Genomic DNA, 144,179 nt, shown 5'->3' on the forward strand with positions numbered 1-144,179 from the left:
CAGGTGCTAAGCTTAGCTGTTTTAAAGAAAAAGTCAATTGGGGATGGATCCAAAGTCTTGCTGTCCCCAAGGGGCACCAAATGCGATATGCATGTGCCCAAGTATGCTGAGAAACTGTGCAGAGAGGACACAGACTTTTCAGGCTCTGTTGAATACAAGAGGACAAGTCACCACTCTACTCCATCCCAAGAGGGAGGTAATGCCTGGATTCAGTTCATGGGGCTTGGGCAAGATCCACAGGGAGGAAGGGAAACTGACCTGACCTTGTAGGTGGGGCTCTTTGGGACAATTGGTGTACTGTCACTGTGGTTTACACTGATGAATGTATAATTGGTATTGATATTGGACATGCCTGTATCGTGAACGCGTTTAAGTGCTGGAAGGGGTTCTCCCATTCAGGAACTACTGCTTGTAGAGAAATGCTAGAGGGACATGTAAGTCACTCTCTAATCCACATTCCCTCCCAGGTGGTCCAACAGAAACAGAATACATTCCCAGGAGAAAGAAATTACAGTCCTGTAAGGACTTAAAGACAGCAGGGGTAGTAAAAAATGCTATAGCCCTGGGTGCCTACTGGAAAGAGACAAGAGGGGTTTGGAGGTTTAGAGTGGCTTCACCATCAGTGAATTCAGTAGTTGCTCCCATAGCCCTGGCTATTGCAGATTGTGACTGGACCAGAATCCGTTGCATACACTGATGGTACCTGGTATGCTGCCTTGGATGTTGCCAGTGCCTTATTTCCTAGCCGCTGGTGCCTGATTACCAATTCTCATTCATGTGGCAAGGTTTCCAATATAAATTTGCCAGAGCTACCTAAACTCCACTGTTATTTGCCACCAGGGAGTAGGTCAGGATTTAGTCCAAGTACCTCTATCCCATGGTGGCCAAAGCTTTCTGTCTATAGTTGATGTCCTGTGGGTTAGCAAAACAAAAGCCTATCTGAATGTCCCTGACTGCCCTGTTATCTTACCTCCACCAGTAAGAGTAGCTGATAAACCACAATGAAATTCAAGGGCTTAGTCACTGAGTAAACTTTCTTAGGACTGTGTGGATAGATTCTCAACATTCAATCTCTCTGGTAGTCAAGGAAAACTGCTGTCTCTTTGCCTCTCCTCTCCCCACACCAAAAAAAGCTCTACACTTTATTACACTCTGAACACTGGAGACAGTATATACCTCACTCACTCTGTTTTATCTGCCCGTCTGCAAGCAAGTATCCTTTGAATGCGGAGCAACCGATATGCCGAATTGGAAGTGCACATCAAACTGGAGCCCATTTTCTGTTTTGGGGGCCCCCAAATCATCATGACCTCTTTGAGCTACAATTCTCTGTGACTGATGCTTTTGCTGAGCTTCTGGCAAAGGGTATCTATGAAATCGTGGCAGGCTATCTTGTTAGCTTGCAAGGGGAGTAAAATTTTAGGCCCTTCACAGACTATGACCTCTGATTGATCTTGAATCCTCTTATTAGAAGTTTGTAAAAAAAGAAAAAAAAAAACCACCGTACTGATTTCTAGTTTTTCAAAAGCATTACATTTTTGGGCAGAACGTCTAGTACTCTTTCTTTTCAAGGCAAAATTAATATAGTCACTCAATTTAAATAAAGCTCCCAATTCAAGCCTCCTCTAGTCGAAATAAAAGTTTATGTGTCAAAATACATTGAGAAAGATGCAGAAATGGGCATTGAGCATAGACCAGCATTTCGTCTTACTCTATTTTTAAAAAAGCATTACTGAAGATAAATGATTAAATATTTTATAGAAATTACCATTAATTTAAATGCAGACAAGACAACTTTGTATATGAAGAGGGAACTCTGGGGGTTTTAAATCCTTGAAAACATCAAAATTTAAAGCTATTGGTTTTCATATTGTTGTGTGAGCCATCTATTAAGTTCCTAGCTGAATATTAAAATATATTACTTAAAAACAAAACTATTGAATCCCTTCATTTAGTGAATAACTACAGATTGTAGAGCTGAGAATACACTGTGCTGTTTCTCCAATCTACATGAAACAGTGATAATGACCCAGATGAATTTTTATTTTGTCTTATTTTGTTTTACTTTGTTTTGTTTTATTTTATTTTCAAACAGTAATACTTTGATGTGCAGTTCTGTGATATTTTAACATGCATAAATTCTTTAACTATGACTACAGAGATGACGCAAAGCAATGCCAGCAACCCCAAAAAAGTTCCCTCGGACTGTCTCTTGTGTTCTGATCCTCCTTACTCCAGAGCCCCAGCAAACATTGATCTGTTCTCTAGTTCTTTTTTTTTTAGTGCACATCAGCTCATTCCATTTTTTTTATTATTGGTAAACCTATTTATAAACCTATCTAAGTATTGCATACTTAGATTACCATAGTTTGCTTATGCATTCAACCACTGAAGAATGTTTGTAATGCTTCTGGTTCTAGGTGATCAGTAATAATGCTGCTATAAGCATTTATGCACAGGTTTTCATGTGAACATAAACTTTTCTTTTTTGAATAAATATACCTAAAGGTGGGATTGCTGGGTCAGATAGTAAGTGTATGCATAATTCTGAAAAACTGCCCAACTGTTTCCCAGTGTGGGACCATTTTTGCATTCCTATCAGCAATGTATGAGAGTTCCTTTTGCTCCAGCATCCTCATCAGTATGAGGTTTCATCAGTATTTTTTTATTTTCACCAAGCTAATAGGTGTAAATGTTATCTCATGGTTTTAATTTTCATTTCCCTAATGACTAATGATGCAAAATATATCTTCATGTGTTTGTTTTCCATCTGTTTATCTTTCTGGGTAAAGTGCCTGTTTAAATCTTTTGCCCATTTTCAAAACTGGGTTGTATATTTTTTAGTGTTTTAACTTGGAGAGTTCTTGTATATGCTAATATAATCCTTTGTCCGATATGTAATTTGCAAATATTTTTTCCCAGTCTGCGGATTGTCTTTCTATTTTCTCTCTCTCTCTCTACCTGTACTATTTTTTTGATAATGTCCTATATAGAACAAAAATTTTTACTATTGGTAAAGTCCAATTTATCAGTTAGTCCTTATAGGTTGCACATTTGGTATTGTATTTAAGAACTCCTTTGTAACCGAAGGTCAAGAAGATTGTCCCTATAACATATGGAAGTGTTGAATCACTGTATTGTACACCTGAAACTAATATAACACTGTATGTTAATGACACTGGAATTCAAATTTTTTAAAAAATTTAAAAAAATATATATTTTCCCCTATGGTTTCTTCTAAGTGTTTTATATTTTCACATTTTCATTTACATCTCTGATGCATTTGAGTTCTGTTTATGGAGTAATGTGTTGAAGAAGGTTCATTGTTCCACGTGTGAATTTCCTGGTGTTCTAGACTACTGAAAAGACTGTCTTTTATCCATTGCACCTTTGTCAAAACTCAACCCCTTATGTATGGGTCTATTTCTAGGTTTCCCCTTCTGTTCCAATGTTCTATGTATCTATATTTCTACCACACTACTCTGACTACTATGGTTTTATAACATGGCTTAAAATTCAATAGTGTGTTTCTTCAACTCTGTTCTTTTAAAAAATAGTTTGGCTCTTCTAGTTCTCATGAGTTCCTGTATTCACTTTTATGATCATCTTGTTGATATCTACAAAAGAAATCCTGTTAAGATATTGACTTGGATTACATTAAATTTATAAATAATAATGGAGACAAACTGATATTTTAACTATGAGTCTTCCAATCCATGAACATTTCTCCATTTAATATCCAGTATTTATCTTTATTACAAAGTATTTCATTTTGGAACAACCACAAATGCTGATATTTTTTTTTTATTTACATCCAAATTGTTAGCATATAGCGCAACAATGATTTCAGGAGTAGATTCCTTAACGCCCATTATCCATTTTAGCCCATCCCCCTCCCACAACCCCTCCAGTAACCCTCTGTTTGTTCTCCATATTTAAGAGTCTCATGTTTTGTCCCCCTCCTTGTTTTTATATTATTTTTGCTTCCCTTCCCTTGTGTTCATCTGTTCTGTGTCTTAAAGTCCTCATATGAGTGAAGTCATATGATATTTGTCTTTCTCTGACTGACTACTTTCTCTTAGCATAATACCCTCTAGCTCCATCCATGTAGTTACAAATGGCAAGATTTCATTCTTTTTGATTTCTGAGTAATATTCCATTGTATATATATTACATCTTTTTTTTTTCAGAATATAAATTATTTTTAATTCAAAAGTATTATCTGGGTATGGCCTTAACATAGGAGGGTTTTTTTTTTTAATTTTTTTTAATGTTTATTTATTTTTTTTCCAATATATGAAATTTATTGTCAAATTGGTTTCCATACAACACCCAGTGCTCATCCCAAAAGGTGCCCTCCTCAATACCCATCAGCCACCTCTCCTCCCTCCCACCCCCCATCAACCCTCAGTTTGTTCTCAGTTTTTAACAGTCTCTTATGCTTTGGCTCTCTCCCACTCTAACCTCTTTTTTTTTTTTTTTCCTTCCCCTCCCCCATGGGTTTCTGCTAAGTTTCTCAGGATCCACATAAGAGTGAAACCATATGGTATCTGTCTTTCTGTGTATGGCTTATTTCACTTAGCATCACACTCTCCAGTTCCATCCACGTTGCTACAAAAGGCCATATTTCATTCTTTCTCATTGCCACGTAGTATTCCACTGTGTATATAAACCACAATTTCTTTATCCATTCATCAGTTTATATTACATCTTATTTATCCATTCAACCATCAATGAACATTTGGGCTCTTTCCATACTTTGGCTATTGTTGATAGTGTTGCTATAAACATGGGGGTGAATGTGCCGCTTTGAAACAGCATACCTGTATCCCTTAAACAAAAATAGTGCAATTGCTGGGTAGTAGGGTAGTTCTATTTTTAATCATTTGAGGAACCTCCATACTGTTTTCCAGAGTGGCTGCACCAGTTTGCATTCCTACCAGCATTGCAAAAGAGATCCTCTTTCTCCGCATCCCGGCCAACATCTGTTGTTGCCTGGGTTGTTAATGTTAGCCATTCTGACAGGCGTGAGGTAGTATCTCATTGTGGTTTTGATTTGTATTTCCCTGCTGATGACTGATGTTGAGCATTTTTTCACGTGTCTTTTAGCCATCTGGATGTCTTCTTTGGAGAAGTGTCTATTCATGTCTTTTGCCCATTTCTTCAGTGGATCATTTGTTTTTTGGGTGTTGAGTTTGATAAGTTCTTCATAGATTTTGGATACTAACCCTTTATCTGATATGTCATTTGCAAATATCTTCTCCCATTCCACTGATTTGCTGATTGTTTCCTTTGGTGTGCAGAAGTTTTTATTTTGATGAGGTCCCAATAGTTCATTTTTGCTTTTGTTTCCCTTGCCTCTGGAGACATATTTAGTAAGAAGTTGCTGCAGCCAGTATCAAAGAGGTTTTTGCCTGCTTTCTGCTCAAGGATTTTGATGGCTTCCTGTCTTACATTGAGGTCTTTCATCCATTTGAGTTTATTTTTGTGTATGGTGTAAGAAAGTGGTCCAGGTCCATTTTTCTGCATGTTGCTGTCCAGTTTTCCCAGCACCACTTGCTGAAGGGAGTGTCTTTATTCCATTGGATATTCTTTCCTGCTTTGTCAAAGATTAGTTGGCCATACGTTTGTGGGTCCATTTCTGGGTTCTCTATTCTGTTCCATTGATCTGAGTGTCTGTTTTTGTGCCAGTTGCTGATTTTTTTTAATCTCAATTTCCAACTGTTCATTATTAGTACATAAAAACATAATTGAATTTTGTTTATTGCTTTTTTACCCTATAAACTGGCCAAACTCAATTATTAGTTCTAGAAAAATTTTTTAATAGATTCCTTGAGATCATCTACATAGACAAAAACTGTTTTATTTTTTCCTGTCCAATAATTTGGGATAAAAAAAAGAAAATGCTTTTTGTTTCATTTTTTATACATATTGAATTTGCTAGAATTCTAGTGAGACTAAACGTCTTTGTCTAGTTTTTGATGTGAGGGAGAAAACAATTAGCATTCTACGATTAAGTACAATGTTAACTGTAGGTTTCTCATAAATGCCCTTTATCAGATTGCTAATGTTCTCTTTCATTCCAAGTGTGCTGAGAGCTTTTATCAAAAATTAGGTGTAGAATTTTGTCAAATGTTTTTTCTGAGTCTACTGATATAATCATTTGTTCTCTTTTGTCGTTAAGTCTGTTAATGTGGTTATATATAACAACTGATTTTAGTTGTTACATATAGTCCTGTGAAGCCAGAACTGGTGGAATGATCTGTCATTTCTAATTATTTGAGAGTTTTCCCAAGATAAACCTCACATGGCTGTGATCTATTATTCTTTTTATACATTGCTGGATTTGACTTGCTAATATTTTTTTAAGGATTTTTCTATGTTCAAGAGAGATATTGGTCTGTAGTTTTCATTTCTCATGTTGTCTTTGTCTGGATTTGGGGTTACAGTAATGCTAACCCTATAAACCTAACCATATATATATATATATATATGGTTATATATAGGTTATACATAAGTTATATAGGTTATATAGGTTAGGGTTATAGAGTTAGCATTACTATAACCCCAATACATATATATATATATATATATATATATATATATATATATATATATATATAAACTATGACCCCAACTCAATGAGAAATTTGAAGAGTTGATTTTTTTCCTCCTTAGATATTTAGGAAAGTTCACCAGTGAAACCATCTGGGCTTGAAAATATTTTTTGAAAGTGTTTAACTATGAATTAGATTTTTTTCAATAGGCAAAGGAAGGCTCATGTTATCTCTGTTTTTCACTTAGTTTTCATATTCGTGTCTTAAAAAGAATTTATTTCATCTAAGTTGTAAATTATGTGAATAAAGTTGTTCATAATATTTCCTTTTTTATAAGTTTTAGTTACTTATTTATTTATTTATTTAGAGGGGGGAGGGGCAGAGAGAGAGAGAGAGAGAGAGAGAGAGAGAGAGAGAGAATCCCAAGCAGGCCCCTCACTGTCAGTGAAGAGACTGATGTGGGGCTCGAACTCACAAACTGTGACATCATAACCTGAACTGAAACCAAGAGTTGGATGCTCAACAGACTGAGCCACCCGGGTGCCCCATAATGTCTCCTTATTATCCTTTGAATGTCTGTTGGTTTGTTAGTGATATTTCTTCTTGATCCCACAATTGTGATTCCACAAATTATTCCTGATCATTTGTGATCATTACTTTGACCATTGTGCCCTATTTTCTTGCTCAATTGCACTAGAGGTTTATCAATTTTATTGTTTGTTTTTCTTTTTTTTTTAATATAAAATTTATTGTCAAATTGGTTTCCATACAACACCCAGTGCTCATCCCAACAGGTGCCCTCCTCAATGCCCATCACCCACTTTCCCCTCCCTCCCATCCCCCCCCATCAACCTTCAGTTATTCTCATTTTGTAAAAATTTTTTTTTAATGTGTATTTATTTTTGACAGAGAGAGAGACAGAGCATGAGCAGGGGAGGGGCAGAGAGAGAGGGAGACACAGAATCTAAAGCAGGCTCCAGGCTCTGAGCTGCCAGCACAGAGCACAATGCGGGGCTTGAACTCACAGACCGCGAGATCATGACCTGAGCCAAAGTCGGACGCTCAACCGACTCAGCCACCCACGTGCCCCTATTCTCAGTTTTTAAGTGTCTCTTATGGTTTGGCTCCCTCCCTCTCTAACTTTTATTTTTTTTCTTCCCCTGCCCCATGGTCTTTTGTTAAGTTTCTCAGGATATTGTTTGTTTTTCTAAAGAACCAGATTTTAGTTACACTAATTTTTATGTTTTCAGTTTCATCGACCTCTGCTTTTCTGTTTATATTGAATATATTTTGCTCTTTTTTAATTAGTCAACTTCATACAAATGAGTATTGACCATAGGTATTCCTAAATATTAAATTATTGATTTGAGAACTTTCTTTTCTCATATAAATTTTTAATGCTATCACTTTTCTCTACAGCACTGCTTTAGCTGTATCATGTAAATTTGGGGTGGTTATATTTCCATTTTTATCCAGTTCAAAATCATTTCTATTTGTCTTGAGATTTCCTCTTTAATCTATTGTTTAGTAATGTTTTGTTTAATTTTCTAATATCTAAGAGTTTTACAGATTTGATTGTTATTGCTTTCTAGTTTAATTTTGTTATGGTCAGAGAACATACTTTCAATAATTCCAGCTCCTTGAAATGTAATGAGGTTTGCTTTATGACTCACAATATGGACTTGGTGAATGTTCCATCCGTGCTTGAAAAGAATGTGTAGTCAACAATAAATTTCATATAATAAAAAAAAAGAAAAAAGAAAAGAAAAGAATGTGTATTATACTGTTGTAACCTGGAGTGTTATGTAAATGTCAATTAAATAAAGTTGGCTAATGGTGTTGTTCAAGTCTATGCTTTTAGGTTTTGTATGCTTGTTTTTTTCACACACTTTCTTTTCTCCTCCCATAACATGAATATTCTCCCAAAGCTCCTCTGTGTGTGTCTCTCTGTCTCTATCTCTCTTTCTCTCTCTCATTGTTTAGAATGGATAATTTTTATTCCTCTAATTTCATGTTCACTAACTACTGACTTCTTCCTTTCTCATCTGCATTCTGCTATTAAGCCCCTTTGGTGATTTTTTTTAATTTCCATTATTGTATATTTCTGCTTTAAAATTTTTCTCTGATTTTTTTATTAGTTTCTATGTCTTTGCTTCTATATATCTATTCCTTTCAAGAGTGTTTTGCCTTACTTCGTGGAGCATGATTATAATGGCTGCTTCAGAGATTATTCTGATAATTTCAACACTTTGGTCATCTTGTGGTTGGTGTCTGTTGTTTTCCTTTACCCTTAATAGTTGTTCAGATTTTCCTACTTCTTTGTATGCTGAGTAGTTTGGGGTTGTATCCTGGACATTTTGCATACTATATTATGAAACTCTGGATTCTATTTAAATCTTCTGCACACCATGCCAATTCACTTAATCCACATGAAACTCCTTTGAGGTATTATTATCCACATTTTACAAATAAGAAAAAAGCTATGAGCAAAGAGAATAAATGACTTCTCAGTGGTCATAAAGCCCATAAGTGACAGATCAGTGATTCAAACTATGAGAGCTTGACTCTAAAGTCAGTAACTATTTTGAACACAACAGACCATATCTCAAGGCAGACCTTATGTAGCCCTCACCAACACTTTATTCATGTGTGGCTTAGTCCTAGGCTTACCGTCAACCTCTCTTTCCCTTGTTTCCTCCAGCATATGCATACCTCGAAACCTGGCCTGTCCACATCAGTTGAGGTGGACATCCTTCGCCATACTTCCACCACTCAGGGCTTCACAACCGTACCCAGCACTTTCTTCCACATACCATTAGCCTTCACCTCTAAGGATTAGCCTACCCCCCTCCCACCATTACCAGCCCTGCTATTAAAGATCCTTTGTATCTTTAGGTCTTACCAATTAAGAATAGGATATAGTGAACTGGGAGCAAATAGCCAGTTGGAAGGGAATAATAACATGTAGCAATAAAGAAGTTACAGCACCTTAAATATAATGCCTTTCATTCTTCAATACTATTTCTCTTGACTTAAATATCTGTATATGTATAAACTTTTTATGTCTAACAAAAAGCTATGATTCTTTTCCCCTACCCCCAAAGTCCAAAAAAGATGTAACAGCTTAAAATGAAACGATTAATAGAATTCCCAATCCTAATAATTTGGTTGTTTCAAAAACTAATACCTGTATAATATAAGTCAGTTTGGAATATTTCTTAGAATAATTATGAAAAAAATAAAATGTGAAACAAATAATCCAGAAGCAAAATCGTTTTTAAACTGTTTCATATGGATCATAGACTCTAGATGAACTCTGACATTTTTAAAGGTATAAATGCTCTACTATTCAAGTGCCATGGTCTCCTATCTTATTGTATGTATGTTATATGCTACAATAGTTCTCAGATTTTTGTGTACATAAGAATCACATCTGGGGAGTGGGGCAGAGAATGATGTTAAAAATACTGGTTCCTGAGGCCTAGCCTCAAGAATTTTTGAGGATGGATCCCAGGCAAAAATATTTTGAAGGGGCTTCTCCAATGATTCTGATGGCCACAAAGTTTAAGAAACACTGATATATATTTGGCTTTCAGGACTGAAAGATACAGGAATAGGTAGACACTAAAAATTTTTCAGGTAACTAGTCTTGATAACATCTCTACTCCAAAATTAGCTCATATTGACCTTCGTACTGATGTTCTTTCTTAATATTATACTACTTAAATATATCTTTGGAGAAAAGTCTAATATTGGCTCCCCAATATAAAAATGTGCTTTGGGGGTTTTTTGTGGTTTTTTTGCACATAGCAAATAAAGGTGTAATTATGACTTAAAGAGTCTGGCCCTCTCTGATATAGATAAATGTACTACTCCATTCTATTTATTCATTTATTTATTTGCTGTGTAATTTACAACTTTTCTTGTCAATTTATTTTCTGATGTGTGGGTGTTTTTATATATATATATATATATATATATATATATATATATTTGAATATATATATATATATATTTGAATATATATATATTTGAATTCATATATATATATATATATTTGAATATACAAGGCATTTTAAAAGCTTGGCAGCTAGACAATTAAAAAGTTTTTCTTTACATGTAGCCTTTTGGCGTTTTTACATATCATCTGCTAAACCTCAACAAGCAAGTAACAACAAATAAAATGATGTTGAAATCACTGGAAAAATGTTAAAATATGTCATGAGCATTTGCTTCAAAAACATCTTTAATAGCTCTGTTAATACTTGTCAATCACCATGTGTTCTTGATCTTGCTTATTTAAATATAATTTCTAGTTCCTTGTTGAAGTCTTTTTCTAGTACCATTAGTATCTTCTACATAACTGCACATTTTCCATATTAAAATCAAAATTGCTTTCCATTTGATTTGTCTTCATATCCCTTCAGTTGCTAAAGTTACTACTACAATTCACAAAATATTCAAATTCCAAACTTTCCTGTCATTTGTTGAATCAAAACACTCACCTGAATGCTTTCTGGGTAATTTTATTGTATGTTTATTTCTGCAAGACAAACCATTTCAGAATGCCTAACAATAAATTACCACCTGTCTAAAGAAGTCGTGCTGTTTGAAGGGTTCTTCTAAGCTTAACTCCTTAAAGTAAAATGTAACAGGTTCATTTAACATTTCTTCAGAAAGAAGGGCTTATACAATGCAAAAGTAAGCTGTTTTTATGGTGCATGTCATATTAGGATCTCAAGACATGTTACAATGAATTTTCTGAAAGCAATGGTAGTCATCCAAAACCAGAAATGAAACCTAGCATATAAAGAGAATTAAACTGGAAGAAGGAAGACAGAGTATCAAGCTTCAGAATAATGCCTTTCAGAACAATGCTTCCTAACACAGTATTAGGTGCCTTCAGTCAGTTCCGGGTCATAGGTTAAAGAACTTGTGGAGCCCATAGAAAATGTACAATTCTCAACCCCATGGATTGTCCTCACTCGAAGGAGATGAAATAAAAGCTCCAAGTTTGTTTTCAAATTCTGCCTAGTGTCAAGGAAAGTAACCCCAGCTGTAGAAATGGTCACATGATTTCTATGCCCTGGCAGCATTAGAAGGTATTGAAACTGAGGTGCTGTGATCAAGGCAATGCTTTTAATCGTGCACGTGAAGTTGTTTAATCTCAATAAGTTATCAGATACTAACCAGTGAATGGCAAGAAGTCTTAAATGACATTGACATTCATATGATCGTACTCCTAGGGCTCTGCCTCAATTCTCCTAGGTAAAGGAACCCACGGCCCCATTCATGGAAGGGCCCAGGTAAGGAGATAAAAATATTGCTTTCATTCTGTGTTCTCAGTTCTTTAGGTCTAGTATTTTCCATTCTAATCGAACTACCAAAGATTCCCTATCCTGACAATCAGGCATAAGGTACACATAGTTGAAATAAATGCATCATCATTTAGCTACTCCTGATTCTTTAACAGAAGGCTAAATTATTAAACAAAAGAAAATTACTGAAGCATAGGGGATCAGTTAAAATAATAAATTTTGGAAAATGAATGATGGAGTACCACCGTTATCCTCTCCTTTGCCAGTGCAGATTCAGTTGGCCCGATTAACATTCCATAAGGAAAAAAACTGCCATGTTCAATCCTAACTGGGCTTTTACAGTCTCCTTTGGATGGACGGAAGCAAGCTGATAGTAACAAATATATTTTGAAGAAGAAAATTTATTGTTTATGATCTCTCTTTCCCACTCCAAATCCTAAACAGACAAAGGCCATGGCTTTGGGGGAAGTGATCACTGGTGTGATATTGCTTCCTCATACAAATCAGTTGCAGTTCATTTGTGAATAAAACAGATGCGGGCAGAGACTATGAAGTTACCTGGGCCAGCTGGTATATATTTTAGCAAAATGATTTTCCTGGGTTTTCATGCAAAGTCCTAAAATAGATAATTTTTAAAACCATTTAAATGTGTCTCTTCTGGCAGACAGGTCAAAGCTGCTGACATTTGATTTGCTGAATACTGTTCTCAGCTGAACCTGAGTCTGCCTTGAAGGAAACTGCAGTCATTATTTATATTTCACCTGTGAGAGCTAAATAAATATTTACTAACAAAGAATGTTGATACATACTTCAGATATAGATTTCCCTACGATTTTCCTGTCTACTTTAAATTTTGTGGGTAAGATGTTTCTGAGCCTCTAGTCATAATGGAAAATTTTACTCAGGCAGAGAAAAACTAGATTTAGCTGTGCACATTCTATACTATATCAAAGGAGCCATTGCCGAAGGTCCATGATTATTCAGAATATCCCCTTCTACTGGCATCGACAGGACAAAATGAAGATTCCTTTTATTTTTTTTTTAATTGTTGACAGTCAGCTCTTCATGTTACATTACTTCAATCAACTAATGCCCCCATTCACCCCTTTGTTCTATTTATATTGTTTGTAACTTTCTTCAAAGACAAGTATCGTGACACCTCTTACATGCAATTAGAACCATCTTTTCCAAATTTCCACAAAAATATCTCCTCCCTTTGAATATGCTTCTTCCAGAAAATATTTCCTGCATACCAGAATAGGCTTGTCACTTTGGGGAACTTCAGAGGTACTTGAATTAGCATTGCTCTAAATACAGATTGGATTTTCCAAGACGGTCACAAGCTCTCCCACTGCACACACTACACTGTGATATTGACACTCCCTGCCCTGGGGCAGGAAAGGGTCCACATTTCTTCCCCTTGGGTTTGGGTGACCTGTGACTACAGAATTGACACTATGTGCTTTCTGAGACAAGATCATAAAACCTAGCTTCTACCAGGTTTTCTAGGAAGCTCACTCTTGGAACACAGCCATCATGCTGTGAATGGTTTATAGTCGATGAAAAGGCCCCATGTGGAAAGGACCTGCATCCCCTTGCACACAGCATGACTGAACAACCAGATGACAGTCAGTACTAACTTGTCAATTATGTGAATGTGCCATCTTGAATGAAACCTTCAGTCAAAAATAGAGCTGTCCCAGCTATGCTGCATGGAATACAGATGAGCCTTCCCTGCCAAACCCCAACCAAACCACAGATCCATGAGCTAAATGAATGGTTGTATTGTTCTAGGCTACTAAGTTTTCAGGGAGACTGTTAGGCAGCACTTACCCAAAATAAATAAAGCACTATAGTAACTGCGATATATTTGTGTATTTGTGCCTGTATGTGTGTGCACACATGCACGTTTCAAAGCAGAGTACTGAGGCTGCTCAACGAGGGAATATATTGCTTCTTAATCACTGAATATAGCAGTTCTGAATCTACCTTTTTAAAATCAGCCTAATGCTGATCCCATGCCTCATCCTACTTAACTGATGAAAACTTCGTATTCAGTCCTCTTCCTATGTGCCATGATCTGAAAGATGTCTTCAGTGTCAAAGCACTGCCAAAGCCAGAAGAGAATGAAACAAAATGTTTCTGTGAATGGTACATTTCACTTTACTTGTACAGAAATTCTGTTCTTCACTGAATTGTTGACTCATTTACTTGACATTTACTGAGAAGTTATTATGTGCTTATTGTACTTGGCCCTGTGCTAGCACTGGACATAAAAGATGAATTGGACTCCTTCACAATCAGCTGCTAAGAAACTCGCCCTGTAGTCACGTAATAAGTTGGTTCTGCCAATGGATATAATCGCTGTCCTACCACAAAGAATCTCATTGGGTATGGTAATCCCACTATCTCTCAGCCTTGCTCAAGATATTTAGAGAGGCTGGAAGCCCCTACACGTAGGGTCAGACTCCTCAGGTGCCTCATACAGTCTTCCCGTTTGAGACCTTACGACCTCTTCCCACACAAATCAGTATTTCAGAAAAGTGTCCAGCCTACCTGATGATGACAGATGCACATCTGTTGTACTTGCACTCCGTGTGTCAAGTTCTAGCCTAGGTTCCCTAAATGTGTCATTACCTTCCTTGATTCTCACCGAAGCCCTATGTGGTAGCTGTAACTCCTCCTACTTCTCAGATGAGCAAACCGGGACACAAAGAAAGTAATTTGTTTGAGGCACGAAGTTATGAAGGAGTAAAGCCAAGAATTGAACCCAGACACTGTCTGCAGGAATATTCTTAAATGCTAGGGTGTACGTCTCTGTTGCCCTAAGAACAGATAAGCATTTAGAAGTTCCTAGCAAATTTATTACGTTCAACTTTTGTGTTTAATTTTTGACTAAGGTAGAATGTGAGACCATAAGTCAGATCAGGACTTTCTACATTCTTTATGGTACAAAATAGTGTGTGTTTTCGCATAAGGTTTCTGTGCAGTTGTTCCTTTAATTCTATCCACAATTCTTACAAAAATATATTATTTGTAAGCAAGTGGTAAAAAAAAAAAAAAAAAAAGGCAATCATCTACCCCAGATACATAGTGGAAGGCAGTGAATCAAACAGCATATTCTTTTTTTTTCAATATATGAAATTTATTGTCAAATTGGTTTCCATACAACACCCAGTGCTCATCCCAAATGTGCCCTCCTCAATACCCATCCCCCACCCTCTCCTCCCTCCCACCCCCCATCAACCCTCAGTTTGTTCTCAGTTTTTAACAGTCTCTTATGCTTTGGCTCTCTCCCACTCTAACCTCTTTTTTTTTTTTTTCCTTCCCCTCCTCCCTGGGTTTCTGTTAAGTTTCTCAGGATCCACATAAGAGTGAAAACATATGGTATCTGTCTTTCTCTGTATGGCTTATTTCACTTAGCATCACACTCTCCAGTTCCATCCACGTTGCTACAAAGGGCCATATTTCGTTCTTTCTCATTGCCATGTAGTACTCCATTGTGTATATAAACCACAATTTCTTTATCCATTCATCAGTTGATGGACATTTAGGCTCTTTCCATAATTTGGCTATTGTTGATAGTGCTGCTATAAACATTGGGGTACAAGTGCCCCTATGCATCAGTACTCCTGTATCCCTTGGGTAAATTCCTAGCAGTGCTATTGCTGGGTCATAGGGTAGGTCTATTTTTAATTTTCTGAGGAACCTCCACACTGCTTTCCAGAGTGGATGCACCAATTTGCATTCCCACCAACAGTGCAAGAGGGTTCCCATTTCTCCATATCCTCTCCAGCATCTATAGTCTCCTGATTTGTTCATTTTGGCCACTCTGACTGGCGTGAGGTGATATCTGAGTGTGGTTTTGATTTGTATTTCCCTGATGAGGAGCGATGTTGAGCATCTTTTCATGTGCCTATTGGCCATCCGGATGTCTTCTTTAGAGAAGTGTCTATTCACAAACAGCATATTCTTAAAGATCATTACTGAATCTGAGCCTATGCCCATGCGCATCTCTGTTCCTATACTTTTTCCTTTTGGAGTTCACTAACTTGGGCAATGTTATCTGCTTAGAGAAGATCAAGAATTTGCAATGGCTCCCTTTCAACTATGAATCAAAGCCAAGTACAAAATACAAACATTGAGTTCAACTGACCCCAGCCTATTTCTCACTACTCCCCACATCATATAACCTAATATTGTCACATCTGTACCTTTCTTCATGATATTCTTCATCAGAATCATCTGATTTCAGTCCTTCAATGTTGTCCACCATTTGCCCTTGGAGGGGATCTCCCCCCAGAACACTAGATGGCCAACACCCCACAGGCCTTTCTGCTGTTCAGATAAAGTCCTACCCCCACTCTTTATTCTTTCCCTTATGATTGTCTCTGCACCATCTCTGCCTGTATTCGGCACCTAACTTTCTATCTCTGTCTTCTGTTCCTGACTCTTCTCTTGAACTGGTACCCTTGGGCACAAGGACTCATCCATAAGGGCTGCAGCATTTCTGCCAACTTTCTATTGTATCTGGTTACTCTTGTGCTCTGGCTCTGTCCAGTCTCCAGGACTCCATCCAGTAAAACAACTTTAACCTGTTTGACCATGGGATTGGACAAACCTAGACCATATTTTTCCTTCAAGTTTCAGCTCAAAATTTACCTATTCAGGGAAGGCATCTCCTACATTCCATTTTGCAAAAATCTTTTCTTTACAAGACATTCTATTTGTGCCCACTTACACTGTTACTCTTTGGAGCTCCTTCGAATACTTTTGATATTGTCCAGTAGTCACTATGTGAGTGCCATATTTTCTCGGAACAGTCTGTAAATTATTTGATAGCACAGAGAGGTTCTTCTACGTTTTATGTGTGCTTTCTTTGTTTCACTTTCTTTTAGGCACAGATATTCCACACATGCTTAGTGAATACAACAAAATAAAATTCCAGATCACAGAAAACTAGAATTCTTTGACCCTTTACATAGTAAATCTTGGTGTAATATTTACATGTAGGTAGGGCAAATGGAAAGGGGAGGACATTAAGATGCAGGGAGGGAGGGTTACCCAATGACAATTTCTCCAAAATTCTTTTTTGTTTGTTTATTTTTGAGAGAGAGAGAGTGTAAGCAAGGGAGGGGCAGAGAGAGAGGAGGACAGAGAATCCAAAGCAGACTCTGCACGACAGCAGTGAGCCCAATGCCAGGTTTGACCTCATGAACCATGAGATCATGACCTGATGTGAAGTCAGACACTTAACTAACTGAACCACCCATAGTGACGCATTAGGATATCTCCTATCATTCAGAAGGATTTAAGCAGAAAAAGTTAAAAGCCACTACTACTCTATTACAGTCATTGAATAAAACGCCTTTATAATGAAGTTTTCTTAGAAAATTCTAATAACTTAAAAAAAGATGTTGCATTAAACCATGACAGTTTAGGACCAAATGAGTGTCTGTTCAGCCTTACAAATCAAGAATAAATGGCCAACTAGTATTGATTTCACAGGTTGTAACAATACAGGGGCTTTGGCTTGTCAAGTTCCAGGGTAAACATTTTCTCTAGAGGCACTCAAATTGGGAACCAACAAATATTAAATCTTTTTGCCCCAACATTATGCTCCCAGAAATAAATTCAATTCTCTTCAAAATAAAAATTTACATGAGTGCTTACCCTGGCATAGCACTTAGTCAAGTTAATGTTTTCTTTTGTTTTCTAAGAATTCAATAGGCATTACAATGTCAAAAGCTTTCTACTACAAAATAGCCACTAAGTTTTTTCAGAGGCATAACCTCATGAAATTCTCAAAACCACCTTAGCATCCTCTTTTTTTAGATGAGGAGATCAAAGATTAACCAATAAAATAGTCAAAGTTGCACAACAGCACATGACAAAACTTGGATTCAGTATTTAAGTGTTTTAACTTTTAAGTCCAAGCCCAGACAGATACTTCCCAAGTACTATAATAAGTAATTGTGTAATTACAATGTGTAATTACATAACACATTGAATTAGACACAGAACTTTGCTTCATAATTTTAACCTTAAAATAAAACCAAATTTTAAATTAGGATGAATGGTAGCTCTTGAAAAGGGATCATGGGATGATTAGTTTCTATTTCATCTATTATCTTCAATATACATAAATTTTAGTCAGAGATTTTTATTGAGCATCACAGACCAAGTAGGAGTCTGGGTACTACATGCTGATTGAAATGTATTCTTTTGTTTTAGTTTTACACTCTTTGTAATTCCGCTTTTTTCCATGTAAAGAGACAGATATTTAGGGGATATTTCTCATGGTAGTTATAAAAAATCCCAGTTACCGCTTCATCCCTGTGAATGGATCTACTATCCTGCTCACCAGAAGGCTACCATTGTAATGATCCAGCACTGTGTACTTTCACAGGCATCCTGGAATCAAATGGTAATTATAACTGGGAAAGAAGTCAAGTTCACATTAGAAATCAATTGTAATAAAATTTCAGAATTTTGAATTCATCTAAAATTATGGAACTTGTGTAAAAGTTATTTTAATCTGTTTTGAGGTTTCCCGTTCCTGTAGCCTGTTTAAACTTCTTATTAAAATCGCCTTTCTGGCCTTTCACCAATTTTGCAGGACTGACTCAAATCCCCAAGGTGGGGAAGAAGGGAGGGAAACAAGGATGATACTCAAAGACTTCCTCTGGCATTAGGAATCAGGGTCATAACCATGTGTCTGAGATAGTTCCTCACGAAGGTTCCATGATGGGAGCAGTGCTGCAATTCTTTCCAGCCCAGGAAATCCGCACCCCTCCAGTTTCCCACATACAACGGCTGTCCTCGCATCTTGAGTTTGAAAAAAAATGAAGAACATTCCTTGACCACGCAGTCCAGTGGCTCAAATCTACTAGTTTTGCTGTTCTTTTATTTTGTCTTGAAGAGGCCTTGTCAAATAAGAATGAAAAGAATGTTCTGAAACGTGAGAAAATTCAAATTTCTTATTTAAAGCCTGGAGTTCATTAGCAGAAATAAAGTCACTTATTTCAAGGGTCACTGGGTTACACAGAAGAGATTCTCTGCTACCCGAGTCCCAAACCATTCACCTGAAAACAGTTTAGAAGCACTCATGTCCATTAGCTTTCTATGGGGCCTAATTCATCTTTGCTGTACTTTGTCTTGTGACCCTGTCAAGTCGAGGGCCCTGCTTTATGTGCTATTCCTTTTTCTCTTAATCACTATTCAGTTAAGTAATTGTCTTGGTTTAATTGGTTGTAATGATTAAAACTGTGTTTATATTACACTGCAATTTTATTTATCAATGACACGTAGGCTATTTTATTATTTACTGTCCAGTACAAAAATTTTACCTGGAAGAAACAATCTTTTTAACTAGACTTTTTTTTTAATTGAACTATATTTATTGTAAACGCATTAAAGCTGAAATATAAATTTTGGCAAATATGAGAAATTGCATGTTTTTGACATTACAGAGTTAGACTGGAAACAAAGAGATTTTATAAGATTGTAATTAATACTGACAGGTAGAATGTAATGACTGTGGGTTTCAGAGACTAACAATTCTGGGTTTGAATTCTGCATCTGGACTTACCAGGACATTTCTGAACTTAAATGGTTTCATTTGGGTTTTTTGGTTTGGGGGATTTTTTGTTTTGGGGGGGTTTTTTGTTTGTTTTGTTGTTGTTGTTTTGTTTTTTTTTGTTTTTGTTTTTTTGAGAGAGAGAGAGAGCATATAAGGGAAAGGGGCAGGGGGAGAGAGACAGAGAGAGAGAGAGAGAGAGAGAGAGAGAGAGAGAATCCCAAGAAGGTTCCATGCTTTGTGCAGAGCTCAATAAGGGGCTTGATCTCACAACACTAGGATCATGATCTGAGCTGAAATCAAGAGTTGGACGCTCAACAGAGCCACCATTTTACAAATGGTGTAATTTGTAAAATTAAAATATTAATATCAACCCCATGCAGACTGCTTGAAGATCACAGAAGATAGATACAATGTACAATATTGAATCTAATGTTAGCTATTGTTTTAGCTTTGCCACTAACCAGCTATGCTACCTTGAGAGAACGACTTAATTTCTTTGTTTCAGGTTCCTCTGATAATAAGGACTAGATAATTTCAATGTTTTCCGTTAAAGCTCAGTTAATAAGTAAACCCTCTCTAAGGGTTCTCTGTAATTTTACATTAACCAGATTTTTTTTTCATGTTAACATTTTCCAGGTGAGTAAAGATGACATTAGCTGGAATTTGGACAGTAGTGTGAGGACAAGGTGACAAAAACAAAATGGTCAGCAAGAAGTGTTTCAGGATGGAACGTTGGGATAAGAACCAGAGCAAAAACAATCACATTTAGAAGATAAAACCACAGGTGAGTGATTAAATAATCTGTTTAAAGAATTTGTATTATGATTCCCTATCAGCTTTAGTGAGTGTTCTTAGAAAAATCACTGGAAAAGTTTAATCAGCTTGCCTAATCTCAGCTTACTCAACTTGCAGCACTGAGGGTACCTGCCACCTACCTAGTTCTGGGAGTTCCCATGAGAAAGACAGGGAGCTAAATACATTAAATGTGGTCATCGTTATACTTGTCAAGTACTGCCGTTTACAACACATTTACAGTATCTGTTTATCTGCTGGGGCGGGGGGGCGGGGGACAACTTTTTTTAAATGAGACCCATGCTTTATCTCTCATCAATAGTAGCAGGTTTTATTTTTAATTTGTTTTTACTTTGACACAGCCGTACTACTTTTCTAAATATATTTTGAAAAAACAACTTTATTAAGACAGAAACCATGTTTAATAATTCAGACTCTGAAGATAACAACACAAAGTCTGAAACCTGAGAACATATCCTTTTTTCTTTACAAATGCAGCTGAGGAGTATTGGACACCCTTTCCCCTGTTTGTGAGCGGGCAGTCAAGACACATGCGCAAAAGAGTTTCAAAACTAAGTGCTTATACAGATCTTCCCTTATCTGTAATATGTATCTTAAATTTGGAATAAGTAAACTTTGTGTGAAAATCACCATTGTAAATGGGAGTGGGCATATGGCTAACCAGGTTGAAACTAATAGTTTTTCTATGATAGAACAGCTCATCCTAAAATATCTTATAATAAGAAACAATAACAATAACAAAGCCTTAATGACAACACTAATATCTACCTTCTTTTGAGCTTTTAATAATAGGCTCCATGACTCAGGACTTTACGTACACTATGCCTTGCCTGGGAACACATTTCTTATATAACACTGAGAAAATATGTGCATAAATACAGTTGGATAATTTGAAATTTCATGTAATAGCTTGAGCCCATTTATAATGCTCAACTAGCTCTATTAAAATGCCATACTCTCTAAACAATCAACCACTCTTTAGACAACTAAAGGTATCAAAGCATGACTGAATTTAGAAAGCTGTCCCATTTTACTCCAAACATGGAGTATGACATTTCATAAAATTTCTCATTCTAACTTGAGATCCTCATCACATCACAAGACTCCCTCCAGGGTGGTTTTTACCAATTACTCGCAAGGCAGCCTTTGGGATCTTTCGCCACTGCTCCTGCACCTCATTCTATTCCCTTCCCAACTTCATTCTCCCAACAGCACCAGGCCCGATTCCAGGCAAGAAAGAACAAAACGAACACATTGGTTATCTTCTCCAATTCTAGTGCAGTAACCATTGGGGTCAGTCCTAAAGAAGGAAGAAATTGTACAATTTCCTTCCAATGCAGATACTTTACACATTTATTTCTATTTGTACTTTTATTGATTATTCTTATATGAATCAGAAAAATCGGGACATGTAGGAAATAGCAACAGGTCATTAAAGCTACGGGAAAACTCTCAAATTCACCTTAAAGCTACTCTCTCAAAGGAGGGTGTAAAATTAATTTAAACTTAGTTTATGTCCTGGGAAGAGGAGTAACCTAGTATGCTGGGACAACAACAGGAAATGAAATAATCTTGAACTTTTTTCTAAGTACTTATTTTCTTTAGGGTTCTCAGAACTCGGGATTCTGTGAATCTGGCTAAAGAATAACAAGGAAAGGAGCCCATTACCTTATGTGACGAGGTTCTTAATTCAGAACACTTGAGAAGTAAGGGCCAGGTATCTTACTAACAAGTGACAAAAAGAAAACCAAAGGACGGTGAGAGATACAGGAGATGGTAGCGCTACCTTATGCGAGCAAAGGAGCAACGACCACTCCCTGAGACATTTCTAAATCAGGTAGGGAGTGTCAGAATTTCAACAAAGTACTGAGGATGAGGAATGCAAAATGAATCTCTTAGCCAAAGGTAAAAGACAATGAGAGGGGCTGGACATGAGGAGTCTCCACTCGGTGGTTGATTTCTGGAGACATTACTCAAAATGATGAGATGGAATGGCTTCCATCCTCAGAGAAGGTAGTGAGAATTAAGCTAACAGAGGACATGAGTGACACCCGCATGGATTTTGGGAACCGCTGCTCTGTAGTGAATTCCACTTCAGCCTAATGGGAGGAAGTAGGAAGCAATCCCACTACTGGGTAAAGTGTTAAAATCTTCAAAGTTACTTTGCTTTTACCACTTCCTCAGGCTTAAGGATCTCACCAAAAAAGCAGAGCAAAAACGCTTATCTTTGATAAACAAGAATCGACCAACAGGAACAACAACACGGGGAAAATTACAAAATGAAACACAGGGAGAAGCCATATCGGCATCAACTTGTTACAGGCTTTCATGAGGTTGCACTCTGTTTCTGCCCAGATCCCTCAACAGGGCAGGTCTTAGAGCCTTAGCATCACCTCCTGCCCCAGCCTGCTTGGTGTCCTCTCTTCTGGGGGCCTTCTGCTTCCTAGACCTTGAGAAGGTCTGGCAGACGCAGCTTAGGAAGCGACCAAAGCAGCGTGGTGGTGATGCCAAGGATGTCACTGCCGGAGAAGACGGCCCCGGCTCCTGGGACACTGAGAGCTCACAGGGCTGTATCTGACACTCCTGATGCATCGCACATGCGCCCTTATCCCGCTGACTCTGTAACCTGTCCTGCAAGTAGAAGAGAGAAGTTAAAGACTTCAACGCCAACACACATGCGCAGAAAGGACATCACCCCCTGAGCCAGTTCTTTCATGCTTTATCTGGGCCCAGGGATCCCAGTTTGTTCCCCTAGCTCTTCATCCCCCACCTCCTTCCATTCCAGATGAAGGGCTGTCATTATTTTTCCTAGGAAAACGCGGCAAGCCCAGACTTTCGCCACCCCACGCCTCATCCCTACCTCACTGGGAAGGTCAGGATCATCTTCCGGAGCACTGAACACAGCCGGCTTTGTGTCTACCACCTCATCTTCTTCACTTTGTGGTGGCACAAAAGGTGTTGGAAGGATGGGGGCATGGTGGGTCTCCACCCTCTCCTTCCTCCTGCTCTTCCTCATTCTCTTTGTCCTTACAGCCTTCTTAAGACGTCTATGCGTTTTTGAAAGTGGATCTAACTTTCTACCCTGGACTGGAGGCATGACAGGGTCTCGTAAAATTTCACCCACATGACTCTCAGATGTCCCCTCCAATGGCTCTGATGATGATTCCAAGTTTCTCTTCAGAGGGTCATTCTCCCATAGGTGGAAGCTGCCGTCTGTATCTTGAGTATCTGGTGATATGTTCAAGTCATCAGCGACATGTTTTGGGATGGAGATTGGAGATTCCCAGCTTCTTTCATTGAGGGTTTTTTTTTGACTTACTACGTTGACCCAAGCCAGCTTTGCAGGAACAAAAAGCTCACAAAAAAAGGACCAAGAGTCAAATGCAAAAGAAGTAGTTAGTACCTGTCTCTTTCCAATAATTTATCCTCAACTATCACGGACACAACAGCCATATTGATCTCAGACTTTCCCTCTGGATTTAACTAAGGAATTCAATGGCTTTCAGAGATAGTCCTCTGTTTGTTCTTCTTGGCCTGGGAGATCACAGATTTCCTAAAAGGAGAGAGAAAATCATTGAAATAATTGCTCCATGGACAGTAGAGCCCCTCCTAGTCACACAAAATCTATGGTTTAATAAGACTCTGCCAAGCCTAGCATGAATTCCTCTACAGAAACAGTATTTAGCAACTTAACCAAATTTCCAAAGCAGTATTTTTAAAAGTAAGAAAATTGTCCATGTATATCAGAATCACCAGGGGTGCTCTTTGAAAAAGCAGATTTCTGGGATGTATCCCAGACCTAACATCAGAACTTCTAATGCTTCCTTGCAGGAATTTGCATTTTTTTTCCCAGGAACCTGCACTCTAAAATCTGAAAACTACTACTTTAGAAGGACACTTGATCCAAAATTTTATGGGACCATGGAGGTAACTATTCTTAAAAACAGCCCACTTTCCCCTATAGGTTTTCCCTAGTCATCTCACTCCATAATCATCTCTCTCCTTTGAATTCATTTAATCATCATCACTTATTCTGGTATGTTATCCTTTACTACCTTCTGTCATAATTTAACTTCTAATCCTTGTACTAACTATATCTTCTAACCAGATTATAAGCTTCTCAAAGGCAGAGACTCATACTTGTTAGTTTTCTACGGTGGCTTGCTAGGATTAGTGCTTCATAAATTGAATAAGTGAAGGAAATATGGATAGGTTTATATCCCAGCATACAAAGGTTGATACGAGGCTGCTCTGTAGGAAGAATGATAGAGCAACAGAACGCTAAAAATGACATAGGCCTTGGGGACAACCTAATCCAATTCCCCAAACTTACAGATGGGGAACCTCAAGTAAAATAATGACCCTGCCTAAAGTTGAGGGTGACAGACTTTTTCCATAAAGGGCCACACAGTAAACATTTTATTTAGGCTCTGTGGTCTAATGGTCCTATCATGAATATTCATTGCTGCATGGTAGCACAAAAGAATAAGTAGACAAATAATCATGGCTGTGCTCCAATAAAACTTTATTTACAAAAATAGGTGGTAGGTCAGATTTAGCAGCAGGCTATATATAGTATGCCAAGCCCTGGCTAAAGTCATATAATGAGTTAGCAGTATAGCTAGGATTAGAAATCAAGTCACTTAATTCCTAGCAAGTGCTCTTTCCACAGAGGAGTAGAAAACTATAGAATGAGAAAGAGCTTTTGCAATTAAAAAGGGGCTTGAAACGAGGAAGAGATCAAGATATGCCTGGGTATGTTGTACTTCTAAGATGGTTTCTGATGACCCTTAGTCATTTACACAAACAACTGGGAGCTGAATTCTGAAACTGGCCAATTTCAAGCAGACCCATCAATTGGTAAGGGTATGGAGTAGACTGAATATTTTCTACACACCTGCCTAGGAAAGCACACGATTTGGTCCCCTTTTGACTGAGGAGAAAATCCTATAGATAGGTAATGGAAAATACTTCCATGATTCATTTCTTGAAATTATTGTGGCCTTGTGAATACAGTTCCACAGTGCACAGTCCAGTGACTAAAAGTTTCAAGTAATTACCAGAGGAAAATGGGGGCAGAGATAGGATAGGTTATCTAAGAAGTTAAAACCTCACTTCCTAATCCAAGATGCTCTTTAATAATGAAAGTGACCCTAGTATTAAAGATTAAGTAACCAAAGCCCTGAGGTTATTTCATATTCTGGGCTTTCTGAGAACTGTGAGGTCCATCCAGAACTCTCTGTTCTATTTTTTACTTCCACCCCTAAGGTGTTCCTCATGTCATTACTTCGCCTTCGCAAAGTAGATGATTAACAAATATTTGTTGACTGACGGATTAATAGATGAATGAGTAAATAAATGAATGAAAGAACCAAATGCTATTAGAAAGTTCCTTGGTTTGTGGTTGTAAAAATAAACCAGAATTGGCACATTCTGCAAGAGGAAGTCTAATACTTTTTTAAGTTACCCCTCAGTGCAACTAATAGTGCCTTCACATAGTAAATGTCAATAAAAGTTTCACAAATGAATTAAAGCATTCGATGTAAGCCATTTAAATTACATGTCAAAGTACAAAATCATATTGCTTGTCACACACAAAAAAAAATGGTATCCAAGTACAGAATTTATTTACCAATACACTAGCATGGAATTTTTTGTAATTAGCTTCAGTTCCATACTGTTAGGAGAGATTGGTAAAATCTTTGAAAGAAGAAAGCTGCTGTTAATAAATGAGAGAACTCAGGCACAGGTTTAATTTGCACCTTCTCTCAGAAACAACTATGCAGGCAGCATCTACAGAAGCAGCAGCCCTAGATCCCCCCGAAGAGGTGGGGCTAGGACTATAGAAGAGAAGTCACCAAGACAAATTATTCAAGCTTCTAAAAGTCAACCTGGCTTCTTCACTGCCTTGGCAATGGCCATGGGTCGGGTGTTCATCATGCCTCAACTGTATTTTGACAAGGCTCTACTCCCTCTGACCCACCCTCCACAAAGGAGCTAGAATGATCTTTCTAAAACAAACCTAACCTGTCATGCTCCTACTTAAAGCTGTGCTCCCCAGTCCCCCAGCAAGATGCTGGCCCTTGGTATCTGACTCCCTGTCTTCTGTCTCGCTTCACGTCTACCACTCACAGATCACTTGCCATTTCTTGAAGGCATCAGACTTTCTCAAACACTCCTCCTTTTGCCTACAATGCCCCTTCCCCTCTTCACTACCTGGCCTAGCTATAAGTATTACCTCTTCTTAGAAGACTTAGCTGACTTCCTCAAGCAGAAAGAAAACACATTTAATTCCATTTAGGTAACATTCTATACTTACAAAAATTATCCCATCAAACTGTAGGCTGTTTAGATATCTATGTCCTTCACTAGACTCGGTGCTCCCTGAACGCAGAAACTCTCGCTTCTCACATGATTTCTAGTGTCTCTGTGGTGCCTGGCGCTTGGAAGGTGGTCAGTGGTTGTGGACTTCACAATGCAGTTGTTTGGTCTGCCCCCCAGAGCAGGGGTTCTAGAGGCCAATTCACCCCCTTCCGTCTCTGAATGAACAAGCAATTGGAGTTTGGGAGACAAAAATTAAGAAGCTATAGCCAGGGCTCAGAATTAATAAATCCAGTTACCAATTCAAAGCCTGTGACCAGAGTAGCAAGTTTCACTCAGGAAAGAAAGAGCTCCTCAGGCAATGATTAGCACCACCCAGCATAATTCTAGAAGCATTCGCCCACCCACATCCCCATGAGAATTACAAGGAAAGGTAGAGGAGGAGGTCCTACTCAGATCCCTGGCTTCCTGCAAACACACTTTCCTCCAGACTATACCATACTTCTCTGTCTTGCTGGTAGACTCTCAGCACTCCTTGCCCATCACTACCCCTCCCCCACCTCTGCTCCATGAGGAGCCTCCCCAAACTCTAAGTGATGCCTGCATCCTAAGTTTTTACCCACAGTCAGCATTCTCGTTCCCATAGAACATACACCCAGCTCCAGGCCTTGACTCTTTCTTTTAGTGTCCCTACCTGGGAACCTGCCCCGAGGGCTAGATGTGCTCATAGGCAGGGATGTTGTTCAACCCACAGAAGTCAATTGCCTGACAAGAGGTAAGAGATTTATACCACATCAATCTCACTGCATCTGGGGCCCATGATCCCCTGGATTTCCCACATCAGAAATTATTGGGTACATAATACAAGTGAATTCACATGTTTCACTCTGAGTCCCTCTGTCTTCATAAACCTGTTGCATTTCAGCTTTCTTTGTGATTGATTTTTCCCCCATTTTCACATATTACTTGAAGCAAAGCTGAGAGTATTAAAGCCCTTGGATGAATTTGCTGCCTAAGCAGAGATGAAGCCAACTTAGAAGTCCTAAAACAACAAACTCTTGGCCACTGAACTTCTGGATAGTCCTGCAGAAGAGACTAGAGAAAAATCTCACTAATCATCATTGACAGTGAACTGACTGGCCCTCTTTAAAAATGGGAAAGAAATGATTGGCACGAACTAACTTTGCTTCTCAGTGAGTCTCTGGAGAATTAAAAACGGAAGCCTCAGACAACAATTTTCTTTGAAGATGACCTTTCATATTAAATGAATAGCTGAAGAGCTAGTCTCAAAGGGAAAGAAAATGAATAATCTGTGAGGGCAAGTGCTCATTCCTGAGTATACAATAACAAAGAGACTAAAATATGATGGTAAACATTGCAGAATGTTGCATGACCAATTAAGTGTATTTTCATTTTCATGGCAACATTTATTGAGAGCCTACTATGAATCCAACAATGGGAAACCTGCTCTTTGATTAAAAACAAAACAAAACAAAAAAAACCCGATCAACAGAATTTAAATCAGGTGTTTTCTCACATTAGCAGACATGAGAATTACATGAAGCATGAAGGGCCTTTAAAACACAGATTGTTGGGGTCCACTCCCGATGTTTTTGCTTTAGTATGTCTGGATGAGCACATTAGAGTATACATTTCTTTTTTTCTTAATTTTAATTCAAGTTAGTTAACATACAGTGTAGTATTGGTTTCAGGAGTAGAACCCAGTGATTCATTACTTATATATAATACCCAGTGCTCATCCCAACAAGTGCCCTCCTTAATGCCCATCACCCATTTAGCCCATCCGCCCACCCACCTCCCCTCCATCAACCCTCCGTTTGTTCTCTGTATTTAAGAGTCTCTTATGGTTTTCCTCCTTCTCTGTTTTTATCTTATTTTTCCTTCCCTTCCCCTGTGTTTATCTGTTGTGTTTCTTAAATTCCACATAGGAGTGAAATCATATGGTATTTGTCTTTCTCTAACTGACTTATTTTGCTTAAGATAATACACTCTAGTTCCATCCACGTTGTTGCAAATGAGAAGATTTCATTCTTTTTCATTGCCAAGTACTATTCCATTGAGTGTGTGTGTGTGTGTGTGTGTGTGTGTGTGTACCACATACCACATATATATACAATTCTGACAAGGTCCTGGGTAGTGCTGCTGGTTTGGAGAACTGCGCTTTGAGATCCACTGAAAGATGAGATACACACACAGTCTTGGAACAGATTAAAAAGTGGGGGAGGTGCATTCCTAACCACATGCAAGCCGATAAAGATGTATAGGCTCTGAAATTATTATCTGCTGAGTTGATTCCTCCAGCCATGCTGCCATCCCACCTACACTTTGAGCTTTGGGGATGATATGGCCAGAAAGCAGTGTGCTTGCAATGTGGATACTGTTGACACTGGGTTTGCCAATGGGTTTCTTCTCCAGGGGCACCTCTGTCCCCTGACAATTTCCTTCAGTCTCAACCTCAGACCAGTTACAAACTTCAGAACATGAATGTCATAGACACTAACTATTAAAAAGCTAGGAATGTTATTATATAAAGTAGCCATGAAGCAGTTTCATTTTTCTCAAGAAAATATGTGATTATTATCCCCACATTAAGTTCTTGCTCTTTTCTAAAATTTCATCATCTCGTTTTAAGACTTTACCCCTCTGGGCTGAAAGTCAGTGCAGAAAAGAGCTGTGGTAACCTTTGATTTAGTCTAATAAAACAATAACAACACACTCAGTGGGTGGTTAAATCTGATAATATTTTGAGCTGAATTTTCTGTAGTAATTCAATTAAAAATCCCATGGCCAGCCAACAGAAAGCATACAGATCACCAAAGTTTTATAGTATTACATGCTTGGTCTTAAAATAGCCTATATTAATTTGGTGTCTTTATTTATTAACCTAAATAGTTCAAATAGAGTTTCTCCTAAATATAATTTAGGATAACCATTTATATCTGTACTGTTTAAAAACTTCAGCTGGCTCACATCATTATGGTGCTTAGAATCCCAATTAAAATGGGAGAAACACTAATCAGAGAGTATATTACAGAAGCTGTATTAATATGACCACCACAGTATCACTGTTTATTAAAGTTTCTGGGGAATCAACTCATGCTGGCTCCTCTATGTCCTTCTTCAATCAGCAAGGCCCCTGGAAAAGTAATATTGCCACTCAAAGCAAGCTGAAGCCATTCAGAATCACTAAATCGTTTGGTCACATCTATTCCTGCCAGGGTTCCTAGCCAAAGAGTCAATGGTCCTGGGCTCTCTTCATGCCTTCTCTAATGAAAGCCTTGGAACATTCCAGAAAACTTTAGCACTTCCTTTTTTAACCATAAATTGCACATAACTCTTCCAAATTCTTAGTCTATAATTTCTCATAAAACTCTTTGAGACCTTCTGGTGAAGATATATGGCAAGAGTTATTGGAGTTTAAATTGTTATCCTTCAATGTTATATGCACTGGATCATAACTCTATGGCTGTGGTTCCCTCATAAAACTAAACCACGAAGCCATTCTTTTCATTTCAAGCTTAACAGCACACAGGCCCATGGGTGAAGCAATATCAACACTTGAGTAATTTCTCAAAACCAAATCTCTTCTGCAAAAACAGGGCTGCAAATCAGTGGTGTATTATCTCCCCTCTGAACCTGTGAAGTCTGTAGTTGTCAGCCCACCCAGGTGGAATGATGAGGATAATGTTCATGTGTAGAAATCAGATGGGACTAAGAACTGTCGATAACTATAGAACTTCGATTTAGTCCCAGTTCCACCACTCCGTCGTCCTAGACAAGTCACCAAGTCAGGTAATTGTTCTGGGGGGAAAGGTGAGACCTCAGGTTTACCGAAAAATTTTTTAGCCCAGGTTCACAGAATTCGTTTAATAAAAATTACTGGCTCATGACACTCATCGTTGTCCACAACTGTCATCATTGCTCCATTCGTGGCCTTCTTTTTTATTCGTTGTCTTCAGTGTTCATTTTTAACATATATACTCTTAGGTGTATACCTGAGACAAGGTCATGCAAAATGTGCATTAGAAATATGTGTATGTAGGGGCACCGGGGGGGCTCAGTCGGTTGGGCGTCTGACTTCGGCTCAGGTCACGATCTCACCGTTCATGAGTTCAAGCCCCGCATCGGGCTCTGTGCTGACAGCTCAGAGCCTGGAGCCTGCTTCAGATTCTGTGTCTCCCTCTATCTCTGCCCCTTCCCCTCTCACACTCTGTCTCTGTCTCTCAAAAATAAACAAACATTTAAAAAAGAGAGAGAGAGAGAGAGAAATATGTGTATATTTACAGAGACGCTATATACAATACAAAAAGCCTGGAAAAAATCCAATGTCCACGGTCAGGATGATGTGGTAGACTCCCATAATGCAATAGTAAACTACAGCTACATTTGATAATATAGAGTCATTGTTTCTGAGTCTCTCTTTTGCCCTCTTAAATGGAGACAAGAATCATCTGTTTCTGAAGATTAATGTAAAAACCCTTTGAAAATTATAACTAATAAATGTTAATTATTTTCCTCCTATATTCTCTATTCTCTGGTCCTATAAGAATAATCTGGAAGCACCATAGTGAAGAACAGGAAAACAATAGAATCAGGATGATACAAATTTGGAGTTCCACTGCTGGAGTTCAACTCTCTAATCTAGCAATTATTTCCTGTGTGGACTCAGGTAAGTTAATTTACCTCTCTAAACCTCAATCTTCTCTCATGCTAAGTGGAAACAAAATTAGTACCTACTTAAGAGGGTTTCAGTGAGCTAATCCAAGTACTTACTAGCACACTAGCACACATTAGAACACCATAACAAGTGTTCACATCATCAATAACTATTACATTAACAGGAAGCCCATGACACTTGTCAAACAGACATATCTGCTTTCCCCTGTCCTTACCTCACTCCCATTCACTCTCCCAATACAACACACGCACACGTGCACATTCACGCACACATATATTTTCTTTGCTTTTGCCCATTCTTCAGCTCCTCATACATAGCTTAACACCGAGGATGATAACACAATAATTAGGCCCAGAGTTCCTGTCTTGGACATCAGGGCAGAAATGGGAACAATTTTATCAGATTATAGTTGCGTTAAATATAAAATTTCTTGCGGGGTGCCTGTGTGGCTCAGTTGATTGAGTGTCCGACTTCGGCTCGGATCATGATCTCGTGGTTCATGGGTTTGGCCCCACGTCAGGCTCTGGGCTGAGAGCTCTGAGCCTGGAGCCTGCGTCAGATCCTGTGTCTCCTCTCTCTCTGCCTCTCCCCCGCTCATACTCTGTCTCTGTCTCTCAAAAATGAAAATGTATAAAAAATTTTTTTAATTCTTCACAAAAGAATTTTGCTCAGAATTTCCGTTAAAAGCAAAGTTGATTTGCATTTTACTTAAAACACCCGCAAATGGGGAAAGGCAACCATTTTCACAATTCACATAGAGTACTAAAAAAGTGTGGGAATAATTCTTTAAAGGTAGCACAACCTAATTGGAGTAAAAATGATTAAACAATGTATTTGAAACATAAACATTTTGAAGGACATACTTCATAGTTGTTGATTTGTTAAACTGGGTCTGGGCAGGTCATGATGGAAGATGCTGGGACCTGACACTAGACCAGCCACCAGGGAGTATGGCCCAGCTGCAGGTGCTGGGAGAATGTCCAGTCTGGCAGGCAGAACAAAGTAGCTAAAAAATATGGCAGTACATAAGAGCCGATAATGCAGCTAGGAAATTGGCATCAGGAGGCAAACATGAAATAGCGGAAGTTCACTCAATATGAAAGCAAAGCATGGTGCCAAGGAATTCAGAAGCAAAACATGTCCCAAGACTCAGGCAGGCAGCATCAGACAGCCTAATCTGTGACGGTGGAGCTTCAGTCAGCCAATGGTGCCAGGGTTGCGCCCTGGTGGCTGAGAGGGAGGAGGGATGGCAAGTTCTGGGAGGACCTGGGAAAGCTTGGCAAATTCCTGAGACAGGAACCAGTACAAGAAGTGCACTGAACCCAAAAGAAAAAGAGACATAGATGATTCTGGAAATATGGCGGAAGGCAAAGGCAGACTAGACGCCTAACTTGATGCTGAGGAACAAACGTGTTGAGTTAGAGTTCCTTAAATGCCCCCCATCCCAGGTCTCAAATTCTGGCCACAGAGAGCCTAGAAGGCTCAGGGAACAATCTGTGCTCATGATGGTGGGTGCGGGTGCATTGGAAACTGCAGAGCAGGAAGGACCAGACAATCATAAGACTGGCAAAACCAGGCCAGCAGTCCCAAAACTGCAATCACTATAATTACCCTGAAACTTCACAAACAAATAGCAGCACTCTTATTTAAACCAAATCCCGGCACAACCACCACAAACATAATTAGGAAAGTCCATGTGAGTTTGTTTTAATGAATTTGACCTATAGTAAAAAGATAAGCCACTCATCATCAGGGAAATGCAAATCAGAACCACAGTGAGCTATCTCCTCACACCTGTCAGAATGGCTAGTATCAAGAAGACAAGGAATAACAAGTGTTGGCATGTGGAGAAAAGGGAACCCTCGTGTACTGTGGTAATGTAAATTAGTGCAGCCGCTTTGGAAAAAGTATGAAGGTTCCTCAAAACCTTAAACATAGAAACACCATATGATCCAGCAATTTCACTACTGGATACGTACCTGGAGAAAATGAAAATGATGAATTTAAAAAGATATGTGCACCCCTTTGTCTGTCTACTCAGCATTATTTATGATAGCCAAGAAATGGAAACAACCTCAGTATCCATCAATGGAAGAAGAAGAAGATGCAGTATATATGATATGTGGTATGTGGAATATCACTCAGCCATAAAAAAGAATGAAATCTTACCACTTGTGACAACATGGAAGGACCTTAAAAGTATTATGCTAAGTAAAATAAGTCAGAAAAAGGCAAATAGAGCATGACTTCACTTAACGTGGAATCTAAAAAGCAAAACAAACAAACAAAAAGCAAAACCCAGACTTATAGATACAGAGAACAGATAGGTGCTTGCTAGAGGGATGGGGTTTGGGTGGTGGAACAAAATAGATAAAGGGGATCAAGAAGTACAAACTTCCAGTTATAAAATCAGTAAGCCATGGGGATGCAATGTACAGCATGGGGAATGTAGTCAGCCATATTAATTTGGTATGGTGACATACACACAGATGTCTGCCATAGCCATAGCCCAATTCATTTAGAAGAGTCACCACAAAACCATTTGTGGAAGTCAAGGGTCTCCTCTTTGGGGTGTGAACATTCCTGAGATGGAGAAAGAGTACTTTCCTAAGCCAAACATGCCCCGTTTCTGCTATGGCAGCCTATCCCTTACAAGTGCAATGACCCCTGGCAGCCTGGACCTCTAGACTATGCAGAAGCAACCAATCAACAACTTCATGGCCAATGTCATCAGGTCCTATTAAGTGAGGGATCTTTAGCTGAATAGGTATTCATGAGCAACTGCTCCTGGAATGCTCCAAAGCCTGATAATTAACAGCTGTGCACTGCAATTAATTTGTATTTATGCCTTAAATATTCAGCAAGATATTATTTCTTGTGTATGGCAGATTCATATTTCATGCTGACTCTCAAAACAGCAATAAGAAAAACAACATCAAATTTGTTTTTGTTTTTATTTTCTTAATTCAACTGTGCTGCCATTTGTATCTCAAAACACTGTTGTCTTGTATTCAGTGAGCAAACTCCAAAGCCCATTCAGGGAGATCATGGGGGGAAACTGGCAAAGGCATCCAAGACTTTCCCCAGGCATTCACAAACCCTTAGAGAGTACCAGAAGGGACAATCTAAATTAAGGCGATGACACTGAAGTCTCAGCAGTCTTAATTCACGAACTCCATGTTCCCCGTGGGCATGTTACTTCATACAGCAATTGTTAATTGAATGTCCACCAGGCACATGGTACCATTGAAAGGTTTGCAAAATGAAGAGATTAGATAGTATTTTTCCAGATTCTTCCAGCTTTATGATTTTACAAGTTAGCAAATCTAGAAAACACAGACCACGACTTCAAAGAGTTTACATCTCTGAAGGTGAGATCAGATTACACAAAGAAAAATCCTAATACAAGGCAGGATCAATAAATGCCAAATATAAGAGACAGGTGTTATAAGACCATAGAGGAGACAGTGCTTTGAATGCCAGGTTGAGGAACTCTGTGGCAGTGGTTCTCAAACTCCAGCATGCATCAGAGATCAGTGGGCCCTACCACCAGAGTTTCTAATTCAGTAGGTCTGGAGTTGGGCCCCAAATTTGCATTTCACACAACTTTTCAAGTAATGCTAATGTTGCTGGTACAAGAACCACACCTCGAGACCCTGCTCCATGGGAAGCCATCAAAGTTGACTGCACAGGAGAAAACCATGATGGAAGCAGTGTTTGGAGATGGTTAATCTAGAGATAACAGGTAGGACCACTAAAAGGAGGTCAATAGATTTACAACAGGCCCCAGGGAGGGCAACGGTCAAGGCCAGAGGACTTGGATTTGAAAGAAGAATCAGCTTGACCAGCACAAAATTGACTTGACTAGCATATTGGCTATTTGGTGACTTTAGTTCAAAAGGATTCCTGATGCACAGAATGGAACACTGAATGGGGATAATTTAGCAATGCTGTGTCCTCATCACTGCAGGCATGGTAAAGAATCCCTTGGAAACCACATCTAGCCTTACTCTGGAGCTGTCCAGATTGCCCAGGCATGAGAATTTCAGAAGCCTCTATTCCTATTTCTCTCAAGTTTCTCACAGTACTTGAAATCCCACCATTCGAATCACTACTTTAGATTAAGGTGCTGACACCCTAAAGCCTCTTAAAATTATTGTGTATCATCCCACACCTCAATTAGAAACTCTTGCGCCTCTGTCACTCCCAGGGGACCAAAGTGGTTTTTCTCTTGAAACCCCAACTTTGGGAACTCAGCTCTCTTTCACAGTGAGTCATTTGGATCCTCACACATTCCAGCCAGTAATTTAAGACATAAGAAGCTACATGGAGAGGAATTTTGGAACAGGAGTTATATGCCTGTCAGCAAATTGCAGGTATGTGGTGGTTACCAAGCTGCCTTTCTCGCTTCCCTTCAAAGTGTGTTTGCTTTACTGTCTCAGATTAGCCAGCCAAGGCCACTTAGCGCCCACCCCACACCATCCACCTCTTTTTTTCAGCCTCCCCAGGCCAAATGGCCCAACAGAGGTAGCTACTTGACTCCCATCTGCCCTTTCCCACACCTCAAAGCCACAGGGCATTCCTAACCTCAGTCAGATGGTTACAGAGTTTAAGCTCAATAAAAGGGGAGTCTATGTGAAGTCACACTGAGCTTCTTTTCCCCAAGACCTGGCCCTCCTTGCTCTGCTCAACCAGTCTGCTAAATCACTACTTAGGCCAAAGTCTCTATCTCTATTTCTTGTGGACATGGGGCCCACCAACTTGTCCTTGTCACTTTGTCAGTCCAGGTCCTATCCCAACCCTTTCTTAAACATTCCTGAGTGAATTTACAACTATCCATAATTCACCCACCTCTTTCCAAAAACAAGCAACAAGCCCAAACCCCTGAAACAGTGGTCTTTGCTATTTATTGTCCAAAGTCCAAATCTTCCACAGTTCCAGAGCTCCACGGTTCCATGTGGAAGTGATTCCAGGCAGACTCCCTAGCCCTCCTCTATCTGCTCCTCCCCAGTTTGCTCAGGTAACAGCAAAGTCTTACTCACTCCTCTCTACCCAGGTTAAGGTTTCTCTGACCTTTACCCAAGAACTGATGCCCCAGGAAGGAAGGAAGAGAGTTCTATTCTGTATCCGGGTCAGCGGGTTTAAGGGCTCGCTTCTTTGTTTGGCTGGCATTTACTAAGTGTCAGGCGATGGGCTAGATGCTGAGGACATGGAGATGATTTAAAAATAAACAAATAGAGGTGCCTGGGTGGCTGAGTCAGTTAAGCAGCTCTTGATCTCAGCTCAGGTCATGCAGGATCTCACGGTTAGTGAGGTGGAGCCCCAAGTAAGGCTCTGTGCTCCTGCACAGAGCCTTTTTGGAATTCTGTCTCTCCATCTCTCTGCTCCTCCCCCACTTATTCTCTCTCTCTCTTTCTCTCTCTCTCAAAATAAATAAATAAATTTTAAAAATAAACAATAAGCATAGTTCCTACTTTTATGGAGCTTTAATTCTAATGGTCAGGTGCCACTGACCTGACTTCCTAAATTTGGATAAAAAACAGAAAATTAATGTGAAGTGAGAATCCTATTTGGAAATAGGTCAGAGGGGTTTTTTTTTATTAATATAATCAACGTGTATCTCAGCGTGTGAGAAGTCTGCTTGAAAATTACTTTAAAAAAGAAAAAGGACTTACACCTGTTGCAGTCTGTTTGATGACCCAGACAGAAAAGCGTTTCTAAAGATTTTGTCACAGTGTAACGCAATCTCCCTTGATTGTTGCCCCAGGTGCCTTTCCCTCATTGAAATCTATCATTAAAAGAGGATCCTACATGTCAGATTAAATGGGGAGAAGAATAAAAGAAGGTCCTTTTCCCACCTTCCGGAGTTGGCATCAGTAAAAAAAAAATGTATTCGTGAAATTTTGTTTCTAATACAAACATCAACTTTTCACCTAGCAGCAAAGTTCTTTTTTGCACTTTCTTGCTAACTTGTTTCTGATTATAAAAGCAATACATGCTTATTATAGGAAATTTGGAAAATATAAACAAGTATAAAGAGAAGACAACACCTGCAATCTCACTGACAAGCAATAATCACTTTTGATATGTTGGTTTATTTCCTCCCAGTGTTCTTTATTTTTCTATTCACGTAAGTGTTCACACACATTTTGCATACTTCTGATCATGCCATATGTATGTAATTTTGTATTCTACTTTTTATTCTCACCATTAGACAAAAAAAAATGTCCTTGTATAATTATTATTTGAAAACATCAGCAAGGCTAAATCTTCATTCTTATAATGAGTTTATTTCTCCCATTAATCGAAGTCCCAATCTACTGTGTGAGAGACATACTTCTCATTTACTCTAAACTTGACCTTGAGATCACACCAAAGAAAAAAGAAAAAAAGGAGTAGAAAAGTATTGATAATAAAATCCCTTAAATGAATTGAGGAAACTCTGCAAACCACACCTTCCTCTCTAAAGAGAATTCCAGCAAACTTGAGAGACGTGAAGGTGGTGTCCAATTCTCTCTTCAGACCTAACAGGTAGGTTTTTAAGATTTCACGTTAGAGTCCAGTCTCCTGGCTATTGACCCTCATCCTAGAAGCATGAAAGGCATTTTTTTTTTTTAAGTAAAGTTCAGAATTCCAGTTTTCAAGCTTGAGATAATCTGGCTTGGCTACTCTCAAAAAAAAAAAAAAAAAAAAAATCAAGGATTTTTATTAAATTGACATGAACTTGATATGAACCAATGTGTGATATACTTTCTATAAAAGAGAAAAAAATGTTAAAAATCTAATACGTTTTATTTTATATGGAGCTTGCAAGTGATATATCATTTTCTCTTGCTTAATTTTAAAATATATCTTAATTTTTAAGTAACTATTATTTTGAACATAGCTTTGTTGATTTGATCATAAAAGTAGCCCATAATCATTCCAACCTCTTTCTTTTGTATTGTATCCTCTGAATGACCCTATGAGGTGAGCGAGTAGGTAGAGGAATATTGCTATGCTGGCTTCACAGATCAGGTCACTCAGAATCTGGAAATGTTAAATGACTCATCCAAGGTCACACAGGAAGTCAAAGAACTGGAGTTAGAAATTTTCTTTTAATTCAGTGCACCCTTCTTTTCAGATAATCTATTTTGAGCATCTTTTATAGAAATACGGTTTATCTCTATTCTGTTCAGAAATGTATAGCACTCTACCCAATGCTATCACACAACACATTTTATGAGGAAAACTGACAGTCTCAAGTTGGCTCCAGAGGAAGGTGACCAAGACTGTGAAAACTATAGAAGCCATGTTCCATGTTCCAATAATGGATGAAGGAACTTGATATATTTAGCTTGGAAAAAGAAAATCAGAAGGAGATAAGACGGCTCTTTCAGTGTTACAAAGGCTGTCCTAAGGGGCAGATGAGCAGACTTGTTCCATGTTGCTCCAAATATTGGACAAGAACAATGGACAGAATTTCAAAAGAAACAGATTTCTGCACAATGAGAGATTTGTCTTTTGGACCAATGGAACTGTTCAACTGTGGAGAAAACTGCTCTCCCTCTAAGACGGTGAACTCCTCTGCACCAGGAGGCACTGAAGAAAAAGCTGTCAGGGATATTCTGATGACTTTTTTGGTTCCTGCACCTTCAGTCTACTTGTCCTTTGTTTTTCTTGGCTCACTAATGAAATACACAGTGCACAGCACGTGAGCGAAGAGAAGCTATGATGAACCAGGTGCTTCCCAGCTATGTTTCTCAGCTGATTAGAATCTCCGGGGGTGGCTGGCGGCTCCCCATGAATCAGAAGCCACGGAGACCTCAGAGAAGGAGCCTGGGAACTGCCGGTTTTACACGTGCCCCGGGGTGATTGCTGTCCTTGTGGAAGTTTGAGAAAAGTTTTCAAAACATCATTTTATCCATTCAATTCTCACAACAATCTTGGAGGGCAGATGAGAAACTAACGCTCAGAGTTATTGAGCAATGCGCCCAAAGTTACACAGCTGTGCAGGGATTCACACTCAGGGAGGTTAGTCTGGAGCCTGGTGGTATCTTACCTACCCTCCATGAGATTCTGAAAGAGAGATACAAGACAAGGAAATGAAGATGGGTTTTATTAGATATGCATTTGGGGTTTTTAAAATATAGGTCATGGGGTGCCTGGGTGGTTCAGTCGGTTGAGCGACCGACTTCAGCTCAGGTCATGATCTCACATTTTGGGTTCCAGCCCTGTGTCGGGCTCTGTGCTGACAGCTCAGAGCCTGGAGCCTGCTTTGGTTTCTGTGTTTCTCTCTCTGCCCCTCCTCTGCTCGCGCTCTTTCTCTGTTTCTCAAAAAATAAAATAAAACATTAAAAAATTAAAAAAAAAATAGGTCATGAGTCATTGGTATGCATGATAAAATGTGGAGGCATGTAATTGGTGGTGTTCCGATTTAGTCAGGGACTATGTTGAAGTTCACTTTCTTGTCTTTCATGAACAATTGTGAAAAGAGCGTACTAACCAAATAAGTAATTTCAACATGATTACAAAGAGAACAACATTTTAATACACTTAGCAGAAGCAATTTACATGCATACAATTAATGTGCTAATTTCAGTGATCTTTAGCTATTCATTAAAACAGGCCTGGCAGGTCCTGTACTTGGCAACACTTTGTTAGTCATTTCCTGCTATTACTTTATATACTCGAAAGCAATCAGCCATCTATAATTTAAGACTTTTCACTAATTAAATAGCCCTTTCTCTAATTATGACCAAATTAGAGAGGTTAGTGTGTGGATAAATATGTTTGTATTTGGCACAAGTATTCAAAGAAGGTGATTTCTCAGTATGGGGCAACAGAGACCAACATGTGATCCACAGTCTTCAACACAGAGTACAGGGAGAATGTTAGAGCGTGCAAGAAAGGCCTTTTGACTTAAAATCTGAGCAACGGAGGAAAAGTATTCTCTTTGAGATGGGCTTTATGTTCAGCCTTGTAAACCAAGCAAAGTCTGGATTTGTTGACCTTCAGGGAATAATACAAGGATCATCTGTTTTTTCAGGCCTTTGCCCAAGAGATGAAATGGAATGAGGGTTCGGAGAAAAAAGAGTTAAAGGTTGTGTTTGCAGGAATGTGTTTGCTGACATTGATCAATGGGTAATTTTGCGATTGTAGGTTTATTCACATAGAGGGTTCAAAAAACAGATCAATAATGAAGCAATGGTGAAGATGCCAAAGAAAAGGTGATTAATGAAAAATATGGTGGAGGTACAATCTGCCACGTAGTATGAATGTGCCTTCATTCAGCACCCTATAAATAAATATGCATCTGATGGAAACAGAACATTCCCTTGGAATGTCGTTACAGCCGGGCAGAATCTCATCAGAGCCCATGCTTCAAAGAGCAGTTCCTCATGTCCACAGAAGCAAGTTTAAATTCTCTTGTGTAAAGTCTCTGTAAGCAGTTCCACTCTTGCATTATGCATGATTCTGACATCTTGTAACACGAGCAGTGTTCTAATAGTGATTTCCAATTTTATTTCCTGGGTTACATTTTAACGATCCTATTTAGGTTAGCATTTTACTTTGGCCACATATCTTGTTACATTTCCTCATATAGCATTTAATTACGGTAGCAAAGCTGTAACCTAGCATTGTATAGATGCACAAGGATTTAGTGTAGTCTTTAAAGAATTTATGGCTTTTAAACCAGTGCTTTGTTCCATCATTTTCACTGTGCCAATTTCATATGTAATGATGACTGTTAGGCAGGATCCTTGCTCCTTGCACCAGGGAACTGATAGTAAGTAATAATGAGTTGTGCTAAAAGTAAATACCAAAATCTAAGATAGCCAAAGATGACAGTGGGTTGTAGGTCTTTCCTAAGGTGATGACACTCAAGTTCTTAGATAGAAAAACAGGAGGGGTCAACCTTAAGTGAACTTGTGAAGAAGCCAAACACGTCACTCTTCCCCTTCTTGTGTCTCCTTCTGCAGCCTCTTTTTGCAGGAGCCCAGGCTTTCCTCCTTGTTGACATTGCCCTTAAAAAAGGATTTGAGGGACACCTAGGTGGCTCAGTCTGTTGAGCATCTGACTGAAGTCATGATCAGGTCATGATCTCGAGGTCCATGAGTCAGAGCCCGCATCAGGCTCTATGCTGACAGCTCAGAGCCTGGAGCCTGCTTTGGATTCTGAGTCTCCCTCTCTCTCTCTGCCCCTCCCCTGCACACACTCTGTCTCTCTCTCTCAAAAATAAATAAACATTAAAAAATATTTTTAATAAAAGGATTTGAAACCAATCCTCAGCACCTGGGTGGTATCATATCAGAAATATTTTCTCTATGTTTCATGTATATCTAAGTGCTATTTATTATTTTGGAATGTCAGTCCCCTATTTCAGTTATTCCATCAGTCAGTAGATAAGTCATGGATGGCATCTGAGCAGCGAATGTGAAACCAGTTTTCTTTCCAGATCTCGTTTTTCAATGGTCCAGAGAAGATATATCTACATTGCACTAAGGGTAAAATGAAATGCTTTCAATTAACCTCTTAATTTGGTCCATGCATCACAGCGTTGAGAAATATGATGATTCATGATTCGTTTTAAACTTTTACTGAGCAGTTTAAGCATCTTTACTGATAACCAAATGATGACCACACACGCTCCTCTCCATGAACTGTGATAGACACATCTCAGAAAAGTATGTTTATGTGTAATATGTGTCATGTATGTAGCATACCACATGAAAAGCAACATACATTGTCTCAATCAACACTTCTGCATATACTTGCACAAAGGTGTCCAGAGGAGGAGGCAGAAGGCAGGGCTGAAATCCAGCCCAATCTCTCCTGGCCAAATCTAGGACAACACAGTGTTATCCTTAACCGATGATGCTTTCTACTAATTGGTCCCCCCAAGAGGAACACCTGTTTCTAATTCCCAGAAAGGCAATGTGCTAGTGTTAGCCAGGGCTCCTTTCATACTCGGCACAACTCCAGAAAGAGTGTATGCATATAGGTGAAGACCACAAAGGTGAGAGGAATTAAATTACTTGCTTCAAGCCCCACAACTACTAAGACACTTTAGAAAAATGCGACCTTGGGGCGCCTGGGTGGCTCAGTCGGTTAAGTGTCCGACTTCGACTCAGGTCATGATCTCACGGTCTGTGAGTTCGAGCCCCGCGTCGGGCTCTGTGCTGACAGCTCAGAGCCTGGAGCCTGTTTCAGATTCTGTGTCTCCCTCTCTCTCTGCCCCTCCCCCGTTCATGCTCTGTCTCTCTCTGTCTCAAAAATAAATAAACGTTAAAAAAAAAAAAAAGTTTTAGAAAAATGCGACCTTTAAATACCACACTTCCTCCCCAAAAAAGAAAGATTGAGGGGAAACTCACATATTTCCTTTATGTGTGTCTGCTCAGCTCAATTGTTGGGAGCACTGTGTTTATGAAACCACAGAGCCAGCAGGTTTAGTTAAAGGACTGAACTATACTTTGTGCTAAGTCATGACTGTGCTCTCCGCAGAGCATGCTTGGGGATGCAAAGCAAGGAGAGGAAGGAGTTAATAGTGTGGTTCAGTGGTTCTCAAACTTTAGTGGGCTTCAGAAATACCAAGGGGGGCTTGTTAAACAGAGATTACTGGACTCCCACTGCAGAATTTCTGATGTGGCGGGTCTGGGATTGACCTGAGAATCTGCATTTCTCACAAGTGTCAGGGTGATGTTGATGCTGCTTACATAAACTAGGGATCCATCCATTACAAAAACAAAAACGAAACAAAAAGTCACTAGTCTATAAGTGAGTCAGGAGTGTTATCTAAGAGCTTAAAAACAGTGCAGGTCTTGGCTCTCATGTTTCCCTCTGTTCAAAGGAAACTGCTTGCAGGATTATAGTGGTATCTTTAGCTTTTGATTTACACCCGACTAGTATTAAAAATTAAAATAACAACAAAAGATTACAGGGTACCAAACTGACCAGGTTTGGTGTTAGATGTCCAGCCTAACACTGCTATCTTTGAGAGAAAGGGCACTGCTGGAAATGGCAGAAAATAAATAAAGGATTGGACGCCTGCCCTACTAATTGCATATTTATTCTTGTCCCTTTACTCATTTTTCATATGTGGACAATCACAGTTAATCACAAAGCATTTCTCTCAGGATCCTTCATAAAGTGTGAAATAAATTCTCCAATAAAATGTTTACTAGAGTGTATCCAGTTTCCAATTAAAGAAACATGCTTGTGCGGTGTCAGGAATTCCTTCCACAAAACATTTCCTTTGTGCAGAAACACTTTACGGTAAATCTTCAAATAACCCTGTGTTGTCAGGATAACTTAAAGCAGAGTGTCCAGTGAACCCCCCACACCACCTCTCACTACCCTGCCACACCCCCCCCCCCAAGGAACAGTCTGTATAAAATAATTTGCTCTTGTCTGTATACACAGTGAGCCAATGTGGTGTGAAAGGCACTGGTAGTCATCTTAATAATCTATACGTATCACTCTGTAATCAATATGGCGAGCGTACCACCTGAGTGATCCCATCAACAAATTCTGTCAACACATACTGAATGATTATCTAGGGCCACCATTTATCCGCGGGGCATCCAGAATAGCCTTGTCAATTTTTCTTTTATTTTTTAAAATGTTTTTTGGGTCCCCTCCATGTTTTTCATCTTCTTTTAAAGAATCTCAATTCTCCTACTCTATGAGTAACACGAAAAAAACACAATGAGGCAATCCATTTTCCGAATGGTGGGACAGCAGATTCACAGCATTTAATTAGAGCTAATTTAAGAGGGTTTTCTTAGTCTTCAGGACCAAATCCCTCAAGGGAAACAGTGATGCAATTGTTTGATGTCTTTTACTTGGGGCTCATCTTCAGAGTTCTTAGTTATGTCTGGGAAAAATTCAGACAGGTGGGCTTGTCTTGGTCCCCATGGAAGCAGCATTGCCCTGACAGTTTGATCACAGTTCTGGAAATCTAGTTTTTCTGGCTCTAAGTTACTGACAAGTCTGTCTCCGGGTTTAAGGACAGCCTTGCTTGGAGAGCTGTTTTCTTTGATGGGGATGTCAAACTAACAGTGATCACACTGTAACAATGAGACTTTTTCTCCCTTTTTATTAAAGCCACAGGTAGAAGAGGTGGTTATCTGGTTTTCATGTGAACTATGAGCAATAAGAATTTCCTGAGGCTTTTTTAAAGGCACAAATTGCTAAGAAATTTTTAATTGAAAAAAATGACAATCGTGGTCATCTGAAATGGACCTAAAATTCAATATACCATATGGGGAAAACCTCATTAGAAAGCTAGGGTACCTTCTTGTATATTCAGACCAAAGCTAGAATGGTAATTGACTTGAGTGCAGGATTTTTAAAAGAATCAGACTTGCCTCTTTCTCTCAGGTTGTCTTCTCAAGGGACTTTTTTAGCTCCTCAATTCTGAAATGATAATAATAAGAAGAAAAATAATAGTGGAGAGGGATGACTGGTGAGGCAGAACTTCAAGTCTTCTAATGAGAGAATATGCATTTCAAAACCTGCCAATCCCTTCAGCTTCTACAAGTGGAGACATCAATTAGCTGTGGAAAGAACCACTTTTAATTAAGTGGTATAAGACAAACAGGCAGCCATTGTTATGGGGCAAAGGTATTACAGGTTTCTTTTTTATTTTTCCCCCACAACTGAAGATGCTCTCCCCAAATCCCTTACCATAGGGAGCTCTAGGGATGCTGAAATGGGAATGGGCACATTTCTGAAGTGTTTCTGGAAAGAAAGGGATGGAAAACTGCACCCCTATTCCCTTTAAGGTTGCAGATTCTTCAAACACCTTGAACTGACATGGCTGAGGTTAGCTGGTGGTTTAGGAGCTTAGGAGCTGCTCAGAGAAATCTCACCATGAGAAACAGATTCTAAAATAGAGAGCCAGACTCCAGACTAGGTCTGGGTTGTCTCACATGGATTACTTCTGCGGAAAACTTGCCTGAACCAGCCACCCTGGTCCAGTGGGTTTACCACAGGAGAGGGAAAAAAAAAAAAAAAAGCTGTGTGAAACACACGTATGTTTGAATGTATGTATATAGACCTAAGAGCTGAGTGATATTTGAGGTCCAGCTGTCTGTTGGCCCTGGGTGACCATGGCTGGGGTGATCCTGGCTAGGAAAGTTCCTCTCTCAATGTGGACCTGCACCCTGATGATGCAGCGGGAAGACAATACATTTTTAACAGCCAGCACCTGCCCAGTGAGGCCAGAGGCTGCAGACAGTCAACCAGACAACTGACTTTCTCTTGATGGGCTTTGATTATAATCCCAATTAACCCTGGGATCTAAGATAGCCTCTGGGTTCCCGGGCTCTGCAAGGACAGAGATGTTCTTACAATGCCAAGCTGCCTGTTCCAGGCCATGTTGAACAGAATATTTAAAGAATTATTTTGCTTTAGAGTTCATAATTGCTGGTGAGTGTCAACACACACACACACACACACACACACACACGGACGCACGCATGCACCCATCACCTAGCATTTATGCAAAGCGTATTATGCTAGCTACTGCAGCAAGCACTTCACACATATTACCTTAATCTTCACCATGTCTTATTCTACAAAAGAACCTGCTTTGACAAAAGATCGCACAGTTATTAAGTGGAAAGCAAGGATTCAAACTCAGTCTCATCTGACTCAGTAACAGTTTAGCAACACAGAAGAATTCTGCTAGCATTACCAAGCTCAAATTTCAAAAGCTAGTATGAACATCTCTCAGTAAAGAAAATAATAATTAGCTGAAGCCCTGTTCATTTAAAGGGTTAGCGACTTAATCTTTTAAACTAAATCCCCTAGAGATAGTGTTGACTTATGAAAAAATAAATGAATGCAGGTCCACATAAAAGTTGCATTTTCAAAGAATAATTTCTAATAAATTCCAGGGATAGTCAAAGATGTTGTCAATGCACTTAGTGCATTACCTATCTACCTGTTTTATGCTGCACAATCCTCCCTCTCATACCTACCTTTACTTGTCCTCAACAGATGGCCTGTACAGGCCTTGAGGTACAAATGGAGCTAAAGTTTAATTTGCCAACTTGAAGAGGCTTATTTCTAAAATAGACATTTAACGGGGTGTCCGGGTGGCTCAGTCGGTTAAGTGTCAGACTTCGGCTCAGGTCATGACCTCATGGTTTGTGAGTTTGAGTCCTATGTCAGGCTCGCTGCTGACAGCACAGCACTTCAGATCCTCTGCCCCCTCTCTCTGTGCCCCCCTCTGACTTTCATGTGCTCTCTTTATCTCTCTCTCAAAAATAAATAAACATTAAAAAAAACAGTACAGATATTCAGGAAGCCTTAACAACAATCAAGCAAAAACTACTTCCCCCCTTTCCCCACTTCTGATTCTGGTCCCACAGTTTTCCCAGTCAGCTGAGATAAAAACCTTCAGGTCACTTTTCATTCTCCCTCTTCCTTCACCTGTAAATTCAGTAAGTCACCAAGGTCTGTCACTTTTCATTTATTTATTTTTTTATTCCCATATCCTTGAGGAGGTTTTTTCTTTCCAGATCAACCACTGGTCATCACAAATTCCACCCAAATCATCCCATACAATATTCTAAGCCTCTACATTGACGTGCCTGTTTTTATTTAGTCTCACCTCCCTGACCTATCCCATACAATTCCAAGACTGAGTCCCCAGAACACTACTTTGTACAGTTTCAATGGTGCTCTTTTTGGCGAGTCAAGAATATGTTAAAACCTGGGGCGCCTAGGTGGCTCAGTCGGTTGAGTGTCTGACTTCAGCTCAGCTCATGATCTCACATTCCATGGGTTTGAGCCTTGCATCGGGCTCTGTGCTGACAGCTCAGAGCCTGGAGCCTGCTTGGGATTCTGTGTCTCCTTCTCTGTCTGCCCCTCCCCTGCTCGTGCTCCATCTCTCTCTCTCTCTCAAAAATAAAAATAAACATAGAAAGTATTAAAAAAAAAAAGAATATGTTAAAACCTTAACCTACCACTCAAGAGAATGCACAACAGAGCCCAACCTGCATTTCCAGCTTTCCTTCCACTGCTGTTCCCCCAAGCTCATCCCTTTGCTCCAGCTTTAAGTGTCTACTCGCAGTCCTCCCAAAACAACTTGGATTATCCCCCTTTTTTTTACTTTATTTCTCTAACAAAAGAGTTCCTTCCTTCTTAATAATCAACCTATATTCACTTTTCCCATCTTTCAAAGTCCAGGTAGATCCCATTTCCTACCAGAACCCGCCCCCACCCCCACCCCCACCATCCCAAATAAAAGGAATAGTCCACTCTAAGTGTCAAGTGTCTGTTCTACTTATTTGGCACAAAATTATTTCATGGAATTACCAGTGTCTTTTCCATGTGTACATCTTTATTTGAACTAGACTGTAGAAATTTGCAAGTAGGAACTACATCATGTATGTTATTAATCCTTTACAGAACTTCTTGTTAAATATTTATACTCATAATACTATGTATTTTATATTGCACATAAATATTCATATGTCTGCCTCACAAAATTCCAATTAACTTATTTTAGGTAATCCACCCCTTCATGAGGATTTGTCTCCATGACACTTAAGGAATAAATAGTGATGGCAGCAAATTATAATTAGGTAAATTTTAGCTTCTATTTTGGTTGTTACCTAACATTACACATTTTTTTTTCAGAGCCCTAAGGTGAGTTACCTGTCTAGTGGCTAAATCAGTTCTGTTCTTCCTCATGTACAGAGTCTGTAATTGGCATAAATGTTCAGTTTCTGTAGATGTACCAGGCATCATCTATCTGACTTTGTGACTCAGATGGATTTTACAGCTCACACAAAGAACAAGGACTCTTTGATGACCAGTGACATCTCTTAAGCTGACAAATCACTTCCTTGTTATCCCTGGCATCTCCCACACCTAGCCCATTAGAAAGTGGCAGCTTTAAGAGATGTTGAAAGTTGAGGCAAAAAAAAAAAAAAAAATGAGAACCAATACTAGGCATTTAAATACTGACAGGCCTTGGGCAGACTTGATTTTTAAGTTAGCCATTCTAAGACAGATATAGGATTTTGCTGTTAAGATCAAAAAGTTAAGTCCCATAGCTTTTGCGTGTGGCAGGTCTTAATGCCTGGGGGAAGTCTGAACTGTGACTTGAATGGTGACTGGTCACATACATTGTGCCTTACTTTCCTCCTCTTAAATAAGTTAACATCTTCCTTAACTTCACTCAGATGAGCATTATCGATATGAGTTCTGCCATTTTGGGTTAAACGAACATTGGCAGGGGCCCCACAACTGAAATTCAAACCCACTTGGGGAGATCTTGTGAACTAGGGACCTGGCTGCTAAACTATATTAATCCAGGGAACTGTGGAACATCTTGGAAGATAATTCTTCCAAAGAGGGAATCAGACCCCAAGACTCAGCTGATGAGCCAGTTTGGTTCCTGCCATTCTGGCCTTATGTTCGGGCACTCATATTTGGGTCCTAAGGAGACAGAAGCCATAAGCAGAAACCAAAAGACAATGAAGGGCAAGTTACTACTACTTTGGGAGGACTTCTAATAAAGGACAATACCAAAAATGGAAGAGGAGCATTCCCTCCACCCCAATTCACTACAGGATTGCCCCCCATTTCAGTGGTCACAGCAGCCCCCCGAAAAAGAGGCAACGGTGCCGTGCAAATGCACCGTGTGGGAAACAATCAGTGTTGCACATGAGTCCCTGAGAAACACAACACCCCTGTTGGCCACTCAGAAATACTTGAGCGAGGACAGTAATGCTGTTTAGAGGGCTAGATCCAGCAGTGGCCAGGGACAGCCAATGAAACATGGAAGCTCTCTCAGAGTGACCCCACTTTCACTCAGGGAACCTTGAAGAGAAAAAAACAGAGACGGTCCCCAACTTAGAATAAATAGTTCCACTTTCGATTTTTTGACTTTACAATGAAGTGAAAACGGTACCCATTCAGTAAAACTGTAACATGAATTTTCAATTTTGATATTTTTCCAGGCTAGCCTTGTGTGGTGGGATACTCTCTCGTGACTCTGGGCAGTGGCAGAGAGCCGCAGCTCCCAGTCAGCCTGGCAATCACGAGGGTGAACAACAGATACATTTAACCACCATTCTGTACCGCTACAAACATTCTGTTTTTCACTTTCAGTCCAGTACTCAGTAAATTACAAGAGATATTCCACACACTATATCATCAAATAGGCTTTGCATGAGATGATTTGCCCAACTGTAGCCTAATGTAAGTGTTCTGAGCACTTTTAAGGTAGGGTAGGCTAAGCTATGATGTTGGGTAGGTTAGGTATATTACATGCATTTTCAACTTACGGTATTTTCTCTCTCTTTTTTTTTTTAATGTTTATTTATTTTTAAGAGACACAGAGTGTGAGCAGGGGAGAGGCAGAGAGAGAGGGAGACACAGAATCCAAAGCAGGCTCCAGACTCTGAGCTGTCAGCCCAGAGCCTGATGTGGGGCTCAAACCCACAAACCTCAAGATCATAACATGAGCTGAAGTCAGACACTCAACCAACTGAGGCACCCAGGCGCCCCTCAACTTATGGTATTTTCAATTTATGATCCATTTATCAGGCCATAATTCCATGTAAATCGAGGAAGATCTGTAAAGCTAATGTTTACTGAGTGTTTTGAACATGCAGTGTTTTTCACTTACTAGTTTATGTGATCCTGAAGTCAACTCTAGGGAGTAGGTACTAATATATATATTTTTTTCATCTTATAGATAAGAGACCTGACTCTTAAAGAGATTAGGTAATTGGTCCCAAGGCCAGGAACTAATCAATGATAGCCTGGGCATTCAGCCTATCCAAATGCTGTGAGGTTCCTGAGCCTGATGGGTAACTACCAGGGTATAGAGGCTACTTTCCTGTCTTACAGAAGCAGCTAAGTGGACTTGTTCTTGTGACAGTTAAATATAAGTTCTTTGTTCCAACAAAGACCAGAATTGGTGCAGGCGTTTAACATTAGTTGAGGATCCACTACAGCTGGTTGGGGTTCAGGACCCCACTCTCCAAAATGAGCCACAGAATCTCCAAAAGCTAGTAAAGGGACATTCCAGAGCAGGCAGCCTGACCAGCTCAGGCAGGTGTGGGATTCTTGTGCTTGCTGTCACAATGTCTTTGAGACTTCATGGTAAGTGCTCACAGAGGTTAGCACATTTGTGGAGTTCTTATTCCCGTGATGTGGACAGAGGGGGACTAAGACAGTGTCCTACTCTACATGCTGGGAAGACTTATTATTGGTACTTTTTTGGGCTAGGTTTTGGGGGACTGTAATATTTCCCAGAAAAGCACTTCCTCACTCTGAGTATTAGTCACCTGTGTTATAAAATGAGGGTGTTGGAACAGATCACCTCTGAATTTCTCTGTTGGACTAAGACTCAAAATTAGAAAATTAAGAAAGCTGCTTTTACATTTTTACTATAAACTGTAGGATGAAAGAAAGAAAGAAAGAAAGAAAAAGAAATTTCAAAAATAAGCCAATGGAGATCACACTTAGAAACTGTGGTCACCATAAGAAAGATAGAACAGGTAACAGAAAATAAGAGAGAGAGAAAGAAGGTATCCCAGGGTTAGTAGCTCCTAGAGAGAGGTGAAAGGTTTTCTCCCGGCTTTAACAGAAATAGATTAAACCTTTCTTCAATGTGTTGAGACATCCTGCAGGGTATTTTATGGGCCAAAATAAGTCAGAGCCTTCTCCATTCAAGACCCAAAGTACAAAAGGAATGAGGTGGAGAATACTAGGAAGTTCTGAAAGTGACTCTGTCGCCAGACAATCAGGGACACATTTCCTGACCTTGTAAACAATGGGATTTTTGGATTCATCTCCTTTAGAGGAGAGTGAAACCTTTGTCCCTTAGAATGTTTTAAACTGAGATAGACAAAGAGCACACTGTTTGAGAAATGTTCTGTATTGTATTAAAGAGCCTACTGCAGAGAATGGTCTGATGGGGATCCCCAGTGTAAAGAACTGGGTGACCTATAACTTCTCTATTTTTGTGGATTTCTGCTATCTTAAACCTTTTGCGGCAAGCAGTCAGGTCCCTGAGGAATGGGGAATTGAAATACAACAGGTGGCTTGGCTGGCTCTTTCCAACAGATGTAGAAGAAGCATGCCAAATGTTCTGTCACCAACATCACCCAGCGTGCTCGCACATCCCCCACCTACCACACACACACACACACTCACCAACACACATTTTCTCCTGCCCTGTACTTCTGTGAAGAAGAAGGCTTTAGTACGGTACAGTCTTATAGGTCTCTCTCCATAAGGCAGAGCCCAGAGAAGACACCGACTATGTTTTTTAGCTCATCATTGCCCAGACAATGTACCCAATTTTTATTTATCTGTAGGAAGTCATGGACAGAAACCTACCCAAGAAACCAAGGCATCCTGAAATGTGATAACAAGATAAGAATGTGTTCACTCAGGAATGATTCAATTCTCTGACAGTAAATACAAACAAAAACAAAATAAACTACCAAGTAGATTAACTGAGCTGAGATTATTTTACTATCTATTGCAACTTTAATGCCATTTATGTTTTATAACTTCAAATCTGAGAAAATGCCAAAAGATAAAAGGAGAAGAAGGAGGGGGAGGGGGAGGAGGAGGAGGAGGAGAAAAGGGAGGAAGGGTGGAAGGGAGAAAGAAAGAAAGAAAGAATGAAAGAAAGAAAGAAAGAAAGAAAGAAAGAAAGAAAGAAAGAGGAAGGAAGGAAGGAAGGAAGGAAGGAGAAAGAATAAAAGAAAATGTCAAAAGATGATTCAGGGAAAGTCAAGGCAGGGGGTGGCGGCAGGAGGAAGCATGTAATTCCTATTTTATTGAATGCCATCACATTTTTACTGAATGTTTTAGTATGCACTAAACAAGATATTGTCCCTTCCCTCATAGGGCTTTCAGCTTACAAGAGAAAATGTTCATTTAAATATCCAATCATAATAAGAGAGAAATTTTAATAGCAAGAGTACAAATAATAAGAAAATACTTTAATTACTGAGGCAAAAAAGCATAGTAACACACAGACAGAAAGACAACTATGAGAGACTATTTAGGGTCAGCAGAGAAAGCTTCATAAAAGGAGGAGGTTGAGGAAGAGGAAAATATATTTTTCCTTACTTAATAATCTTATATTATCCCCAGTTTGCAGACGAGGAAATTAAAGCTCAAAGGAATTGAATAACTCTCCCAAGATAGCTACGCTGTAAGAGACAGAAATTGTGCCCAGGCCTCTTTACCTCTGCCACACCCTTCCATCAGACCTAGGCTGTGACCACTGAATGGAGCCATCAAGAGTGAAGGGTTTTAGTAGCTGGAGACAGAAAGAACAACATGAGTAAATACACAGGGCATGAAAGCGCATTGTAAACTTGGTGAACTTCAAGAAATCATAGAAGTATATATAGAAGATGAGGTTGGAAACATTTTAAAGTGACAAATGGATACAAAAAGTTCAAATCTTAGAAAAACAGAAATCACAGGTCACTCTTCCAGTTGCTTATCTATGTCTCCCCTCCCTCAGATCAATCTTGCTTTTAGAAAACGCCACTGCACTGGGGACATACATACTTATTAAGTATTCAATTCTCACTGGATGACAATTGTGACTGTATTCTTTTAACAATCAGATGAGGGATGAATGGAATATTTAAAGTCCGGCTTATTATATGACTTGAAGATAGAGTAAGAAAGGGGGGACGGGGAAAGATAGGAATGGTACCACATAGCCTTGAGAAATCAAGTCCACAGATTATCCTAAATCCACCATGTACTTACTTACAGGGTCCTTAACGCACTTGAAATTCTATCACTGGCACATGTTAACCTATTGCCAAAGCTTCAGAAAATGGGGCAGGAGGAAGAAAGGCATTTTGTGTACGTAATTTGTACAAAAAAATATCAGAAAATGAATCTCTCTTTGGCTGCTGCCAGAAATTGACTTTTGTATGGAACCGTCAAAGTTCAGCCTAATCCCTAGGCTTCTCAAAATACTTTATCTCATGACTCAATTTATTCTCAGGCTACGACTACACCAAATATGTGGTCTACAAGATGTACATTTAGTATAATGTAATCATTGTAGTCAACCATAGCCACACTACGTGATAAAACCCTTCTATGCATGATAATCAAATTAACTCGGCAAATGTCCAATTTTTCCTTTTCGAAGACCATGTTTCTTATTCAGAGAATTAAATCTGAATATATTTTTCCTTAGTACTACTTCATTACTTCCAGAATATAGATGTTCTTGTTTATATGCTTCATTATCTTTATAAAACATCAAACAAAAGCACTTTGCATATTTCCCTGCTAAGTGGAGAGAAATCCAGAAATTTACTGGGTTTCTATTGACCCAGTAAATGCAAGACTGAAATCTAAAGGCTCTTAACATTATTTATGCTGAAAATGTATCAAATTCTATTCTGAAAGTACACTGACCTATAAAAAGTATTTGTCTTGCTCTGGTAAACAGGAGCCCTGTGTAAATGGATATCTCAGTTCCGACTGAAGTTTACTTTGTTCTAATCAGAACTGATGTATCAGATCACTTGATGATGTCCTTGTTACACTGGAGAGTCACCCATTCTGCAGCTTGTCTATACTGCAGCATGTGGTACTCCACTGAACTCAAAATGAATAAGGAAAGTAGAATTCTTTTAACCCTACAAAACTCAATAAATCTCTCTGAACACAGATCATAACAAAAAGATAATTTGTTGAAGTTGCCATTTTCAAAAATACATTCCTCAGAAATAAAAATAACACACAACTTTCACAATGGATTTTGTACCATCTTGCAGCCCAGGTGATCAAGAATCTGAAGGCATTGTGGGCCTTCATACTCTAAGATTAGTAACTCTATCAAGACTGTGTGACCTTGTACAAAACCCAAAAAGGTATTGGAAACCTGATTTTTCACTTAGCATTCTTCCAGAATAACTTTCTTTCACTTCCTCTTGCCCTTTGCTCTGCCGATGCCCCTTTAAAACTCAGGTCAAATGTCACATCTCTGGCAAGTCCTCCTTTAACTACCCAGTTCCACTTAACCATCTTTTCTCTGTGCTCCCAGAGCCCCTCATGCACAACGCGACAGCCACAGTTCCTCACTCTACCCGGCAGTCTTTGATCGACACGTCTGCTTGTCCTTCGGAACAAGAGGATGACTTATTCAACTTTGTTTTCCCATTCCCTCAATCGATATCTGGGACAGAGTAGTTGCCCAGTACGCTTCTTCGAATAAATAAATGACAAATGAAAAATATATCTATTCATATAAGAAGAAGATCATTTTGCACATGTGTCCAAAATTGCATCTTCAGACTTTTCTATTTATTCTCTGTCCTATATTTTAATATACAAAGACATTCTAATTTTGGCCTCTGTGAATAATCTGGCACATTTTGACTTTCAGCACTGTGATTTCCATCAAGCAACATATCGCACCAAAAGTGTAAAAAAGATATATATATATATACACATATTTTACCTAAATATTACTTGAAACAATGGCATGGGCTTATGAGCACAGTGATGAATTTATAATCTGAAATTCAGTGATTGTGTTCCACTGTGACTTGGGTATATAATTCTTTCTTCAGGCAAGGGGCTGTCAATAGGCAGCTTCGAAAAATAATGAATGTTTGCAGTAATAATTTCATGGGTTGACTGAAACTTAATAGCTTTTATTTCCAATTTAGACTTGTGATATGTTCCAGTAGAAACAGTCTCAAATGAAATATAGTCTATTACAGTACTATTTAACCCTCTCTTATTTTGTTAATCCTTTGTCGCTGTTTTATTTGGTTTTGTGTTTACAGTCACAGCAGACTGAGTTAGCCACCTCACTTTTTATTTTGCTGCCTCTGTCTCAGCCTTTCTCAGTCTGCTCTCCATCACCCAGAAGATGGATGTGTGATAACTAATTATCTGATTGATGAGGACCCTTGCTTCAGTTCACTATTGCCAACCTTCCTCTTGGCCCCTTTACTACTCAGTATTGGGTAAATGGCTAATTCTAGATTAGGTTAGTCCACCCTGCTTATTATCAATAGGTCAAATTGGGGACAAGGTTAAGACTCTCAGGTTAATGAAAGTCTTTGGTGTTCAAAGCTGTGGAAAAGTCTGACTGCTAGGAATATAGAATCCGATGGCCTTGAGTTTGCAGGTCTATGTGTATAGAGACAACTGAGCACCTTACCATGGACAAAGTACAAGGTTAGCATTTTGACGAAGGCAGAAATGAGACAAAAATTAGGGTAGTACTGAAACCCTTGGATTGCTGAGTGTATGATACACAACAGAACATTCTTTAAAATAATGACACTTACTCACGATACCCAACAGGCTGGCTTGAGATGATTTTGCAAAATTACACATAGTAGGTATCTACCCTAGAATAAATGAATCAAAAACCCCAGAGGTAACCTTGACACAAGCATTTTAAAAACAATCAAACTCTCAGGTCTGATGCGCATTTCTAGGTCTGATGCGCATTTCTAGGTCTGGTGCACATTTCTGATAATAATAAACCATTTCTTAACTACTTCTGAGACAAAATGCCAAAACCAAATAATTTGATGGGAAAAAAATAAATAAAATGGCTTAGGGTAGTTAAAGACAAAACTTGTTTAGATTCTCTGTCATGGCGCTCACGGCAACAACATTACTATGCTTTTGATGATACCGATGCACAGAGAAGCAAAAGTCAATAAGTATAGTGATCACCCTGAATCAGGCTTTATCTAAACTAGACCCCCCAAAATCACATCATTAGACAAAATTACACCAAGAGCTTATTTTTAAGCCCAATGAATAAACTATAGTGGATAATGAGAGTTCGTTCGGTGTTCCCCTTTGTCTACTCTAGAATTAAAGACGTGCTGATACAAATCTAGTGACTAGATAATCACTAATCATTGTGAAGCAGCAATGCTATTGAACCATATCATTTTAAAATACTGTAGATACTACTAGAAAAGTTGTGATGAACCAGGGGATGTTTCTTTTCTTCTAGAGGCAATGCAGAAGTAATGGAGAGTGAAGGGATGTGAGCAGCAGCACCACGAGAAATTTTCAATAGAAACCTAACATCTGGGATGGGATTGATAGGAGAAAGCGGTTGGTGTCTTTGGTTCTAGTAATCTTCTGCAAAGTTACGCTTTAAGGGACAAGAACACCAAAGGGTTGACCTCTTTACCAGAATAAATGATTTTCTGGACAAATACGAGGAATGCTTCCATGTTCTCATCAGTACTCATCATCTTGCTGGCCTCGCATCAAGGTTAATAATTATAACATGTCTGTCCCTGCTGTGACCTCTGAGAGGACACGTCCTCCGATCCTTCCTCCTGAGAAGAACATCCCCACTCCCTCTGCTCCAGGGCCAACCCACTTCCTTCGGGAGGGATGGCCCTCATCCAGATCCAGACCATTCCTGCTGGCAGCTCTTGTCTGCATCCAATTGGCCTCAGCTGGAGGTCCAGATGGCTCATTCCTTATTCCCCAGCAGGGTTTCAGCAGCATCCACCCCTTCCTGGTTGCTCTGCCATTAGTGCCATCAGGCCTTGAAAGGTTTCCCTAAATCCTAACAGCAGCTTAGTAGATTTTACTCCCATAGACTCAGCAATAGAAGGAAGACAGCTTCAGAAAGGATACACTATCTCTGTAAATGAGCAAGGTCCAATTGTGAAGTCTTCCAAGAGTTAGTTTGTATTCATGGCATTTCCTGCATAGGTACATGGGCTTTGTATATCTGTATCTATCAATATCTATAGATTCACCCATCAATTGACAGGTAGATATATCAGACTGACAGATGGACAGATACTGAAAAATACACATATAGATAGAGATATAGACATAAAGAGATACATATAGGATATATAAATATCCATATCTATAGCTACCTCTGTATAGATTCAGACATAATTTTTTAACTAACAACTGGATAGATAACCTGTTTGAAATGTTATATGTTAGATAAATCTGTATCTGTATTCATCTACCTATATCAAAATTTTAAAGGAGTTTTTGACACTTTGTCAGCTTACCTGTAGTTGCCATACTACATAAGATTTTCACCAACTTTGAAGAATATGTTTGGGATGATCTGACTTAAAATATAGACTCTATGTCAAATGCAAAATTCAGTCTGGGAGCCTTTCTAAGGTAGCCAAAACTGAGGCTATATTTTACCTCATTTGAAGTACAAATGAAGTACATTTGGGCTGGTCTGATTTAAAACTTGGGTTATAGAGACTTCACTTTTTGAGCCCAATCCTCTTCTGGAACAGGTAAAGTGAGGCAATGTGCTAGTTTCCTAGGGCTCCTGTGACAAATTACCACCAACTGAGTGGCTTAAAATGACAGAAGTGTATTCTTTCACAACTTGGAGACTAGAAATCTGAAATCAGGCTGTTGGCAGGTTCATGTTCCCTCTGAAGGCCCTAGAGAGGACTCCTCCCTTGCCTCTTCTAGCTTCTGGTGCTTTGCTGGCAATGCTTCCCATTCCTTAGTCTGTGGCAGCATAAATGCAGTCTCTGCCACAATCTTCAATTTCCTTGTTCTTTGTGTGCTCTCTGTGTCTTCCAATCTTCAGAGAGATTACGGAGATACCAGTCACTGGATTTAGGACCCACCCTAATCCAGTATGACCTCATTTAACTTGACTACATCTGCAAATACCGAATTCCCCCAAAAGGTCGTATGTCCAAATAAGGTGACAGAGGTTCGAACTTTAACATATCTTTTGATATGAACAAACAATAGAGACAATTTAGCCAACATGGGTGGAGAGCCCACATTATGCCAGGCACTAAATACCAGTCTGGAGAGTAGGACCCAGCTATAAGATGCTATGAACACAGAAGACAAATAGGGCTGCAAGTTGGACCCTAAAAAGGATGAAGAAAAAATTATGGTCAAACTAAGATACTTTTGATAATGAAAGTTTTGCAATAAGGAATTATGCCAGGACAACAGGCATAAACCAGCACAAATCCTGAAGAAAGTCAAATGTATGTTTACCCTAGCCCTAAAGGGAAAAGTCACAATATTAGGCTCTTGAATTGAAAGTATTATTTCACATTTGAGTTGCTTCTCAAATGGGCAACTCCATGTAAGGTGCTCTAGGGTGAGGCACTGCAGGGATTTATATATTTAATGATGGATAATAACTTCTTTAGAGTGACACTAATTTATTGAAAGAAATTATTTGTAAGCATTAGGGTGTTTTTATCTAATAATCTGTGACTGTTTTTTGCTGTGAATGTTTTTTGTGCACTTATAAATAGAAAGATTTAGCTACCTTCAATTCTGAATTTCATCTTCAACTTATGTTGGCTAGCAGCTCCCAAAGAACGGTCCCTATGTTATCTTTCCTCAGTATATTTGATCACATCTGGCAGGAATGTTACTGGTTATCTTCCCTGAATCGTGTTTTCTGGTGCCACCAAAATTAAACCCATCATCTAAATCCTTAAGAATAGAATAAGGGACTGTATAATAAGTGTTTAGCTATCCAAAGTCACTGATATTCAAATGCCACACCAGAGTGAGAAATTTTAATTTTGTTTTGATTTTTGCAAGAAAAATTATGTAGGGGAAAAAAAAGCCTCAACCAGCTGATAGTTTATCTTAAAAAGTAGGTCAGTTCACAGAATGAAAGGATGACTGTTTAATTAACTAGAAGCTTGAAACCCCCCAAAAAACCCCACTGTGTTTGTCTTTTTAGAGATTAGCCTTACCAACATCTTACATATCTGCCTGAGTGGTAGCTAATAATAATCAATTACATAGTTTGGAACCTCTTGATTAGCTACCTGCAATGTTAGGTACTAAGGCAGCTATATAAAAATAAAACATGTCTACAGACATTTTTGTTGGGTATTCAGGATCTACGTACCCATATAACTAGAAAGGTAATAACAAACTGGTGACCCCCAACAAAAATTAAGAGTAACTTAAAGCCAGATGCCAGTCAGTGTGGATTTGAATGATGAAATCACTCTCACAGTGAGTGTTCTAAGTACTGCTCCTGGAAGGTGACAAGATAGAAGAGAATCTGCCAAGGGAGAAAGAGAGTGTGCAAGGCCACAGGAGAGAGAGGAAGGAGCTAACATTTATTGAGTAACTACTATGTGTATGCTAGTTAGAGTACCCGACACCTTACATCACCCAATGTGACCCTCATGGCAAACCTGGGCAGCAAGTATAAGTGACAGATAAACCATCAAAGTCACAGAGCTGGAAGGCAGCAGAGAGAATACCTGAGCAGAGATTCTCTGAATCCACAGCCTACTTCTGTGCCACAGTAAGGAGACTTGTCCAGCAGCGGTCCAGGCCTTAGAGCTGGAAAGGAGCAAGATCTCCTGAGCAAGAGGAACCTCAGCTCTCTGAAGTACCTCTTCAGGAAATGGTCACCACACTGAGGTGGTTTCCTCATTTGGAAATTGACTGACACAAAAGCTTCATTTTCTCCTCTACAGACATTTAAAAGAGTTACTCTAAGGCTTTGGTTACAAGAAAATGTGGGGTGGGGGGGAAGTGACTTTATACAGCTGTCTGTGGGAGTAATTTTTAGCAGCTTGAATTTATATTAAAATAAGCTATAATGTAAGTGTAAATGTGATGAGTCAGTATACTGCCATTTTCCAGGGCCATTTTTCTCTACTTGCTTGACATGACTCACCAGATTTTTTTTTTTTCCTTTCACACAGAAAGAATCATACAAGAAAGGATGGGGAAAATAATCATTTAACTCCTTCTTGAAGTTGCTCAGCTTGGCTACACTCAGGGGTCAACGTTTCAAAAGTTGAAACGGATAGCCTATATAAGAACGACTAACTGCCAAAGGGCAGGAGAGTCTCCTGGATTAAGCAACGTCTTGGACTGATACAACTTTTAATGTATACCTTCTCATTAGTGGATAAGAATCTAGGAGATTCTTAGTTCACAATGATAAAAGGGGTTATTGATGTCATCTCTTTACCTCTACACACGGGACCTTGTTTCCACTGGTTAATTAGTGTTGGTAAAGCCATGTGAAATCCTAAGATAAAAAGGCTATATACTATTCATATGAGATGTTGGTGAATGTGTCATCAGAAGCAAACTGAAATATGGATTCTGCTTAAGGTGCTTCATACTCTTTAAGATGAGGATTTTAGCAAGGTAAGTTTTATATTCATTAAACTCAAGGTTTTAGCCAGGTGAACTCAAGTAGCTACAAATGCATAAGTAGCTCCTCACTTGGTTCAAGTGCATTCACTCACAAACAGGTTAAGAGCAAAACAAGTTTCTTTCCTCTGTAATTGAAGAAAACAGTCTATTAAAAGAAAAATAGAGAGGTTTAAAAAAAGTCAGATGTTTTTACAAGGTTGTTGCACAGAGTAAAATAAAAGCACCCTCAACCTATAACACTGGCGCATATGAAGAGTTATATCGCATACCAGACTCTACTCCAGGCATTCCAGGAGCACCCTGAACACCACAACCGCGGCTTGCAGTCTAGTCAGGGAGATGTACAGCTACGTCAGCGTCAGCGGTAAGGACAGAACCTGCTGCTGAGAGAGGAGGAGACTGCTCTCAGACTTGAAATATCAAAGATTTCCTGGAGATAGTAATGTCTACGCTGAGACATACCATATGGGGTGAAGACCTGGGATGGACTGGGATGGGAGTTGGAGTGGGGAAAGGGTTTACTGGGGATGTTTCAGGCAACGGCAACAGTTGTGTTCAAGGGACTATGGTATATTGAGATTATATTCAAGAAACCAAAAGAACTTCACTATGCCTGTGGCACAGAGCTCCATAGATAGCATTTGCTTCATACAAATAGATTGAATGACATAGTCATGAGCTTTACCCTCAAAGAAGTTAAATCCATTTGGGCAGACAAAACTAAACTGAATAAAGCAAGGGTTAATTACATGGGGCAAAAAGTGTGCAAAGAAGATCAAATCACTGGGGCAAATGATCCATCACCTCTCTGCCTTCTCTCTTCAGCACCCCTTTTGTACCATGAAAATTTTATGAAAATGAAGAGCAGGATACCCATAATTACTCAAGTCCTTTGGAAGAGGTTTAGCATTTGTCGGAGTATGAGGATGCTCTCTGGATCTCTCACAAAAGGAAGCGGTAAATCAAAAGTGCACAAGGAAATACGAGTGAGTGTCAGTATTTAACTGAGGGCAGGAGCCTGCGGTCAAGAAGCCACATGGCAAAAGCATCAGGTAACCTAGGAGAGGGCGGCAGCTGGTCAAGAATCTGGTGAGTCAAGCATGTGGCCCTTTGATCTGAGTGGGGAGTTCAGTAAGTGGACCAGAAAATTGCAACAGGAGGTATATATAGTGAAGAGAATAATTTTACTATTCTCTAGGGAAATTCTAAGACCTAATTACAAAACTATCAGGGTAAAAGTGGGTCCCAAGATCCTTTTAAATGCCAAATCTCTCCTAACACCATACAAGTTGTAGCCAGAAACTACAGCTGCTTCCATGGACAGGAAAGAGGCAAAATAAGACTGAGGCAGCCACGTTCATTTCAATGCACTGTTCCTTCACAAGGCTTATATATCACCCACAATAGGGGTCATTTTCCATAAGAGGATTGATTATTAGACATTTGAGTTAATGTAGAGATCAGAGACTTCACGCTCTTGTATGTACCCCTCCTTTGTTGGTGTGGACTTAACTGTTCTTTCTGTGGTAGTGAGGATCACATCACGGCAAGCCATCTCTGGGAAGGTCCACCCGCAAGACGACGGCTGCAGTTTGCTGTGTGAGGTTATTGCCAGTGCACGAGTTAGATGGCTGCCCCGCACGCACGTGCGCATTCGCAACTCAAAAGTAAGGAAAGAGAACACAAATGAGGAAAGAAAAAAGTGAAGGGAATAAAATGAGCCAGATCTGAGTGTAAAGGAGAGAAAAAATAGGCAAGGAAAAATAATGAAAGGAAAGACAGGGCAACAAAAGTATAAAGGTGGAGAATGAGGAAATAATTGGTTAGGTGGTGTAATGAAACGATCATTTAATGTTAAGTTTTTATGCATACCAACAAAACTATATGCTGATTCATGGATAAATTTATAAGTAGTTCTTTAACAACTGACTGGAAAGGGCACCTTAAGTTCATTAAATGGTTCCCTCTGTGAGAGAAGCAGGGAGAAGAACAGGACCAGGTGAAGAAAAGGGAACCAGTGTTATCGATGCTTTAAGTCTAGAGCATTGTGTGAAAATGGCTCCGTTTTTAAATTCCAGGAGGGTTCATTGGTGCTATATTATTCTCCACAGTTTTCTGGCGTCTGTTTAACTCTTCAAAGTAGAAAAATGAGAGACAGGGAGATGAAAAGAGTTTTGATGACAAAGTACAAAGCATCAAGGTGCATGGTCCACCAGCTAATTACCAGCCAAAGGAGGCAGGCAAGTATTTAATGTCTCAGCATTCTGGGAGTGACCGGAGGGCAGTTTCCCACCCAGGATCAGGAGAATTATCTTCGGTGTTCCTTCTAGTCTCACTGTGCTTTTCCTAACACCACCTCCAAGAACCCCTCTGGCTGCTCAGCAATCGCTCTCAGTGGCTCAGCTTTGTTTACTTTCTGAGGTGGCTGATTACCTGATGTGTTTCTGTCAGCTGAAATTTACAGACACATTACCATGTTTGCCAGGCACCGTGAGCTACAAGACAAGAATTTCCTGAGGAGGAAAGCGCAGCACGCACTAGGGAGGCCTGTATTCCCTTCTGACCAAGGCGGTGTGTCCTAGCTCTATTAATGCCATTAGTGTGAAATGTTAAAAATCCCTCACTAAAATTTTTGTTCATCAGGCGCCTGCATTTCTAAAAGGTAAATTGTCTTCTAAGCCAAGATATATAGTAGAATAGATACTTGGTCGGGGAGGGGGGTTGTTTTTTGGTTTTGGGGTTGGTTGGTTTGTTTTTGTTTTTGTTTTTGCTTTTTAGTATAATAGATACTTGTAACACAGAATCTTACTAATAGGTTTTGTTTACCAAGCAAGGGAAGTTTTTCATATCTCAGGAAAGGGAGTGGAGTTCAAGCTCCCACCTAACAGGTTACACCGGCTCTGAATAATTGTAGAGCTGGGAAAAGAGAAATTGAGGAGCTCTGAAAGACAAATGAATACGAGAAAGTACAGTTTAAAAGATTGATTTGTTTATTTTATTGTGTAGGGGCTACAGTAGCCTGAAGAAGTGGACAGGTTAATCAATTTCCTGAGGTCACATATGATGAGGTTAGTAACATATAGAATCAACAGATAACCCTGCATCTGAAGGGGAAAAACAATGACACACCGAGCAGCTTTTAGATATTCTTCAGGCACAAAGGGAGGCTTAAATACAAAATCTCACAGCCTAAGAAAGTTTCACTGCAGGTTAGAGGTAAAATGGGATTCTGTGATTTAAGAAGTACATAATATTTTTTTGTCTATTTATCTCATATAAGTCATGTCAATACCTACCATCAGCCCACTAGCCCCATCTTACCAGAAATGAAACTAGGCAAAAAGTGGCTGAGGGTCACAAAGCAATGCAGATTATAAATTATCACTTCTAGGCTTGTTGCTTAGCTACCAAACCAGCCTGTCTTCTTACCCTTACACTGCCTGCAAGCATCATCTGCTGTTACTTAAATACACTTGAGCAAATGCCGAAGTTAGAGACCAAGAAATTATTATATGGCTATGATTAACTGAAAGAAAAACTCTTGAGTGCTTAAGATAAAACCTACTGCCTGGGCTAAAGTGTGAAAGGACTGAAAGGGTAAATTGTGGCTTTAGAGTATTTCTGGTCCGTGGTAGAAATTTTGCAAGTAAAACTGGAAGCAAAGGAACAATTGATCATTCACCTGAAAGCAACCGCCAGACAGCACTGTCTCTTTGGTGGTTTTGTGCTAAAGAAGAGACTGGTTTGTTTCCTGTCTGATAGAAATTGACGGTTAAGCTACCAATCTTCTGACCTTGCTATAAATACATATTATATACATGACCATGTGCATTCATCCATGTGGAATACACACACACAGAGAACTATCATTCTCAAATATATTTACATAGGCATAAATTTAAGGCAATACTGGCACCTTGTTTGACATGGTAAAAGCCAAGTATTACCTAATCATGTCATAGTTCCCCTCATTACCAAATGAGTGAAAGAAAGAAAGAAAGAAAGAAAGAAAGAAAGAAAGAAAGAAAAAAGAAAAAGGAAAGAAAAAAAGAAGCACAATGAAAATGAAACAAGAACTGGTGCTCTGGCAGATGCTTCTCGTGTGTGTGAGTGTGTGTGGGTGTGTGTGTGTGTGTGTGTGTTTCCTAAAGAGTATGAAATGCAGATGCAAATGAAAAGTGAATGTTTAAATGTGTTTTGTATAAATGTGAGGAATAAACATGTCGAGTGGCTGAATTAGTTGCATGTGTTGAGAGAGAAGTGTGATACCATCTGAAGAGCTAAAATTGGAGGTGAGCAATGACAATGACCGAAAAACAAACTGTCTAGGTGTTAGTTTCAATAAAAAAGATAAGAAACAGAGCAGAGAGGCTAGAGAGAAGGTAGGGGAACATTCTGATCAAACTATGTTTGATCAAGGTTTGAGAAGTGTGTTGGGAGAGGAAAGTGGGCTCAGTGCACGACTAGGGAAAGGGAATATACCAACATACTTTAATAAGCAACCAAATAAAGGTAATTTTAAGTTAACTTTCAAGGGTGACATTAATACAAGGTTAAAAGTACAGATGTAAGCAGCAGATTAGATAAGGAAGAAGAATGCTATTTGGTAACTAAGAGAAAACTATATGTTAGTATCATGACACTTTAGTTACCCAATTGGTGTCCCACGAAGGTCTTCCAAGTAAAGGAATATCTAGGATATTGAAAGCTTAACCCTTTAAATCCCATTGCAAAAAATGCAATTATTTTGTTGAAAGTCTAGCTGAGATGTATAATACTCCTCCCTGCTCCAATAAACAGGGATAGCATTTACCCTTTTCTTGGTAACACAGAGTCCTTATCATGAGCATCATGCTGGTGTTCTGAATGTCCCAAGGCCGTTGAGGACTTTGGACTTCAGACCGATTCACTGAATTCCTCCCACCTACTGGTCTATTGTAATTGCCAGTTTTTAGTATCTCGTCCCCATGTGGTTAAGTCCAGTGGTTCGGAGGGGAGCTTCTACACTACGTGACCTCACACTGTACTGCTCCAATTACTTAATCAGTTTCTTCCTTCATTCCTGGGCTGTTTTCCTAGACATCTTTGCTCACTTTTTGTCTGTAACCTAACATGAAGTAAAATTAATGGGGGAAAATTAATTTTAGTCATTCAATGGCATCTTGACACACAAAAGGAAAATGTGGTTCTACTCTGCTAACCAGCAAAATGTAGAAGATTCATGCACAGGCTGTATTCTTATTCAAAGATCCTTTCTGATAAATATTAAATAGTGACAATTATATTCTACCTGATAGATAAGGCAATGGGGTACCTTGGTATTATCACCTTACCTTCTCTCAATTCTGACTTTCCCTTCATAACTTGCCCTTGTTTAGACTGCCCACACTCAGCCTTGATCATTTTTCAACTTTTCACACCTACTTCTATGCTGGAGCAAAAGCTCCACAGAAGCCCTGCTTGTTTTGCAGTCCAAGATAGGATGTACACAAAAATAGCACTTTTATAAAATATGTTACCACTTTAAATACAAATCTTCCGCAACTACTTCTTGACCATCTTTCCTTCTTTCAGGAGGGAGGCCAGAGAGGTTAGATGAAATGAGGTAAAGCATTTCCTCCCTTGAGAAGCGACTTGCTCAATAACTTAAGCTCTTGCTACATGCCTAATAAATACTCCCTATGGTTTAAATGTCTTAGGTACAAGATACAGCCACACTGAGTGTGGATGTGTACCCAAGCTTAACACAGATGACCCGGGTGTTTCAAGGGGAGTTTTTCACACTTCCCTCTGAAATTAGTAGGTGTAAATGACTCCTCTAATTTCAGAAGGAAAGAGAGTTCTGGGCTTATTATCTGACTTTGTTCTGTTTCTGTATCCTTATTTAAAAGGGATCTATCCTGCAGTCAGAAAAGTTTCTTCCTTGTTTAGAGTGTCTGGACATAATGACAAAGAACCAGAGACAAAGAGTTAGATGAAAAGTCTTAATGCATTAATAACTAGCCATGAGAAAGGAGTAAAAGGACATTATGGATCTCAAGAAGGAGGCATGAATGAGTAAAAAGAAGGCTAGATAACCAAAAAGCAAGAATGAGATACTGACTGACCTAGATCCAAGCTAGAGAGATACTACTCATTCCTGAAGTAGGAGAAGCAGCAGCTGGTCAAAGGACAAAATGTCCTTCTATGATGTATTTGTTTCCCACATGACTGATCAGAAGATGCCTCAAACTTAATCCTCCAACTTTCTGGGGTTACTCTTCCTGTAGTTTATATTTTAAGTAGCTCAAGCCTCCATCCTTCATAATCCTATGAGGATTTTATGACATCACAAGAATTGTGTGAATTACTAGAGTCAAATTCTCTCATAGTCACCTCTTACCCTGCTTCATAAAAAAAGCCAACAACCTAAAATTGAATATTACACATTTCTGTTTTTAAAGTACTTTAGCCAACCTCTACTCTCTCCTCCCCCACCACCATGAAAATTTCTCACTGGGAAACCTTTCCTCTCAAAGCCTAGCTTCCTAGCACATTGGAGTATTACCTACCATAGGCATCCTCAAACTGCCTTTTTTCAGTGTCCCTAATCTCTATCTTCCAGGCTACCTAGGTAACCTCCAGATTCTCTTTTATATAAAGTTATTCAGTGAAAGTTATTCAGCTTTGCCTTATATTTCATAATTGCGACTGCACCCTGGAATCGCCTGAGAAGCATACAGCATACCAATATCCAGTCCCCACCCTACACCAAATGGGCTATATATAATCTCTCTGAGTGAGGCCAGGATATCATTATATTTTAACAGCTCCCCAGGTAATTCTAATGCACAGCTAGAGTTGAAAACTTTTCTAGCCCGGTGCTTCTTGTGGTTTAATGTGCATAGAAACCACTGGGGGATCTCGTCAAGATACAGATTCTGATTCAGTTGACTTGAGGTGGGGCCCAAGATTCTGCATTTCTAATAAGCACCCAGTACCACACTTTGAGCAGCAAGATTCTAGACTAGGTTTCCAAATTTCCTCAACACTAGAATCACCTGGGGAGTTTTAAAAACTGATGCCTGGGTCCTAGTTCCAGACATCAGAATTTTTAAAGTTTCTCAAGTGTTTCCATATCTCTGGTTTAGACCATGAATACATGAAGAGTGAGTCTGTCGTATCTGTCATCTCTCCCATTTCCAAACCAAAAGCCATCTCTCTAATAGGAATCTGGCTGCTCCCCTTATATGCAAAAGCTTCTGCAGTTGGCTCCTATTTTAAACAGCCTTTTCTATCCCAGTTAAAGGATATTGTATGTATGTCTTAGGCAACTATTTAGTAAATCAGTACTAATGATTGTCAACTAATACTTTTATTCCCAAGATTCAATACTGTAATTCCTTTAAATATTAGCTTTAGCAGATATTGCTAAACCCAGGCGGAATTTTTCACCCATCAGGTCTCAATAATAAGACCAATAGGAGATCACTCTATAATTCATACCCTGATATGGGCTCTTTATAAAATTGGTACTTAAAAAAGGATGCCAAGGTCTCACCTTGGGGGTAGTCAATGAGTTATTCACTGCATGGGGGTTCCATCTGGATGTCAAGATAATTACTGGTGAGTTTACTCCATTACCACACATACACACAGATGCTAGATGGATAGATAGGTAGACAGTTGACAGATAATAAATGAAGAATTGAGGAGAAATATATAGACTAAATTGTTGCTTTTCCCTAATCCTGAGCTCAAAACAATTAGCATTCTTCCTTTGCATATTATGCCCCAGCCAGTTTATAATTTTAGTGGGCTAGTAAGATTTTTCAAAATGTCAGTACTTTCAGAGCTTGATTTTATATCTAATTTGAAGGAACTACAAAGAAGAGCAGTATACAAGATATTGTAGAGAGATGTGAGGGGAGAGATATGTTTTCTGTATTTGAAAAGCAGAACACTCATTGTCAGACAGGATGAATAGAAATATGTAAGTATATAAAAACACACACTGAAACACACAGCTAGTTTCAGCTATGCAAAGAATCAGACTTGAGGGCCGTACTGTTGCTGAGAGACCAGGCCCTGGAGCCATATGTCTGTGAAAGCTGTATAAAAATGATGGGTTTGTATAGAATTTTTAAGGCACAGAGGGAGGGCCTTGGCATGACAGAAAAGGGTAAGAGGGCAGGTAGAACAAAGAAGACTACTATTTAAGCAGTGTCATTGGCAGTGTTCTGTGGCAATACAATCCCATCAAGAAAACTTTACAGATCAGGATTTAGGGACCTACATTTTAAAATGACTGAATATAAAATGAATTAGATTTTTAAAACTTAAATTTCAAAGGTACTATGGGATTCTCTTTTCTCTTCTCTGACAATTCTGCAGTGTTAGATACAAAAGAGACATAGTCCAAGAGATTTAAAGAGTATCCTATTACCTTGAAGATTAGGCCGATTTGCAATTGCCTTGCTGTTGTGTGTTCTTCTGCAGAAACTGGAGACCTCTGAATACTTTTCACTTCAGGGTACTTTTAAGTCTTTTCCTAAAGTAAAATGTGTTTGTCGTGTGTATTTGGCAGGAAGGACAGGAAAGTAGATAAAGCTTTTATTGTACCCGATACTCTGACGATTTGAATTTCATTCACCTATAATGAGATGGCTAAATTTACAATAATAGCTGTACCATCATCTGAACAACAGGGCTCCGTGCTTGTGTAACCAGATGGCATAAATGTACATGCCAAAAAGTTAGCAGTCTTACTACATGTTAACAACGTTGAATTGATCAAATATCTGTTAAGATTATAGGTAAATGGATGCTCTGGTAAGAGATAGCGAGGCTGCCCAGAAGGTTTTCCAGCACTGCTCCACACTATTCTGAGCTCAGCTGTCTTTTTATCATTTTTCTTCTATTTTTTCTTCTTCCTTTTTTAAAATCACCCATCAAGGGCACTTGAAAACAAGAATTATTACCAATCCAACTCTTTTTACTACATTGTTGCTATTCTATAAAGATCTGGAATCATTCTTCCAACTTCTTCCATGTAAAACCTTAAACAGATGTGTCTCCTCTGCTGGAAAAGGCACAAGACTTTTCAGTTTGGAAGCACCTTAAAAGCCCAGTGCTATGAAAAGAACAACTGGACAGATTGGCTATCCAGCTTGGGTCCTTATGACTTGAATATCTTCTTCAATTCTATACTCAAGGTGTGGTGGCTCAATATTTAAACTCCATGTAATCTCACACTGAGTACACAAAAATACAATGCTAGAAAAATCTCTAATACTTGAACCTATCATTTAGTTGAGGTTGCAGAGCAACAAACTAACCTCAAATCTAAGGAAACTATAGAAAGCAAGAACTTACTGACCTGGGGCAGATGCTGCTGGACACATGTAATAAAAATTAGGATAAAATATTTAAAGGATTACTATACGCTGAGTACGGGCTAGCCAAGGAATATAGAATGCCTGGGGGCTGCAAACATAAGGGGAACTTGCACCCACTTGCCAGCCCTGTCTCTACAGACCTTGCCAAATGCTTACAGAAACACTGGTTAGAGTACTATACTAAGAAAGCCTCCCTTGAGATGCGGGAAGGGAACAGTCTGCTGGAAAAGCACAAAACTCCACTTGGATCCTTCTCTCCTATCTCTCCTAGAATCAAAGGGCTTAAAACTACTTAAGAAGGGAGATGTGGGAATCCTTGTTCCCCTTCCTTTAGAGCACTCTTGAAAACCCATTCTAGCTAAGAGATTGAAATAGGAAAAAACTCCCTACCCTTATGGTAGGGGCAGGAATAAGTGCTCGTCCCAGACCAATAAAGGTCTTCTCTGGCTGGATGAGACACATCATGAGATGACTTATGAGACTCCAATGACCAGGACACAATGCCTGTTAAACTAAATCTTAATAAGAACAACAGAAACATCACCACCACAACCACATACATATACACACTTACCATGATGCAACTAAAGATGAGTAGCAATGAATAGCAGTCCGTTTGGGGGAAAGGAGCAAGATCATGGAGGGAGACCCTCTCAAAGTAAGATTTAAAACAGAGTGGGGGTTGGGGCGCCTGGGTGGCTCAGTCGGTTGGGCGGCCGACTTCGGCTCAGGTCATGATCTCGCAGTCCGTGAGTTCGAGCCCCGCGTCGGGCTCTGTGCTGACGGCTCAGAGCCTGGAGCCTGTTTCAGATTCTGTGTCTCCCTCTCTCTGACCCTCCCCCGTTCATGCTTTGTCTCTCTCTGTCTCAAAAATAAATAAACCTTAAAAAAAAATTAATTAAATAAATAAATAAATAAATAAATAAATAAAACAGAGTGGGGGAGCAGACATCAGAAAAACCTTCTGGCAAACCAGTCTCCACCCTGAGCATAAGGTAATGCTAAAGGATTTTAAGTTGGTATTACCGCAAGGTAACCATAGCAAAACAAAATGCAGATGGAGCTCAACTCCTGACTTTAACTGACCCAACCTCCTTCTATACTAAAGTCCTATCAGACAAGAAAAAAAAAAGTTGTTGCATCGTCTTCAAGCACAAAAATTAGTTATCTCAGTCTTTGATATCCCACACGAGATGTCCATGTACCAAGAAAAAGTTAAGAAGCATCCAAAAAAAGCAAAGAAGAAACAATGCATTGTCAAAAACAAAGCAATAAATATATCTCAATCTCAGATATGATACAGACGTTGGAAATAACACACTAGGAATTAAAAATAACTATGATTAATATATAAAAAGCTCTAGTGGAAAAGGCAGACAAACATGCAAATTCAGATAGTAATTTCAGTGGAGACACTGAACCCATAACAAAAAAAAAAAAATCAAATGAAAATGCTAGAAGTTAAAATAACACAGATGAAGAATGGCTGCAGTGGGTTCAACATTAGATAAGACTTAGCAGAACACAAAATACATGAAATTTAAGATAAGTCAAAAGAAATTAACAAAATAAAACACAAAAAGAAAAATGAGTTAAAGAAAATGAACAGTGCATCCAAGAGCCATGGAACAATAGCAAATAACCCAACATATATGTAATGAAAATTCCAGAGGAAGGAGAGAGAAGAGGGAAGGAAAAAAATGTAAAGAAACAATGGTTGAGAATCTTCCCAAATTAATAACAGATATCAAACTATAGATCCAAGAAGTTCAGAGATTATCAAGGAGGATAAATACAAAAACACAAAAGAAAATATCTACACATATATCAAAACTGTTGAAAACCAAAGACAGAAAGAGAAAGTTAAACACAGCCACAGGCAGTAACAAAAAATATATACAGAAGAACAAAGATAAGAATTATAGCAAACTTCTCATCAGAAACAATACAAAGAAAAAAAAACTTGAGTGGCATCCTGAAGACACTGAAAGAAAAATTGTTAAGCCACAATTTTATACCCAGTGAAATTCCTGTCAAATAAAGAAGAAATAAAACTTTCCTCAGATGAACAATCTCAGAGAAAATTCATGGCCTGCAAACCTGAACATACCAAATGTTAAGAAAGTTCTTCAGACAGAAGGCATATGATACCAATAAGAAACTTGGATCTACAGAAACAAATGAAGAGCAGGAGAAATTGAACAAAATGACAAAGACAGAGGAATCGAATAAAATGACAAAGACAGACAAAATGACAAGACAGAGGAATTCTCTCCTAAAGAAAGATCAAGAACAAATCATAGCCAGGGATTTGTTCAAAAGATATAAGCAATATAACTTGAACAAGAATTTAGAACAACAGTCATAAGAATACTAGCTGGGCTTGAAAAAAACATAGATGACACCAGAGAAACCCTTGCTGCAGAGATAAAAGACCTAAAAAGTAGTCAGGCCAAAATAAAAAATGCTATAACAGAGATGTGAAACTGAGTGGGGTTAATCACAATGACGATGAGAGAAGGGGAACCTATCTGATAACAATATAAAATTATGGAAAATATTGAAGCTTAAAAGAAGAGGGAAAAAAAAGCTATTAGATCACAAATATAGACTTAGGAAACTCAGTGATTCCATAAAGTGCAATAATAACCATATCACAGGAGTCCCAGAAGAAGAGTGAGAAAAGAGGACAGAAGGTTTATTTGAACAAATTATAGCTGAGAACTTCCCTAATCTGGGGAAGTAAATGGGCATTCAAGTCCAAGAGGCACAGAAAACTCCCCTAAAAATCAACAAAAAAGGCCAACAACAAAACAGAGTGAAAATTGCAAAATACAAAGATAAAGAGAGAATTTTGAAAGCAGTTAGGGACAAGAAGTTCTTAACCTACAAGGGTAGACACATAAGGTTAGTAGCAGACCCGTCCACAGAAACTTGGCAGGCCAGAAAGGAGTGTTATGATATATTCATCGTGCTAATGGAGGGGGAGGGGGGAGGAATAACTCAACCAAGAATACTTTATCCAACAAGGCTTTAATTCAGAATAGAGTGAGATATAGAGTCTACAAGACAAGGAAAAACTAAAGGAGTTTATGAATACCAAACCAGTTCTCCAAGAATTATTAAAGGGTACACTTTGAGTGGGAAAGAGACAGACCAAAAGCAACAAAGACTAGAAAGGAATAGAGGCAATCTACAGGAACAGTGACTTTACAGATAGTACAATGGCACTAAATTCATATCTATCAATAATAACTATAAATGTAAATGGACTAAATGCTCCAATCAAAAGACACTGGGTATCAGAATGGATTAAAAAAAAAAAAAAAAAAAGAGCCATCAATATGCTGCTTACATGAGACCTATTTTAGACCCAAAGACACCTCCAGACTGAAAGTGAGGGGGTGGGAAATGATTTATCATGCCAATGGACATCAAAAGAAAGCTGGAATAGCCATACTTATATCATACAAACTAGATTTTAAGCCAAAAACTATAATAAGAGATGAAGAAGGGCACTATATGATAATAAAGGGGTCTACCCAACAAGAACATCTAACAATTGTAAATATTTATGCCTCCAACATAAAAGAAGCCAAATATATAAACTAATGAGCAACAAACTTAAAGAAACTCATTAATAATAATACAATAATAGTAGGAGACTTTAACACTTCACTTACAACAATGAACAGATCATTTTAGTAGAAGATCAACAAGGAAACAATGGTTTTAAATGACAAAATGAACAATATGGACTTAATAGATATATTCAGAGCATTTCATCCTAAAGCATCAGAATACATATTCTTTGGAGTGCACATGGAACATTCTCCAGAATGGATCACATACTGGGTCACAAATCAGGGCTCAACCAGTAAAAAAACAACTGACATCATACCATGCATATTTTCAGACCACAACACTATGAAACTTGAAATCAACCACAAGAAAAATTTTAGGAAAACCACTAATACATGGAGATTAAAGAACATCCTACTGAAGAAGGAATGGGTTGATCAGGAAATTAAAGAAGAAATAAAAAATACACGGAAGCAACTGAAAATGAAAACACTACAGTCCAAAACCGTTGGGATGTAGCAAAGGCAGTCATAAGAGGGAAATATATTGCAATACAGAACTTCCTCAAGAGGCAAGAAAAATCTCAAATACACAATCTAACCTTACACCTAAAGCAGCTGGAAAAAGAACAGCAAACAAAGCCTAAAACCAGGAGAAGAAAGGAAATAATAATGATTGCAGAAGAAATAAATGATATAGAAATAAGAAGAAAAAAAATAGTAGAACAGAATCAATGAAACGAGGAGCTGGTTCTTTGAAAGAATTAACAAAATTGATAAACCCCTAGCCAGATTGATCAAAAAGAAACAAGAAAGGACGTGAATAAATAAAATCATGAATCAAAGAGGAGAGATCACAACCAATACTGCAGAAAGACAATTATGAGAAAATATTATGAGAAATTATATGCCAACAAATTAGGCAAACTGGAAGAAATGGACAAATTCCTAGAAATATATAAATTACCAAAAGTGAAATAGGAAAAAATAGAAAATTTAAACAGACCCATAACCAGCAAAGAAATTGAATCAGTAATCAAAAATCTCCCAACAAGAGTCCAGGGCTAAATGGCTTCCCAGGGGAATTCTACCAAACATTTAAAGAAGAGATAATAACTGTTCTTCTGAAACTATTCCAAAGAATAAAAAATGAGTATGAAAACTTCAAAACTCATTCTACAAGGCCAGCATTACTTTGATTCCAAAACCAGACAAAGACTCCACTAAAAATGAGAATTACAGACCAGTATCTCTGATGAACATGGGTGCAAAAATTCTCAACATGATACTAGCAAATAAAATCCAACAATGCATTAAAAGAATTATTCACCATAGGGGCACCTGGGTGGCTCAGTCGGTTGAGTGTCCGACTTCGGCTCAGGTCATAATCTCGCAGTCTGTGAGTTTGAGCCCCACATCGGGCTCTGTGCTGACAGCTCAGAGCCTGAAGCCTGCTTCGGATTCTGTGTCTCCCTCTCTCTCTGCTCCTCCCCCACTCATGCTCTGTCTCTCTCTCTGTCAAAAATAAATAAGCATTAAAAAATTTTTAAAGAATTATTCACCACAATCAAGTGGGATTTATTCCTAGGCTGTAGGGTTTGTTCAATATTCACAAATCAATCAACAAAATACACCACACCACATTAATAAAAGAAAGGATAAGAACCATTTCATCCTCTCAATAGATGCAGAAAAAGCATCTGACAAAATACAGCACCCTTTCTTGATAAAAACCGTATCAAGCAGGGATAGAAGGAACATACCTCAACACCATAAAGGTGATACATGAAAGACCCACAACTAATATCATCCTCAATGGGGAAAAACTGAGAGCTTTTCCCCTAAGGTCAGGAACATGACAGTGATGTCCACTCTTAACCACTGCTGTTCAACATAGTGCTGGAAATATTAGCCTTGCCAATCAGACAATGAAAAGAAATAAAAGACCTACAAACTGGCAAGGAAGAAGTCAAACTTTCACTCTTTGCAGATGACATGATACTCTATGTAGAAAACCCAGAGGGTTCCACCAAAAAATTACTACAACTGATACATAAATTCAGCAAAGTCACAGGATATAAACCAATGTACAGAAATTGATTGCATTGTTACACACCAATAATGAAGCAGCAAAAAGAGAAATCAAGAAATTAATCCCATTTATAATTGCACCAACCAAAGATGGAAAATACCTGTATGCTGAAAATTACAAAAAGCTTATGAAAGAAACTGAATAAGACACAAAGAAATGGAAAAACATTCCTTCCTCATGGATTGGAAGAACAAATATTGTTAAAATGTTGATATTACTCAAGGCAATCTATACATTCAGTGTAATACCTATCAAAGCAACACCAGCATTTTTCACAGAGCTAGAATGAACAATTCTAAAATCTGTATGGAACCAGAGAAGATCCTGAATATCCAAAGTAATGTTAAAAAAGAAAAGTAAAGTGGGAGGCATCATAATTCCAGTCCTTAAGCTGTATTACAAAGCTGTAATCAAGAAAGTATAGTACTGGCACAAAAACAGACACATATATCAATGGAACAGAATAGAGAACTCAGGTTATGGACCAACAACTGTATGTTCAACTAACTAATCTTCAACAAAATGAGAAATAATATCTAATGGAAAAAAGACATTCTATTCAACTAATGGTATTGGGAAAACTGGACAGTGACATGCAGAATGAAACTGGACGACTTTCTTACACCATACACAAAGATAAATTCAAAATGGATGAAGACTTAAATGTGACACGAAAAAACATCAAAATCCTTGAGGAGAACACAGGCAGCATATCCCAACAAGAGAACTTGCCTTATAATGTGAAAACTAGATTACAATGTCACATAAAAGAAAACTACAGACCAATATTATTGATGAATACAGATGTAAAAATCTTCAACAAAATACTAGCAAATGTAAAAACTAGCAATATGTAAAAAAAAAAACAAAACAAAACAAAAAAAACTACACAATATGGCCAAGTAAGATTTATTCCAGGACTGCAAAGTTCGTTTAACATCCAAAAATCAATGTAATACATGAGATTAATTAATAAAATGAAGAACAAAACCACGTGATCACCACAATAGAGAGAGGAAAAACAATTGATAAAACCCAACTACTCTCCTGAGAAAAAACACTTAACAAACTAGGAATAAATGAAATTTTGTGAACCTTTTGAGGGACATCTATGGAAAATGCATAGCTAACATCATACTTAATAGTGAAAAACTGAATGCTTTCCCCCCTAAAATAAAAAACAATACAAAGGATATCTGCTCTTACAACTTCTATCTAACATTGGAAGTTTTATTCAGGATGAACAGACAAGTAAAACAAATAAACAAAAAAACCAACTTTCAGATGTGAACAGAAACAGCAAAGCCATCTCTGTTCTGCAAATCATATGACCTTGTATTATAATCATGAAGAATCCACACACACACACACAAAAATAGGATTAATAGGGGGGGTTCCGGAAGATGGCGGCGTAGGAGGACGCGGGGCTCACAGCGCGTCCTGCCGATCACTTAGATTCCACCTACACCTGCCTAAAGAACCCAGAAAACCGCCAGAGGATTAGCAGAACGGAGTCTCCGGAGTCAAGCGCAGACTAGAGGCCCACGGAAGAGGGTAGGAAGGGCGGCGAGGCGGTGCGCGCTCCACGGACTGGCGGGAGGGAGCCGGGGCGGAGGGGCGGCTCGCCGGCCAAGCAGAGCCCCCGAGTTTGGCTGGCAAAAGCGGAGGGGCCGGACAGACTGTGTTCCGACAGCAAGCACGACTTAGCGTCTGGGAGGTCATAAGTTAACAGCTCTGCTCGGAAAGCGGGAAGGCTGGAGGACAAAGGGAGGGAGAGCTGCTGAGCCCCCAGACGGCAGAGCTCAGCTTGGCGGGGAACAAAGGCGCCAGCGCCATCTCCCCCGCCCATCCCCCAGCCAAAATCCCAAAGGGAACCAGTTCCTGCCAGGGAACTTGCTCGCTCTGCGCAAACACCCAACTCTGTGCTTCTGCGGAGCCAAACCTCCGGCAGCGGATCTGACTCCCTCCCGCTGCCACAGGGCTCCTCCTGAAGTGGATCACCTAAGGAGAAGCGAGCTAAGCCTGCCCCTCCACCCCCCGTGCACCTTGCCTACCCACCCCAGCTAATACGCCAGATCCCCAGCAACACAAGCCTGGCAGTGTGCAAGTAGCCCAGACGGGACACGCCACCCCACAGTGAATCCCGCCCCTAGGAGAGGGGAAGAGAAGGCACACACCAGTCTGACTGTGGCCCCAGCAGTGGGCTGGGGGCAGACATCGGGTTGGACTACGGCCCCGCCCACTAACTCCAGTTATACACCACAGCACAGGGGAAGTGCACTGCAGGTCCTCACCACGCCAGGGACTCTCCAAAATGACCAAACGGAAGAATTCCCCTCAGAAGAATCTCCAGGAAATAACAACAGCTAATGAACTGATCAAAAAGGATTTAAATAATATAACAGAAAGTGAATTTAGAATAATAGTCATAAAATTAATCGCTGGGCTTGAAAACAGTATACAGGACAGCAGAGAATCTCTTGCCACAAAGATCGAGGGACTAAGGAACAGTCACGAGGAGTTGAAAAACGCTTTAAACGAAATGCAAAACAAAATGGAAACCACGATGGCTCGGCTTGAAGAGGCAGAGGAGAGAATAGGTGAACTAGAAGATAAAGTTATGGAGAAAGAGGAAGCTGAAAGAAAGAGAGATAAAAAAATCCAGGAGTATGAGGGGAAAATTAGAGAACTAAGTGATACACTAAAAAAAAATAATATACGCATAATTGGTATCCCAGAGGAGGAAGAGAGAGGGAAAGGTGCTGAAGGGGTACTTGAACAAATTATAGCTGAGAACTTCCCTGAACTGGGGAAGGAAAAAGGCATTGAAATCCAAGAGGCACAGAGAACTCCCTTCAGACGTAACTTGAATCGATCTTCTGCACGACATATCATAGTGAAACTGGCAAAATACAAGGACAAAGAGAAAATTCTGAAAGCAGCAAGGGATAAACGTGCCCTCACATATAAAGGGAGACCTATAAGACTCGTGACTGATCTCTCCTTTGAAACTTGGCAGGCCAGAAAGGCTTGGCACGATATCTACAGTGTGCTAAACAGAAAAAATATGCAGCCGAGAATCCTTTATCCAGCAAGTCTGTCATTTAGAATAGAAGGAGAGATAAAGGTCTTCCCAAACAAACAAAAACTGAAGGAATTTGTCACCACGAAACCAGCCCTACAAGAGATCCTAAGGGGGATCCTGGGAGACAAAGTACCAGAGACATCACTACAAGCATAAAACATACAGACATCACAATGACTCTAAACCCATATCTTTCTATAATAACACTGAATGTAAATGGATTAAATGCGCCAACTAAAAGACATAGGGTATCAGAATGGATAAAAAAACAAGACCCATCTATTTGCTGTCTACAAGAGACTCATTTTAGATCTGAGGACACCTTTAGATTGAGAGTGAGGGGATGGAGAACTATTTATCATGCTCCTGGAAGCCAAAAGAAAGCTGGAGTAGCCATACTTATATCAGACAAACTAGACTTTAAATTAAAGGCTGTAACAAGAGATGAAGAAGGGCATTATATAATAATCACAGGGTCTATCCACCAGGAAGAGCTAACTATTATAAATCTCTATGCGCCAAATACCCGAGCCCCCAGATATATAAAACAATTACTCATAAACATAAGCAACCTTATTGATAAGAATGTGGTCATTGCAGGGGACTTTAACACCCCACTTACAGAAATGGATAGATCATCTAGACACACAGTCAATAAAGAAACAAGGGCCCTGAATGATACATTGGATCAGATGGACTTGACAGATATATTTAGAACTCTGCATCCCAAAGCAACAGAATATACTTTCTTCTCGAGTGCACATGGAACATTCTCCAAGATAGATCATATACTGGGTCACAAAACAGCCCTTCATAAGTTTACAAGAATTGAAATTATACCATGCATACTTTCAGACCACAATGCTATGAAGCTTGAAATCAACCACAGGAAAAAGTCTGGAAAACCTCCAAAAGCATGGAGGTTAAAGAACACCCTACTAACGAATGAGTGGGTCAACCAGGCAATTAGAGAAGAAATTAAAACATATATGGAAACAAACGAAAATGAAAATACAACAATCCAAACGCTTTGGGATGCAGCGAAGGCAGTCCTGAGAGGAAAATACATTGCAATCCAGGCCTATCTCAAGAAACAAGAAAAATCCCAAATACAAAATCTAACAGCACACCTAAAGGAATAGAAGCAGAACAGCAAAGGCAGCCTAAACCCAGCAGAAGAAGAGAAATAATAAAGATCAGAGCAGAAATAAACAATATAGAATCTAAAAAAACTGTAGAGCAGATCAACGAAACCAAGAGTTGGTTTTTTGAAAAAATAAACAAAATTGACAAACCTCTAGCCAGGCTTCTCAAAAAGAAAAGGGAGATGACCCAAATAGATAAAATCATGAATGAAAATGGAATGATTACAACCAATCCCTCAGAGATACAAACAATTATCAGGGAATACTATGAAAAATTATATGCCAGCAAATTGGACAACCTGGAAGAAATGGACAAATTTCTAAACACCCACACTCTTCCAAAACTCAATCAGGAGGAAATAGAAAGCTTGAACAGACCCATAACCAGCGAAGAAATTGAATCGGTTATCAAAAATCTCCCAACAAATAAGAGTCCAGGACCAGATGGCTTCCCAGGGGAGTTCTACCAGACATTTAAAGCAGAGATAATACCTATCCTTCTCAAGCTATTCCAAGAAATAGAAAGGGAAGGAAAACTTCCAGACTCATTCTATGAAGCCAGTATTACTTCGATTCCTAAACCAGACAGAGACCCAGTAAAAAACGAGAACTACAGGCCAATATCCCTGATGAATATGGATGCAAAAATTCTTAATAAGATACTAGCAAATCGAATTCAACAGCATATAAAAAGAATTATTCACCATGATCAAGTGGGATTCATTCCTGGGATGCAGGGCTGGTTCAACATTCGCAAATCGATCAACGTGATACATCACATTAACAAAAAAAAAGAGAAGAACCATATGATCCTGTCAATCGATGCAGAAAAGGCCTTTGACAAAATCCAGCACCCTTTCTTAATAAAAACCCTTGAGAAAGTCGGGATAGAAGGAACATACTTAAAGATCATAAAGGCCATTTATGAAAAGCCCACAGCTAACATCATCCTCAACGGGGAAAAACTGAGAGCTTTTTCCCTGAGATCAGGAACATGACAGGGATGCCCACTGTCACCGCTGTTGTTTAATATAGTGCTGGAAGTTCTAGCATCAGCAATCAGACAACAAAAGGAAATCAAAGGCATCAAAATTGGCAAAGATGAAGTCAAGCTTTCGCTTTTTGCAGATGACATGATATTATACATGGAAAATCCGATAGACTCCACCAAAAGTCTGCTAGAACTGATACATGAATTCAGCAAAGTTGCAGGATACAAAATCAACGTGCAGAAATCAGTTGCATTCTTATACACTAACAATGAAGCAACAGAAAGACAAATGAAGAAACTGATCCCATTCACAATTGCACCAAGAAGCATAAAATACCTAGGAATAAATCTAACCAAAGATGTAAAAGATCTGTATGCTGAAAACTATAGAAAGCTTATGCAGGTAATTGAAGAAGATATAAAGAAATGGAAAGACATTCCCTGCTCATGGATTGGAAGAATAAATATTGTCAAAATGTCAATACTACCCAAAGCTATCTACACATTCAATGCAATCCCAATCAAAATTGCACCAGCATTCTTCTCGAAACTAGAACAAGCAATCCTAAAATTCATATGGAACCACAAAAGGCCCCGAATAGCCAAAGTAATTTTGAAGAAGAAGACCAAAGCAGGAGGCATCACAATCCCAGACTTTAGCCTCTACTACAAAGCTGTCATCATCAAGACAGCATGGTATTGGCATAAAAACAGACACATAGACCAATGGAATAGAATAGAAACCCCAGAACTAGACCCACAAACGTATGGCCAACTCATCTTTGACAAAGCAGGAAAGAACATCCAATGGAAAAAAGACAGTCTCTTTAACAAATAGTGCTGGGAGAACTGGACAGCAACATGCAGAAGGTTGAAACTAGACCACTTTCTCACACCATTCACAAAAATAAACTCAAAATGGATAAAGGACCTGAATGTGAGACAGGAAACCATCAAAACCTTAGAGGAGAAAGCAGGAAAAGACCTCTCTGACCTCAGCCGTAGCAATCTCTTACTCGGCACATCCCCAAAGGCAAGGGAATTAAAAGCAAAAGTGAATTACTGGGACCTTATGAAGATAAAAAGCTTCTGCACAGCAAAGGAAACAACCAACAAAACTAAAAGGCAACCAACGGAATGGGAAAAGATATTTGCAAATGACACATCGGACAAAGGGCTAGTATCCAAAATCTATAAAGAGCTCATCAAACTCCACACCCAAAAAACAAATAACCCAGTGAAGAAATGGGCAGAAAACATGAATAGACACTTCTCTAAAGAAGACATCCGGATGGCCAACAGGCACATGAAAAGATGTTCAACGTCGCTCCTTATCAGGGAAATACAAATCAAAACCACACTCAGATACCACCTCACGCCAGTCAGAGTGGCCAAAATGAAGAAATCAGGAGACTATAGATGCTGGAGAGGATGTGGAGAAACAGGAACCCTCTTGCACTGTTGGTGGGAATGCAAACTGGTACAGCCACTCTGGAAAGCAGTGTGGAGGTTCCTCAGAAAATTAAAAATAGACCTACCCTATGACCCAGGAATAGCACTGCTAGGAATTTATCCAAGGGATACAGGAGTACTGATGCATAGGGGCACCTGTACCCCAATGTTTATAGCGGCACTCTCAACAATAGCCAAATTATGGAAAGAGCCTAAATGTCCATCAACTGATGAATGGATAAAGAAATTGTGGTTTATATACACAATGGAATACTACGTGGCAATGAGAAAAAATGAAATATGGCCTTTTGTAGCAACATGGATGGAACTGGAGAGTGTGATGCTAAGTGAAATAAGCCATACAGAGAAAGACAGATACCATATGGTTTCACTCTTATGTGGATCCTGAGAAACATAACAGAAACCCATGGGGGAGGGGAAGGAAAAAAAAAAAAAAAAAAAAAGAGGTTAGAGTGGGAGAGAGCCAAAGCATAAGAGACTGTTAAAAACTGAGAACAAACAGAGGGTTGATGGGGGGTGGGAGGGAGGGCAGGGTGGGTGATGGGTATTGAGGAGGGCACCTTTTGGGATGAGCACTGGGTGTTGTATGGAAACCAATTTGACAGTAAATTTCATATATTAAAAAATAAAAAAAATAATAAATAAAAAAAAATAGGATTAATAAACAAGTTGAGCAAAATTGGAGAATACAAGATCAATATTAAAAAGTCATTTGGGGGGTGCCTGGGTGGCAGAGACAGTTAAAAGTCCGACTTCAGCTCAGGTCATGATCTCACGGTTTGTGAGTTCAAGCCCCACATTGGGCTCTGTGATGACAGCTCAGAGCCTGAAGCCTGCTTTGAATTCCATGTCTACCTTTCTCTCTGTCCCTCCTCTACTCACAGTCTGTCTCTGTCTCTCTCTCACTCACTCTCTCAAAAATAAATATTAAAAAAAATTTTTTTTAATCATTTGGAATTCTATACACTAGCAATGAACAATTCAAAAACAAAATTGAGTAAACTATTCCATTGACAATAGCATCACACACACAAAATAAGAATAGATTTGACAAAAGAAATTAAATACATATACTCAGAACTATAACACACTATTGAAAGAAGTGGAAGACATCTCATTTTCGTGGATTAGGAGACAATTAGTAAGATAGGAATATGTCCCTAATCGATCTACAGATTCAATAGAATCCTTAGTCAAATCCCAAGTGGCTTTTTTGTAAAAAAAAAAAAAAAAAAAAAAAAGTTTTTAAATTCATTTATTTTTGAATGGGGGCATGAGTGGGGGATGGGCAGAGAGGGAGACACAGAATCCAAAGCAGGCTCCAGGCTCTGAGCCAGATTGGGCTTGAACTCACAAACCATGAAATCATGACCTGAGTCAAAGTTGATGCTTAACCCACTGAGCCACCTATATGCCCCACAACTGGCTTTTTTGTAAAAATTGATGAGTTGATCTTAAACTTTATATAGAAAGTCAAGGGACCTGGAATAGCCAAAACAATCTTGGAGAAAAACCAACTTGAAAGTCCCAGATTTCAGAACGTACTACCAAGCTATAGTGATCAAGACTGTCATACTCGCTTCAAGACAGACATATAAGCCAAACAAAACAAAACCATATGTTTATGTGATCAATTGATTTTGGAAAACGGTGCTAAGACAATGTAATAGGAAAAGAACAATCTTTTCAACAAATGGTGCTAGGACAGCTGGATATCCACATAAAGGAAATTAACTTGGATCTCTATCTCGCACCATATACAAAAATTAACTTGAAACTGAGCATAGACCTAAATGTATGAGCTAAAACTGTAAGACTCTTAGAAGAAAATGGAAATAAAACTTTGTGATCTTGGCTAAGGAAGCATTTCGTAAATACTGACAACAAAAACATGAACAACAAAGAAAAACTAAATAAATTAGACTTCATCAAAATTAAAAACTCTTATATTTTAAATGACAGCATCAAAAAAATGGTAACACAACCCAAAGAATTAGAGAAAATATTTGTAGATCATATATCTAATAAGGGATTTGTATTAAAATACAAAAAGAAATCTTACAACTCAGTAATGAAAATACAAACAACTCAATTGAAAAATAGGCAAAGGATCTGAATAGACATGTCTTTAAATATACACATATATGTATATGTAAATAACCAATAAATACATGAGAAAATACCCAGTATCATTAGCCACCAGGGAAAGTCAAATCAAAACTGCAACAATACCACCTCATATCCACGAAGATGCCTAAAATAATAAAATTAAAAAAACAGATCATAACAAGTGTTATCAAGAATGTGGAGAAATTGTAACCCTCATACATTGCTGGTAGAATTATAAAAGGGTACAGTCATTTTGGAGAACTGTTCCTCAAAAGGTTAAAGATATGGTTGCCCTAGAACCCAGCAATTCCACTCCAAGTTACATAACAAAGAAAAATGATAACATATGTCCATGAAATAACTTATACACAAATGTTCACAAACAGCATTATTCAAAATCATCACAAAGTTGAAACGATCCAAATGTTTATCAGTTAATAAATAGACAAACAAATGTGGTATATCCATGCAATGGAATACTATTCAGCCATTAAAGTGACTGATAAGTACTGCAACAGGAATAAATCTTAAAAAGACTATGCCATGTGAAGGAAGCCACACAGAAAATACCACATACTGTATTATTTCATTTATATGAAGTGTCCAGAATAGCTAATCCATAGAGACAAAAGTAGACTAGTTAACTGCCAGGAATTAGAAGGGGAAGGAGTGGGTAGTAACTAAAGACACAGGGTTTCTTTTAGTGCAATACAAGTATTCTGCAAGCAAATATTGTAGGGTGACACAATTCTGTGAATATACTAAAATTCCTTGAACTGCACACTTTAAAAGGATGAATTTTATGATCTCAAAATTATATATCAATTAAAGTGTTTTAAAAAAATCCGAGTATCTCAGATATCAGAACCAAAATGATAACATTCGAAGGAAGAGGCTTACAGCTTAGGAGATGGGGGCATGACCCGTCTGGTTGAATGTCTATCTTTCCAAAGCCTAACTATTTAAACCATGGAAATGGTACAGAATGATAAGAAAGAAAACTATAAATGCAGGTTGAAGGCACTCAACAGGCTTGACATTATTATCTATGTGGTATAGAGCCCATGAAAAAGTTCTAGCCAGCATGTGACCTGACTTCATGAACATCATGAGGATAAATCATTAATAAAATAGACTGTCAAGCATACTACAACATGTTGGAAAGCAATATAAAGAAATGAAAATACATGTCCCTGGCTTTAAAATTCTTCAATAACAACAATGAGAAAAAGTGCAACCATAGTGAAAATTAAAAAAGAAAAAGGTTTCTTTTCAATAATATAAATCATAGAGAGGAGAGATCAGTAGAAATTGGAATGAACAACCTTTTAAAAACCACACAGAACACATGGAATTCAAACTAGGCCTTAAAAAGTGAATGGAATTTAGATAAACTGAGGAGAGGAATTAGAGGTCAAGGAATTAGGAGGTCAAGTGCCTATCCCAAACTACAACAAATTTGGATATAGTCATGCACAAAGTCAATTTCTTACCTCCAACCTTACCCCATTGAAAATGAGAAGGTCGCCAGAGTAATATTACTAAAACATCATTACTTGACTTTGGCATTTGGTAATTGTTGTCTCCATTATAAAGTTCACTTATAATCTGTAATCATATGTAATATGATTTCATATTAATCTGTAAGATTTCCTATTAATCTGTTCATAATCTGTAATCACTTATGATCTGTAATCATACCCAGCTCTTTAAAGACAGCCATCTTTTCAACTTCCAATTTTCATCTTTTAACTCCCCCCAACAAACCTTGCTCCCAGCCCATACCCCAGCCAACCCTCTTTCCAGGAACACTCAAATAAAATACTCATCAAACTCCAAATATGATTTTCTTTCATATGCCTGTCACTGCCTTTATGTTCATTTTTACCCATCTAAAATACTCTGCCCATCAATGTGCTGCTTATTCTCTAATGCCAAGTTCAGTTAACACCTTAAGTCTTCCTGAGCCTCCCTCTATTTGCTCTTGCTCAGATAAGTAACAGGCCTCTCAAATCATTTCCTGCAAACTGCTTTGCTGTTTCTTCTTCACCTTCCTTCACTTTATCTCCCATACTTACTGTTGGAGTATCCAGCAGCTCAGATCTTTGACCTCTTCTCCCTTAGTAATATAAATAGCATGTTGGAAGATGACAAGAATATAATTTGTTGCCTCAACTGCCTTCAGGTCCTTACTAAATGATGCACTATTTTAAAACTGCAATTCTAATGTGCAGCCTCAACACTCCATATTCAAACATCTTATTTATTTTTTCTCCATAACACTTATTGCTTTCTAACATACTATATGTTTGACCTATTTATGGTTCATCATCTGTCTTGCCCATGAGAAAGTAATTTCATTTGGCAATTATACCTCAATAAAGCAAATAAAGAAAGGAAAGGAAGGAAGGAAGGAAGGGGAGGAGAAGAGAGGAAAGGAGAGGAAAGGAAAGGAAAGGAAAGGAAAGGAAAGGAAAGGAAAGGAAAGGCAAGGCAAGGAAAGGCAAGGAAAGGAAAAGGGAGAGAGGGAGGAAGGGGAGGAAGAAGGAAGGAAGGAAGGAAGGAAGGAAGGAAGGAAGGAAGGAAAAGAGAGAAAGAAAAAAACAGAGAAAGGCAGGCAAGAAGGAAGGATAGAAAGAAGAAGGAAAGGAAGGAAGGGAGAGAGGAAAGGAGGAAGTTTCCAAAAGGGTAGGGGTTTTGCCTGTTTTGTTGACTATTGTATCCCTAGCATTAAAATATTGCCTGGCACATAGAAAATACTCAATGATTTTATGTTACAAAGCACATATGTTATAAAAGTCGATTTCCTAATGTGAGTTGAACTCACTCTCTTGGGATACAATAGGAAAGTATACATCATTTTCATCAACATTTCACTTTAATGCGTCCTCATATTCCTAACTTCCATGTTTTCCCAGGAGAGAAACAAAATGTTATTCTGTATTTCAGTTGATAACTTTTATATTTTCAACGTGGGTAACTTGCAAATAAAGGAAATTTAACTTAATATCTTCATTTGCTCATTATGTAATTGACTTTACACCAATAATGCAAAGAATAATTTGATATAAGGTTAATAAATTTATAATTTATGTAAATTGTATTTATACACTGCCACTAAGTTGACCACAGAAAATCCTACAGAACTAAGAAACCAAAGGAACAATAGCCAGATAGATACCTGACAGAGTTAATGGTGAGTTAGATTCAGCCCCATAAATAACAACTAAGGACAAGATAGTTGGCTAATGGAACCAAAGCATTACCTTTACTACTACTGAAAGCTTGAGTGAAGGTACAGGGCAACAACGGACTTCCTAACTGTGAACTGCAGGCTTGGGCAGACTAACCCCACACAGTTACCAGCAGCACTGGATAACCAGCCAGACTTGAATATTCAAGAGCCTCCCCGTGAAAGACACTCTACCTGGCAAAGCCTGGAGGAGCAAGCCTCCCTCCGCACACCCTCGGGAGCCAGCACTCTCAAGATGAAAATGGAGCAGAACAGGGCATGTCCGGTTCCTCCCCTCCCTCAAATCCACCAATAAAATGAATTCCTTCCTTCTTTCTGGGGGAGGAGCCAATGAGGAGGGCGGGTACAGAATAACGGAAGTATTAAGAAGAAACGCTTCCTCTGAGAAATTAGAGGACCAGGATGTAAGGATTCCTCCCCACAAGAGTCCTAAGCCTTACTTCTGGTAATATCAGCGCTGCCTTTACCGAGAGTATCTGGCGGAAGTTGGGGCCTCTGGCCCGATCTTTCCGATCACAGTAGCAGGTACTACGGAAGCCTCCAGTTTCCACTCTAGGCAACATTTCAGGATGAAGGGAGAAAGGTTGCTCTCATTTTCTCTCACCCCTCCTTTGGTGTACCAGGAGGGGTAGGTACATACATTTTGGACTCTTTAGGCACCAAGGTAAAATCAACTGACCCTTCTCAGTGGAAATAAGGTAACTCCCAATATCCAAAAAGCAACTGTTAATTTTCATATTTATTGCAGTAATGTACAAAGAGTTTAAAGTCTTGAAATGGAAACGACTCCCTGTTTCCAACCTATCCTGCTACCAAAAACAGTCACTTACAACATTGGCGCTCTTTTTCTAATATGTTATGTATTGATTTATCACTTTAGACATTAGTTCTTAACTTCCTCATATAGGGAGACACTGGCAGTCTTACCCTGCTTTTTCTTTCCCCATCCCACAAAATAAAAAAATATCAAAAACTTTTTATTAAGTCAGTATTTAGTATCTCCATTAATGTTTTCGGCAGACCACGTGCTATTACCTTTTTTAACCAAATTTCATTTGCCTACAGTGTGTATACACCTTAGAAACAAAATCAAATTTCATTTTCCCCTAGAATTAACAATTTCTTTTTTTTAAACACTTCTAAGTTTTCTTTATTACCCATTGCTAATTTTTCCCACCGCTTCCAACAGTTGCTATTTCACTTGTCCACATGCTTACGCCTCTTTTTTTCAAGATACCTGTCAGGTCTCTGCTTTTCCTGAAGTCACTCTAACCCGTCTTAACTTGTTGCTCTCCAAGCTCGCTGTACGCCTCTGATCCTGGCACTTGCATTGGCCATCATCTGGGGAACCGCCTTCAACTCTCTCTAGTGTTAGATCTGCTCTTTCCAGATTCCATGGCTTCCTCTTTTGCTAGAATTAACTCCTCATTTTAGAGTAACTACCTAAAACTTAGAGAATGGGAAGGAAACGTTTTTAGACCTTACTTGCTTGAAAGTGACACCCTATTGTTCTCTCAACTTCTTTATAATTTGTTTATGGACAAACCGTGAGGGTTGAAAATCATTTTCATCACAGTTTTCAAGATATTCCTCCTTCAGATGGCTGTTGAAAATCTGATGTTATTCTTACTCCCAATAATTTGTAAGTTACCTGTTTGTTTTCTTTTGTGGAGACTTTTAGAATTTTCTCATGATCTTGGTGATCTGAATTTCATGAGGCAATACTTTGGTCTGAGTGTATCTTACTTGTTACTATCTTATTTTTCTTTTAGCTAATTATCCAGGTCTCTTGAAAGTCACTTTCAATCTGGAGATTCATAGCCTTCATTCGTGGACATGGTCTTGTATTATTTTGTTATGAATTTTTCTTCCCATTTTCTTTTACTTTCGTATACTTTCGTTTGGGATCATTTATTATTTAAACATTAAAACTACTGTGTACCAAAAACCATACAACCTAGGAATAAACCTAACAAAAGAGGTGAAAAATCTGGACACTGAAAACTATAGAAAGCTTATGAAAGAAATTGAAGAAGACACACACAAAAAAAGGAAAAATATTCCATGCTCATGGATTGGAAGAACAAATATTATTAAAGTGTTGATACTATGCAAAGCAATCTATACATTCAATGCAATCTCTATCAAAATAACACTAGCATTCTTCACAGACAATCAATCCTAAAATTTGTATGGAACCAGAAAAGACCCCAAATAGCCAAAGCAATCTTGAAAAAGAAAACAAAAGATGGAGGCATCACAATCCCAGACTTAAGATGTATTACAAAGCTGTAATCATCACAACAGTGTGGTATTGGCACAAAACCAGACACTCAGATCAATGAAACAGAATAGAGAACCCAGAAATGGACCCACAAATACATGTGGCCAACTAATCTTTGACAGAGCAGGAAAGAATATCCAATGGAATAAAGGTAGTCTCTTCAGCAAGTGGTGCTGGGAAAACTGGACAGCAACATGCAGAAAAATGAACCTGGACCACTTTCTTACACCATACAAAAATAAACTTAAATGGATGAAAAACCTAAATGTAAGACAGGAAGCCATCAAAATCCCAGAGGAGAAAGCAGACAAAAACCTATTTGACCTCAGCCACAGCAACTTCTTACTCCATATGTCTCCAGAGGCAAGGGAAACAAAAGCAAAAATGAACTATTGGGACCTCATCAAAATAAAAGCTTCTGCACACCAAAGGAAACAATCAGCAAACCAAAGGAATGGGAGAAGATATTTGCAAATGACATATCAGATAAAGGGTTAGTATCCAAAATCTATGAAGAACTTATCAAACTCAACACCCAAAAAACAAATAATCCACTGAAAAAATGGGCAAAAGACATGAACAGACACTTCTCCAAAGAAGACATCCAGATGGCTAAAAGACACATGAGAAAATGCTCAACATCAGTCATCATCAGGCAAACACAAATTAAAACCACAATGAGATACTATCTCACACCAGTCAGAATGGCTAACGTTAACAACTCAAGCAACAACAGATGTTGGCGAGGATGCGGAGAAAGAGGATCTCTTTTGCACTGCTGGTGGGAATGCAAACTGGTGCAGCCACTCTGGAAAACAGTATGGAAGTTCCTCAAAAAATTAAAAATTGAACTACCCTATGACCCAGCAATTGCACTACTAGGTATTTATCCAAGGGATACAGGTGTGCTGTTTCAAAGGGGCACATGGACCCCAATATTTACAGTAGTGCTATCAACAAGAGCCAAAGTATGGAAAGAGCCCAAATGTCCATCAATGGATGAATGGATAAAGAAGTGGTATATATATATATATATATATATATATATATATATATATACACACACACAATGGAGTATTGCTTGGCAATCAAAAAGAATGAAATCTTGCCCTTTGCAACTATGTGGATGGAACTAGAGGGTATTATGGTAAGCAAAATTAGTTAGAGAAAGACAGATATCACATGACTTCACTCATATGAGGACTTTCAGACACAAAAAAGATGAACACAGGGAAGGGAAGCAAAAATAATATAAAAAACAAGGAGGGGGACAAAACATAGGAGAGTTAAATGCAGAGCACCAACTGAGAGTTGCTGGAGGAGTTGTTGGTGGGGGGATGAGCCAAATGGGTCAGGGATAACAAGGAAGACATTTGTCAGGATGTATAGAGTACCTTATGTAGAGTACCTTATGTATAGTACCTTTCATTTCCTCTGGAGGTGGCATCAGGGTGGGCATATGCTGCATGGGGTAAGGGGGGTACCTAGATGACTGTCTAATCCTAATTTGTATCTTAACCCAATTCATTAGTTTTTAGTCTCCATTACTCCTCATCACTCAGGCTATATAACAAAATACCATAGACTGAGTGGCTTATTAACAGCAGAAATGTATTGCTCACAGTTCCGGAGGCTGGGCACCAGCATGGGTTCTGGAGGCTGAGTACCAGCATGGTTGGATTCTGGTAACAGTCCTCTTCCAGATTGCAGGATGCAGGTTGCAGACTTCTCATTGTATCCTCACATGGTGGAAGAGACAAAGGAATTTCTAGGGCCTTTTTCATAAGGGCACTAATCCCATTCATTACAGTTTCACCCTCATGATTTGATCACCTCCCAGAGGCCCTGCCTCCTAATACCATGACCTTGGGGGTTAGGATTTCAACAGATGAATTTGGGGAGTGGGGACACAGACATTCAGACCATAATACCCCTCCTCTGATTAATTGTTACCTCTAATGCCTGAGCCTTTCCACTGTTTGACAAATGAATAGGTTTGCACTTTGTTACCTCCCTTTGCTTGCTTTTAAGATTCATCCTCCCCTACACTATTAAATGTTTCTTCCATGCACTTGCTATATTTCCCCAATTTTTATCTTTCTAGTCCACTGCTGTCTTCTCTCCCATTCTCATTATCTTGTATTGTATAAATCAGTACCTTTTTTATTCCTTCCTGTAATTTTGCTGGAAATTTGGGAGAAAGTGGAGAGATGAACACATTTGTTCAATCAGCCATGTTTACCTGACAGGTTTCAGTGAATTTTAAAGTGCATCTACAATGCTAGTCATAGGGGAGTATATCAAGCAGTAAAGGATTTGGTGTCTGCCCTAAAAATTGTAAGAATTCAATTGCATTTTGAGGTAATAGTTCAGCAATAGCCACAAGGCAGTAAAAATTAATGGTATAGACAAGAAGTAATGTGGTCATTTAGATGAAGGATTAAGTGATATGTGACCTTGATCTTGATCAACAGAATACCCTTCTCCTGAGTATTTAAGAAGAAGAGAGATTGTGTCACAGGCTAAGGGAACTTAAGAGCTACATGTCTTAAAGATTATACCAAGTTGTGATGGAATAAGAAGTCCAAATTCCAGTACATGTTTTACACTGATGGTTAAAGTCTATTTGCTCTGTTGATCTACTCCTAAAGTTCCTTCTCCTACTCATCAGCATACATAACTCCTGAAATGCTCTAACTGATTTACTGTAATAACTGGTTTACATTTTTCATGCAGACAGCATCTGAAATTATAATAATTTTAGCTAGTCCCTGCCTAGTATTCTTATCTGAAGTGTTCTGTTACTTGCTCATTCAGCTCTACAGTGTCTTATATTGTCCTTAATCTTCTGTATACAAAATAATATAATAGGTGTATTTCTGATAGCTTTCTCCCCATTCTCCCAAAGTCCCAATAAAAATCACATAAACCTATTGAATTGGTACGTATGGATACATGTGTTTCCCTAAACCAGGAAAGATATGCTTGTAGCTGTATTTGAGGAGGTAAAAAAAAAAAAAAAGCCAGGAGATGCTATAGTTTGATTTTACAAAATAAAAGCATGAACAATCTTTGTAATAGTTTCAATTTTTGAAGTTTTAGGACTTGACAAAAACTTCCAGAATTTCAATAACAGCTTTCTAATATTTTATAGTCCTGCCAAGTTAAACAGCATCAGTTGTGAGATTTATCTGCAAGAGCACATGACTAATGACCTTTAAGGCAACTCGCCTCATATGTCAACTAGAAAAAAACATGAGCTATAACTATTGAGATTAGTTGCTTTTCTTATTTTACCCACTTATGTAACTCAATATGTGGCATAGTAGATGTAACATAAGTGCATGGAGGTGTTTTTAAGGACAGTTTTTCTCCAAAAAATGTCATTTTTGAAACTAATTATTAAGAAATTTCCAGTTTTTGGCATTTTAATCTAAAATATGTCAGTGTTTCTCAAAGTAATTGGGTTGAATTTTTCTACAAATGTGTATATTGGCTTATGTTAATCTTGGCTGAACAAACTGTTACCGTGAGATTGCACTTAAAACAACTGGTGGGATTTGTGAAAAATACATTTCAACCACTAATAATTTGCCTTAATATTACACATTTCTTCAAGCAACTCAAACGAATTTATAAGACATTTATTTTTGTTCTAAATGTCTTATGATATTTTACAAATTCCAGACATTCCTTTTATTACAGAGAATTTTTACTCTTCCCGTAAGGAATGATTATCAATAAAATGTTACAGATAAGAAAACAGAAATATATATGGAGGTTTTATTCGCCATTCAGAAGGCTTTGTTCTAAAACAGCTAGCAACAATACTGACATTAAGTTCTGTGTTTATGATCCATGGTTATCACCAAAAGTAGGCTAGTGTCGAGGTTAACCACAGTCTACAGCATGAAAACAGAAAGAGTCTGGTATCCAGGTCGTTTACTTTCAGACTTTAGTCACACGGGCCTGAGGTTAAATACTGGTCTGCTACCTCTAAGCAGTTCTACCGAAGAAGCAGTTCACTTCTTCATTTGTTGACAGGAGTAAAGGCACCAGGTCATGGCAAGTAACAAATGGAGACTATTACTAACTTCTACAACAGAAGTAGCAGTCAGTGGGTCAGGACTTGCTAGTCCCTGGTCAAAAAGCCAGGAACCTGCCTGTCTTTAAGGGGTACATTTAGGTGAAAAGACATTTTGACAGACTTCTTCAGGAGAAACGTAGCCAGTATTTTGGAATTGTGTCTGATAGGTTATCTTGTTTTCTTTTATTCTGTATATTAAAAAATGGCGTCTTTGGCCCTCCCCCTCCAGGGCGCCGCCCGGGGTCGTTCATTCCGCGCCAGGCCTGCCAGACACCTGGGTTCTCCTTCAGCTGTTCGCCAACGGGGCCAGCATGTCGGGTCCTGCCGCGGAGACCATCTAGTCCTCCATCTAGGTCTGCCCCATCACGCGGCCGGATGGTGTCAGTGTGGCTGGCAGTGTCCACAGTGGAACCATCCTGAAGGTGAGGGAGGAGGCAGGGGCCATTGTCAGCACCCGGGACTGTAACAGCCGCGTGGCCGCCCTGGCCCGGATGGAGCGCACCGACTTCTGTCGCCCTTGTGCATCCGCGAGATGGTGCACTTATACGCAGGTATCACCTCCACCCCCAAGCATTCCATGAAAGTCCAGGTCAACGTGATGTCTGAAAACATCCTCACAGGTACTAAAAAGCTGACCAACAAGGCCACCCTGTGGTACGTGCCCCTGTCACTGAAGAATGTGGACAAGGTCCTGGAGGTCCTGGAGGTGCCTCCAGTCATGTATCCCCGACTGGAGCAGGAGTAGGAGGGCCGGAAGCGGTACAAGACCCAGAAGCTGGAGCGCATGCAGACCAAGTAGAGGAAGGGAGATGTCATCCAGCCTGTCCTGAACCCAGAGCCGGACACGGTCAGCTACAGCCAGTCCAGCTTGATCCACCCGGTGGGGCCTTCCGACTGCACCCTGCACGGCTTTATGCATGGAGATGTCACCATGAAGCTCGTGGACGAGATGGCCAGGATTGTGGCCACACACCACTGCAAGACCAACATAGTCACTGCGTCTGTGGACGCCATTAACTTACACGACAAGCTCAGAAAAGAGTGCATCATTACCATCTCTGGGCACATGACATTCACGAGCAACAGGTCCGTGAAAATCGAGGTGTTGGTGGACGCCAACCCCGTGATGGACAACTCACAGAAGCACTACCGGGCTGCCAGTGCCTTCTTCACCTACATGTGCCTGAGCCAGGAGAACAAGTCACTGCTGGTACCCCAGCTCGTGCCCGAGACCAGGGACGAGAAGAAGCGTTTTGAGCAAGGCAAAGGGCAGTACCTGCAGATGAAGGCAAAACGACAGGGCCCGACAGAGCCCCAGCCCTAGGCGCCCGGTCCCAAGTCGGGTCTGCGGTGGCCCCAGTGTCTAGTCCCTTCAAATTTACCCCCTTGGCCAAAAACCCAATCCACGTTGTGAGCTGGTGTTGTGTGAAGCGTTCGTCTTGCAGTGTTAACCTGTGCTCTCTCCTGAAAACCTGCACACCAAAGCTTCATTTATACCACTCCAGTGTCGTCCCTCCCGCCGGAGAGACTCCCGACGGAATGCTTGCGTGCACGCTGCACAATGTGTACAGAATCCAGCATCACTAATAAACCTGCTGTTTGGCTGGGGGGAACAAATGGCTGTTTGCATTGTTATTAAAAACACGGAGCTAATAATGAATCATAACAAACCTTCAAACTTGTTTTACTTCAAGTAACAAGTTTTCTGCCTTTCTGAGGATGCGCATCATGTAAAAAATGTTAAGCATTTTGGACATGATATACCTCTATGATAGCATTTTTAAGCCATATTATGTACTTTCATGCCTTCTTAAATAGAGCACATGAAATATAATTTAAAATCTTTTTGGAGGTTGCATTTGGCTCCCACTCTTACACCCATTGCAGTACATTTAACTCCACAGAGACAGCAATGGGACAAGTGAGAGCCAGACCAGCACTAGGTGACTCTGTGCCTCCCTAAGGAAAATAACTTAATATGGGCAAAGGAGATCCTAAGAAGCCAACAGGCAAAATGTCATCGTATGCATTCTTTGTGCAAACTTGCCTAGAGGAGCACAAGAAGCACCCAGATGCTCCAGTTGGCTTCTGAGAGTTTTTTGAGAAGTGCTCAGAGAGGTGCAAGACCAGGTCTGCTAAAGAGAAAGGAAAATTTGAAGACATGGCAAAGGCGGACAAGGCCCATTATGAAAGAGAAATGAAAACTTATATCCCCCCTAAAGGGGAAACAAAAAAGAAGTTTAAGGATCCCATTGCTCCCAAGAGATTTCCTTCAGCCTTTTTCTTGTTTTGTTCTGAGTATTGCCCCCAAATCAAAGGAGAACACTCTGGCCTATCCATTGGTGATGTTGCAAAGAAACTGGGAGAGATGTGGAATAACTCTGCCGCAGATGATGAGCAGCCTTATGAAAAGAAGGCTAAGGATATTGCTGCATACTGAGCTAAAGAAAAGCCTGAGGCTACAAAGGGAGTTGTCAAGCCAAAAAAAGCAAAAAAAAAGAAGAAAAAGGAGGAGGACCAGGAAGATGAAGACAATGATGGTGAATAAGTTGGTTCTAGAGCAGTTTTTTTTTTCTTGTCTATAAAGCATTTAACCCCCCTGTGCACAGCTCCTTTTAAAGAAAAAAAAAATTAAAATGTAAGGCTATGTAAGATTTGTTTTTTAAGTTGTACCGTGTCTTTTTTTTTTTTTTTTTTTGTATAGCTAACACACTGTGGAATGTGTCTTTAGATAGCCCTGTCCTGGTAGTATTGTCAAAAGTCACTAACCTTGCCTGGTACAGTATGCAGGTTGTAAATTGGCATGGGAATTTAAAGCAGGTTCTTGTTAGTGCACAGCACAAATTAGTTATATATGGGGATGGTAGTTTTTTCATCTTCAGTTGTCTCTGATGCAGCTTATGTGAAATAATTATTGTTCTGTTAACTGAATACTACTCTGTAATGGCAAAAAAAAAAAGTTGTAGCTGTTTTGTTGACATTCTGAATGCTTCTAAGTAAATACAATTTTTAATTAAAAAATAAAATATTTTTAATGATCTATGGTCCTCTCTGTGAGTAATGGATCATGCTCTATTCGTTCTTTCAATAAGCATTTATTGGGTACCTCGATGAGAGGAAAACTCCTTTTCTTGATGAACTTACACTATGATATGAGAGATAGACAAGAGAATTAAACTTATAAAGCAACTTTATAATAACTATGCTATAGTCATAGATAGCCACAAGGTATTGTAAGAGCTCAGAAATGGAGCACCTAATTCAAAGCCAGGATGTGTGCTTTGGGAGAGGGGTTGGGAGAAGTTTCCCCAAAACAGGTGATTTCTAAAGATAAAGAGAAGTTAGCCAGCTAGAGAAAAGGGAAGAGCATGGAGAATTTTAAGAACTCAAAGAAGTTGTTTTGTCACTACAATGGGTTAAGGTGGCAGAACTGTAAGACATTTAATGATGGAGAGGTAGACATAAATCAAATAATAAGAATTTTGAATGCCAAGATTAAGAGTTTGACATTTATTATGAAGGTTATTTGGAGCCATTGGAGATTTTAAGTTTAAGTGGCTATGTAATTAGCAGACAAAATAGACATGAGGACAAGAAATATTGGGGCACCTGGGTGGCTCAGTCAGTTAGGCGCCTGACTTTGGCTCAGGTCATGATCTCATGGTTCATGAGTTCAAGCCCCACATCAGGATGTCTGCTGTCAATACAGGGCCTGCTTCATATCCTTTATCATCTTGCTCTCTTCCCCTCCCTTGCTTATACTCTCTCTCTCTCTCTCTCTCTTTATCTTTATCTCTATCTTTATCTCTCAAAAATAAACATTAAAAAAAGAAATATTACCACAGGTATAGATGGACATGTCATAGTTTAAAAACAAATCAATTTGTTAAAAAAACACAACAGTCATTAATGCGTATGCACCTATTAACATAGGTTCAAAATACACAAAGCAAAAACTGAATGAAATAGAAATAGACAGAGTAGAGAATGAGATCCTTGAAATTTCTCCTTAAGTCTTTGATAGAACAAATAGTTGGAAAGAAAATAAGCATGTGCAAGATTTAAACAGTAGTTACCAACTTAAATTAATTGATTTTATAAAATACTGCATCCAACAATGGGAAAATATACATTCTTTACAAATCCACATAGAAAGTTCACCAAGACAGAGCATATGCTGGACCCGTAGCCTGCCAGTTTTCGAGGATGCTGGCAGAAGATCTAACACTCCAGGATCAGAGATAAAGGACCTTATTACTCATGGCAATTGTTATAGCCAGATTATCAGCATTAGTGTCAGTTCACTGAGCACCAGTTCCCACAGAATGACACAAAAAGTGTCAGATGCTAACTGAACACACAATAGAGTCCAGTACAGGAGAGGAATCCCGACTTTAGGGAACCCAAATATTTTAATATTAGACAGTGAGCCTGCCTGACCTTTGCCTATGAGGGAAACATGATCTTTATTATATTTATAATAATAGGCAATAAACAAGCCTTCCTGTTATTCTGGAGGGTGACATTATTTCTGTTTTTAAAGACTATTTTCTATATAAATATCTTTGAAAAAGTAATCCAGAGCAAAGATCATTAGTACCTCTGCTCACAAGACATGAGAATTTACAAGGGATCTACAGAGATGTGTTTTTTAACAATAGTATTGGCATAAAGAAAGGCAAATAAATTAATGTAGTAGAATATGCCATCAATAAAGAGATACACACATTTGAGCAACTGCTTTCCATAAAGGTACCAAACAATTCAGTGGGGGCAGAAAAGTCTTCCAACAGATCTGGGTAACTATATGAAAAAAATAAATGGACCTTTTCGCCTATGTCACACAATACACAATGATTAATTGGAGATGGATTTCTGACCTAAATGTAAAAGCTAAACTTCCAATGAAAATATATGAGAAATTCTTCATGACTATGAAGTAAGCAACAATTTCTCAGGACACAGAAAGCACCAGCCATACAAGAAATTTTGGTGATTGGACTTCATAATTAAAACCTTCTGTTCATCCAAAGACACAATTTAAGAAAATGATTAAGCAGAACATAGATTGAGAAAATATTTTCAACAAATATATCTCATAAAGGACTTGTATGAACAGAAAAGCTAGGTTGCACATAGATAAGGAAATTTTAGAGGGGTACATTGGAAGGACAAGGGGCAAGAGAGAAGAGAGTACTGTATGAATGCTTGAAGCCTTGAGTCACCAGGTGTAGACTGGAGAGGAGAAGAAAGTAAGAAAGTGGACTTTATATAATAGAAGACAATTAAGCAGTTATTAGGCTAAAGTTTTTGGACTCTATTTGTAGAAGCAAATATAGATGCAAGAAGAAAAAGAAGTAGAGGAAAAGAAGACAATAACAAAACAAAGCACACCTTAGAATTTAACATCACATATATACAGCAGATCTGGGAAACAATGAGATGATAGATCCACTACCAAGGCACAAGTCAGCCCCTGACAAGGGGCTGCTGAAAAGTAGCAAAGTAATAATGAGGTAGGGATATTGAATGGACGATGTCAAGCACTGACAAAGAACCAACAAGCCAGGTACCAAAGCTTTCTATGATTGTGCAATCATCAGAAATTCAGCAGTTGAGGATTACTAGAGAAGAGTGAGGGTAGCTAGTTGGTAATAGCAATAATGAACACTTATTATATAGTATGCATAGTTAGGCATTTTCATATTCAGTTTTCACAATACCCCTATGATAGTATTCCCTCATCCTCATTCACAGATGATCAAAATCATTCACAGATGATTAAACTGAAATCATAGAGCCTAAGTAATTCATCCCAGGTTATAGAATTTGTCAATGGCAGGGCTGGATTCAAAACTGTGTCTCTTTGACTATAGAGTTAGTGTCCTTTATACCATATCATGCTAATAGCTAGATAGCCTAGGCTCTAAGTGAGAAGGAATGTGAAGGAGTGGTGGTGCTGGTTATAAGGAGGTTAGATGGTCAAAAATGTAGACAATCCACTTCTAACCCATAGGAGATCAGAGTAGGACCATACTACCTACCACTGAAAGAGGTCTGAAGAGACCTTCTATCCTCAAAGAAGAGCAAAGTATTGTTTACTAGGTTGATGACATGTTCTTTAAAGACATTGGGTGTGTAAGGGAGATTTTTGTGATTCATAGGGCATACAATAGACCATTTAAGGAGCTGTTATTCCAAACCTAAACTGAAATCTTTGAAAAATTAGGTCTTTTATTTATAGATTTTGTTTTAATTCTTTTCCCTTTGTCTTCAAGTTCATAGTTCCTACTTCTCACGGTTGCTGATGTCTTTGAATGGAGAAGCAACTCTCCCTTCTCCTAATGTGATTCTTCTAACCTTGAAGATGGTCATAAACCTGATAGCCAAGCTTATTAAAATCATATATAAAACTTAATAAAATTATGTCCTACATAAGAGCAAATTGACTTTGAAGGAGGACCTGGGAGACCTTCTACATGAGGAATGAGAACTTTTGTTCTTGTGATCTATTTTGGTTTTATTTTTGGTTTCAAGCTATGTTCTGAAGGGTTAAGGTTGCTGGTTAACTAAATGCCAGATAGGTAATGTGTTACTGAACATTAGCAGTATAATAAAACTACTAAATGCAATTTATTTAAACATTATTTAACCAACCTTAGTAAGTTGTAAACTAATGATATTTACCCAAACATTTTCAATTCTGAGGCCTTCTTTTTGGTCCCTATATTTGTTCATTATTTGGAAGGCAAACTAAAATATCTTTCAGAATCCAAAATCTAAATCTAAATTCAAACAAAGTGAATTTCTTTGGGGGAACTACTGACAATGACATTAGATCTTTGAGTTGAGCTTGGAGGTATTTTTTACACTGTATTGAAAATGGTGGTATCATAATTTATAAGAAGAGAATAGACTCAGAATGAGGTCTAAGAAGGAACATAGGAGATTTATTAAACTTTAGGTCCACATATCTTGTGGCAATTTCTGAACAACCTAACTACATTCTAATTTTCTAAAGTATTTTTTTTCTCCATAACACAGACTATCATTAGACTGTGTTAGGTTACAGAATGAAAAGTCTATTGGTCTAAACTAACGTCTTTGGGAAAGCTTATAGGAGACATATTTCTGTGATATTTAGATTTTCTATAATGAACATGTATAACTCATGCTCAGAAAAACAAAGAAAGAAAGCTCAATAAAAATGCAAAAAAAAGAGACCTAAGAAAAACTGTAAGCAGAATTTGGTAGATGTTCGAAATACATTGGAATAAAATTGAATTCTCCCAATTCAGAAAGTGTGTAACAAACTAATTCTTGAAGCAAACAGTCTTTGTCACAAGGGCTAGCTCTAAACTACTACGTGGGCCCCCAGCAAATTGATCCAAGTGCCTGCTACATTCTTCCACAAATTAATACAATAAAAGGAAGATCCAGGACCATCTTAAAAAGAAAAAAACCAAAATGACATTAAAAAGATCTTCTGTGCCCTCAGGAGGACATGAAAAAGACATAATCCCACCCACTTTTGTTTTGCAAAAGCTTATATCTGAAGATAGGAAGACAGATAGCAGGAACCCATGCCTTGGGCTTTTCTCTCTTTTATCCCTCTTACTGTTTACTGGAATACTGACATATCCTCAGATTCCTACACTACAGTTCTAACATAGGTAGCAATTGCCTTTATTTTTAGGATCATCATCACCTACAAACAAAAGAAATGTTATAACTGGCTTATATTATCTTTTTTTTCAGCTCCTCCAGAATATGAAGGGAATTGAGATGAGATTAAGGCTTTTTTTTTCTACTTTTCATATTACAGGCATATGTTACAGTTTCTAAACAAACCAAATTGTTAAATTATTTTAACTCATTATTTAGGTAGAAAACAGTTGTTGTTTTTAGGTATTTGTTGCTTTTTTAAGAAAAATTATATCTGTACACATTCGAGGTAATCGTGAATTCCAAGTTTGATTCAGTCATCAACATATTATTTGAAATTTTGAGGAACAGTATGAGTAAATGTTACTTTTTTGTCTCTTCTGAATATGTGTTGTATTTAAATTTGAAGTTTAAATCTTGAGCAATTCATGTGTGAAGTGATGGAAATTATATTGTAATCAACATATTTGAGGCTGTTTCCTAATTGTGCAATTATGTTCACATGCAGAATATAGAAGGCCTTCCAAGAAGTAAATTTGACCTTGGAAAATGAATTGTATCTTCAACTATTCTATAGCCTCTTGTGAATGTTTACAGAACTCATAGAAGAATTCCTAGAGAATGTGCTGGAGAATCTAGGGAAATATTATTTTTAAAAACTAACCTTAACATTTAACATCATCGATGTTGCATTGATTTTCCTAGCAGAAGTTTCATAAAGCCAAATTGCCTGTACATGTTTTCCAGCGTGTGATAGTTGAAAAAAAATATTCCACTGGGAACAATGGTAAATGAATTTTCCTATAATTCACCCTGGCTATAGCCACTTAGTCTGGCTGCGCTGGCATGAATAGTGGTGCAAGGACCAACAGGTGGATCCAAAATCAAACCACAACAGTCACAGCAACGAGCAGGAGCAGACACAGGACTCCCAATATTAGATTCTTCTCCTCATGTGGGCAGAACAAATAACCACTCACAAAGTTTGATTTGGGATTCTAGAATGTCACAGTTTATGATAGCACTGAGGACCAAGGACAGTCCTGCACCTCCTAGTCACCTGCACCACTTGAGCCACTCTTTGGGAAGGCTCTCACTGCTCTGTGGCTGCCAACAATGGAGCCATGGAAAATCTCAAACACTCATTCTTCTAAGATCAAAGTGTTGAGCCAGGTGTAAGGCAAGAAAGATTGAAAAGGTAGACTGTCAAGTATATGCTTTCTCAACCCTTTTACAACCCATGTCAAAGTCCTATTTGAGCTTCATTTTTATCATCTCAAGGCACATGTCTTCATATTCTTCCAGTGGTGGGTTTATGCTTTGATGTGAGGCCTTCAGGGCCAGGGAGGCGTGTTGGCTTTTCTCAGTGTTCCTGTTCCATCCCTCAGGTTTCATCAGTCCCTGCGTGCCTGTGCCTCCAAGAGCATTTCTCTCTAAGCTCTTTCTTACCTCTCTGTCAGCAGTAGACTATTGCTGCTTATTATTTGATGCTAGGCTCCCACTGGAGACTGGAGGTGGTTCTTGATTCTCCTAGTCCAGCCCCAGTGTCAGGCAGAGTCTGTGCACCTGGACCTTGGGGTGGGCCCTTTCCCTGTTCTTGCCTCTATCTCCATGACAACCAGACATCTCCTTATTTCTGAGGATCCAAGGACAGCTCTCTCTGGTCTTCTGCCCTGACCAGTCTTTCTTGTGAGCATCCAGGGTAAGGTCATGGAAAAGAGTGTGCAAATCAGCGAGAACTTCCCTTGTGAATGGGGCTTTCAATTGTTCTAAACTGCCATCATAGCCCACCCTTGGCCCATGGGAATTTGTTGACATTTTAACTAATTTCTTCTCACCTGCTTACACAAAGTCCATGTCTTCATCCCAGGCTCTGCTAAAGGTGAAGGAGTTTGTGTGTCCTATCTCTCCTTGGAAGGGTTTGTTGCTCTTTGAGATTCAGTTCAGGGCAGCCAGCTGCCTTGCAACTTCAGTTGTCTGAAGTTTAAATTTAAGAAAAGATATACTTTTTAAGACTGTCCGGGTTATTCCTGTTGTTAGTGGGGGGGGGGGGGGGGAGAGTGACATTTTGTATGGTTTTCTATGTCCTAAACAAAAGTGGAAACTCCAGTTTCTCATTATTGCCTAAACCAAAAAAAAAAAAAAAAAAATCCTTAAAACTTTCTTAAATTAAAAAAAAAAAAGTAATAGTCTCAGTGAGTGGAAAGAAAATGAGGACCAACAGTGCCTTTACCTACAGCAGTTCTTCTGGCTTTCTCCTCCAAGGGTTGGGTGGGGGGAGAGATTATTATTTTAGGCCAGATAATCTGGCTGGTGAGCTAGGAGAGAAGGGTATAGAAAATGTTCCCTGATGCTTTCCGTACTCAGGGCTGTAGATCTCAGGGTCCTGATCTCTCAGTATTATGGACTGAATGTTTTTGTCCCCCTGAAATTCATGTGTTGAAGCTCTAACCTCAATGTGATAGTATTTACAAATGGGTCCTTTGGGAGGTAATTGGGGTTAGATGGGGTCTTATAGGTAGGGCTCTGACAATGGGATTAGCACTGTTATAAGAAGAAATGCCAGAGGGCTTGCTCCCTCCACTTCAAGCACACAATGAAGAGGTCCTACGAGTGCACAGCTAGATGGCAACCACCTGCAACCCAAGAGAAAAGGATTTAGAATGAAACCTACCTCACCAGCACCTTGATCTTACATTTTCCAGCCCAGAACTAGGAGAAATAAATGTCTGTTGTTTAAACTACAGAGTCTATCATATTTTGTTATAATATTCTGAGCTGAATCATCTAGTACTGAGCTTTCAAGAATCATCTGAGAGAAAGTCCATTGAAAACTATTATGGTTTGGCACTAGAGTGTGGAAATCTCTAATCTACAGAGGTTTTAGTGATGGGGTGGCTTTTGGCATAACACCCACATAGGCTTATGTGGGTGAACCAGACCATCTAAAAGGGCTGCAAAGGATGGACCTATGTGGCTTGAAGATCCAAAGTCACTCTTGTGGGATGGTCAACAAAGAGAGCAGAAATATCTTCAAAAGGCCCTGATTAAAATTACACTTCTATTTTCCCAGATAGAGTACCCTAGTAGGGACTTCTCTTTCCTGTGTCTCTCTTTTGCATACCTGAAGGCCTTTTTTTTGTAAAACTGATTCATTCACTCATTTAGCAAATTTTTATTAAATGCCAGGCACTGTCCTGGGATGTCAGAACACAAAACAGACAAAAATCCTCACCTATAGAGTGGAGTTTTCATTCTAGCAATGGGAGTCAGAAGTAAACAACGTACGTGATAAATTAGTACATGAGATAGAATAAGGAAATTTGTAGATGTTACAGAACAAAAGAAAAAGTAAGTGGAGTTAGAAGTGGTGGGGGTAGTAAGTTACAATTTTAAGTATGGTAGTCAACGATTGCTGCTCCAGTGTAAAGGTGACATTTGAGCAAAGACTTGAAGGAGGTAAGGGAGTGAACCATGCAGATAACTGGGGAAGGTCTGTTTCTGGCAGAGGGAACAGCGGGCAGAAGGGCCCTGGGTAGGAACAAGCTCAATGTGTTCCAAGAATAGTACAAAGGCCAGCAAAGGGGAGAACAGTAAGAGTGGACGTTAGAGAGGCAACGGACAGACGTGGCAGATCATGTAAGTACAAGGAGCGAGGCTTATCTAGGCATATTTCTAATCCCCATGCTGAATTGCCTTTCTCTTGGTGAATGATCCCTCTCTTATTGTATCTAGCTTTTTAAAAGAAGAAGACCCTTATAATGTTCCTCCTGGGAGTCACCAGACAGAGATCAACTTGGGAGAGACAGGCAGTAGTTCAGTTCCCCATTAGTAACACAGTAGTTACTAGAATGATTGTTACCCGATAACTGAAGCAGTTCCTGGTCTAGAGACCTTGAAATAAAGGCTTATCATTGAATTGAGCTGCTAATTTTGTAAAAATACATTACTATCATAAACAAAGAAATACAGATGATCGGGAAGCCTGGGTGACTCAGTCGATTAAGCGTCCGACTTCAGCTCAGGTCATGATCTCATGCACGGTTCATGGGTTTGAGCCCCCGTCGGGCTCTGTGCTAACAGCTCAGAGCCTGGAGCCTGCTTCGGATCTGTGACTCCCTTTCTCTCTGCCCCTCTCCTGCTCATGCTCTGTCTCTCTCTCTCTCTCTCTCTCTCTCTCAAAAATAAATAAACACTAAAAAAAAGTTTTTTAAATAATAAAACAAAGAAATACAGATGATCAATAAGCAAAATGATAAAGAAAATTCAATCTTATTAGTAATCACTCACATGGAATTTTCTATTATCAACAAAGATGACTTCTATATAATCTAGTTTGATATACAAGTTTTATACTACAATCTAATGCTGTCAAAGGTAGAATGGCAATGGGAATAGAATGGGAAATTCACATAGATGACAACTTTACTGGAGACCAATTTGGCAGCTCCCTCTACTGCTGTCTTCTTCATCAGTTTTCTGGATGAACCAGCACTCACCATTCTCTCTACAAAGCACATTGACTAGTTCCTTCTGCACACTGAATGCTTGAGCCCAGAGGGCTCTCAAGTTCACCTAAGCAGTGCTGCTCTTTCAATGTTTAGTATTTGGTTTAAAATCAAAGGGACTTATCACCAAGAATTAGGTATGTTTTTCCTACACTTACATCAGTTCCATTCATTATTATAATTGTTATTTAATTAACATTATATAATCTGTAAATGGAAAGTGATTTGTTTTTTCAGTGGAAACCAAGTGCATTACAAAGACTCGATGAATATAGATTTTTGAAAATGAAAAAGAAAATTGCTGTCAAATTAGATGTGGTGAGTCAAATACAAAAGAAAATTGTAAAAATCTTGAAGAGCTGCTTTTCAGGTGCTTAAGTTCTCTCTCCATTGTAAGCAAAGTGTAACTATAATCATAAGTGACACTCATTATAGTTATGATTTATGAAAGAAAAATGATTCAGATCCAGTAATTAGAATGTCCTAAAAACAGAAAACAATACAAGCAAACATTCAAACCTTTGGCCCAACCTTAAGATATTGACAAGTGAAGGTACATAAAGCAAAAAAAAAAAAAAAAAAAAAAAGAAAGAAAGAAAGAAAAGAAAAGAGGTGGGTGAAATATGTATGTATCATTTAAAATTTTTCCTGTTTTAAACAACTTCTTTCAGTTATTCTATCACTTATATTGGGCAAAAGGGCTTCTAAAGTGTATGTCAAAAATGTTACCAAAAAAAAAAAAAAATCTTAAAGCCACATGGTCACATTACCAGTCTAATAATGAGAAAGCATCAGACAAATGCAGACTGTCTATAAGATAGCTATCTGGTATTTTTCTTTTTTTTTTTTTTTTTTATTTTTTTTTTTTTATTTTTTTTTTATTTTTTTTTTTTTAATTTTTTTTTTTCAACGTTTTTAATTTATTTTTGGGACAGAGAGAGACAGAGCATGAACGGGGGAGGGGCAGAGAGAGAGAGGGAGACACAGAATCGGAAACAGGCTCCAGGCTCCGAGCCATCAGCCCAGAGCCTGATGCGGGGCTCGAACTCACAGACCGCGAGATCGTGACCTGGCTGAAGTCGGACGCTTAACCGACTGCGCCACCCAGGCGCCCCTATCTGGTATTTTTCAAAAGTGTCATGGTCACGAAAAACAATTTGGAAAAGATTAAAATGCAACATAATTGTATGGATTGGAATCTGGACGAGAAAAAAAGACATTGATGCTGTACCTCGATTTAATATGTACCACTGTTAACTTGGTCATAGTAAATGTACCAGAGTTATGTAAGATGGTAGCATCAGAGGAAGCTGGCCGAAGAGGATATAAGAACATTTTGTGCTACCTTGGCAACTCTTCTGTAAATCTAAAATTATTCAAATTAAAAACAAATTAAGGGTATGGGTAAAATACCCTTTACCCAGCTTCAGAAATTCTGCTGATAATTTGTTCCAAGGACATAACTTAGGATGTAGGCAAAGATCTAGCCATAAGATGTTAGTACGGAATAATTTACATGTACAAAATAGATGACTGATTGAGTATAATTAAGCATTACAATCGGTGGCATATTCTACAGTTTCTAAAATGATATTTTACAAGTATTTTCAATGACATGGTGTAGGAGTGCTGAAGATACTGACTTCATCTTTGGCCCTCCATCTTGTTCAAGTTTGCTCAGTTACCTCTCATGGAGCTACATGTTCTGGTTCCCTCGAGGTTAATATATACTTTAGAAATGCCCACCAAAGCCAGGATGGGAGGAGGCTTGTTTTGACCTCCTATGAATCTGTTAGAGACAGCATGAGCTTTTCCTTCTTGACGGACAGGTGGTACCACAAGATCTAATTAAAAATTTGCGGTCAATTAGGTCCCTGCAAGCCCTTTTAGGGGCATGGGAACGCTTTGGTCTCACTACGATCCCCTCCTGCATGTTCCCTCACTCTGTAAAATCTGTAGATGAAGGTCTGGATTTTGCAGAGAATAACTATGTGGCTGCCATGGAGCATCCTCTGTCTGATTCCCTCCTGTAGTGAAATACTCTGAATAAAACTCTGTGTAAACCGTATGGAGTGGCCTGCTTTGTTTCTTGGTCTCAAAGAGCTCTCTTGGTTTGGGGGATACTTTACTGTTTCTCCTCCACCCCTAACATATGGAAAATATTTATAAAATTCTATTAAGTGAAAAAAAGGGTATTTAAAAATAGGTTGTTGAGTATGAACCCATTTGTATGTATGATTATATATACATTCCCATAGAAACACACACACACACACACACACACACAGGAAAATCTTTGGAGGGCCAAAGATGTGTACAGGGGTGATCACTAGATTTTGGAATCATTCCTGCTTCATTTTCCCTTAATTTTAACATATAATACATTTTAGGATCTATGCCAAATAAACTTTTTTTTTTTCCTTTTCTTTATTCCTTTTTTTAATGCCCAGCAAAGAAGTGGAACTTTCTAATTTTTTTCTGCTTTTTCTTCCTCTCTCTTCCTCCCTCCTTCTCTTTCTTTATCCCTCCATCTCCCTTCTCTTGCCTTTCCTTCCTTCCTTTCCTTCTTTCCTTTCTTCTTTCTCTTTCAAGAGAAGCTACTGCTATTATAGGTAATCTTTGAAATTGCTTGAGGGAACCATATTTGCGTAAGATTAGTGGCTTCCTAAGATATAACAATATAGGAGCTCAAAACACTTTACCCCAAGAGTCAAGATTATTGAAATTTGTTAGAATAGATTAGGATAACCCCAACAGAAGCCCAGTGACAAGAAAAGTAAAAAAAAAAAAAAAAAAGCCACAGAAATAAAGTCACCATGAGAGCAGAAAAAGTTAGAACCAAGTGGCATGGCAGATAGAAGGGAGGTTCTGTGCATGAATCTAAAAAGCTAGAATATGAGGACCTCAGGGTAATTTTACTATGGAACACCATTGTCCTAGTAGAGCACTGAGGAAGGTGGTGGGGAGAAAGACCATTCTTTGAAATCTTGAAGAGTCAATCACCAGACAATGATCTGCACTGGCTGATGCAAAAGCTCCTGGATCTTAAAGTCAATTCTAATCGTCATTCTCTTGGACATTAGCCATTCTAAATGATTACGGGACTTCTGGCTCCCTCCAGCTTTGGCTGCAACACCAGCTATAAGGAAGTGGCCCTGTATTGGAGGAGGTAGTGACTTTTTTAATGAGCAACCAACATCTGCTGGCCGTTGTGACGTCTGCCAGCTCAAGGGGTAGAGTTGCCAGGCTAAAATGCAAGATGACCAGTTAAATTTGAATTTCAGATAAACAATGAATAATATTTTAGTATAAATGTGTCCCAAATATTGCATGGGACCTACTCAGACTAAAAAAAATGTATCATTTATCTGAAATTCATGTTTAATTGGAAATCCTGTATTTATCTGGCAATTCTATCAAGGTAGTGAGTCCAATCCCCATTCTTACAAGATAAGCATACGTTACTTCTCATTCTTCCAACTCAAAATGTTACCAAATAAAATATTACTGTGGGAGACATTTGTGTAAGACCTCATAGCAGCTCTAATGCCTTAGCAGGTAACTATTCCAAAGAGAAAAGATGGCCCAAAGACAGCTGACCTCAGACACTCATCTAATAAGAGTGGTCCTATCACCCTTGAGCTAGAAATCTATAGATTAGATTTAAAGACATTTCAGCCATAAGAAGTGTTTCAGGCATTGTTTAATTGCAAGAAATATAAAGACAATAAAGCTGGCAACATGACAAGAACAAGCAGAACTGGCCCTTGGAATATGAAAAGGCATTTGGGAGGAGATGAGCGTCAGAGAAAAAGAGATTGATTTCTTGCTAAACTGCTTATCTAAGTGAGTAAAGTCAAATACACTATTTGGAAATGTGGTTCACTACCTGGGGCAGTTACCCACATCTCAGCTGGAAATCGGGCCACCCCAATTACATCTACAGCGATCATTAATGATGATTAATCAATAATGGCTGTCATTAATAATGACTATTAAGAAACAAAAGAAATAAGCTAAGCATTTGGAAGCCAGGAATTCAGGTAAGAAAAGAGAGAGAAAGATTGGTCACTGATGTCAGGGCAAGAAAATCTGGATTCCTGAACGCTGCGTTATGATCAATACCCTTTCTGAGAACACGGGAGGGCCTAATCCCAAGGCAGGAAGTACCTACCTCCTAATATTTCCTGCCAGAGGGGGAAGATAGACAAACTCAGGCTTTCCTGGCATTACATGTGATGACAAGGACATTATCATAAGTTACCTTTGAGTTCCTGATATCTAGGCCTTTGTTGGCATATAAATCCATCAAATTGTATGGAAAGAATAGATATTACAAGTAAAGTCTTAACATGAGATATAGGTTAAGCAAAGTTATTAAGCTTTCTTCACTAACAAAGGATACAGCCCTTTTGCACTAGTCCACTTTGCAACCATGATTTCATTTGCAATACAATGAATAACTAAGTGGTTAATAAATGCTTTTTGATGGGAATTGGAATAGGAATGTTTTGAATGGTAATAAAAGGACCAGAAGGAGACTTGAAGGGAAAGTTGACTGCCACCCAAATAGACACCAATTTGACAGAAAAAGTCAGCTGGGCAAATATTTGACTTACTGTATTTGTTTCCATCTGTCCTTGTCCTAGAAAGTTTTAAGAGGGCTTAGCTGGGCAAATGTGCTCTTGCTTGGTGGCCCAGCAAGGAACACACATGATGGAAACATTATCCCTTTCGAGTTGTGCCAGGTTTTTTTGAGCGAGGGTATAGTTCCTTTTGGAATGGGTAAATCAAATTAAACAATTACCAAGTCTTCACTTTACATTCCATCTGCAAATATATTCTTCATATTTGTTCTTTGGTACATATTTGCTAGGAAATATTAAAAAGACTTTACACCAACTAGCAGATTATTGAAATTAATTGACTCAAGTATTTCTCAGGGCCTACTATGTGTAAGGACCTTTGCTTTGTGTTTAAAAACATTTTAATGGAATCCAGAAATCCCTCTGCCAGGCAACTACCTAAGGATGCCCATAGGTATTGTCCATAGTAGCAGAAACTGGAAGTAACCCCAAAGCTCATCACTAATACAATGGATAAATAAATTGTGCAATATTCATACAATGAAATATTTATTACTCATCAATGAAATGATTGAACTCAGCCTACACTCACCAACATGAATGAATTTATCTTGACATAATCCCAGACAAATTCATGAAATGTAGTTCACTTTGTGTAAAATTTAAGATTTGGGGAAACTAAGCAATACAATAATGCTTAAGGAGATATCTAGGTGGCAAAACTACAAAGGAAAGCAAGAGGAACAAAAATTTAGTGTAGAAGTTACTTCTGGGAGAGAGCATAAGGAATACTTTAGGCAAGGTGCCTCCAACCTGCTGGCAATGTCCTGTCTCCAACACTGGGTGGTGACTACAGAGATTTTTTTTTTTTACTATTATTATAACTTCACAGGTAGGTCTTATATACTTTATGTATGTATCATATGTTTCAAAAATTATTTTAACAACAGAGGTTTAAAAAGATAATTGAAAAGGAAAACACCAGCTGTTATTTTTTTCTGGTTGGATATCTCAGAAATACCAAAACTGTAAAACAAATTTTAATTAGCTACTTTACTTAAAAAGACCTTTCTCTATGGGGCTTTTGGGTGGCTCAGTTGGTTGGGAGTCTGACTTCAGCTCAAGTCATGATCTCACAGTTGGTGGTGTAGAGCTCCATGTCAGGCTCTAAGCCTGCTTCAGATTCTGTATCTCTCTCTCTCTCTCTCTCTCTCTCTCTCTTTGCCCCTCCCCCTCTTTTACTCTGTCTCTCTCTCAAAAATAAACAGACATTAAAAATTTTTTTAAAAAGACCTTTCTCTAACTTTTTAAGTATTCAGATGTTGATGTACAGTGGGTAATTTAGATGATCAGTGTGCAGGAAATGTGGAGAAACGGGGAGTGTATCTCTAAAGAAAATCCATTCTCCATCTTTGGCCTTAAAATGGTCACATTTTGTTAAATAAGAAACCTGTGTTTCTGTTCAGTATCAATTTGAAAGAAGACGATGAATTAACTGAGATGACGGCCACTATACATGACAGTAGTGTCTATGAGCTGCGAGTAATCAACTGAATGTCAAAGAAAATTAAGCCTCAGAACTGACTAGATAAGTCAGTGACCCCAATATACAGATGATGAGACTGATCCAGAGATAGCCAGTATTAAAATTATAATATTAAATATTTGTAAACATTTTATTAGAGCCCTTAATTCAGAGCCTGATTATTCTTTTATAGTGAGAAAGAGAAAAAAAATTATTTTGAAATAGATCTACCAAGGAAAAAATCATGGATTTGGGATTGCCTAACTTGGAGAAAGGAAAACTCAGAAGCAATTAATTGATGGCCAACCTCAGACCCAGGAAGCATTCATATAAGAGGGTCCTGAGCACATGTTTCCTGTGTCTGGAAAAGAATAAACAAGAGACATCATATTTAAGTTGAATTAGGACTAAGAGATAGATGATAGATAGATATTATTTTTAAATATACAAAATTTTAAAAATATGTATTTTTAATATCTATAAATAAATATATATAAATCTAGAAAGCTATGCAACGAATTAACAGGAATTTGCTTGAGGAATGGAATCTGGAGAAAGTGAAACCTGGGGTATGTATTTTCAACTTTCTTTAATTCTGTATTATTTGATTTTTTATAATAAGCATGTGTTACTTTTTACTTTTTTAATTCAAATTATTAATAAAGAAAAAAGTAATAGGAAATATTTGGGTGGGACAGCGTGGTGGCTCTTATATTGAGTCTGTTATCCCTGTTATTCTATTATTCCTCCAGTTGGAAATAAAGAACTCTTAGCCATAAGCATTGTCTTAGCTGAGCATTGTTTGTTTAGTTGCAAGAAAGAGACGTTCACTTGAACTGGCTGAGGCAAGGGCATTTCAGAGGATAGGAAGTGCATCTGGGATAGCCAGGAACTGGAAAGCTGGCAGGAACTGCCCAGCCCAATTGCTCTCTTTTCCTTACTCCTCTGTGTATATTTGCTTAACTCTTCTCTTTTTCTATGCATCAACAGTTTTCCTCTGTTTTTCTGTTCACAAGAGATGACCTTATATTCTAAGACTAGCTTCTACAACCAACTAATATTCTGAGTCACATTTTCAAATCCCGGATTGTCCCCCTGAAGTCAATCATCTGTACCAGAGTGTTAGGTTTACATACATTTTTTTTTTCCAGTTCAGAGGGACTGAGAGAGAGGTCTGAGAGTGGGAAATGGGCAGTTTCTCTAAGATGGAATGTGGGCCAGGAAGGGAAGAATAGCCTCTTTTCTAAAGGGTCTTAAATCATCGTAAGGGCCTGCTAAGGCTTGACTTTTGAAAATATGCTGTCCGCTCCATATGTTCCAAAGTTCAATGTAATAAGTATTTTAATATTCATATATTTTGTTTTTAGTAATATCACATTTGAATTTTCATCAGGCTATTTTATCCATGGAAATTTCTATCCAGGTTATTCAGAAGAGATATGCTTTAAAAAATCTGGGTTGCTGGGGTACCTGGGTGGCTCAGTCAGTTAAGTGTCCGAAGTCAGCACAGGTCATGATCTCGCGGTTTGTGAGTTCGAGCCCCAAGTCAGTCTCTGTGCTGACAGCTCAGAGCCTGGAGCCTGCTTCAGATTCTGTGTCCCCCCTCTCTCTGCCCCTCCCATGCTCCTTCTCTGTCTCTCAATAATAAATAAATGTTAAAAATTTTTTTGAAAAATCTGGGTTGCTTTATAAATCAGAAGCATCTTTGCAAACTCTAAAGCCTGGGAGAACCCCAGTGAACATAAAATATCTGTGCCATCAGGAAAAGTGAAAATAACAAAAGTCACCCTGGGACGAGAGACGATGATGGCAGCTCATCAATTTCAGGTAACCTTAATGGTAGTATGTCCATGGAGAGGCTGCCAGTCTCCTCTACACAAGACTGGCTGTTTCTGGCGTTTTGCTAAATGTCTGAGGTGGAGAGAGACAGGCTGAGAGCAGAAGTCTTCACATTAGGTATATTCGTGAAGAAACTGAGTGCAAAATGAGCAACAGAAACCATTTTCTAATGTAGAACTAAAGAATTCTAATGTTATGTGTAGAGAGACAATTGAAGTTAGGTCAAATTAAGGAAAACCTCTTTTGAGAAGATAATTTCCTTTTTAATGCCATGCCCCTGGAAGTGGATTTTCTACTCTTTGATTTCTCATCTTTATTTCAACAGTACCTTCATTCAAACTAGATACTTAATTGAACAAAAGATAGTTAAAATGTGAGAAATTTATTTAAATGAGAATCTACCCATAGTGAATCATATCTTAATAGCTTGGCATTGTACATCTGATCGTACAATTTTTCTTTTCTTTTCTTTCTTTTTTTTTTTTTTTTTTTTAGGCAAGGGAGATAAGTAAAAGTTCAGACTAGATCAAGGACTCTTCCAAAGTAATCTAGGTTCAATGCATTAATAAAGAGTTCCAGAAATTAGTTCAGTGTAAATAAAGTATTAAGCAATCAATGAAAATAGTTCAAACTAGAAGATTATCATTTGATATTACCTATACTTCTCGAGCTAATTAATTTGATAGGTATTAGGAGATAGAAGACATGACCCAGTACCTTTTATTTTTACTTGATCCATTTCTTTTGATTGAAGTGTAGTTGACATACAATATTCTATTAATTGCAGGTGTGCAGCATAGTGATTCAACAATTCTATACATTAGGCAACGCTCACCATGGTTAGTGTAGTTACCATCTGCCACAACATTATTACAATGTTATTGACCATATTCCCTATGCTATAACTTCATCCCCATGATTTATGTATTTTCTAACTCAAGTCTGTACCTCTTAATCCCCTTCAGCTATTTCACCCATCCTCCCACTCCTCTCCCTTCAGGCAACCACCACTTGTCTGTGCTTATGAGTCTATTGCTATTTGTTTGTTTTTCATATTCCACATATAATGAAATGCTGTGTACTTTCCTTTCTCTGACTTATTTCATCTAGCATAGTAGCCTCCGTGTTGTTGCAAATGGCAGGATTTCATTGTTTTTTATTCCATGTAAAGATATACGGACATGCACACACGCACACACACACACACACACACACACACACACACCCCACATCTTCTTTATCCATTTATCTATACATGGACACTTATCCATATCTTGGCTATTGTAAATTATGCCAAAATAAAAATAGGGTTGCATGTATCTTTTCGAATTAGTATTTTCATTTTCTTTGGATAAATACCCAGTAGTGGAATTACTAGATGGCATAATATTTCTATTTTTAATTTTTTGAGGAAGTTTTCCACAATGGCTGTTACAGTCCATGGGCCAACAGCTGTTTCAACATATAGATGTTCCTCTATGACTTCAAACTGCATAGGCCTGCAATCTTGAAAACATACACTGTTGGTTAGATCCAAACGAGATTAAGACACAGCAGAGAGCTTGGTACATTTTACAAAAATCATGTCTGAGAAATCTATTCAAACATATTTCCCTGGATGATAAATAACATCTCTTCAATTAAAGACCAGAGCATACATTCAAACGAAATACTTTGTGGGATAACCACTTGCTTCAACTTAAATTAGTGGCTCACTACTCTCAAAATACAGTCCACAGACCAGTAGCATAAACACCACCTAGAAACTTACCGGACTATAAATTTTTAAGCCCCACTCCAGACCTACTGAATCAGAAACTCTGAGGGTGGGCCCAGCAATTTTAACAAGCCTTCCAAACGATTCACAAGCACACTACAGTTTGAGAATCACAGCTTTAAACCATTGTAGTCTGATGACCTTTGTTGAAAACAGGAAAAAAATCTAGGCCATGGATAGAAATAAATTCCCCATCAAAACACTTGCGAAAGTACTTTTGAACCTTGATGGATTAATCATTCAGCCTGGGATATAAAAATTAACCAAAATAATTACAGTTTAGCAGCCTTTAAGCATTACCTTATTCTTTGATAAAAGAAGGCAGCTTCCATTTTTCAGGTGAAAAGTATTACAATAGTATTACAATAATTTCTTTTGCTACTGAAGATTCTAATTATAGAATTCCTTGTAATCAGCACTGCAGAAATGATACTCTAGTAATGACAGAAAATGCTTGTTTAATGAGGTTGCCTAATTCAAAAACCAGAATTAAAATTTTCAGAGTTAAGTTTTTCCCCGACCTAAAGATTTTTAGACTGGTATTCTATGTTCCAGAAGATCATCTTTCATTTATATCTCATTTTTCTTACCTTCAGATTTTTCCCAGAAATGGAACTTCTGAGGACTTCAAAGGATGTTATAAATGCTGGTTAACATAGGGAATTGATCACTATGTATTTTATGGCCTACTTGCTCTCTTTTTTCCTACATCCCTCCCCATGCTTCTCAGGTCCCCTGGTTGATCTACAAGAGTCCTTAGAGGCTAGTAATATTGTCCAGGGATTAATGAAGCTAATTTTGGGTTAGAAAACCATTTTGAGTTAGTAAGGATGTTAACAACACTTTTATAAGAATTTCCAAAAAAAATCTGTGTTTGTATAGATTTTTAGACCTAATCAAGCTTTCCTGCAGACAAAGGGCCCATTTTAAAATAGACTCATTTAAATTACATTATTCTGAAGAAGATTTTAAATGCACTGTCATTTATACAGAAGATAAATTATTACTTTGATTAGAAAGGATAAAGGCACTGAAGACAAAGGCAGGGAAACACATCCACACTTGCTATAAAACTGTGTAAGCCGTGTAAAACAACAATAAGTCCTTTTTATTTATAAAATTTTCTTCTTTTCTAGGCTTACAAATAGAGTAAGAAATTTTATTTTTTTAAGATTTCTGCCCCCCTTTAACATAATTCTTAGTTATTTAACTTTGAAAGGAAAGCTATATAAATACAACTTTTGACAAAAACCTTAGATATGATTGAATTAAAAATTAATAGCTAAATATTCTCCTCTACATGAATTTAATGGTGAATATAAATTAGATATCATATATCTCAAGATATTCTTATTACAGCTACCCAGACTTGTAGCCAGATTTTCCCTAAAAGACAGCCAAATATTTGAAGCTGTTCATTCATTCAAATACATACTTTTCATTCACTGGTGGTAGTATTATTGTTCATTAAAACAGCTTAGAGTAATAGTAGGGTGCAATGCTATTATTATAATATCTTATCAAAGATCCAGAAATATCAGAATTTTGTCCCAGTAGTCACCCATCACTATAGGAGGGTGACCTATCCATTTATTTAAGCAACACATTTATTGAGCACCTACTTTTGGCCAGATTCTGGGGATACGGTAATGAACAAAACAAAGCACATTTCTACTTTCACAGAACTGACCTTCTATTTGGAGAGACAGATCATAACCAAATGTATCAAAGAAATATTTAATGCATCAGATGACAGGAAGTGCTGGTGTGAAAAACCCAGTTAAGGGACTAGCAAGAGAGGAATATAAGTGGACAGGGAAAGGTATTCCATTTTTATAAGATGGCCAGGTTAGGGAGGGAGGAGTTAACAGTTGCAGAAAGCAGAAAATGAAGGGAGGGAAGAAGTTTCATGAACTTGGGGGTTGGGGCTGAGGGGTGAGTGAGGGGGAGATGAAGATGATAAAATATTAGTAGCCAGGAACCAGAACACCAAGGGCTATGTAAAACAAAGGAAATCCTTTGGGCCCATTCTGAGTGAGACAGAAAACATTAAAGGGGTTCAGAGAAGACGTGTGACGTGAGTTTTTCAACAATTACTTCAGCTGCTGTGTGAGTGGCAAAGTTGGAATAAGGACACCACTTCGAAACTATTCTTTTTTTTTTTTTTTAACGTTTGTTTATTTTTGAGACAGAGAGAGACAAAGCATGAATGGGGGAGGGTCAGAGAGAGGGAGACACAGAATCCGAAACAGGCTCCGGGCTCTGAGCTGTCAGCACAGAGCCCGACGCGGGGCTCGAACTCACGGACCGCGAGATCATGACCTGAGCCGAAGTCGGACGCTTAACCGACTGAGCCACCCAGGCGCCCCACCACTTCGAAACTATTCTAATAGCCCAGGCAAGACGTAATAGAGACTTGATTAAGGTGGTAGAGATGGATGGGGTGAAACCTGGTCAGATTTGGGATTCATTTCAAGGCAGATTCCTGAGGGTTTACTTACAGATTAGATATGGGGTGTGAATGGAAAGGAGGAATTAGGAGGATTCAGAGTTTTGGATTCTAGGAAAATGAAAGCCCATCAGAGAATATACTTAACGGCAGGCGGGAGAGAAGATACTTTATTATCAGCGGAAATGTTGACTTTTTGGGGAATTCCATCATATCAATCGAAAAGAAGAACTCAGTAGGAGAAGGATATAACTAGCCAAAGAGAAGAATATCTGGAAAGAATGAAGTCCCCACCCCCAAGACAGCAGCTTGTATGAGGTGAGCAGGACATCCATGGGAGCCTGACATTCGTGGGCCACCTTCATGTGGCCTGTAGACAACAGAGCCCTCAGCATCAGGCATCTTCAGATGCAAGTCCCCGTTGGAGATAGGGAAGTTGGAGATAAAGAAAATGGAAGATGCCATGTGATAACAGCTGATAAGACTTGGGCATGATGATAAAACACCCGGGGGAAACTACAGAAGTAACTGTGGGAAATCTCACAGGGGCTGGAGGCTCTGCAATACCACGTGTGAAGAAAGAGACACCAACACATAGGTCAAGGGTAGTTTAGTATTCGTGTTATTCAAATAGACTGGCCAGTCTAGGATTCCTCCATGTTCATTTGGTTCTAGAGATTTCATAAATGAGAAATGGCCAATTGCTTCCCTCACTGCCATTTTTCACCAGTGCAATGTTTTGCAATTAGTTTTCTGTATTATGCTGCTGAAAATAAAAGTTCTAAAGTGGCACAAAATGGCATTTACGATGTCTAAAACCTTTCTTTTCACACAATTTTATCAATGAAATATACATACAGCTGTAGATATAAATCAGATTTCTATGTGATTTTGCTTTTGATACTTCTCAGGCAGGCTATTTGTGATCTGCCACAATCAGATGTGTAGTCTACTAACAGCCTCATTTGAAATAGGTGTGTTCTAAGATATATTACATCTTTATACGTAGAGTATACATAGTGAATGCTACAAATGGTATTTTAAATCACTACAAATATGGTGAAGCAGAGATAAGAGGCTTTTCATATCATATCTAGGAATACAAACACCTCTTCTCTGAATATACAATAACAACTGTCAGTAAGAGCTGATGATTATTTATGTAGTAGAAAAGATGCATTTTGGCTTTTGTGATACACACAGCTATTTTTCTCAATTATTCTTGCCATTTCACCCGTCATACCAAGAACTACCCCAGAGATAAGAAACAATGACCATTTTCTTCTAGGAACAAAGTGAGAATTATTTTTGTTTCAAGATGTGATTTTTCTTTCACAGTTCTGAAAGCCTTGTTGGTGTGGAGGAGTTATTTCTTAAAATCTTTTCGCACCAAAGATAGAGTAAAAAGAGAGAAAGAGAGAGAAGCCATCAATATAGTGCTATTTTCATACTTTAAAGGAGCACCGGAGTGAAATTACAATCTAAATGTTCAAGACCAGTTTTAAGATTATCATAATGGAGTCCCAAATGGAAAACTAAGTTTCTGACTTACTTCACTTGGATAAGTAAAAGTGAACCCTAAGAATTTGGTGAGGGACTACAGATGATTTAATATGAAGCTTTGCTCTTTATGCCAAACAATTAGAAACCACAGTATATTAAAAACAACTGCTTATGGGTTTTCCTGGATGATATGCTGGTGAGCTTGTCATTATGTAAAGTAAAATAGAAAGAACTATTTTTACAAAATCTATAATTAACCCAAGGGACTTCACTCTGAATTTATAGCTTAGCAAGGATTCTAAGTGGATTTAAACAGTAGGAAAATGTAGCTATTGCATTTTCATGAATAACTCTCAAGGGCTACAATGGACATGAAATAAGGATATCACTTCCCCTTTGTGAATACTAGCACTGCTTCCAAGATGTAGAAAGACCTTCAGTGAGATACAAGCAGAAGTTGCCTTGAGTGGAAGAAACTTGAAACATGATCTCCATTACAAGGAGCCTGTTGGTCGTGTTCATCACTATATTCTTAGCACCTACCACAGGGTCTGGCACATAATAGGAGCCCAAGAAATATATTCAATACATGATTGAACCTATCTAGGAAAACCGTACATGTTAGCATGGCTTCTAATGCAAGATGTGACAATGTCAATCCCTAATATATGGGACTGAGCCAAAAGGAAAGATTATCTGGAAGTGTTAACGGTAATTCTGTCCACGGACAATTAAAGAATTTTCTATGATCTCATTGGAAAGGTAAAATTAATTACAGGAAAGGGTGTCTATAGTTTAAATCTTTGGATCTGTAGCACACACTGTTGGCATCCCGTCCATAATAATACCTTGGGTTCTGCCATTGTTCTCCAGTCTACCAGCATCTTCATTTCTTTGCCAGAGGGCTCATCTGGCTGGCAGAATCAGGGCTGGCTTCTTCAAGTGTGTGACCAGTGCAGTCAGACAAGTTCCTCCACTCAGAAGGCAGTTCCATTCATAGGTTCAATTCTCCACAGTTCCTATATTGAAATTCTTACCATGTCTTGAACTCTCGTGTTCCGTAAGTGAATTCCGGTGTGATATATAGAACATGTACAGGAGGCTCGGAGCCTCGCTCCTACTCAGCACTCTCTTCTTGCTACCTATCTGCCTCTCCCCTACCCTGACCCAGTGATTCTGACATTCTGCCCATGGCAGGGGCCTGGGCACAAGTTGGGGTGAGAGTCAGGGTCAGGCACATGCATACCACACGTCCCATGTACCCAGGGGTGGGATGGGGCACCAACCAGGCAACTGTGAACCTCTGCAGTTGCTCTGTGAGCACCTGTGCCAGAGGGAGTGTGACATTAAATAAATAGCAAGCACACACATGCACATGTGCACGCACACCCATGCGTATGTACATGCAACATGCACGTACAAATCATGACAGAGACAGAGAATGAGAGAGAAAAAGAGGCACCTTTTCAGGCTTTTTGAGCAATGGACTTTACATTTGCATTTTGCTCTGGACCATGCAAATCTAGCAGCTGACTCTGAGTGGAACCCTCTCTGCCCATAGGCATGGCAGACCAGTAGTGCTAAATAATGAGTCTCTACCCCACCTACCTCATTCTACCCTTAACTAACCACTGATTGTTTCCATCAGGGGGAGAATGATGAAGCATGTGTTTTATGTTGGCTCCAGAGTTCTCCAGCAGGATTCAACTCCTGTTAGCGTGCAGTAACTTGCTTGATAAGGTGCCCTTACAGGCTACCTTCCCAGAACTGTCTCCCTTACTTCCCCACTGAAGTGATCATCTTTCCACTGGCGATCCTGAGATCGTCTTTCAAATAAATCACTTCAATTTGATTTCTTGTGTTTGGAGTAACCCAAAATAAGACAGATTCATAAGCCAACATGTGAGACATTTCTAATATCCTTGACTAATTGAAAAGTAAGTATCTCCTGTAGAGAAGAGTCCTTTCTTCCACAGGATTCTCTCAATTCAGAGGCTTTGGGGTTTGTATTTCCCTTTGCTTTTTACTATTTAGGACGCATAACCAAACTTAGTCATTTCCCTGTTGTTTATTCCTTCCTTCTCTGATTTGAATGCAAAGGGTTTGAGCTCCCCAGGGGTCCCACCCCACTCTATAATTCTATGAATCTCCAAGCCTCTTTCTGAAAGAAAAGGAAACATTGTTCTCTATACCTATTACCACAGGATACAATAATTTTCTGTCGATTTCTGAATTCCGCTATGGAGGTATTTGTTTTTATTAAATATGACCTTCAAATTACAAAGAACCTACACATGTCTGTCTGATCATTTTTTCTGGGAAACATATTTTCAACTGAATCTGAAAATGTGACTTCAGCATTCCTTTCCAAATTTGGGAAAGAAATTGGGAATAGTGCAAAGGTGTTGGGGTATGAGACTTATTTTAAGAACAAAATAAGTTTTATGCTTAACTATTTCTAAGTTTTAAATCTTAACTTTAGAATTTTGCTTTTTGTACCATGAAACTTGGTTTTATTATTACAATTATTGTTATTATTATTATTATTATTATTATTATATGTCCTCCGGCACTGCTGCTCTATGCTAACATGAAAGCAAGAGAGTTTGGAGAAGAGCTGTCAAAGTTTAAGTCAAACCTCCCATTTTGAGAATGCCTTTGAGGAAAAAAAGAATATCCTAAAAATTAGAAATTAATTTCCACGTGCTCCCTGTTTCCTCCAGTGATTCTTGGAGTCTTGGATAAAACTAGTTGCAGTCGATAGGGGCGCCTGGATGGCTCAGTCGGTTAAGCGTCCGACTTCAGCTCAGGTCACGATCTCACGGTCAGTGAGTTCGAGCCCCGCGTCGGGCTCTGGGCTGACGGCCCAGAGCCTGGAGCCTGCTTCGGATTCTGTGTCCTCCCTCTCTCTCTGCCCCTCCCCCGTTCATGCTCTGTCTCTCTCTGTCTCAAAAATAAATAAACTTTAAAAAAAAAAAAATTTACAAAAAAAAAAAAAGGAAGAGTCCCCCTTCCAAAAAAAAAAAAAAAAAAGGAAAAAGAAAAGAAAAGAGTCCCCTCCCTTGCCATGCCTCAGATATAGTAGATGCAGGATGGATGAAACCAAACTAGGACTGCTAAGGGAAATTCCCAATCATCCCCCAACATAAGTACTTTATGAGGACCTTATCTTCTCTAGGTATAACCCTGAAACCAAGCCTCTTGACTTAGAGCTATCTGCTTGACCTATCTCCCCTGATTCTCAGTTTTAACTATCTTTATATATATATCTCTATATATCCATCCACTTTACTGTCCCAAATGCTTGTCTTAAGGGAAAAGTGCATTCATTCACTCATTCATTCATTCATTCATTCTTTGAACAAATATTAGTTGGCAACCTATGGTGGGATTCAGTGAACTGTAATTCAAGCACAAATGGGCCGAATGTGGCAGTATCAACATCACCTAGGATTCCATTAGAAATGTAAATTCTTGGGGCGCCTGGGTGGCTCAGTCAGTTAAGCGTCCAACTTCAGCTCAAGTCATGATCTCATGGCCCACATCTGGCTCCACATCTGGCTCCACATCTGTGGGTTTGAGCCCCACATCTGGCTCTGTGCTGACAGCTCAGAACCTGGAGCCTGTTTCAGATTCTGGGTCTCCCTCTCCTTCTGCCCCTTTCCTGCTTGTGCTCTGTCTCTCTGTCTCTCAAAATTAAATAAACATTAAAAAAAAAAGAAAGAAAGAAATGTAAATTCTTGGTTCCCACCACAGACCAACTGAATCAGAATGCCAGGGGAGGGACCCAGAATCTATGTTGCATCTACCTGTCCAGGTATATCTAAAAATTAAGAAGCACCACTCTTGGCCTAGATTGGAACCCAATAAACTGTATTTCTGGGGGTTTTTTCTAATGTTTATTTATTTTTGAAAGAGAGACAGAGTGCAAGCAGGAAAGGGGCAAAGAGAGAGGGAGACACAGAATATGAAGCAGGCTCCAGGCTCTGAGCTGTCAGCACAGAGCCTGACGTGGGGCTCGAAGTCGTGAACCATGAGATCATGACCTGAGCTGAAGTCGGATGCTTAACGGACTGAGCCACCCAGGCGTCCCAACATTTCTAACAAGTTTTCAGGTAATATTGATGCTACAGGCCCAGGGGCCACACCTTAAGATTTGGTCTAGAAGTTCAAATTACTATTCCTGTTACCTGACAAAAGCATGAGTCTAAATCTCCCCAAATTATTTTTCAGCTTTAACCTCTGCTTTGATCAAACCAAACCCAATTTTACTCTGAATGTTTCAGGTTCAACTGTGCCAACTCACAGCTTTTTAAATTCAGGGGCAATTGGAGAACAGCTGCCACTGTACCCTATTCTTATGATTACTCTCATGGTCTTTATTTTTGTTTCGTGTGCCTTAAACTGAAAATCTCATGGTATGTTGGACTGAGCAGAAGTTAGAATTAGATTCCATGAGTTAAACTATAAATTTACCACGTTACCTGTATCATTTTCAACAAATCACTTACCATTTCTGAAACTTATTTCCTTACCTGCACAATGGAGACAGGATGGATTGAAAGACATTATGTACTTGAAAGAAGTTAGCAAAATGGTCTGGCGCATAGCAGGTGCTCAATAAATGTTATTTAAATTTATGTCTTTTTAAAATGCCATCTGATACCAGGTAATGACATGAGATATGTTAAAATCATTAAACTTTTAATCTTGTATATGTCTTCAGAGTGCATTTAGTTCCATTTAAAAACTGATTTACCTTTATTATCTATATTTTATTCCTTCTTCAGTTTGGTGACCTCTAAGAAGTATAAAAATTTTATTTTCCTTTGATTTGTAAAAATACCTAGAGTTTTTAAAGTAAAGCACACTATAATAGAATGTTACAGTGGTAGTTCTAATGTTCAGTTTCCTATACTTCCTTGTCATTTGATGTCAAATAAAAGTCATAGCTAAATGTACCCTAAAATTTCTCATTTAAAAAAAATAGCTTCAACATTGACTAAGCCTTTCATCTAAGCACATGAAATCCCTTTATAGGCATTAGCAAATTGAGTTTTAAAACACCTCCATCAGAAAAGTCAGAATTAGAACACATGGACTAGACCCACATAGGGTAGTTTAAGAAACAGAGGCTCATACTGTACCTATCAGAGTGACCTGAAAAGATTACAGCTCAGCCAGTCCCCTCATTCCTATTGTTTTAATGTCTGATGTGGAACTCCAAATTTGAAATGAGTTTCTGTTTTAAATATCATATTTACATAAAAGTAATGCACGCATATGCTTACAGAAATCACATAGGACTGAGAGGGTTATAATGAATATCAATAATATCTTTCTCCATACCTCTAGGTCCTGTTCCCTAGAGACAACATCTCTAACTACTAGCTTTTGCATTTATAAATAGTATGCTTATATTGCTACTTGATTTACCAATGTTAGCTACTATTTATGCCCTTTTATGATAAATGAGGATTTAGCTATTACAGCACAACGACCACCACCCCTCCCCCATTCCTCCTGCTGTGATCATATTGGTTGTAATTAAATAACATAACAGCATTTGGAGTATTTGAGTATACATAAAGTTTCACTGCAGAGTCAAGTTTACTATCAAACAGTTGCACTATATTTTCATTTCCTTTCTTACACAGCTTTTCAGTTTTGTGCCGGGAATTCCTGATTATTTTACTGTGCTCTTGCAAGTTCTTCTTATAACCATCTTTTTTTTTTTTTTCTGGAGTCCCATCCTATTAAGTACTTATCAAATGAGTCCTTCCTCTCTTTCCTACCCCACTATATAAAGTTTCCATATCAACTTTCTGCTTCATTTAGGGCTACTGCTCTCCAGCATCACTGTCTTGAGACTACCCTTGACTACTGTCCTGGGTTGTAGCCACCATTTCCTGGATTCCGTGACCTTCTATTTCTTAGTTTACTCCCTGTATTGAGGGAGGCAAAATCGAATCTTTGCTGGTTGAAAATGTTTTTCTTCTACTTCTATCCCATACTTGATAGATAATTTGCATAGGCTTAGAACTCTAGGTAGAAAATCATTTTTCATCAGGATTTTGAAAGGATCTCTCTGTTGTCTTCTAAAGACACTAAATGATCACGAATAAACTCCAAAGCTAATGGATTGAACGTGTCATGGTCTACTTTGGTGTCGCGATATGTAAACATCTCAAGAATTCTTACAGAATGAAAGAAGAGTACAGATGACATGGTAAAAAGATTTGAGTTTAAGGCAGAACTGGCACATAATTTGAGGGACCCAGTACAAAATAAAAATGTGGGTTCCTTAATTAATAAATTATTAAAAATTTAAAATATAGAAAGTGCAGGGTCCTATGCACCTGCACGGGTAGCACTCGTGTGAGGCTGGCCCTGGTCTAAGATCTGTCTGTGTAGACCATCTCCTTCATCTTCAATCACTCACGTCATTTCACTGAGCCTTGGGGTCTCATTTATAATATAGGAATAACAATATCTATCCTTCCAACCATCAAGGGTTGCAGTGAGTTATATATGTCATGGTAAAAATAATGTTTGTGTAAGCCCTATGTAAATCATAGAAGTGTAAAGAGGAGTAAGCATTTATGGAATATTTTCCTTTATCATTCATTGATAAAAAGCGTTAGGTTGGTGTGTGTGTCATTGTCTCCTCTTTTATGCATAGATAACTGATGTATAGGTATTTCATGTTTTCAAATACATATGTTAGAGCCACTCCAACGCTAGAGTTTTATATAAGAGAAGCTACAACTCACTGTTGACCATCACATCATATTGATGAAGGTCTAACATAAGAGTTTTTTATTGACATGTTCTACTAACTTCACCTTACAAATAACATTTTAGAGTCGCAGCAGTAACCGAGAGTGTGGTTTATTGTTATTCTGTCCTGAGTTTTATCTGGTGGCCCTGTTAAAATAATAGGCCTTTATGCAATTTCAAGCTATTTTCATTTGTACATGTGCAGATGGCACTGTTTTGCTGTTTGAATCCTGGATTAGTTACTAACAAGCTATATATCAAGTAAATCACAGAATCTGTTGAGCCTTATAGGGCTATTGTGGGGATGAGCTAAGGTATGCAACATTTCAGACACATAGTAGGTGCTCAGCAAATGGTTACAACTATCATTACTATCTTACGAGGAAGAACAGGAATAATAATTTTCTCTTTCGAATGACCAAGCATATCAATCTTCGTACAAGAAAATTATTCCAAAAACAGCCCAATTCAAACATACTAATGTTTAGTCTCATGGACAGAAATGACTGCTCAGCCTCTCCCTAGATCAGCACCGAACCTTTAGACCAGAGGTCCAGAAACGAGAGCCCACTGGACTGTTTTTGTACAGCTTGTGAACCCGGAATGATTTTTACACTTTTGTTTTTCTTTTATTGAGATATATTTGACACACAACACTGGGTAAGTTTAGGGTTGGTTTGATACATCTATACTGCAATATGATTGCCACCATAGCATTAGCTACCCCCCCGTACGGGGTGCCACTATCATTTCCTCCAGTGCTGGGAACAGTTAAGATCTAGTCCCTCAGCAAGGGCAAAGCTTATAATGCAGATGTGTTGTATATAGTGTACTCTTAAGTGGCTGTAAAAATAAAATAACATTTTGTGACGTCTGAAGTTATATAAAATTTAAATTTCCGCGTCCATAGCTTTATCGTCCCACGGCCCCATTCATTCATTTACCTATTGTCTGTGGCTGCTTTTGCACCGAACAACAGTTGAGTAGTTGGGCAGTGGCTGCAACAGAGGCCCCGTGGCCCGTGGAGCCTAAAATATTTCCCATCTAGATCTTAAAGGTTTGCTGATCCCCAGACCATCAGTCCTGACTTCTCAGGACACGGCCACGACGCAGTGAGACCAACCAACCCAGTCCCCTTCCATTCTGGCTCTCTGTCTGCAAAGAGTCACCCTGCAGCACCTACTATTCCACCGGTCAAACCATCCTGAGTTCTCAGCTCCTTATCCCTCACCCGTGTCCTCATACCTGCTGCTGCTTTGATGGCTCTGACCTCAGCTTCTTGTCTTAACCACAACTTATCGCTGATAGGATATCCCCTCTGTGCTGATCTGAGAGGAGATCGGCAGATTCCATTCAGATGCAGATGTCCACCCCAGCAGCTAATCCAGTAAGAGCCTTCAAGTGTTTTCTGGATGCGATTTTGGAAGCTTTGGTGCATTTTTCCACAGTGTGTCTTTTCACTCTTGTCCATTAGGGATGTTAAACATCAGCTATATACCTAACATCCTGCTATGTTAGAGAGAGATGGAGAAAATGGAGAGAAAGCTGAGTTAGGGAAGATGGAAAGAGCAAAGGTGATAAGATAAAACAATCAAGAAAATGAAACAGTTTGTTGACAAACTGGAAGGCACAGAATGTCTCACTGACTGACTGACTGAGGGATTAATGGGAATGATTGAGACTTTGCTGACAAGATAGGATCTGAGTTAGTTGGGCCTCAAAGGACAGTATGGATTTGAAGTGGGCCCTACTGGAGGAGAGCAAGAAAACAAATAGGTAGGTGAAATGAGTTCTGCATCTGAACAGCCTACAACCAGGTTCACAACTTGTAGAGGCACCTCCCATCCCCAGTTTCCTACCCTCCACCACCGATGTCCTGCCACCCAGTCCCCATAGCAATAAATTACAAGTCACCTCCAATGAATAGATTACAAAATGGCAACTCTCTCTGGCTGGACCATTTAGGCTTGACCAATTAGTCACCATTTTGGTGAGTCTCTTCCCCAAGGAGGCAGGCAGGCCCACACTAGGGCAGAAACAGGTGGACAGGGTGGCTTTCAGTCTCCATTTGCACCCCCAGGCCCAGACACCCTCATGTACAGTGCACCCTAATAATACATTGCAGATCCGAAATGGGTGGATGCTCATCTTATGTTTAGATCTATTTTTCTGGAATGTTCCAGTGTGTTAAAATGGCTTAAACTAACATTTGATGATATGCTCTGTTGGTGAGGCTGTGGCTAAACAGGTGCTCTCGTTGCTTGCAGGAGAGCAAAAATCATAGAATCCCCACAGGGAGGAATTCGACAAAATCTAGTGCAATCACATATGCACTTACCCCTTTGATACAGCCATTCCAACTCTAGGCATCTGTTATAAAGATATATTGGCAAAAGTACAAAGTGATTTATGTCCAAGGCTGCCCTTTAAGGCATCATTTAGAATAGCTGGAAATTGGAAACAACCAAAACATCTATGAATAGTAGACTGACAAAACCAACCAAGAGTGCCAAACTTTCTATAGATGGCCAAATAGTAAATATTTTAGGCTTTGCGGTGATGTAGTCTCTATTGCAATACTCAGCTCTACCTTCAAAGCGTAAAAGCAGCCATAAAACATAAATGTCTGTGGCTGTGTTCAACAAAGCTTTATTTGTGCACACTGAAGTTTGAGTTTTATATAACTTCCATGTTACAAAATATTATTCTTCTTTTGATTTTGTTTTCGGCCATTTAAAAACTTAAAACTCATTCTTAGTTTTAAGTCTATACAAAAACAAACCACAGGCTAGATTTGGCTCTCGGGCTGTACTTTTGTCGACCTCTGGAATTAACTATGGTACATCCCCACAATGGAATCCTATATAATTGCCTAAAGAAATGAGGAAGATATTTGTTTGCTGCTCTGGAGCCAGAACATAGTAAGCAAAAAACAAAAACAAAAACAAACAAAGGAAAAAAAAACAGGGGTACCTGAGTGGCTCAGTCGGTCAAGCACCCGACTTCGGCTCAGGTCACCATCTCACGGTCCGTGAGTTCGATCCCCACCTCGGGCTCTGTGCTGACAGCTCAGAGCCTGGAGCCTACTTTGGATTCTGTGTCTCCCTCTGTCTGCCCCTCCGCTGCTTGCACTCTGTCTCTCGCATTGTCTCAAAAATAAATAAACGTTAAAAAAAAAATTTTTTTTAAAAACAAGGGGCAGATTGACATTTATAGCATGCCATCATTTGTGTAAAAAAATGAAGCAAACAGTATATATGTGAAACGTTTATATTTTCAAAAAGAAATGACGGAAGGATAAGCCAACTACTTACACCAGCTACTTACAAGGGAAGAGATGAAACAGGGTGGAATGCACAGAAGTGGAAACAATATTTCTGTGAATGTAACTTGTAATAGTGTTTTGACTTTGGAATATATTTTTGACATAATTAACAAATAAAATGAAATCACAAGAGAAAATACTGATTTAGTGGTCAACATTTAAAAATTGGGATTTTTTTTTTTAAAGAAATCTAAAATGTCGTTTCTCTTGAAATATTGAAAGATGTGATGGGCATCACCGAGTCTACTTACCCACTTGGCAGCTAGCTGTCTGAGGAAGCCACATTTGAACAACTTCCTTTTCAGTAAGACGTAGATTCTCTGATTTTGCTACAGGACTCACTCTATTGGTTTCACCTTTCCTTGCCTGCCTGGCCTGTGTGGACATTAAGTTGGTAACTTCTGCCCCAGGAGAGGCAAATGGATTAACACTTGATGCCTCATAGGGCAGTAATAGGAAACTATGCAGTATTTTGAGCACAAATATGCAACAATAAAAGTAGTATTTCAGGGAGATTAACCTGCCAGTGTTATGAGTAATGATCTGGAGTAGGGAAGAGCCTGATTCCAGAGAATCCAGATTTGGTTATGCTAACATAGGCATGAGATAAATTGACCCACATGGATGACGGCTGCAGAATGGAGAGAAAGTAAAGAAAAAGCCATCATGACAGGGAATCAGAAAGAATGAGGAATTGCATTAGAGCTGAAAAGGACCTGAGAGATCATTTAATCACACACCTCTCTCTTATAGGAAACTGGAGCCCAGAGTGGTAAAAGATTGTATTTGAAATTTCACATCTGGTTAACATCAAAACCATCTACAGTTTTCAAGTCTTAATATAATTGCCATGGAATTTTATTATTTTGAGGTTGCTGCTGACTCAGATAGCCAAAACTAGGTAAAGAACTTTATAACGCTTATAACCACATAGGCACTAATTGTACCACGGTGTCCCTAGCATATAAAGCAGCTGCTATTCTGGCTGATGGCAAAGTTGCATCACTGACAGAAGTAGAGGTGGGCAGAGAGAATTTTTTGGGGGGAGAAGATAGTACATTTTTTTTTTGAGAAGATAGTAAATTTGAGTTTTAGACATGGTGGGTAAAGTGAAACATGTAATTGGTGATTCTAGTAAGCAGTTGAAAAATCTTTACAAATAGGCACTTTTTACTTATTTCTCTGTTTGTTGCTACTATAAGATAACATCAGTTTATTTAGTGTGCTGAGTCTGGTATAACAAAAAAGAGAATTGTCATTGTACTCTTGTCAAAACACTTAGATTATACAATATAAAGTAAAAAACAGTGTATCAATATTCACTCATCCATTGTAACAAATGTACCACACTAATTCAATATGTTAACAGCAGAGGAAAATGGCAGGTGGGGGGGGGGGGGGATGGAGGGAAGGCACATGAAAATTCACATGGGCATTCTCTGTACTGTCCATTCAACTTTTCTGTAAACAACTCAAAACAATAAAGTCTATTAATTTTAAAAATTATATTGGTGGAAATATAACCTCTTCTGAGGCTACAAAATCAAAATTGCCAATTTGTTCCCTCAGTAGATCTCCACTGGCAAACACATCCTCAAGAAAAGATACAAATGACTAAATGCCAACCCAGATTTAGAGTGAATATTATTTTTTGCTTCTGAAAAAAAAATGTGAGAATATTTTAAAGATCAATTTAAAAATCAGTAAAAAATAAAACAGAGGTTTTGCACTATAATGTAGATTGTAATACACACTCGTTGATTCTATGGCAAATGGTTGGAAAATATACATACAAGATTGCCAAAATGAACCACGGCATCACCAACCCAAATGTGTCAACCCGCCTTGGAAATAAATCCTGATCTCTGTTCACTTGGGTCATTATCTTCAGAGCAATTAAATCAATCCAGGGTTGTTCACATAATCGTGTAATCACATTTTCATGACTTTAAAACAGGTAAAGAGTGACTTGTCATTCGTGTTTGCTCTCCAAGGAGGTTCTAAAAGTTTATTTTCTCTTCCTCCTCCTGTTTATTATTATTACATTTTTGAAAGAAGTTACTGCATAACAACAAGGAAATGAATGAGAACATACATATACACTGGCTTTGTGATGCCACAGATTTAGCATATTGTAGTGTTAGAGCTTCAAGGGATTGACTTAATTATTTTATTCCCAGGGGTCTCAACTGGGAGGCCTGTACCCACCTACCCACCTGAACGCCATTATTATAGTTCGAACTCTTCATTTTTAGAGGAGGAAACTAGGGTTCCAAGAAATTGGTTGATTTGCCCAAGCTCTTCAGTGATAAGTCCCCTGGACTTGAATGTATTTCTCCTTTCCTGTACAGTATCCTTCCTTTCACGTGGTGTTACCATGGGTCAGTGGATTCAGTTCTGTGTATCTCTGGCACATATCAACACAAAACAAGTATGTTAAAATGGGATGATCTCTCCAGTCCCTTACAGTTCTACAATTCTATCAGTTACTAAACTGTCTGTGGGTATGTGGGTGTGGGGAGGAGAGGGTAATATTCATCTTTGATTCTTTTCTCCCTTTCCCTTAACTATAAAGAAAGTAAGGAAATAAAATATATTAAATCCAGCATATTTATGGAAGTTAGACTGTAGCTGGTCTGAAAAGTGGGCACCAGGGGGCTCTCACGAGGTCTCAGCTTTTGCAGGTAGACTAACCTTCTGCTTTCCACATTCCAGCCAACTACTCCTCTAGAAGTAGGGTTTTAGTTCACAAAATACACACATAGGCATAACCACTCAGTCTTAAATTTCTACTTGTTTCCAGAGCATTCAAGCTATAAATGGCTGTTAAGCCATCATTCTCACTTCATGTGAATTTAGTTATACATAATTACCTTCTTTATGGCTGTCTTTCATCTCTCGACTGGAATAAGATCTCATCTTCCTTTCTCCTTGGGAGAAAGGTCTGAGAGAAGCTTTAAAACTGGTAAATTACTCTTCCTTTTGTCCTTCTTCAATTCAATGGCTTAAATTCTCCATCAAGCAAGGAAGAATTTCCTTGCAAGCAAGGAATAGCTTTCCTCTTTTCAATATACTCTCCAATTTTGAGAAAAACTGCCAAGAGCTGAATTGCTGTCCTGTGGCCAACAGGCAATTCCTGGCTTCTGGCTCTAACTTCTCTGTGTGCCTCTTGAATTGTGAAGGTTAGTGACACAGTAGGTCACGGCGGGCTGTCTTGACTTGTAAGATGGCCTTTGGGTACAGGAACCTCACTACATATGCCCTGAGTCAAAGACTGCACCCAGCAGGAATTCTTAAGAACAAAGGTACGCTTCAAACATCAAGTATTATAATCTTTGTATAGTATAATAAGAAATCTAGTATCCTGGGGAAAGAATAAAATTAGAGGTACAATCCTTGAATATCTAGAAGCCATTCTTTAAATAGGATCCTACCAACAATGAACACATCTGAGATTATTCCTTTTACAAACCTAGGGGAGAAGCTCAGAGTTATGGTTTATACAATTAGTAATCACATTTGCAAAAATGTTGCCAATTCTTCTCGCTCCACAATGTTCAATATACCCCCACACACATGCACATTTTTTAAGAGAAAAAAAATCCAGAAAATATTGTTTTACATACACTTATTTTTTATATTTCAAGATAACAACCACAGCCACTAGGACAGGCTGTTTGGGAGCTTCAGTGGCATCAATCAATTTCATAGTTAGCAGCATCACCTTTCTTTGGGGAGCACTTTGTATAAAGTAGAATGTGCCCCTGTTCTCGCCAGGGCAGACGAAGGGAGCTGACTCGAAAGGGTGAGAGCAAGCCTGTCTGTTCTCCATGAAGGGCAGGGAAGGGGAGAATTAGTCAGCAGCACTCACTCTTCCACCTGCTTCCCAGATGCCTCTTACTGTTTTTGCCTTAGTCTTTTTCCTTTAAATTTGGACTGTTTGCATAGATAGGCAAAAAGGTGCCTCTGACCTTGCCACAAATACCGGACAATCAAACTGGGCTTTCGACAACTGCCTGACGTTACTTCCTCTGGCCCAGGTTTTTGGGTTTGGGATCGGAAACGAAAATAAAAGAAAATCTCAATGCAAGAATGCCTTTTAAATCACTCTTTCCCCCTCTCTTTTCCTTTTCTCTCCCTACCTATTTTCTACTTTGAATTTATGGAAGGAGTAAATATGTGGATAAATATGGAATATATTCATTGAAAAACATTATGTGTTCTTTACTTGTATTCATTTGTTCATTTAACAAATATTCTTTGAATGCATCTATGTGTTAGCTAAGTCCTGGGTATGTATGTAGCAGTCAACAAAATAGACAAGGTCCTGGGGCACCTGGATGACTCAGTCTGTTGGGCATCCGACTCTTGATTTTGGCTCAGGTCATGATCTCTCAGTTCGTGAGATCAAGCCCTACATCAGGCTCTGTGCTGTCAGTGCAGAGATGCAGAGATTCTCTCTCTCCTTCTCTCTCTTCCCTTTCCCTGCTCTCTCTCTCTCTCAAAATGAATAAATAAACATTAACAAATAGACAAGGTCTTAGTGAAGATTATCCTCTTCTGAGTTAAACATTAAATCAAAAAAGTATTTGCTATGTGAGAAAAATAACCAGGGGTCCCTGATTTAGACTGGAGGGCCAGAAAAGGCTTCTCTGAGAGGGTCACATATATGAATGAACGTCTGAAAAACATCTTATTGTTCTTCTAATTCTTCTGGTATAAAAATCTCTGAGTATATCTGCATGCCTGCAGATTAAATGTAATAGAAAGGTGTGAACAGTTATTTGTAAGTAGAGGTCTATTCATTTTTCCACCAGTAAAACAGTTTCATGCAGCAAACTTGCAGTACTATGAGAGAAGACCCCAGAAAAAAAAAAATGCTTCATTATTTGATGTTGGTGGGACTTACTAAATAAAGTAATAGAGTTAAGACAAAAGTGGTGGACCAGATACATTTTCCTTATAGGTGTTAAAATTTAAAATTTCAGTATGAATAAGGAAAGGAGTCTGCTTAAGATTATGAACACATTCAAACACTTTTTTGATCCCTCCTTGGTTGTTATTGCAAGCAATGCAAAGAGGACAAAGAACACAGAAAGATAAAGGAAAATTTTTTCTAGATGCGATTTTGTTTAGATTTTAGAACTTTGTTATAAATCCATGAAATACTGTCTATCCCAGAGTAGGTTCACATTGGACCTGCCCCCAATGAAATTATTGAATTAACAAGATAATGCATCTGTTACTGGCTTTCTCATTTATAAAATGCTTAAGTAACACCCCACTTGACTCTCAAAACAGACAGCTGAAGTAGATATTATTATTATTATCCCCATTTTAAGAAAGAAATAGAGTTCACATATGTTCACCGTGTATTGGTGAGTGGGGAAACCGAGCTTTCAAACCCGGTTTTCTGGGGCACCTGGGTTGCTCAGTGGGTTGCACATCCCTGAGCTGATTGCAGCTCAGGTCATGATCCCAGAATCATGGGATCAAGCTCACATCCAGCTCTGCCTCTCACCCTCTGCCCTTCTCTTTCCCTCTGCCCCTCCCCCACTTGTGCACACTCTCTAAAATCAAACAAATAAACAAAGGCTTGGTTTTCTGACACCAATGCCTGTGGTCTTGCTACTATAGTGCACTGCTAAGCCATGCTGTAAGTCAGCGATCTGTTCTGAGTGGAGTGGCAGATCTCACAGAGCAAAAAGTTAGTTGGACAACCATACTTTCTGCTGTGTTACTTCATGAAGACCGAGGGGACACAACCTGATCTCATTCTAGTTTCTACGGAGACTCATTATAGGATCTCACAGTCAAAAGCAGCAGGGAGATAAATCTTAACTTTTAATATGGTTGTGAGACACCTTGTGACTGACACCTGCAGGAGAAAACATGGCTTAGGTGAGACGCACAGTCTCGTAGCGCATTTCTGCTATGCATGCCTTTCATAAAGAAACAAGTAAGGGTGTGGAGGTTCTTGAATTAGGTGAGAATCTGTAAGCATGCCAGACCATCTCCTTCTAGAACAATATTTAGTGGAGAAGGTTCTTCTGCAGTGCAGAGAAGGGTACACATTTACTAATTATGTCTCCATTATTCTGAAATAATTCTACTCTGGGCAATTAGGCATTCTTGAATTATTTTCCATCTCAGAGTATTTAGGTCCAACATGGCTAATTTCTAATTATAAGGAAAATCGTTTTCTAAAATCACAATAGCTGTGCATGACTGATATTGTTGGTTGGCCAATCCTGCAATCATTCCTAAAATGATTTGTGCAAAAGGCTAGAAAGGCCCATGCTAGGAGTAGCCATGTGAATGAGTCCTAGCCAAAGAAACTTGAGGGAGGTCTCTTAGAAGCTTCGGGGAGTTTCACTTTACTGTTGAAGAGATGTTATTGACTTCCAGTTCTCCCATCTTTTCGCCTTTGACTTGGCCACAGTGCCTGGAGCTGATGTAGCCTTTTGTTACCAGGAACGCTGAAGGTCATGAAGACAAAAAGCCAGAAATCTATAGACACCATGGCAGAAGGATTGAAATTGCCTAGGCCTTAAATGATGTTTATCAGCTGAACTAACACTAGCATTTGGTGACTTCTAGCCTTTCCATTATATAAGAAAGTAAATCTCTCTTTGTTTAAACTACTATTCCTGAGATTATTTGTAATGTACAGCTGAAGGAAATCCGTTGATAACACTGTGTAGTTTCGCACTAGTTACTTAAAGACTTTGAACTTAAGTTTCTTTGTGTATAAAATAAGGTTGAACCCTGTTAGATCTAAGAATTCTCTGATTCAAAAAGTACCTTCACCCTACTGTATTCAGAAATTATTTTTTAAAAAGACACTGTACACATTTCAAGCTTCTACTTTCAATTTTATAAATAGCCTTACCTTTTTAATGCCACGGGGATATGAAACAGTACATATTTTAAACCTATTTTGCTGTTACTTGTTTACTATTAAAATGGCTATATCACTTTAATGCAAAGTGTTTTGTGTTTTCATAATTCTTCAAAAGTGTGAGTCCTAGTCACTGAAATGGTAATATTCCACTGGATTTATACAAAAAGCCAAAATGCACAATTTGTATTTTCCCATACAAATACAGAACTATTGGCCTAACACTGAAGAGTATCTATTTTAAGAGGACTAAGACTTAATCACAAAAGGTCTGTCAATCCAGTCTTTACTCTGAGCCTAGCACAAGGAAAATACCTTTTCCAAATGACAACTTCAAAGAAAACATCTTTTTATTGTTGCTATTTAAAGATCACTATGGGAGGTAATGCTTGGTCAATGAAAAGGAACTATCTCCATAGGCAAAAGAACGAAAGTAAGGGATTTTTAAAGCACTTCCCAAGTCGATTTGCAACAACAGACTTACAGGGAATGAGTATTACCTTCATTTTCAATAGGATACTATGTTATCATAACAAAAACTATTGTGTCTTCTCACATATAATTTTAAGAGTTTTAAATGAGAGAAGGGTTTTGGCTACATCTGGAGATTAAGTTCCTGAGAAAATACACTTATTTTCAATCATAAAAACTAGGATCTTAAAAAAGCAATTCTAGTGAGCAGAATCTTTCAGAGTGTAATATTTGCAGTGAAAAGCCTAAAAAAATAACGTGTTATTACTTTTTTGTGCTTCAATTTTTTAATGGTTAGGTTAATACATAAGCAACCAGCTCTCTGCTCTTCACATTTTAATAATTATAAATCAGCACGATATAGTTCTACCTCTAGGTTTGGTTTAAATGGTGGAATATTTTAAAAATTCAGTGTAGTATACTTTTCAAAGTTCCTTTTGAAAACCTCTCAAAACAGATTCTTATGATACTGGATTAGGATGAAGAATAAGTAAGTAAGCTGACAACTTGTTTATAGTTTTATAGACGGAGCTTAAACTAGTCAGAATCTCAACAAATTTCTGAGAACTTAAGAAAATCAAATAGAATATGTGTCGCTTCTGGGTAAGCAAATCCATGCAAATTTGTTCTTGTTTCTGTGTGACACACGATGGCAAAGAGCAAGACTTAGGTATTTTTCGCTAAGTGGATGGCATGTCCAGTCAGTTTAATCACCAATTTTTAAGGTGTCTGTCCTCCAATTCAGAGACCATCTCTTCCCCAGTCTTCCTATTAGTAAGAATGCAAAAGTTAAACATTTCACTTTCATTAAACTCTCATTCCAACCAGCTAACAGTTAGAGTCAAATTGGACAACTGAGCAACTATGAACCAGTTTGGATCTCTGATAAGCAATGACAACTTGGCCTTCAGTATGGCCTCGGAGTTGACCACCTTCCCATGGTCTGTTCGTTCCTTCTCCTATTCTCCACAACAATCACTTCCAAGTTCTATCTTCTCTGGTTCCATGCCCTTCTGCACTCCTAATATTCTCAGGACTTTGCATTCGTCTTTTAAAAAATTTTTAAAATTTTGTTTCTTGAAGCCTTAAACAGATAATTTCTTCAACCCTTCAATCTCCTACCACCAAATCAATACTACTTCTTCTCTCTCTTTCTGATCCTTAAAAATGGAGGAAATGTTTCCTCTCATTATTTAAGGCCAATCTCTCCACACATTCTGTGGATTATGTTTCCTTCTGTATTTCTAGGAAATCCATAGGCTTTTTGTTCTCAGATTTTAATTGTTTTGATGAGGATATATATATAAGTGGTTCAAAAATTATAACAGGGAATATGATGAAGAGTCTCTTTTTTATTCCTAGTGCTAGGTACCTATCTTCTCCTTGGGACAAATGTTCTGCCAGAGATATTCTATGCACACACAAGTAAATGTATGCAAATGTCAGGGAGGAAGAGTTTCCTCTGCCCTTCAAGATCCCTCCACCTGGACAAAGAATCAAACTGATGTAAAACAGATTAACAAGAGAAAACCAAATTTAATTTCCTAGAACAGGGAATCTACATAGACATGAAATTACAAAGGGAGCCAGGAAACATGATGCTTATGGAGCTAAGGAGAACAGAGGGGTCTAGGGATACAAAAGGGAAGACCATTAGCAGGAAGATGAGAGATGTTTGGAAAACAAAGATTACCCTGTTATGCAGGTAAGTTTCTTCAGTAAAGTGGAATCTTTTGTTAATGGCTCCCTTCCGGGTACTGGCAGACAGTTCAAGGGACAGGAAAGAACTTTTCTTGAATCTTCTGGGTTCTGATTGCTTTGAACTCAAAATAATGTTCGTGCCAAAGTGGCCCATCTTGGGGTGGTCTGCCCTTGGTCTTCATACAAACATATTTTTTTTTTAAGTCTTAAAAAGAAGGAATATTATTTATATATTGTTACATATCTGGGTTTTTTCATTAGAAAAATGTACCTTGGAGACAATATTAATTCATAAGGTGAAGTCAGTGTGCATCTCTGTTCAGTTCAGGTAGAAGAAGGAACACTACAAGTCATGTTGCCCCAGGCATTGCTGGACTGACCAAGGAGCACGTAGGCCTAGACTCAAGGGATAGGAATGTTAGCTTATCACTCAAAGGAAACTGAGACAAGGGGTTAACCTGCATTCACCTAGAGATAGAATCTCCAGATACACCTAATGAATTCTCTTCATTTTCAATAGGATACTATGTTATCATAACAAAAACTATTGTGTCTTCTCACATGTAATTTTAAGAGTGTTAAATGAGAGAAGGGTTTTAGCTACATCTGGAGATTGAGTTCCTCAGAAAATACATTATTTTCAATCATAAAAGTTAAGATCTTAAGAAAACAATTCCAGTGAGCAGAATCTTAAAGAATAAAGATATTTTTTTCAGATTCCAAGTCTCTCTCTTTTTTAAAAAAAGTTTATTTATTTTGAGAGAGAGAGAGTGAGAGCAGGGGAGGGGCAGGGAGAAAGAATCCCAAGCAGGCCTGACATGGGGCTCAAACTCATGGAACCCTAAGATCATGACCAGCCGAAACCAATAGCTGGCCCTTACCAACTGAGCCACCCAGGTGCCCCCAGATTCCAAGTCTCTTAAGAAGGGAAAGACCCCCTGGGGAACCTGAGGAAGTTCCCACAGAACATCTGCTAAGTGACCTCATGGGCCTTTAATCACCAGTATCCACTCTGCCCTCCCCCCCCCCCCCCCCCACACACACACACACAAATTTTCCCCTCACTTGCAAGCCATAAGGGAGTTTGGAAATTTTGAGCATTAACTCTTTGTTCTCCTGGGTGGTTCCATAACAATCAATCACCTATTTTTCTTCACTGCAAAGTCTCAGTGTCAGTTTTTCTTGACTTGCTGCACATCAGATAGACAAAGTCTTATGTGGTTCAGTTAAAAAAGTAGTGGTTCAGGGGTGCCTGGGTGCCTCAGTCAGTTGAGCATTCAACTCTTGATCTCCACACTGGTCTTGATCTCAGGGTCATAGGTTCAGGCTCCATGTTGGGCTCCACATTGGGCTCTGTGCTGGGCATGAAGCCTACTTAAAAACATACATATATTGGTTCATTCTTTTTTAAGTACATAGAATTGAGTATGGATATTCCATAAAGTATTGAATCCAACCTCATTGACAGACATTTATAACTTGTCTCCAAACTTTTATTACTATAAGCAACGTTGCAACAAATAATTTTGTACATTGAAAATACCCTCTTGGTTACAGGGTGCCTGGGTGGCCTCGGTTAAGCATCTGACTCTTACTTTCAGCTCAAGTCATGGTCCCACGGTTTGTGAGTTCGAGCCCTGCATCGGGCTCTGTGCTGATCGTGGGAAGCCCGCTTGGGATTCTCTCTATCTCCCTCCCTCTCTACCCTCCCTTTCTCTCTCTCAAATAAATAAATAAGCTTTAAAAAAAGAAAAAAGAAAAGAAGATATCCTCTAGGTTAAATTCCTATTCATGGGACTGCAGGGTTAAAGGGTAAGCACGATGGAAATTTTGACAGATATTGCCAAATTATCTTCCATAGGTATCAAGCCTCACCAAAAAAAGCATGAGAGTGATAATATTTCCCCAAGAAAAGGGCATCACAAAGTTTTTTACTGATCTCATACAACAAATTTAATGAACATTTTGTTTATTATGGGAAAGATTGACAATATTTTCCAATAATTAGAAGCTATTTGTAATTCCTTTCCAAGGAACTGCTCATATCCTTTCTCTATTTTCCCATGTTTCTGGGTTTTAAAAAATTGATTTATGGAAGTTTTTTTATGTATAAAGACAGCTTTTGTAATGTGAGTTATAATTTTTTTTTTGGCCATGCAGAACATTTTTTTATAGTCAGATTTATTAGTTTTACTTTTATGGCTTTTGGCTTTTGTGGTATACTTAGAGAGCCCTTTCCTACTCCAGGTTTATGGGGAAAAAATTCTTATGGTTCCCTCCACAACTTTTATGATTTCTGTTTTAAAGTTTTCTTCATTCAAATTTCACAGATTTCTTGTTAAAATCACTTCTATATATTTTATCATTTTTATTGCTATTGTAAGTAGATCTTGTTTTTTATTAGATCTCTTAACTCATTTCAATATATAAAGGGTACTAACTTCTATATGTTAATTTTCTAATCAGTCACCTTATTGAATTCTCTAACAGTAATAGGTTTTTAGTTCATTGTCTTGGGATTTTCAGGTGTACAATTATATTACCTACAAACAGTGATCATTCAACTTCTCCGTTTCTAATGTTTAAACCTCAAATTTCTCTTTTTCATTTTCATCATTTACTACTCCCAGAATACTGTTAGATAATAATGTGATCATACTTATTCTTGTCTTGTTACTTGGGTTATCTTACATGGTAGATTATCTTCTAATTCCCTAATATCATCAGCTTCTCCCTGTCTCTTAGATCCTTCTAACCTAGAAAAACTCTCTGTGGATACCACACTGCACTCTAGCTACCTCTCCCTTACTTTTCTTTCATAGACATGTGACTTGAAAAAGTTTTCTGTACTTGTCCTTCTCACGTCCTCTTGTATTCATTCCTACACTGGTTAACATAGACCCATGCTATGAGTTCTGTATCTGGATATCTAACAGCATAATTATTATATCTGCTTGGAGGTCTCATATGCACCTCAAATTCAAGATTATAACATTTGTCCTTAAAATGTTACCTACTCTTTCATTTTTTGTCTTTTCTCAGTGAATGGCAAAGGCACCTACCCGGTGTTCATCTGAGAAACTTTAAAATCATCCTGGACTTTGTTCCTCGTATCCTCAAAATCCAACCAATCCCCAAGTCTTACCAATTCCTTTTCAAGTCTGTCAACTTCTCTGTTTTCATCACTTTGGCTCTAACTATCATTAATTCTTGCTTGATTTCCTATATCTACCTAACTTGAATTTGCTCTTATTCTTACCAATACATTCTCTCTTTGGTAGTCAGATTGCTATTTTTAAAACTGGAAAGTTGATCAAGTCACGTCTCTACTGAGACTCTTTCAATGGCTTCCCTTTACTATCAGGAAGAAGTCCAAAATACTTAGCATGACTTATAAGAATCTCCTTTATCTGGACCCTTTCTACCTCTCTAGTCTCTTATGACATTCTCCTATTTTGCATTGTCATAGTATATGCAGCCAGAAAAACACAAATGACTATTTCAATGAGTGAGAGATTGCCCTGAAAATCAGGATACTGCTTCCCACCCTGGGCTAGAGCCCACTAGCCTTCACTTCTTATTCATATGCTGTTGACATAGTACCTCTTCCTATTGCTGTTGAAACTAAATAGGCACTTGTTCTATAAATGCTATTAAAAATCTTTACTGAGTCCTGGAGCCCAGAGTCTTCTACCACTTTTGTTGCTCTACCAGAGCTTCCACCAAAAGCAGAAAAAAAATGGCTTCTTCATTTCTCCTGTTTGAAATGTCCTGCCAGTTCTGCATGGTGGCAGAAATTAACAGGAAATATGCTGACAAAGGAGTCTACAAAGTGTAGCTTCCAGTCCTGTGATTCAGAGAACATGGAAGGAAGGTCAGGGATGGAGCCAAAAGCTACACACAAGTAAGTGACACGTGTTCCCACTCTAACTTCAAAACCCTTGCAAGAAACACACACACACACACACACACACACACACACACACACTCATACAGTTTTCAGAGCGTTAATACCAATTTGTTTTCTAGGTCTTAAATAACTGTTAGTCAATAAAGTTATTTATTTTAATTTCAGTGTAGTTAACGTACAGTGTTATATTAGCTTCAGGTATACAATATAATGATTCTACAATTCCATGTATTACCCAGGGTTCAACATGACAAGTGCACTCCTTAATCCTCATCACCTATTTAACCCACCCCCCCCAACCATCACCCCTCTGGTAACCATCAGTTTGTTCTGTTTCTCTCTCTCTTTTTTCCTTTGATCATTTTGTTTTGTTTCTTAAATGAGTGAAATCGAATGGTATTTGTCTTTCTCTGACTGACTTATTTCACTTAGCATTATACTCTCTAGTTCCATCCATGTCATTGCAAATGGCAGGATTTAATTCCTTTTTTTGGCTGAATAATATATATATATATATATATATATATATATATATATACACACACACACACATATAGATAGATAGATAGATAGACACTTGAGCTGGTTCCATAGTTTGACTATTGTAAATAATGCTCCTATAAATACAGAGGTGCCTGTACCCCTTTGAAATAATGTTTTTGTCTTTTGGGAGTAAATACTCAGTAGCCCTATTACTGGATCATAGTATAGTTCTATTTTTTTTAATGTTTTTATTTATTTTTGAAGGAGAGACAGAGCATGAGCGAGGGAAGAGCAGAGAGAGAGGGAGACAGAATTTGAAGCAGGCTCCAGGCTCTAAGCTGTAAGCACAGACCCCGAAGCAGGGCTCAAACTCACGAACCGTGAGATCATGACCTGAGCTGAAGTCAGACGCTTAACCGACTGAGCTACCCAGGCGCCCGAGTATAGTTCTATTTTTAACTTTTTGAGGAACTTCCATACTGTTTTCCAGAGTGGCTGCGCCTGTTTGTGCTCCTACCAACAGTGTAAGAGGGTTACTTTGTCTCTACATCTTTGCCAACACTTGTCATTTCTTGTGCTTTTGACTTTAGCCATTCGCGCAGGTATAAGGTGATATCTCATTGTAGTTTTGATTTGCATTTCGCTGATGATGAGTGATGTTAAACACCTTTTCACATGTCTGTTGGCCATCCATATGTCTTCTTTGGAGAAATGTCTGTTCATGTCTTCCACCCATTTTTTAATTGGATTATTTGTTATTTGGGTGTTAAGTTGTACCAGTTATTTCTTTTGGATACCTCAATAAACCTATTTTTGACCCCATGTATAA

The 144,179-nt window shown here is 38.7% G+C and overlaps 1 protein-coding gene, 1 long non-coding RNA gene and 2 pseudogenes across 3 annotated transcripts; 3 read left to right on the top strand and 1 right to left on the bottom strand.

The window, feature by feature from the left end:
• Positions 1-20,129: 20,129 nt before the first annotated feature.
• On the top strand, positions 20,130-41,509 carry LOC132683745 (uncharacterized). The gene is made up of 3 exons (XR_009612357.2): positions 20,130-20,241; positions 31,160-31,281; positions 41,253-41,509. It is a non-coding gene; the product is annotated as an uncharacterized LOC132683745 (long non-coding RNA).
• Positions 20,632-87,883, bottom strand: LOC132683744 (uncharacterized protein NECTIN3-AS1-like). Of its 2 annotated transcripts, none has more exons than XM_060640081.3 (3): positions 87,731-87,883; positions 23,131-23,823; positions 20,632-22,901 (listed from the first exon to the last, which is right to left on the bottom strand). In XM_060640081.3, exons 2-3 carry the CDS (start codon positions 23,365-23,367, stop codon positions 22,587-22,589), a joined length of 552 nt encoding a protein of 183 aa, XP_060496064.1. In that variant the 5' UTR covers positions 23,368-23,823; positions 87,731-87,883; the 3' UTR covers positions 20,632-22,586. The 2 variants fall into 2 exon arrangements, with proteins under 2 accessions (XP_060496064.1, XP_060496065.1); XM_060640082.3 differs by lacking the exon at positions 87,731-87,883 and adding an exon at positions 26,590-28,695.
• A 6,355-nt stretch (positions 87,884-94,238) lies between these two features.
• Positions 94,239-95,627, top strand: LOC132684312 (cytosolic acyl coenzyme A thioester hydrolase pseudogene; annotated as a pseudogene).
• Positions 95,628-95,905: 278 nt separating this feature from the next.
• On the top strand, positions 95,906-96,551 carry LOC132682757 (high mobility group protein B1 pseudogene; annotated as a pseudogene).
• Positions 96,552-144,179: the final 47,628 nt, after the last annotated feature.

The sequence above is a fragment of the Panthera onca genome, chromosome C2 (genome assembly GCF_046562875.1).
Source record: "Panthera onca isolate mPanOnc1 chromosome C2, mPanOnc1 haplotype 2, whole genome shotgun sequence".
Taxonomy (NCBI): Eukaryota; Metazoa; Chordata; class Mammalia; order Carnivora; family Felidae; genus Panthera; species Panthera onca.

What these genes read in the sequence shown, in the direction of transcription:
- LOC132683744 (XM_060640081.3), bottom strand. Translation starts at nt 23,367, where the DNA reads ATGCCTCCAGTCCAGGGTAGAAAGTTAGATCCACTTTCAAAAACGCAT. An exon ending in ATCCTGACCTTCCCAGTGAG is followed by an intron (nt 22,902 to 23,130) that starts GTAGGGATGAGG and finishes TTCTACTTGCAG; the next exon opens with GACAGGTTACAGAGTCAGCG.